The sequence below is a fragment of the Natrix helvetica genome (assembly GCF_964273705.1).
Source record: "Natrix helvetica genome assembly, chromosome: Z".
Lineage (NCBI taxonomy): Eukaryota > Metazoa > Chordata > Lepidosauria > Squamata > Natricidae > Natrix > Natrix helvetica.
This window is the reverse complement of record NC_138554.1, coordinates 118449687-118563783: the sequence shown is the minus strand read 5'-3', so window position 1 is coordinate 118563783 and position 114097 is coordinate 118449687. Positions and strand designations below refer to the sequence as shown.

General features: G+C 39.8%; 4 protein-coding genes across 7 annotated transcripts; 3 read left to right on the top strand and 1 right to left on the bottom strand.

The window, feature by feature from the left end:
- Positions 1-14669: 14669 nt before the first annotated feature.
- CLXN (calaxin) lies at positions 14670-17789 on the top strand. Its single transcript, XM_081933758.1, has 5 exons — positions 14670-14783; positions 15083-15238; positions 16341-16445; positions 16647-16798; positions 17169-17789. Exons 1-5 carry the CDS (start codon positions 14726-14728, stop codon positions 17313-17315), a joined length of 618 nt encoding a protein of 205 aa, XP_081789884.1. The 5' UTR covers positions 14670-14725; the 3' UTR covers positions 17316-17789.
- Positions 17790-19380: 1591 nt separating this feature from the next.
- On the bottom strand, positions 19381-31159 carry RBM48 (RNA binding motif protein 48). 4 transcript variants are annotated; one of them, XM_081933755.1, is made up of 6 exons: positions 30965-31159; positions 25349-25539; positions 21579-21724; positions 20364-20914; positions 20071-20207; positions 19381-19855 (listed from the first exon to the last, which is right to left on the bottom strand). In XM_081933755.1, exons 1-5 carry the CDS (start codon positions 31082-31084, stop codon positions 20115-20117), a joined length of 1101 nt encoding a protein of 366 aa, XP_081789881.1. In that variant the 5' UTR covers positions 31085-31159; the 3' UTR covers positions 19381-19855; positions 20071-20114. The 4 variants fall into 4 exon arrangements, with proteins under 4 accessions (XP_081789881.1, XP_081789882.1, XP_081789883.1 ...); XM_081933756.1 differs by having other exon boundaries at positions 20075-20207; XM_081933757.1 differs by adding an exon at positions 30631-30802 and having other exon boundaries at positions 19381-20207; positions 30965-31101.
- A 184-nt stretch (positions 31160-31343) lies between these two features.
- Positions 31344-82448, top strand: PEX1 (peroxisomal biogenesis factor 1). Its single transcript, XM_081971092.1, has 24 exons — positions 31344-31568; positions 33517-33654; positions 36589-36672; positions 36842-36956; positions 37042-37811; positions 38768-38887; positions 40593-40710; positions 41432-41538; positions 42794-42888; positions 43114-43246; positions 44195-44291; positions 46169-46339; positions 48068-48222; positions 54186-54375; positions 55733-55899; positions 56418-56552; positions 61289-61353; positions 61932-62074; positions 63746-63849; positions 65046-65222; positions 70170-70400; positions 75608-75805; positions 78069-78199; positions 82105-82448. The coding sequence occupies exons 1-24, from the start codon at positions 31455-31457 to the stop codon at positions 82184-82186; spliced, it is 3840 nt and encodes a 1279-aa protein (XP_081827218.1). The 5' UTR covers positions 31344-31454; the 3' UTR covers positions 82187-82448.
- A 5397-nt stretch (positions 82449-87845) lies between these two features.
- On the top strand, positions 87846-111987 carry LOC309381671 (1-aminocyclopropane-1-carboxylate synthase-like protein 1). The gene is made up of 14 exons (XM_081932923.1): positions 87846-88089; positions 91145-91204; positions 91546-91616; positions 93097-93166; positions 94151-94217; positions 95078-95175; positions 95372-95449; positions 102561-102661; positions 104348-104434; positions 106346-106391; positions 107380-107521; positions 108495-108637; positions 109702-109855; positions 110732-111987. Exons 1-14 carry the CDS (start codon positions 87955-87957, stop codon positions 110911-110913), a joined length of 1434 nt encoding a protein of 477 aa, XP_081789049.1. The 5' UTR covers positions 87846-87954; the 3' UTR covers positions 110914-111987.
- The last annotated feature ends 2110 nt before the right edge of the window (positions 111988-114097 follow it).

Below are 114097 nucleotides of genomic sequence, written 5' to 3'. Positions count from 1 at the left end.
ATAACAGATGTGATGGACTCTTCTTAATTGTGTATGAATATGACTTGGGGTATTGAAATACCTGAAAAATCAAAAACTGCTAGAGTCATGTCAACACCACCCTAGTTCTTCCTGAGGCCAAAGAAAAGTACAGGTAGTCCTTGTTTAATGACCCTAATCGGGTGTGGGATTTATGTCACTAAGCAATGCAGGGATTGGGCAAAATATCCGATTACTGTACCACTTAGCAACAGCAGTTTTTGTAGCCCTTCTTGCAGTCATTAGGAGAGAACTGCCAAGCACCCCCACCTTCCCCCCAAATCTCTGCTCTTTTAGCTGCTCTGCACTCTGCCATGCAAGACCTTGGAAAGGAGGAGGAAGGAACATAGCCAAAGTCAGCTGGGTGGCAAAGCGCTGGGTGGCCAAAAGGGTAGAGGTGGGGTGGAGATACGTAGGTAGGAGAAACTGAAGTGCCCTTGGTAGTCATTGTAGGTGGTCTGCCAAGCACCCAGTGTCATGTGACCACGAGGGCACTGCAATGGCTGTAATTTTGAAGACTGGCATAAGTACCATTTCTTAAGTGCTAAGGAGGCGAGCCTGTGGCTTAGTGGCTAAGACTCCTGCCTAAGATATATACAGCCCAGGTTCAAATCCCAGTAAGGGTATGGCTAGCTGATGAGAGCTAATTAGCTCGAAATAGATCTATACTAGTCTCCCTTTATTTATTTATCAGTACAAATACAACACACACACACACACACACATATATATAAGGTAAATAAATATATATTCATTCCACACTGTGTCTTGGCTTGAAACATGACTGAAAGTTTCAAATAATCAATTTCCTTGAATACCCACTGTAGTTGCAAGCTGGGCACCCTTCCCCAAGAAGAGAAGATTGAAGTCTGGATGAAAATTATTCAGCATATTGGACCCATCAGGGATGTGCGGTCAGGGGAGGCAGGGGAGGCAGAGCTTCACCTCTCTTCATGAAATAATAGTATATAATATTATATACTATATATATAATATTATAATATTATATACATCCGTCCGGCCGCACCCGGGAGCTGCGGAGGCAGAATGCTCCCGGATGACGAAGGCACGAAAGCGACTGGGGAACGACGGGAACCTTCCTGCCTCTGCTGGATTTCGCGCGCTCCTCACGACTGCAATATGCAGTCGCGAGGAGCGCGCAAAGTCCAGCAGAGGCAGGAAGGTTCTCGTCGTTCCCCAGTCACTTTCGAGGACTGTGGAGCGCGAGCCGGTGGAGCACGCTCAGGAAGGCGGGTTGAGCCTGAGCCTTCAGCACATGTGGTCCCATTCCCCGCCTTCCTGATGACGTCACCAGCCTCACCAGCCATAAACCTCACCGCACGTCACTGGACCCATCAATGGTTCTTTGGTGGGGTGTGGGGTGTCGTACCACTGACTGCCTCCTTCCTCACTTAAAGATGTATTTGCATGATCCAATCATATGTCACCTGCCAGGCAGAGTTAACTAACCATGGGAACAAAGACTAATAGCAGTGTTAATGGTCCTAAGGATGCAAACCACAATAATACTAACTGATAAAATGTAGCTTAAGCAAGTATCACCTCCATAGCATGATCAAGATCTCCGTATGTTCCGGACTATTGTTACTAAGAGATCTAGTTCATGAGATGCTTCTTTTTAAAATGTCACAGCTTCCACCTTGATACAAAGAATGGCTCATGTTTTATTTGGCAACGTTGGAAATTCACCTGTGAAAAGAAAAGCCTATGAAACACACCTGAAATGCAAAAGGGACCAAGTTCACTTATCAGATTCAAATTACCACTGTGCCAAATTTAGCTGTGGAGCAAATTATAAACTAATTGGACTCAGCTATCAAATATAGATCATGAATTACAATATACTATTTTGATTTAATGATATGTTCAGCCAGAGAACCAGAGGTAGCCATGTTCGAGCCGATTCAATGTGACACTTATTAGATTATTTTCGTCTACTTCACATTAAAGTCTTTCAAAACAATGGTAATGATAAAATGAGAGGTGACCACATATTATTTATTTGAGCCACTTAGAGAAAGGCAAAATATAGATATAAAATATGCAACATATTAAAAGGTAGAATTCAGATTTTGAATCTTCATCTTCATGGGAAAATACTGAAAGTCCAGTTTCAGTTAAGAAGAGCACACAGACCATCATTCATATATTTGATAAATTTAATATTACTTTATCTTATGAATTACCTATCAAACATTTCTTGATTTTGTTTGAAATTTGTAGAGAATATAAATGACTTTTCTTTCTACCCTTGAAAGAGAGTACAGTAAAAGATGCTTTATGTGTGTGGGTGTGTGTGTGCGCGTGCACACACACACACACACACACACACACAGAGTATTGCATCGGTTTAGTGTATCAAAATCCAAGAAATATTGACACATACACATAGATACACATGCATGACTTTTATAGTTGGGATTAAAAAGCATACAATGAATAGTATCAACTTGGAGCAGACAAGTGTAAATATATGTTTAAGGAAAGTCTAGGGCAGTATTTCTCAATCTTGCTGACTGGGGAATTCTGGGAATTGATATAACTTAAATTGCCAAACATTGATTTGGAGTCTGAAATAACAGTCCAGTAGGTCTGCATTTAGGCCACAGACTCCCAACTCCAGTCCATCATCCTACCATCCATTTCCCTTGCATTCTATGGTTTCACAGAAGAAAGTCTTAAGCTTTCTTCACTCTCGTTCCACTCTCAAAACAAACTTTTACGGTCCATATCTTATTTCTAGGCATACTTTCTTGGACCTAAGTCCCACTGACCGCAATAAAACTTACTTCAAATGTACTTGATGAAAGCTGAAGCATAAGAGCCAAGGCAATGCTAGTTATATACTTAAACCAAAAGGGAAAAAAACAGTCTAAAGGCACCTTTTGGGGGAGGGGGGCTAAGACAATTCGTCATAGCAAGATGGCCATGGCAAGATGACTGTGGTGAGTTGATTGCAGCGAGTTGGCCGCAAATTGTCCCATTTTGCTTTGAGGGTGGGAACTTCCTCTCCAACTTGCCGTAGGAAGAAAATTACATCTTCAACATCTTTCAATATTGTCTTGTTAGATGTCAGATCCCTTCTTAAGACCTTGAACAAAACTTTCTAGCTTACTGGAAATATAGAAAAATTCAATTGTATGTGATGACTGCTTTATGGACAAGACCCATTCTTTCTTTGAAATTGGAATTCTTTTTGTTTCCATTCGTAGGTTTGAAATTCTTGTTTTTGAATCAGAATATTGCAGTAAAAACATGCTCCCCATTCATATGTTTTGGATTTCATCTTCTATAGTTTTCAGTGTCAACAGAGGAGAACTACAGGATTGAAATCCATGCTCCGCACAATACCAGATAGGAGTGTATTGATACAAACAAAGCCCAAGAGGCATAATTAATACTTCAATATCATATATATTTAATCTATTATCATGTGCCCCTAATTTCATCAGGAATCAAGTTCAGCTCAGCTTCTTATCTTTACACCCAACTACAGGTTGTAGACTCGATTCCCACATAAGCATTTAATATAGTTCTGCAGCTGTCAGAGAATAATCAATGATAGCGTAGAAAACTTTTTAAATAAAAAAGCAAAGGTGTAGTCTAAACAACAGCCACTAGATGGCAGGAAGCGGCCAACACTTCTCCATGGATAAGAGAGCTGGCCTCATTCAACAACTGATATTTGTATTGTGCCTGCATCTGTGCATCTATGTAAGTAAAACCCAATAAATGGAATTTGAAGCTAAGAAGCAAAAACATAAAATGATCACATGGGCTGGGTTTGTATAAGATGTTAAGGCCATGCCAAAGTTAAATGGAAATTAATCCAGTTTCGTTTGTATGAGATGTAGACACAAGATTCTTTAACTGACCCAGTTAACATACTGTGCAAACACAGCCAATCTGTTCAGGCATCCATGAATCTTTACCCTACCATTTAGCTCAGGTATTCAGCCATTCTGAAGCTGTGAGTTGTCCTTGCATCGTGAATTGTGTTTGATTCTTGCCAACTCCCTAGATAATTGTATATAGTTTCTGAGTAACAGTGGTTTGTCTTTGCCTTCTTTTATAACTTCCCAGACTCACCTGCAGAGCTGGGAATCTCTGATTGTCTCTTATTATACTAATTAAATCTGATTCTGCTCAGATTTTTTGAGATAGTAAAGATGAAGTGAGTGCTAGACCAGAGAAAAATGTTTATTTTATTAAAATGTAACTAATCAAAGAAGTATGATTACTCTCCCTGAGTTCATTGATTTGTCCCTTCTGCCCTATTGAAAAATAACAATATAACAGTTGTTTTACCGGACTTTAGGGAACACATCCAAAGTTCTTAAGTCAGACTTTCTCAAACTTAGAGATGTGTGGACTTCAGCTCCCAGAATTCCCTATTCAGCATCAACCTAATGTTGAAGTCCACTAGAACTGCTCTAGGTGGGGGCCTGAAACTCTGAGATAATGAAACTATAGACTTTGCTTATTTTTAAAGAGGAAATCAATATTAACAAGTTGTCAAGGTGATGGGTTGAATAGGGAGGATAAACTCTGATATCATTCTTTTCTACCTAACCATAAATCTGAACATTTAGTTTTTGCTGGATTTATAGTACTGGAATCTCTTTCTGAGATTGATTTTGGGGTGAAACAGTCTTGTTGCTTTAAAAAAAAACTTTTTAAAAATGAGTGGACTTCCATTACTCAAATCATGTGCTCTTATGGGTAGCTTAAGTTGAATTAAGCCATCTGGAATTCAACAGGACTTAATCCTCTTAAATATGCACATTCCTGTATATACATTTTTATTTCTCCCAAGGAGTTTGCTAAGGGTGAATTGGACTCCTGAAACAAATTTGTAATATTTTATTTTGAAGACAATGATCTGTAATTCATGTAAACTCCAAGGTAGCTAAGCAGTAGACAAAGCATCAACTTTCACAGAGCTGAATATTAAAAACAACAAAAACTGGATGGTTAATAGCTATCACTCTCTTAGCTGTCAACATCCCCTTACAATTCGAGTTCAAGTTCAGCTAGAATATTGTGCTAATTCTATTATTAATATTACTTAATTGGTACAATGAGGGCTGGCAATTTTTTACATTTTTTTTAATTCGGGTGTTCCACAATACAAACAAAAGCAGAATGCAGAGTGACAAAGGAAGAAAAGAAAGATAAATCGATCAAATGAAAACTCTAAAGAAATGTGGACTTCACATAGCAATGATGGTTTTCAAGTTTCTTTCCCTCCCTCCCCCAGGCAAGAATAGATAACATTTATTTTCTTTCTTTTTGGCAGTCAAAGATTGAAGCAGGCAAAGCAATGGTAGAATCAATAATTGAAATAACAGAGCTGGGATTTCCAAAATTCCAGAAGTTCTTTTTTTCTATGCCTCCCTAGAAAAAAAGAGCCACCCTGCTGTTTTTCAGAGACATTCAGCCAAATTCCTAAGGTTTTTTTGATGACACAAATAGAAGATTCAGGGACCCAAACTTTATCTACAGATTTCAGATTACTGTCCAAAGCTTTATAAACATCTTTCTGAGTAAGATATATGTCTCATTGGCTTATCTGAAAAATTAATTGCAAGAACCTTTAACTTGAGGTACCCCAGACATATGAACCAACAATTCCCCTAATCCTTTCTCCAGCATGGAAATCTTGTGAGGAGAATGGAGAATGCCTTCAAACATAACTTGTAGCTACTGTCACAGATTCAGAAAGGACTCAGATGCTTAGAACAAACCAATAATACAAACCAATTAATAATTCATTAATTATTCATTAATGCAAACTAAGAAGTTCTATGCCTCCATGTGTTAGATAAAACTTTTTAAAAGAAAAGAGGCCATGATTCTCAATTACGGCTATATCTATATCTACAAATATATGCAGATTGAAACAATTGACAACTTAATTGTAAATTTGTTTCATTACGATTTCTCTGAGCTGCCATTTCAGTCAGTTGATCTCAGTATATAGAGCTTTTATTCTTGAAACCTCTAGAGAACATTTATGTCTTCATCAACCATTTCCAGCTTCCTTAGATTGATTTTATGGAATGCAATGATTATGATGCTTAACTTAGACCAGGAAGACTCTGGTTCAAATCCTATATAACCCTGGAGTTCAAGACGTGACATTGGGCCAAATATTTTACTTAAACAAATCTAATTCACATGGTTAATATTATGAGAACAAAATTGGGAAACCTATCTTGAATTCTCAAAAACAAGGCAGGAAATCAGTGATTAACTGATAGATCCCAATCAGCATATTTAGAGGGTAGGAAGGTTTGTGAACAGAAGAGTTTAAGTAAGTTTTGTAATATATCAAATATATCAAAATATCAAACTATAATCATTTATAATTATTCCAAGCCTATTTCTACACCATTATGATAAGAATGGCAGCAAGACAATTGACTTAAAATAATTTTGGAAATAAAGAATCTGTTCCATATAGAGACCTTCTTTTAAATAAGAATGACTAATACAACTAATTAATTATTTAAAGATTAACTAATAAAACATACAGATGGAAAAATATGTACTGAGCAAAGTCATTGATTTCATTGCAATTTAATCAGTAAAGGTGATGAGCTTGTCTAAAAAGTACTTTAAGCTACTGAACGAGCTAATACCAAGAGATCCATTAATTATATTAAGAAACCTTTTCTTAGAAGACCTTTAGCTGTTGTAGTGGTGGGTTGCAGGCGGTATGCCTCGGTACGAGCATACCAGTGCCTGCCTGGAGCACCGGGTACCGTTCTGGTACAGAGCTCCGGAGGGCCCACCCGCCTGTCCGAGCTCCTTACCTGTATTTGAGCTCTTTGGCGCTTCCGTGTATGTGCACAGAGTGCGTGGCACCTGTGCAATGCTCCGCCAAGCAGCTAGAGCTTTGCGGAGGCTCGCGGAAGCATTGCAAGAGGTAAGGATGCATGCACGCATTCATGTGGTGGACGCCAGGCCCCACCACTGAGCTTTTGCCAAACTTATAAAGTTGGTACTTACTTCTAACATCCCCCTTGTAAACCATTTGCTAAAAGTTTATTTGTTTTAATTATGAATGCTCTTATGCCTTCAAATTTCCAGATTCCACCATGGGTAACTGTTTAAGAATGAGTAGCTTATCCAAGGCCATCTAAATAAATTCATTTATAATTTTTCACATCATATCCTAAAGAAGATTGGAACCACAATAACTCTGTTTTATCCCCTAGTAAAAACTGTTAGTAATACGGACTGATGCCTCCATGTGTAATAAAAATGAATTAAATGCACAGTGGTAAAAATCCATTGGGGAAACTGCTGAAGAAAAGCTTGCTTATTGTGCAGCTGGCCATTCACACATGAAATTTAGCACTTAGCAATACACTTAGACTTATATACTGCTTCACAGAGTACTTTACAGCCCACTTTAAGTGGTTTACAGAGTCAGCATATTGCCCCCAAGAATCTGGGTCCTCATTTTACTCACCTCAGAAGGATGGAAGGCTGAGTCAACCTTGAACTTGGTAAGATTCGAACTGCCAAATTGCAGGCAGCCAGCAGTCAGCAGAAGTAGCCTGCAGTACTGCATTATAACCACTGCTCCACCACAGCTCATTAACAGTGAAATATCATTTCATAACCTTAATTCTTCCATTAGTCTTACAGCAAGGAATCCCACAAGCACAATCGAATCCTTTGCTTGCTGAGAAAGGAGAAGACTGACCAATTTCAAAAAGGTTTAATCTCAAACTTGAGTAAGACTTCAGTCTAGCATGGCTTCTAAAGACACATATTTGATTAGAGGTTAGTGCTAGCCTTAAACCATTTGTTTAGTGACTGTTCAATGTTACAACAACATTTTAAAAAGTGAGTTACAACTGTGATCAAAATTTGGCCATTTGGCAAGTGGCATAAGTTTAAGATGGTTGCAGTGTCCCAGGGTCATGTGATTGCTAGTCGCAGCCTGCCTAGCATGTTTTTGACCAGCAAATGTGGGATTCACTTAACAACCATGTTATTAACTTAATAACTGCAAATTATTTGCTTAACAACCTTGGCCAAAAAAAGGTGATAAAATTGAGTGTTTCACTTAGCAACTCTCTTGCTTAACAATGGAAATTCTAATCTCAGTTGAAAGCAAAAACTAGCAATGTTAATATAGTAACTAGATCTAAATTCAGCAGAATATTGATTAAAAAGACTGTTATGGGTTTTTTAAAGGATTTAAAAAACAGTTTGTTGAATTACATAACTGTGGATATAGTACCGTTAGTTTTACATGCAAAACAGCACCAAGTTTTATATTATTAAATTTGTGAGCAATAATTTTTCTAAAACTCCTTGTTAAGCACAGATATTAATCAACATCTGAAAAGATATTACTCTCTAGCTTCTTTTCCTGAAGGCATAAATAGGCCATTTCTTTTGATAGACCACTTATTCAATTAGTTGAATGTAATGAATTTTGAAAAGCAATAAAAATGACAAGCAAAATCCAAACAGGGGAAGCAAATTTAGAGATGAAGGAAGGAAGGGAGGGAGGGAGGGAGGGAGGGAGGGAGGGAGGGAGGAAGGAAGGAAGGAAGGAAGGAAGGAAGGAAGGAAGGAAGGAAGGAAAATGTGATTGAGAGAAAGGGAGGTAGGCCAAGAGAGCAAGCATTATATTTTAGTATGCCCTACAACTATTTAACTATGATTGTTATCTTCCTGCACTCTGCCAGCCAATTCTGCTTGACATCATTCCTGGCTCACCAGCATCTCTTTGTTCCTAGTGATTGTGCTCTCTAAGCTATTAGAAGTGAAAATATGTTTGTCACATTCAATCTTGGCAATCTAGGCCCTCTAGTATGAATCAGTTATGTTGTTTTGCATCCCTCCCTCCCTTTTCCTACCAAGCTGCATCTAGATCAGGGGTATTAAACTCACAGCCTGGAGACCAGATGCATCATGCGCTGGTGAAGCCCACCCCCATTTTAGCAAAGGGGGGAAAGTCGCGATACATCATGTGACAACATGAGGATGTGAGTTTGACACCTCTGATCTAGATAATCAACATTGTTGATGGCAAGTTTCATTGGTTATACAGCATATGTTCCAATGGCATATTTCCATTAGGAGAGCAATATATCACACATTTTATATTGGTACAAGACATTCGGAAAAATCACAACAAAAAGTACTTCCTAATATGTTTCCAGTTTATTGATTGGTGAGCTTGATGCAATTAACTCTAGAAGCAGCAGAAATGAGAGATACCTGTATGCCAAAGCAGTCCTGGAAAAACTGAATCCACCTCTGGATTTAGACCAATTCAGTATTAAATCAATATTTAATTATTACAGATGTTGAAAAAAGAAAGAAAGATGAGTCAATTTGCCCCATAGGAAACATAATTCCTCCATTTCTGTATTTTTAGGATGAGATCTGATAGAAGAGAATTTCTATAGCTTACTTGCTGACTAGGTAACATCATCAATGCTAATGTGTAAGGGGTTTGCTCCAGGGGTAAAATTCAGCAGGTTCTGGAGAACCAGCAGCAGAAATTTTGAATAGTTTGGAGAACTGGCAAATACCATCTCTGACTGACCCCCGAGTCTGGTGGGATTTTGCAGTCTCCTTCCCTCTGGAGTGGGGAGGGAATGGGGATCCTTCCCCTGCCAAACCCATCAAGCCACACCCACAGAACCAGTAGTAAAAAAAATGAATTTCACCAATGGTTTGCTCCCAATTTCTATACAGTAATTTGCCCTGACATTGTTGGGGGTAGTGTTTTTTTAAAGTTTTTTTTTTAGTTTTCAAGACAAACACAACACATCCTTCTTTACATACTGTAGAAAGTGTATCAGTTGGTTACAAAAAAGCTTACGTGCATCTCTTCCACAGTCAACAAACATTACTTCATATTAACTCAAGTATTTTAACTCAGATATTTATATGTGTTACCATCATCATACCTCCATTTTCATTTGACTATAATTGTTTAAACGTCCTTCATCATAGAATATACCAAGATTTAATACATAACCACATACTGGCATTTCATTTACTATTTCTAAAATCCTCCAATAACACTGAATCCTTATGGCCTATTCTAGCTAAACATCCATAATTTCTAGTAACAAAAATTTCTAATCCTTCTTTCCAAATCATTATTTTCCATTTACATCCAATTTCCTTATGTTGTACCCGTACCTATATATATGTTATTATCATTATCCCTGATACGGGGGTATTGTTTTGTTCTTTAATACCTTGATTAGGATATTATATTCTGCTAGATAGTTTGGTGTTAATCCATGGTTATTGGATGTAGATGGCCAGAATTGATGTATTCTTGTCTTTTGGCTTCCTTCTTAGCTTTTTATATTCTCTCTTAAATGGTGTGTAAATGTGATTTATCTCTGTAAGTCAATAGAAATGCTGATTAATCACCCGCCTATCAGGTACTTAAGAGCTGAGGCATGGCAACACAAGGAAACAGCAATTAATGACTTTATGTCAACACCCTAATTAATAATTTACACACAAACAGGGGCCATATAAATACAATAGGCAGTGCATATATTATGGAGAGAAGTTCTCTGATGATGATGGGCTCCAGCATGAGCCCCAAAGCTTGGAAGAATAAACTTTGGTTCGGGTTATTGACTCAGATGGAACCCTGTGAATTTTTCTGTTTCTACTGTTTTACTTTGGAGTTATGAAGCACTTTTTCTTTTGCTGTATGGAAGCTGATATTTCTCCTATTCCATATTTTATAGAAATTCGATTCTTCTCTTTCTTTTAGTTCTATTGTCATTTTGTCCATCTCTGCACATTCAAGTACTTTTCTAATTATTATTTCATCTGCGGACGTATTGGTTTTTTTCCAGTTTTGCGCGAAAGCAATCTTACCTGCAGTGAATACGTGTATTATTGTGTATTGAAATTGTTTATCCATTTTTTGGTCTAATAGTTCTAATAAGAATGCTTCTGGCTTCAGTTCTATTTTTTGCTCTGTAATTTCTTCCAACCATTTCTGAATTTTGCACCAATATTTCTTTGTGATGGGGCACATCCACCACATATGGTATAATGTTCTAGATTTGTGGCTACATCTCCAACAGCTTTAAATATACATTTCATTTGTCAGAATGTAGAGTACAGTGCTAAAAAGTCCCGCTGGCTGCAGTTTTGCAGAGTCGTGTGCTTAGAGCATTAAATAAAAATTAGTATTTCTGTTTAATTTAGAAGAAGGGCTTTTTTGCCATTTCTGTCATTGAGCTGATCTTGTTTCATTAGTATAATTAGAGATGCAATTGGTGATTGTGGCAAAGAGGTTAAGTTCAAATCCCTATTGTCCTGAGATGTTTTATATGGAAGATTTACACTTAAAAGTATATAATTGATGGCATATAATGTAAGGGGTATTAGACAGATGCTTGTGTTCTTGGTTTCTTAGTTTATGAGTCTTTTAGATATCAAGTCCACACAAAGCCTGTATTGAAATTGTGGAATAAATTGCAAAATATTTTTAAAGCAGTACAGAATGAGTTTTTTAATAAATTGAGTGAAAGATCAGAATTAATATGAATTGATTATAGAAATACTCACTATTTCAATCTTGATTAAAATAAAATAATTCAGTCAACATTAATTAACAATATTGATTAATATTGTTATTTGAATAACAATTGACTGCATACTAAGAATATACTGGCAAAGTTATCGCTAATATGGCATTGTTTAAAAAAAAAAGGGCTACATTCATTTTACTTTATGCAACTGTGTTTTTTACAAATGATAAATAATTGTAGGGTTTTTTAATGAATCAGTACAACTGCCCAAAAGGATTACTTTAGGTTTTGATAGCAATCTAGCTCTGGATAGGCAAGTTTGATTAGGTTTGTAAAAACCTTGCATTAATATTGGGTGAGACTTCTTGTAATGTCACAATCCACAGGTTGAGAAACCATGGCCTATGTAATTGATATAGTTTGATGTTAGAATAAATTTGTGCAAAACAACTCCATTGTTTTGCACAAATTTGTTTTAATACCATAGCATATCAATTATATATTATATGGTGACAGATAATAGCTATATAACTCAGTTTCACATCAATAGAATTTTGCATCAAAAAATTCAGAAAGAAAATATTGCAAACCCCAGCTATGATTATTTTAAAAAAATATGATCCTTACAATGGGTTTCTTTTTATGTCTTTGGGTATTCTAAAGCTTTGTGTAAGCTTGATGAGAGTTTTGCTTCATTATTGACAAGCTCCTTCATTTTACATTACAAAGTAAAATAAAATAATTTAGGAATTTTGGATGAAGTCATCATTTCTGGAAATTATCTCAGAGTGTGTGTGCCAGGTCTCCTTTGGCCCTGGGAATTTTAAACTAATGTATTGTTTTAAAAAAATTGTTAATACTGTATATAAAATACCCCAAAAATGTGGGGTAGCAGACATCATATTGATGCCAAAGCATGGTGATGTTCATGTAATCATCAAGGTTGAAGCTCAATTCACAAGACATTTAACTGTTAGATTAGCTTCTCCAAAACATCAGTATTGACCTCCAAGAGTAAATGAAAACACCCAGGGGGTCAATGTTATTATTCATATTATTAAAGTAGACTTTATTAAATTATTTTCATATAATACATGCTTCAGGGTTGATGAATTAAACTTCATAAAAAGAACAATGAGCTGACCAGCTGGGAACACCTGGTTTAGAGGGACATCTGTCATTGTCGTTGGCTTTTTTTGGCAGCTACAGCACACTTCTACTAGGACTAGGATTCCTATATCTCTTTCGTAGTTACCATTAGGACTAGGACTCCTATATCTAGGACTCCTATATCTCTTTGATCGTTGTTGAGCCACATACTATTTCTTCTATACTTGTTATTTGGTTTTTCTTACCTAAATGTAAAACTTTACTTTCCTCACTACTGGCTTGCATTTTGTTGGAGAGGGCCCAGTATTTAAGAAGAGATCTCTCTTCTAACTGTAGGCTATTCTTCCCAGATTGGTGTCATCTGCAAATTTGATGAATTCCTCTTCTATCCTCTCATCTAAAATGTTTATGAAGATGTTGAAGAGTATTAGGCCTAAGACAGAACCCTGGAGTGCTCCAATGCATGCTTCCCTTCATGTAGATGTACTTCCATTGAGGGTTACATACTAAGTGCAGTTGGTCAGCCAGTTACAAAGCCACCTGCTAGTGATTTTTCTTCTCTTACCTATAAGGTTGTGATGAAGTCCTTTCCTAATTACATGTAGTCCTTAATCTACGGCCATAATTGAGCCCAAAATTTATGTTGCTAAGTGAGTGAATTTTGCCCCATTTTATGTTTGTGCCACAATCGTTATAAATATCACTGTTGTTAAATTAGTAAGATGTTGTCAAGTGAATCTATCTTTCCCATTGAATTTGTTTGTCAGATCGCAAAAGGTGACTACATGAACATGGGCTATTGTAACCATCATAAATATGAAACAGTTGTCAAATAACTGAATTTTGATCATGTGATCATGAGGATGATCAATAGTAGTGTGAAAAACAGTCAAAGGTCTGTTTCAGTGCCATTGTAACTTCAGACCAGTGGTGGTTTGTATGCGGTACGCCCTGGTACAGGCATACTGAAACCTGCCCGGAGCACTGGGTACCGTTCTGGTACGGTGTTCCGGAGGGCCTACCTGCCCGCCCGCGCTCCTTACCGTGTTTTAAAGCTGTTGGCGCTTCTGTGCACGCCACTCAGCTGAGCAGCTGCAGCGTCGCAGAGGCTTGCAGAAGCGTCATTTGACGCTACAATGGATGCGTGCACCGCACGCATGCGTGCGCCACTGTGCGCATCCATGTGGGTGACGCCGGGGCCGTTCCACCTGTACTGGTTGGAACGGAATCCGGAACCCACCACTGCTTCAGATGGTCACTAAATGAACTATTGTAAGTTGAGGACAACCTGTTATAACCTTTGGAAAAAGTTCACACCAGTAACAGATTTGGAAGGGACCTTGTAGGTCATGTAGTCCAAAACCACCACCCTCCGCTGAAGCAGGAGACCCTTGATCAAAGGCCTGGAGAGTAAAACATATGAAGAATGCCGGCAGGATTTGGGTTTGGCTAGTCTAAAGAAAAGAAAAATTAGGGGTGACATGATGGCAGTATTCCAGTATTTGAGGGGCTACCACAAAGAGGAGGGAGTCAAATTATTCTGCAAAGCACCGGAGGGCAAGACAAGAAACAATGGTTGGAAACTAATCAAGGAGAGAAGCAGCCTGAAATTAAGAATAAACTTCCTAAGAGTGAGGACAATTAACCAGTGGAATAGCTTGCCTTCAGAAATTGTGGGTGCTCCATCACTGGAGATTTTAAAGAAGAGACTGGAAAGTCACTTGTCTGAAATGGTATAGGATCTCCTGTTTGAGCAGGAGGCTGGACTAGAAGACCTCCAAGGTCCCTTCCAGTTCTATTCTATCCCTCCTTATGGAAAACCAGAAGAATGAGTCACTTCAGAGCCCCAAAGCCGGGTTTTGCCTTCTCACAAGCATAAATAATAAAACGCGCCGGAACTTGCTGGTCCGGCCTAACAGCTGCCTTTGAGTCGTTACATCCGGGCCCGGTGGCAACAGTCCCCGTTGTTGCCATGGAAACAGCTTGGCTTGTGACAACCGGGCGCAGCGGGAGCCAGGAACATCAAAATGAACAGAAAGAAGCTGCAGAAGCTGACCGAGTCCCTGTGCAAATCCGCTAAACATTGTGAGTGAAAGTGGGTCTACTCTTTCCTCTGTAGCTTTTTAAACCCAGCTGCTCCCGAGTTCATTAACCGATCAGTGAATTCGTGACAATTGTTTTGATATTATTATTATCTCGACTGGGGTAAGATCGAGCTTTCCACCCAGAGATGCTGAAACTACAACTCCCAGAATTCCTTGTCAGCGGAGCAACCGAGGACGGCAACATTAGAGAACCGGGGAGATACATATTCAAATTTACATTGGCTGGTTGAACAAGTGCATCTTTTATTGTGGCTTTTATTTCGCTGTTTCCTTTTGTAGTTAATAAATTTGAAGTAGAATGTCTCATCAAACTTTTCAACAACCTGGATGTGGAACCCAGCGACCGTCACGCTATTGTTGGTTTAGATCGCAATTCATTTCGCAATATTCTACATGTCACATTTGGAATGACAGATGACATGATTATGGACAGAGGTGAGATTAAATCAACGCTCATGAATTATTGTATTTTAAAATATTTTTGAGAAGCTGTTTTGGATTGCAGTTTTGAAACCATTTCTATGTTGGGTAATATGTTCATAAACTTTGAAAATTGCATGGAAGTTCAAATTCATATCAGTTTTACTTACATCATTCATTATTCAGAATTAATAAACCTTGAGTAGGATTTATTCTCCTGCATACTGAGGTCTGTTGATAATATTACTTGATCATTGTAGTATTTGGGTTACTGTATCATTTGGCTTTTTAATGTCCCCACATAATAGCAATAGATAATAAATAGCAATTGCTCTAGTATAATATTTATAGCACTATTTATATTGATGCAGAGCTAGAATTGCAAATTTTAATTTTAATAAATATCTGGAAATGTTTCAGCTATTATAAGCTAACTTTGGACATTAATAAATTTATTTACTCTATGTACACTGTGTAGGGCAATATATGATGTAAAATATAAAACCTCTTTGGAGTTGAGTTTCACTCCTTGAGACTTCCATATGTCAATATGGAAAAGATTTGCTATTGACTTCTGGGATATTTTTCAACTTCTCACAGCCCTGGTATTTTTTAATGATCTCCCTTCTAAGCACTGACTATATTTAACTGTTTTGCTTTTAAAAAGGGAGAACATAGCAATATTAAAATGTCATTAAACACTATCTATACAAGTTATGAAATTGCTTTTTAAAATTTTCCAGGAATTTCAGATTCGGTCAGATTTAAATAGTGGATCTCCATATCATATCAGAAACTTTGATTCAAACATGAAAGACTATGACAATAGTCTTATTTTGCAGAGATATTGGAAAAGTTACTTAGAGGATATGTGATTTTAGGGACTGGCTTCAGCTGCTTGATGATTGAAATACATTTATGAGATTTTATAATGTAATGTTACAACTTTGGATATTATGTTTTGGGATTACTGTTTTTCTACTCTTATTGTGTTGTCAAGTCTTAGACATTGACCACATACATAGGTATAGGCAATGTTCATACTCAAGATAAATCATTTTAATATAAATGCCAACTCTTAAATAAAACTTTAGAATAACCTTTATTTTTCCTGCAGTGTTCCGTGCTTTTGACAAAGACAATGACAGCTGTGTCAGTGTAACAGAATGGGTAGAAGGCTTATCAATATTTCTTCGAGGGACTTTGGAAGAAAAGATGAAATGTAACATTTTTCTAGTAAAAATTGATTTTCATGTTAATCTGAATTTTAGGGCAAATTTATTATGAAATACGTATATTGTAAAAATCCACTTTATTGTATTTTATATCATCTATTGGTTTCTTTAACTACAATTTAATTATTTTCAATTATCTGGAAGGTATTTTGACATGCATTTGGTTAATGTAATTATACCTTTTATAGATTGCTTTGAGGTTTATGACCTGAATGGTGATGGATATATTTCACGAGAGGAAATGTTTCATATGCTGAAGAACAGTCTGCTAAAACAGCCATCAGAGGAAGATCCCGATGAAGGAATTAAAGATTTAGTAGAAATAACATTGAAGAAAATGGCAAGTAAAACACAGCTTATCAGGTTTAGATCATACTAATAGTTTATCCAATTGACTCAATTGGAATTCATTCATACCCTTGATGGATTAAAAAAAAAGCAGAAATGAAATCAGTCAAAGAGTAAATAAACAGATAATCTTAGGAAATCTACTGGGTTAATCAACAATGCCAAATTAATGACTGGAACAATACCAGAATATTTTTTTAAGTAAATAAATGTGTACAGTAGCAATTATATGAAATTTGACTGGCATGCTAATAAAAAAGTGCTATACATTTAACCCCAATTGTATTTTAGCCCAAATAATTATATATAAGGCTATAGTGTAAATTTAGTGATTATATGGGTTAAAGAATCTTATTTCATAGGACTATGATCACGATGGCAAAGTCTCTTACGTGGATTTTGAAAGGGCAGTAAGAGATGAAAATCTCCTCTTAGAAGCATTTGGACCATGTTTACCTGATGTGAAGGTATTTATGACGTTATATCAAAGTATACTAATAATTAATTAGCAATTTTATTAGTAACTGTATTCCTATTCTAGACTTGAACTAAATGTTCTAAATACAAAACTAAAGTTATTAAAATGCTTTTTTGAGTGATCACTAAATGAGGCTAACCAAAATCATTATATATGTGTATAATGTGAGACTTTTAATGCTGATCATCAAGCCAATTGTATTTTAGCATGCTTTAACTGAAGTCTTCCCCCTGATCTAAAATAACTTTAGTCCAGGACTAATGAGCTAAACTATGCTGTATAGATCAGGATTAAGGAGCCATGCTCTATCTATAGATTATACTTCTCAAACCTGAATATAAATCACCAGTGTCCCACTTCTGGTTATTTTAATCAAAAATTTTGGATTTGCTTTAACTAAAGTATTTGCTTTTTCTAATTTTTTTGGAACAGACTATTTTTTTCTGAACAATTCTATCTTTTAAAAGTGGCTCCATCAGTTCATGGAGTTACTGGTAGATCAGATTCAAATATGTAAATGCATATTGAGCAGTGAAATGCTTATGATCTGAAAGGAAGATTTAATTTTTCCCAGATAATCTATCTACTTGTTTATTAAAATTCTTGTTCTCGTAACTTTAATTGGGGTGGAACGGTGTATCAAAGGGCAACAATTTTTGAATCAAAGTAGCAAAAATGCATCCAAAATGTGGAACATTTATGACTCCTGGGGAATTTAAATTTGGCAAATCTTATAAAATATTATGATACAAAAATTATCATAAAACAGATGATGTAATACAAAATGTCATAAAACATTTCTGATGATAATGTTTTACTATATTATATAGTTCAACATATGGTATTTTCAAGGCAAACACATGTCTGAATGTATCCAACTTTTCAAGTGAAGAAAATTGTTCTGACCTAGGCTTCCTTAAAGAGCTTAAAGCAGAGTTTTGGTCCCGGCAAAACCTCTTTTATTTACACGACTGTGAATTCCTTTCAGTCAGTCAGTCAGTCAGGATTGGCAAACAGTCTTTCAGAGGAATATTTATCAACACGAACCTTATCTCGCTTGGAGAGCTGCCAGATAACTAGTTTCCAAACACAGGGCAAGGCAACACTTGGCACAGAGTCTCTTATAGTCACAAACAGAACTTTCCACTCTTGAAACGACTGAAGGAATGAATTGTTTCCTGTAAAAGCCCACTCCTCATTCACTCCTCTTTTGTTTCCTATGGGAGGGGCCAATTGCCTTCAAGGTGTAGCTTTACTCTCAAGTCGACCCTGCTTTCTTAGTTGTTCTTGTCTTCTGACAGCTCTGCACATGCGCACACTAGGAACTGGCTCCAGCTGTTCCTCTGCCTCACTGTTGTTTAACTCCCTCTCTGACTCCAATGCAGAACCCTTATCTGAGCTTTCCTCAGTCCCCAGGACTGGCCTATGTTCCTCCTCAACCTCCTTACTGTCTGACTCTGCTGCCAGCTCTGTTGGCTGCTGATGGGCCACAACAGCAATTGATTACAATTTCTGTCATTGTTGAAGGCTTTGAGGAATTTCTTACCAAAGGAAAAATCATTAAAAAGATGACCCAAAGGATCACAGGTTGTCTAGTTTATTGTTAAGGAGAATGTCATCTTAAAAGATTCAGCAAAAGTAGGGTTATAAGGCAGATATGTTTCTGGGGGCAGGGATAAGGGATTAACTCTTATAGAAGACCTATATTTTATATAAAATATGAAATACTCCCATATATTCTCAGTACTCTTGTAGAAACATAAATCTGTTACAAGGTTGACCATTTTAATCATTCAGTTTTTTTACTCTTCTGAAAAAGTACATCCTCAAATAGTAATGTGATGGCTTACAGTGTAGGAATTCTAAATTTCTTGTAATAAATTTTTGAATTAAGGTAATTAAAAAACATCCTGCAGATATATTAATGTCCTAACCTTTTTGTATTTCTGCATTTCCTGCATTTTTGTAACTCAAAGTGTTTCAAAATAAATGTGTTTTATGTTTATGGCCCGTTTAATAATGGAACAGAGTATTATATGAAATGAAAATATCAATGTCCAATAAAGATCCAGAGAATAATGCAACTACTAGCTTCACATAGTTAGGGGAATCTTTTATTTCTCAAAAAGCAGAAATTTGGCAAATAATTTCAATAAATCATGATGCAACATGATTATCATTACATCTCTTTGTATAAAATACAAGGGGGCAAATATACCTAATATTCCTGCCTCGTATTTTCCCAGTTTCAACCCTGTGAGGGGGGTTGGGCAGAGAGTGACTGGCCCAGAGAAATGATTGGCCAAGACATTCATGCCTAAAGCAGACTTAAAACTCATGAGTCTCTTGGTTTCTATGTCAGTATTTTAACTGTGACACCAAACGGGCTCTTAAAATTTGCTACTTAAAGATTGGGTATTGGACCTAATTTTGAACATTTTCCAAATGTATAAACATTGTTCTTTGGATATAAGTTTGTTATAGCTTTTTAAAAAAATGTTTATTATTTCCTTTACAGTGCAGGATGTCTTTTGAATCACAAGCTTTCCAAGAAGCTCCTGAGTTGTAGATCTGCAAGTAAAATATAATGAATGAAATATAATACAGCTGGATAGACCCAATGCATTGCATCATAGGATAGCATTAGGAGCATAAGAAATAAGGTGATAACATTCATAGCCATCAATAAATTTCAACATAATGGATAATAACTTTAGATTTACAAGAACTGTTTCATGTTAACAAATGAAGCCATATTTCTTTGCCTAGAAACAATCAGAGCCTACCTACTTGTGAATCAAATATAAATGTAAAATGCAATCAGAAATATTTATATTCGCCGCCTCAGCTTTATTACTGGTTTCGTTTGATTTTCCACTAATAATTCTTCAGATGAGTTTGAGGTTTGAACTGGATCAGCAATCTAGTTTGAAAAAGAGAATCTAAAGTTAGTATATTATATGCATTCATAATGGAATAGCAGGGATTAAGTTACTGCAAAATAATTAATATATACACATTCTAAATGATGTTAGAACTACATATTTTCAGAGCATTGAATGAAAAATTATTGGCCCACCTTCTTTAGTCTATTGCGAATTAAGACTGCTGAGGTGTTCAGTGAATCATCATCCATATCTATTTTAGGTATTTCTGGTAGTCTTGGGCCAAAAATAAGTTCTTCACCCTTAGGCTCTCTTCCCAAAAGGGCAAGTTTGTTGACTTCATCTCTTCTCCTCTTTCGTTCCTGAAGTTGAGTAGTTCGAGGCATGAATCTTCCAAGACCTTCATAACATGGAACCTTTCTTTCTAGGTTCCAGTAAGCCAATGTGTCCTGCTCTCTTTGCTGTGGCTTCTTATCCAATGTTATCTTTTGACTAAAGCATGCAGATGTTGTAGGACAGTAATCAGAGTAGTGAGGAGCTACTAACACATTCTGGCAATGCTGTTCTGAAGAAGATGTAATATGCTTCACTAATAATGTGCAACAGGAAGATTGACAGGGGTCCTGGGTGTATGTTACTGGATTCCATTTGCTAATGACTGTTTCAGATGCCCATGATCCACGATCCAACGGCATGGTCATTGAAGAATGTATACCATAATCCTGTTTTGTCTCCAATGATTGCTCTCAAAACACAAAAAATAATGTGTTATGCTAGTAACATAGTAAAAAAGGCATTTTTGAAGTGAATTTTAATTTTGTTAACAATTTACCATGGTAGAAAACAGAGAACAGGATTTATTTGATGAGCAGTGAGAAAACATGTTTAATGTATTAGTTGACAGTTACAGAAAAATTCCCTCCAAAGCATTGTTCTGCTATGCTTTGGATGTAATGATTCTATATGCATTTTCAAAAATTGGAATAATCTAATAAATTACAAAATTGTCCACCATTCTGGGGTTGTTGGTTTGTTTGTTTGTTTTTGGAGTTGTGCAAAAATCTGCAATGGAATAATAAGCAAAATAACTTAAATACGTGAACTAAGAAAAAAAGAAAAATTAATTACATCTAATTCAAAGTAAATTCTGCAGACATGCTATGTTTTTTCTTTTCTCCCATCCTTTTTTCATACCAAGCTATATAGATTTGAAATAATGCAAGAGGGATTTTTAATGAGAATATAAAAAGAATGAATATAACTTTTCAAACAGTAAATGGAAAGTCCTTATTGAGTTGAGTTTTACTTCTGATAACATCTTTGGCAAATTAATATTGGATTTTGGGGGAGAATTACAAAAGTTATTTGCGCTTGCCCTTTATTGATTTAAAATAATAAAAGCCACAAACCTTTGAAATTGGTTGCTTTTGCTATATATTTTCGTCTGTCTCTTAGTTTGTCTCTGGTCTCTTGTACACTCTCAAATTCTGGAGCATAGCATATATGTAGCAAGCTGCCAAAGAAACTCCGCTCATCCAATTTTCTTTTGGCTGCCCTAAGAGAAAGAGTGATTGATACACAATGTTTTTGTTTTAAGAATTTTTTTTTATTTTAATTGAACAAAAACACACAAAAAAGAATCATCCTTTAATACATCTTGTAGAAAGTGTGTCGATTGGTTACAAATAACTTTCATGCATTTCCTCCACAGTCATCACTTGTAGTTCATAATAGAGTATACAGTTTAAATCAAAAATCTTTATATATCTTACCATCAATATATCACAATTCTCATTTGACTACAATTATTTGAACGTGGTTCTGCCTGAACTTACTCATACTTAAAAACACAACCGCATAATGGCACTAGTTAGCTATTTCAAAAATCCTCCAATAACATTACACTTTTATGACATATTCTTAGTAAAAATCAATTAATAAAGTTTCTAAGCCTTTTTTTCTGCTGTTTAGAACATTATATCCAAATTGCTTTTACCAATACCAAAGCATGTATATATTATTAAAGAGTATCCATTAACATTTCTTTGTTGTTATTATAATTAGATAAAAGTCATTTACTATTTATATCCCAACTCCTCTCGTCAACACCCCCCCCCAAAAAAACATTACACCTTTATGACAAAACGTAAATAGAAGTTTGTTTGTAAAATGTATAGGTCTTTTTCCCAGGTCACAATTTGCAATCTATATCCAGATTTCTTTTACTAGTTTAACAGTACATAGTATATATGTATATATAGTATATATATGGAAGCCGTACGGGTCTGGATGGATGACAACCGACTAAAACTCAACCCTTCCAAGACGGAGTGGCTGTGGCTTCCGGCCTCCCGGTTCAACCAGTTGCTTCCATCTCTGGCCATTGGGGGCGTGCAACTGGCCCCCATGGAACAGGTGCGCAATTTGGGCGTCCTCCTAGATGCCCGGCTGTCCATGGATGACCATGTAACAGCCGTGGCAAGGGGGGCGTTTCATCAGGTTCGCCTGATGCGCCAATTGCGCCCCTTATTGGACCGGGATGCCCTACGCACAGTCACCCATGCGCTAGTGACGTCTCGCCTGGACTACTGCAATGCTCTCTACATGGGGCTTCCCTTGAGATGCACTCGGAGACTGCAGTTGGTCCAGAACGCGGCCGCGCGGGTGATTATGTGGAGGACGAGATACTCCCCTGTAACACCTCTCCTGCGTGAGCTGCACTGGCTTCCTGTAGTCTATCGAGTGCGTTTCAAGGTTTTGATTATGATCTATAAAGCGCTTCATGGCACAGGACCTAGTTACATGCAGGATCGCATCCTGCCCCATACATCCCTACGACCAATCCGCTCAGAGAGGGACTTCTTCGGGTGCCGTCCGCCAAACAGTGTCGGGGGGCGACACCCAGGAGCAGAGCCTTCTCTGTGATGGGCCCAGCCCTATGGAATGACCTCCCCCGTGACATCAGGACTACTTCCGATCTCCGCTCCTTCCGTGTACAGTTGAAGACCCACCTCTTTCAACTATCTGGCCTGGCTCAATCGTAAATTTTTTCTTATTCCTCCTGACAGTTCTTTTAAATTTTTAAATTTTAAATTGTGTTTTTACAATTGGGGTATTTTAATGGTGACTTTTAATTGTCCAATGTGATGTAATTTGTTACCTCCTCCGTGCATGTTATGTCCTGTATATATGTAGGTTTATGTGTTTGTATACATGTTTTATGTTTTATACTCCATTGTACGCCGCCCCGAGTCCTGTCTGGAAAGGGAGCGGCTAATAAATTTAAATTATTTATTATTATTATTATTATTATTATTATTATTATTATTATTATTATTATATCATTAAGTTGTATCCATTATCATTCCATTATTGTTAATTATAGTTATTTAATTGTTGACGAATAAACATTTAATAACAGTCTAAAACAATCTAAAAATTACTAAATTCCTACTTATTGCTCAACCAAAATTAACTAATTTTTTATTATCAACTTTATCAACCTGTATTTTCCAATAGCAAAACAGTCTTATCTCTCTTGCCAATTGTGGTGTCAGTCTTCTTTTTATATCCTTTATAAGTTTTTTATAGATTTCCCTCCGCACTTTGTTGCTTGAAAGATCTCTCAGGTAATCTCGTTGCCCTCCAATTATTTTTAAAGTTAGCTTGTTTTTGGTTATCAATCGTGTTTCTGAAAGGGTTTCTCTTCTTAAATCCATTATCATTACCTTTTTTTCTTCTTCTGTATCTTGAAATCTGGGGTAGAGCTCCAATTCGTTGAAATCCCTCTTCCATGTTCCCTTCATTCCACTTTCACCCACATTTGCTCCATTAATAAATTCCTCTGTTGTCTTGTCTTTATCTTCTATATCTTCATTCTCCCCTTTAGTTTTTGGGGCTCCAACCCCTTCATCTTTTGATGTGAGGAATACTAGTTTTTCCAACTTCTTTTCAATTCTCCCATATCCTTCCATTACATTTTGAATTCCAGCCAAAATATTTTGAAATTTTAAGGCTTCCTCCTCTGAATATTGATCCATGTTTCCAAAAAAAAACAAAAAACTAATAGCGACTGCCATTCTAGCCTTCCAAGCATCTTTTATTTTTTAATTTTAGGTTGATTTAAGCGCAAGTTTTTTTGTGTGTGTGTGCTCTTCAAAAGAGAAGGGTTCTGTTTTGTTTTTTTCCCCTTTCTCTCCCCTGCCAAAATAGTTCTCACAGGCACCTGCAAAAACAATTCGTGCCCTTGGCTCTTTATCAGTTTGTATAAACAAATTTCAACCCTTCAGCTACAAAGTCAGTGAAAACAAAGAGGAAAAAAAAGAGATACATTGTTTCAAAAACTCCAGCTTCCGATTTCCAAGTGGCAATGTTGCTACTTTTCACTTTCACTACCTCAGGCTTAAATGGAATAAAGTTCTTTAATAAAATTTAATAGCAAGTAATAGCAAGTTAAAAACAAAAAGGAAGGTTTTAGTCCAGAAATCAAAAAACAAAGTAACAAAAAGCAAAAGAAAAAAAAGGTTGATCCATTCACTTTAAGAGAAGAAACGAAAAATGCTACGAGCACTTCAATCCACAAAATATGGTTACAAAGAAAGAAGCTTTCCAATGCGATCCAGTGTTAATTAATTTCGCAGCTTAATTCTTGCTTGAGGATCTAATTTGGCTTTCTTTTTAAAAGGTTTCTTTGGGCAGTCTTTCCCAAAATAGAAAAAAAAATCTCACCAGATGGACTCACTTTCTCTTTTCACTTCTTTCCTTCCGGAGCCGACTTCATCAGCCTGGGGCTGCCTGTTTACCGCCAGCTTGAAGAACTTCCCTTGGGTCAATCAGGGACTTTGCGATGTCCCTGAGACCAGCAAGGATTTGTCTTCTTGGTCACCGTCTCTACGGGACGGTTTAGGTCCAGCTGGACCATCCAGCGACAAAAGTGTCAACCGCGGTCTCGGAGTGTCGAGACCGCACGTTGTTACATCGCGACATGGCTCGTCCTTCTGATACACAATGTTAAAGACAACTCAACCTTGTTGAAGTTAAGTTCTCTTTAAATCCAGTAAGTTAAGTTTTTACAATATAAAAATAACTGCTGTGGTTCACATAAAGCTGATATATATGAAAGATGTTTCAATATCAAACAAGTAGGTATTCTAGTCAGAACAAAAGCAATAGTTATTACCTTGCACTTGGTATTTTTAAAAACTTGATCAAGTACACTTCAGTAAATTCTTCTGCTGGATAACCATCTAGTGGATTATATTCCTCGATAGTACCATATAATGCAAAAAGTTCAATTAGCTCCTTCATAACTCCCAATGCAGGAACACCTTGGATTAACAAATATCGAGACTCTAAATTGACAGTGTAAACCTGAAAAACAAAATGACTTTAAGAACACTTTAATATATGTAACTGAGCTATTCTATTTTAAAATTAATTAAAAGTAATAAAAGATAAAGGTAAAGGTTCTCCTTGCACATATGTGCTAGTTGTTTCCAGCTCTAGGGGTTTTTGCTTATCTCCATTTCAAAGCCAAAGAGCCAGTGCTGTCTGAAGATGTCTCCGTGGTCATGTGGCCTGCATGACTAAATGCTGAAGGCACACGGAATGCTGTTACCTTCCCACGAAAGGTGGTTCCTATTTTTCTACTTGCATTTTTACATGCTTTCGAACTGCTAGGTTGGCAGAAGCTGGGGCAAGTAACGGGAGCTCACTCCGTTACGTGGTGCTAGGGATTCAAACTGCTGAACTGTGATCTTTCTGATCGACAAGCTCAGCATCTTAGCCACCACATCCCTCTGTTTACAGTAATACAGTATAACAATTTTAAAAGAATGTGTCAGAAGTTAGATATTTTAGCATTAGTGATCAAGTTCAAGTTCATCCATGGTAGTCCTCTACCTGTGCATACAATTGGGAGCTAAATTTTCATTGATAAGTAAGGCAATTTTTAAGTGAATTGCCAGAGTTGATTTTATGTGCCAAAGTTATTAATGCTGAAGTTGTTAAATGAATTATGTGGTTATTAATGCAAATCTGACTTCCCACATTGACTTTCTTGTCAGAAACTGGCTATAAAGATCGTAAATAGCAATCATATGATCCTTAAATAAAGCAACCATCATAAATACATGCCAGATACCAAGCAACCAACTATTGATTATGTGTCTGTGGGGATGCTATGATGGTTACAATGATGAGGACCAATCATAAGCAATATTTTTCAGAGCTGTTATAACTTGGAATGTTGTTAGCTAAGGACTACATGTACGACTTGTTTGGTTATGGATTAGTTTGATGAATGAACCTAAGCAATCATATTTTTGATTAAACTTTATATATATATATATTAATATATATTAATACTGTGAGACCAAATAAAAGTAACAATGCAAGTTGCAGAATAAAAACAAACCAAACAAGTAAAGGGGAAAAGGAAACTAATATCAGGTAAAATGAAATTTTAAAAGTTATTGGGAAAAATATAATAAGTAGTGGGTAAAAGAATATAGCCAAGTTTAGAAATTAAAGATTGCCGAGTCTTACATACAGTATAGGAAGAAAGATATCGCTATTAACTGAATTATAGCAAGGATTTATAAATGGTTACTCATAGCATTTGGACAAACTACAATTAGCTACTACTATATCTTGGATACTTCAAAAACTATATTATTCAAGAAAAGCAAGTATTCTCATCAGACCAGCAACAACAATGGCTTACAGCCTAGTCTTGACATTAGAAATTATTGTTCCCTTGGACATTTGACATACAGTAGAAACTTCACAAGTTAGGAAGCATTGTGAAGATTAAAGTAGTAAAACTGAAGATACATTTGACCACTGAAAAGACCACTGCTTCTTTTTGGGTCAGTAAATTGGCACAGGGTTCAGCAATTCAAGAATGATCTAACCCCTGTAGAGACATCAACAATTATGCATGATAGTTTAGAAAGAACAAATTGACAAATGTCTTATCAGGGAACAACAGTTGTAACAGCTAAACACAACTTCCATTTTCAGAGTACACTTAGATTCAGTAAGGCATTTGACAAAATGGATCACAACTATTAATTGGTACAGAAAAACATCACCACAAGTGGAATTATAACTAGCTGATCACCTGCACTCAACATGTAGTCCTTAATGAAACTGCATTTACATGGAGAGAAAGATGCAGTGAGGTACTTCAAGATTCTTGAAGTAGGCCCAGTAATCTTCAACATCTTCACAAACAACTTAGATCAGTGGTTCCAAAAGTGGGTGGTACCACCTTCTGGGGGGTGGTGGGATGGCTTAAGGGGGCGGTAAGAAGCAAGGGGGGGGCAGCAGAGGAATGCTGGAATTGGCCTCCTCTAGTGAGCCATTCAGAACCAGTTCGCTCACCCCTGCCCATCCAGAAGCTGCTCAATCGCTCGCTCTCCCCGTCCATCCACACTATGCTAGCCCTGCCCACCACTCACTGATTGGCTGGCTCACCAATCGCCCCACCCGCCTCTAAGAGCCCTATCTAAACCCAGTTACCTTTTTTTCTGCTTGGCTTTCTATAGATAGGGCTCTTAGAGACAGGCAGGATGATTGGTGAGCCAGCCAATCAGTGAGCAGTGGGCAGGGCTAGCATAGTGCGGACAGGCGGGGGGAGCGAGTGATCAAAGGGAGGCCACTTCGCCTCCCTTCACTCCCACTTTGTCTTGATGAGGTCGCTGCAGCTGCCGGGCGCGGATGGACAGAGGTAGCCAGAGCAGCAGGGAAGCCCGGGCGGGCGGGCAAGTGATCTGCCTGATCCTCCATCGCTTGCCCGCCCGGGCCGCTCTGGCTACCTCCGTCCGTCTGCGCCCGGAAGCTGCAGCGACCTCATCAAGATAAAGTGAGAGGTGAAGGGGCCTCAGTGCCCTGCCTGATCCTCCTTCGCTCGCTCGCTATTTTGCCTGCACGGGGTGCCTCGGAGGAAGCTCTTTGCTGGCGGCCAGACCTCCCCTCCCCAGGGTGACGGCCCATCCATGCTTACGGTCCCAGTAGCGCTGCGGCTGCCCGGCCTGCGAAGAGAGGGATTGAGAGAGAGTGAAGGGTGGGGGAGAGCAGCAGAAGGGGTGGGGGCTCCGCATTCCCCCCCAACGGAGCCTTCCCAGAGGAGGCGGAGCTGGGGAATGTGGGGCAGGGGGCGCTGTCTGGGGTGGGACTAGATGACCTCTGGGAGTCCCAACCGGCCCCTCTGACTCTGGAGATCAGAAACAAACAAACACACACACAGCAAAAGTGTCTGGTTTTGAATATAATCCTCCCTAGTGCTTGGGGAAAAAATAAGAGGAACATTTGGATATACATTTTGAATTAACTTGGGAAGAAAATTGCTAAAATCACTTTTAGCTGTGTTCTGCATTAAGGATTCATGCAGTAGCATTTCTTGTTGAATTAGCAGAGTAATATTTACAACAGGCAGCTAAGATAGTTTTGTGCGTGGGTAGAGGACTTAGGCATAAGTACAATGTTTGCCTGTGATTATATAATAAATTCACAGCTTATACATTTGAATTAGATGTTTTTCAATTCATGTTTAACCTATACTTGATATACTTGTATTCAATACATAAGGTGTTAATTATGTCAATGGAAGAGACAGGAAACTGCATTAGTGATATGTCAATGCATTGATCTGTACTAAAAATGTTTAGTTTAAAGAAGTTATAAGGAATCAGAAATATGATTGTTGAAAATGTAATATAGTTGTGGATGACCCTTTGTATGAGTTGTATTGGGAAAAATAAAAAAAAATCATAATAATAATTTTAAAAAAATGATTTCTCCAACGAGGTAAAAGGCTACCTTTTGCTAGAGTTATTCTTTGCTTCCAAATTGTTGAGGAAGGAGATTGGACTCCATTGTCTATATTTCCCTTTCCATCCCCATGGTTCTTTAGTGAAAATTATAACCCAAGAACATATAGATCTGTTAAAATGTTCCCATTCTCACTTTCCATATTGGGAATCCCTAGGTACCATGCAATAATCTCATCAAATAATTCAAGCAAATGTTGGTGACATTGAGCTGAAGCCAAAGTTCAAGAAATCGTACCAAGAGTTTTGGTTACAGAAAGAAATTTCTGATCACTCTCCTGCACTATGGACAGTGGTTAAGAAACTCCTTGTTGCATTTCCAACATCATATTTGGTGGAACACGGCTTCAGTGTGGTCATCCAACTTCTCTCCAAGCAAAGAAAATGACTCCAGATTACTGAATGTGGTGATTTAAGACTCCTGCTAAATGACTTAAAACCAGACATTGGGAAACTGGTATCACTTCATCAAGCCCATCCATCACATTAAGAATTTACTGAACAGTGAAGTAGTTACTAAATTTTACTAAGTTTACTAAGTTACTAAGTTCTTGATAAATGACTATCAGACTTTGAAAACCTGCTATCACTGAATCATGTTCAACAATTTTGTTGAATTAACTAACTACAAAGGTTTTTAAATTGGATTTTGAATAAATGTGCAATTAATTGTTACAGTTTTGAATTTTACTGTTACTATCTTTATTCCGTCATGCAAACCGCCCAGTCACATGACTCCCCCAGCCACGCCCATCAAGCCACACCCACAGAACAAGTCATAAAAAACTTTGAATTCCACCACTGGGTGGGGGGCACTGAGGATCAGTTTGTAGCACCAAGGGGGCGGTGGACTGAAAAAGTTTGGGAACCACTGACTGAGATGAAGCGATACAAGGGGAGCTCATCAAATTTTCAGATGACACCAAGCTGACAGGAATAGTCAACACTTTAGAACATGGGTCCCCAACCCCTGGGCTGTGAACTAGTGCTGGGCCATGGCCTGTGAGGATCTGGGCTGCACAGCTGGAGGTGAGGGGCAGGCAAGTGAAACTGCATGCTAAGGATCATGGTCCTCCTCCCACTCCAGTGCATAAAAAAAATATCTTCCATTAAACCAACCCCTAGTGGCAAAAAGGTTGGGGATTGCTGCTTTAGAAGATAGGCTCAAGACAGACTTGAACACTGGGTGCTATCCAACAAAACGTAATTCAGTGGTGAGAAAAGTAAAGTTTTACACAATCCAAATGCCCAGATGGAGACTAGGTGATACTTGGCCCAATAATAGTAACTGTGAGAGGAATCTAGGACAACCACTTAAATATGAGCTAGCAGTTATGCTGCAGCTGCCAAAAAAGGCAATGCTGTCCTGGGCCGCATTAACAGAGGGATAGAAACAAGGTCATGCAAAGTCTTACTACAGCTATAATGCCTTGGCAAGACCACACTTGAAGCACTGCATCCAGCTGTGGTCGCCACGAAACAAAAAAGATGTGGACATACTAGAAAGAGTGCAGAGACGAGCAACAAAGATGATTAAGGGATTGGAAACCTATCAGGTAAGAGATCCAAGCTAGAAATAAGGATAAATTTCCCAACGGTGAGAACATTAATCAGTGGACCAGCTTGCCTTCATAAGTTATGGGTGCTCCATCATCTTTAAAGAAGAGCTTGGACATTTCAGATTGTCTGAAATGTTATAAGGTCTCCTGCTTGCGCAGGGGGTTGGGCTAGAAGTCCTCCAAGGTCCTTTACCCAACTGTATTATTTTATTCCACTCGATTCGGCTTCCTGTTTAGGTGCTGCGAGTAAACAAAAAGGGGAGGGAGGGGGGGAAGGAAGGACAGATTTGCTTTTATCCGGCTTGTAGGCTTCTTAGGGAGATCTCAACAAAGTATCTGTATCCGAGAGCGGATTTGAAAAGACGAGGAAGCGGCTCAAAGGAGGAACTTTTTCTCGTTTACCTTCACTGCTCGTGGTCTGCGCCCTTCACGGTACTTGGCGCGCGATGCGCAGATCGCCTGCTGTGCGTGATGCTGGCAGACGCCGCCGACCTCCTCCTCACCTGCATCAACCGCCGCCATCTTCGCTTCCGTACTCGTTTGTCGCCTCTTCAAAACGTCATCCAAGTCATCCCTCCCCCCCCCTCCCCGCCGCCGCTTTCAGCACCGACGGCAACGCTAAGGGAAGGCGGAAAGAAATCGATGAGGAACCCGGAGAAAGAACGAGGCGGAGCCTTGGCCCATTATCCAATCAAAGCAGAGAAAAATGGCTGGCCTCCAATGACGGTTAGGACTACATTGGGGGAGGGGGGGATACGGTAAAGAGCCGGAAGCCGGAACAAATAGTTCCGCCAATCTGATGACGGCCAAGAGTGGCGACTTTCTATGGTTTTGTCTTTTTAAGGTGGCTGGTTGTGTTACCTGGCCGTGAGTGGCCGGAGGGTCGGCGGTGATGATGGGGGCCGGAGGATTCGGGATAGTCGCAGCGAGCGTCTCCTTGAGCGGCGTCAAGAACTGCTTTCTGCACTTGCCGGCCTGGCTGGTTTCTTACCTCCGACTGCAGCAGGTATAAGGAATTAAAGGAAGGTGTCTACCGACCTCCATTCGTTCTGTGCCCCATGATTACTGAGGTTGAAGTGTTCATTCACAGTCACAGAGTACTTTTTCTTACCAGCATCTTTCCATTTTCAAGCATGGGGCTGTTGGCACCTTAGGCGAGCCACCTTATATAAACGAGCCATGGTAGCATAGTCGAGCCCTTGCCTGCCTCCGGATAGCGTCAAAAGGCTAACTTTGTTTGTTTGTTTGTCAAACATGTACAAGATAACAAGTTTAGGTATGAACATAAACATGAACAAAGGAAGTAAATACAGATAAATGGGGACAGTAGGCATGATGATGCGCTATTCCACATCCCCTTTATGGACCTCTTAAAAATAGGGTGAGGAAGCCTACAGGTTAATTTATCAGAATAAGAGAACAGGACCTTGGACATCTCATCCAACTCCCTTGCTCAAGCAGGAGACCCTTATCCTCTTCATTAGCCATACTAAGTAAAAGCAGTTATTTGCTCCAGACAAAAAGGAGATTTGCAGCTGCACCTGGTGGAGATTTCTTGACCACACTACAGAAATGATACATTGTTGTCTTTTTCTGAGGATGTTCAATATCACCTGACATAAGATGTCTTGGTGCTCTGCTCCCTGCTAAGCCTTTATTTGATCTTGCTGGGCATTTTGTTTTTGAAATTTGCCAATAGTAGGTGCTGCCGCCCACTGGGGATTACTGGCATGTGACACCGAATGTCATGATGGGGAAAGTGTTGTTCCATTGCTATATTTTTCAAGCATTGAGAATGATCTGAAGTCAACTGCAACTTTCTGCAGTTATTAAAGGAATAGGAGTTTTAAATCTGATATAGTACACATTATCTTTTTTTTCTGTTATACCTGTGGATCCCCCCCCCCGCGCTCAATGTAGTACAGTGTTAAGAACTAGTTTTTAAAATCATTTGGAAAAATACCTTATAATATTCATGAGAGGGCAGTGTAATAATTATTGGAGGGAGGGGAGGCAAATTCTATATTAGCTTTGTAAATACTCTTAAAACAAAGAGGTAAAGCTGAAATTACTAAATTCCAGGCCATCAAACTATTGACCCTCTGATTCAACCCTACCCTAGTTCATTGCTCTTGGGAAGAGCCAGGTCTTTGGATCTTCCAAAAGGCTGCTCCTTTCCAGATCACTGACAATTGGAACTGGTCTTATAAAGGCTGATGCTGACAAAGCCAAAATTACGAAACCTGAAACCACACAGGACTGTGCAGACAATACACTACATGATGTAGTATTTGTGCATATATGCAAGGATCCAAAATGAGCAGCATGAATTCTATTAACCCATAAAAGCAAGAAAAATATATTTAAAATAATAATATAACATATAAAACTTAAAGCCTGATTATTTTATGAATAGAGCAATTGATTGATTGAACCAGTCATTCTTAGCCTAACCAATTGCCATAATGTTGCTGTTGCAAGAAAAATCAGAGGTAGAAGGTGTTTTAGATACGTTTGAGTTATACATTAAAAAGCCGGGATAAAATACTAAGAATAATAAGTGAGTTAAGGTCTTATGGGACTTTAGGGTCCAAATTGACAAGCATCTTGTTGACATATGCCTGATATAATAGTTATTGAAAAGAAAAGAGTCTGATTCTTTGATGTTGCAATGGGGGAAAATTACAAAATCCAAGACTTACAGATCAAATTTGAACACTTATTGAAAAAGAAATATCTTGTTATACCAATTTGATTGGAGCCCTTAAATTGATACATAAAGGAATTCCTCAATATCTGGAAATACGGAATTTATCAGACCAGAACACCCTAATTTTACCCCCCAAAATGCCTGATTTTTGCTTGGGCCTGATCTATATGTATCTATTTGTCTACTTACATAAAATATCCCCTGTTCGTTTAATATAAATGTATTTATTTTTTTAAATTTATAGGATCAAATTGTAAAAGTTTCTTGGGGGAATCAACCAGTATTCTTGGGTTGGATGGAACTCAGACATCAAACAGAAGAAAACATTGTTGAAATAAACAGACAATTAGCAGGCAAGCTTGGCATCAAAGGTGGACAACAGGTTTGAAATGCAATCTTCTATTTGTATATTTAGAGTAGGATATGAAGTTGATGCATATGGAATATATCAGTTATTAGTTTCAAAATCTGGCTTATTAAATTATCAAATTGCCTACAAGTTATGCTTAATAAAATACCGAGACCTAGCAAACATATTTCATAGTTAACTTTTGAAATGATTGTTGTATACATTCTCTATTAATTTATTTGCTTTGCACCTGCAAAGCACATATACATCAAGTGCATTTCTTATGGGACATGCAGACATGAGGCACAAACAAAGAACTGCACACAGCAAAGAATATTGCTTGAAAGGAACATGCAGAAATAATACCTGCCCACTACACTCAGAAGTCACGAGCATCATTAAATGAAGTGCCACATGATCACCTCATTTATAGAGCCGTGTTCTTTCTTTTTCAAATGCAGCTATTAAATGAATGTGCAGGTTGTTTAGTGAAGCACAGGGTCCCTAAGGGGGACCCCATCCACTTAGGTACTCAGTGTGCCATTGCCCACCCCTTGAGATCCCTGCAGGCTTTGTGTCTAGTTAATGCCCCATCTTGCCCCACACCCTTGTCACCCCATGTCATCCATTGTTCACTTACCTTTCAAAGATCTCTGGAGCTTGGTTTAGGAGGTGGAAGGAGGGTAGACAGCTCTGTTCCTGATCCATGTGGCACAATCCTAAAAGCAGCTTGGGGACAGCCACATTAAATTGTGGGTGCTCTGAAAATGATGGTCGCTTCTTGGATCACACCACACAGCCTATGAATGGAGGGGTTTGCCCTTCTTCTTTAACATGAGTTCCAGAGAATTGTGATGGACAGGGAACTTTCCAGAACTTGCATTAGGGAAGCAGAGCAGGCCTTTTCATTCAGAATAAAAGAATTGGAATCCAACCCCCTGCTCAAGCTGGAAATCCTAAACCATTTCAGACAAATGATTGTCCAATCTCTTCTTTAAAACTGCCACAATTGGAGCACCCACAATTTCTGGAGGCAAGCTGTTCCACTGACTAATTGTTCCAACTGTCAGGAAATTCCTTCTTAGTTCTAAGTTGGTTCTCTCCTTGATTAGTTTCTACCCATTGCTTCTTGTCCTGCTTTTGGAGAATAGATTGACCCCTTCTTCTTTATGGCAACACCTTAGATATTGAAACACTGCTATCATTTCATCCCTAGTCTTTCTTTTCATTAAACTAGACATACACGGTTCCGGCAACTATTCTTCAAACGTTTTAGCCTTCAACACTCTAATCATCTTCCTTGCTCTTCTCTGCACTCTTTCTGGAATCTCAACATATTTTTAATATTGTGACGACCCAAACTGGAAGCAATATTCCAAGTGTGGTTTTATCAAGGCATTATAAAGTGGTATTAACACTCGACATGATCTTGATTCTATCCCTCTATTAATGCAGCCAGGACTGGACAATGTGGTTTTATCCTAGAAATGGACTCTATTTTCTGGCCAGTCTCATCGAACTGTAGAGGCTCTGTAAATGGCAGCTACTTCTGGGATCACACACCACACGGCCCAGGTGCAAAGAGGCTTCTTCTGTTTCTCTAATACAAATTTTGGAAAGCTCCGCATTGGGTCAGACCTCATATTAATTAAGCAGAACAAGCCTATTTGTTCCTGGGCCACAATCCCGAAAGTGGCCATTATTTTTAGGGTAGCCACAATTCAATGCAGCTGACCAGAAAACAGTGGCTGCTTCTGGGATCACACCACACAGGCCAGGAGCAGAGAAGCCTCTCTTCGTTTCTCACTCAAGCTCTGGAGATTTTCAAAGAGTAAATGAAGAGAGTGTGAGACATGTTGGGGTGGGAAGGAGGCCCCACTGGGACCCAGGGTGAGGATAAACAGGGGGACTCCTGCAATGTCCCTAAATTCAGTCGTAAGAATAAATTTCTGTAGGATACTGCAGTGGCTGTAACTTTGGAACTGGGGTGTCGGTAACTTTTGGATGGTCTGCTGTAACTTTGAACAGCTGCTGAGCAACCAGTGGAAAGTTAAGAGCTAACTTTATGTTGAATTATTTTCAATTCATCACTTATACCTCTCCAGTATTGTCACCCCCAAGCTGAGATCTGCACCCACCCTTCCGGCGTCCTGAAAGAGCTTGAAGATCTGCTCCTGCCAACTGCCCAGGCTCCCCAATAGGAGGCATATCATTCTGGAGATGGTTAATGGGTTAAGACAAGACCCCACCTCCTCACCATTGCATTTAGTTCCCTTCCTTCTCATCTTTGTCATTTTCTATATCAATTTTAGTGTTAATATTTACTGTTTTAATATTTTTTTAGTAAACCACCTACAGTTGCTTCTAGGCAAGATGGCTGGCATTTAAGTTTAATAAATAAAATAAAATATTAGAATATTTTTGCTTAGGATCTAGTGAGTCAGTCAGTGGGTCAATAAATAAAAGTTTGCACATACTAGCAACAGCACAGTGCTTTACAGCCCTCTCTAAGCAGTTTATAGAGTCAGCCTATTGCCCCCAACAATCTGGATCCTCATTTTACCCACCTTGGAAGGATGGAAGGCTGAATCAACCTTGAGTCTGGTGGGATTTGAATTGCCGAAGTAGTCTGCAGTACTGTACTCTAACCACTGCGCCACCACAGCAACTAGTCACTGCGCCACCAAGGCTCATATTAACATTATTCTCAAACTGTTTAGTTTTTGTTACTGTCAGAATTGAATAAAATACCATTTATTTATTTATTTGAGGTAACTTTTATATTGGCAGCGGGAATAAATAATGCTAATTATATAGGCAGAATGTATTTTTAAAATGTATGTTGTCAGTACAGATCAACAACCATGGGATTCTTATGTCAGATTTTCTTTTCTCGTTTAGAATCATTTTCAGTGCTCTGATTGTGAAAATATTGGAAGTAATTTAATTAGATTTCTTATCTGCCAGGTATTCCTTGAACCCTGTTCTCAGGTTTTATCCTGTCATCAAGTAGAAGTAGAACCAATGTCAGCAGATGATTGGGAAATACTGGTAATTAAAGTGCTTTTTAATATAATACTTATTTTTTTCTCCTCTTGTCTGTTGCCCCTTAACTAAACATGCAGTTTTACTTGTTAAAATCATTTTCGTGTCTTCATTTTGTTGCAATCTTCTTAGTCAGGATCAAAGTTTTTTTTAACATTGTGTAAAATGATTATAGGAGCTGCATGCATTGTCCCTGGAAAGGCATCTTCTTAATCAAATTCGAATAGTATTTCCAAAAGCTATCTTCCCGGTGTGGGTTGAGCAACATACTTGTATCTATATCCGGATTGGTAAGTGGTTATGCAAGACTTTATCAGATTTAAAGAGATAATTATAAGTTTGGTATGTATATTAACATTTCCCTTTTTATTTTAGTTACTCTAAAGCCCCAAGCTCTTTATGGAAGACTTGAGGCTTGCACAGAGCTTCTTGTATCTCCTAAATTACGGCAGCGTGAAGGTAGTTCTGCCGTGGTGTCTTCTCTGAAAGATGACATTGTGCAGGAAGATGGCCCTGAAACTGAATTAAAACCGAGGAAAAGAAATGAGGAGCCACACTCCAAAGAAATGCATTTAAATAGGCAACTTCAGCAGCATCAGCCAAACGCAAAAGGATCACTGAGTGCAAATATTTTCCCAAACATTTGGAATTTACTTCGGAACATTTTTTTTTATAATTCTGAAAAGAAACATGAGCTTTCTAATGGTATTGAGGAACTGAACACTGCTAAAAATCGTCTCTTAAATTTGATTCAGGTGGATTCTGTTTTTAGAGTATGTCAAAGGCAGCTTCCCAGCATGAAAAACACACTGGAAACATGCACATTTCAGGAATACAACACTGTCTTTGTTTTTCCATGGAATGAAGTATATCCCGTTTTAGAAGCTAATACTCAGGTTTCTTATGGGAAAATTAGTAAGCTACTTTCTCCAAAACAGCAGATGCAAGAGTTAAAGTATCATCTAACCTCAAAGAAAGAGAAACATGTGTTTAATACAGAAGGCCCAAAGCAATTTACTTCGAGTAAGGTTCAAGAATCTAATGAGTTTTCTGTTGTGCAAATAATATGGAATGGATTTGAGGATCTAAAGGATGCCCTAATGTTCAATAACAATGTGGAGCAACTGCATGTTGGAAGAATTTGGGTTAGTGAAATTTATGGATACAGGGAAAATCATGATATTAGGCTCATTAGCATTTTAAATCAATTTTTATGAGTTGTTGACTGGTTAACGTTAGAGAATTAAAATATTTTACCTAAAAACTAAGCTGTATTAAATTTTAGTGCTTGTTCAGAAAAAAAAGGTTATTTTGAATGCTGGGCAGAAATCTCCAAACTATAATGCTTAGATTGTTCTTTTATAATTAGTGAACATTATATCCTAATCCAACTTTAAATAAAATAATTCAAATAGTTTCAATTTAAAAATACTAATTTAGTTTGCTTTATTTATTTCAAATTTTTATGTACGTTCCTAAATCAAATTCTTAAAGTGGATTAAAAATAGCAAAACAAAATCAGTTATTTTTCATATGTTTTTGTTCACTTAGGCAATAAAAAATAGGGTTACAAGTTAATATTATTTCCATAAATAATGTGAGAGTCAGTTTGGTAAAGGCCCAAGGCTAGAAAAGCAGGAGAGTGTGAGTTCAAGTCTTAGAGATGAAAGGCAGGTGGGTGATTTTGGACCAGCCATTCTCTAAATCCAACCCCCCTCAGTGTTGATGTTGAGGAAAAATAGGAGAAAGGTTTGTTGGATCTGTTTCCCACCTTGAGTTATTTGTAAAAATAATAAGCGTGGGATGCAAATAATTAAACTAAATCCAATCAATCAACGATGATGAAAGATACAATGCAAGGAATCCTTTTTTTCCTAGAGAGAATTGAGAAACTATTAACATTTTAACTACAATTATAGTCTTTGAACAGCTTTGAAATCTTAAGTTGTCTTTATTTCTTTCTCAAATTTCTATACCAGTCATGTCACTTAAATGATTCTACACAAACCTCACTACTATGCCAGTGACTATATCTTATGGAAGATTAAAGTTTTTCTATATTAGAGAAGGAACTGTTTGTGATTTTTATTTTGTGTTTCAGATACCTGAGCTATTGAGAAAGAAGCTAGATATAGAAATGCATGCTGCTGTCAGAATCACGTCAATCAGTTCAGATCCTAAAATTCCAACCTCTCTTAGACTTCAGCCTGAACGCACTTTAGTGAGTTTGACCTAATTGATAAACTGTTGATAAACTGTTCCTAGTATCTTATTGACTACTTATAGATTTTACTTCAACTCTCCTCACACACCTATCTCTGCTCTTTTGGCTACCCTGAAAACAGCATGCCATGGCAGCAGGGGACTGTCAATGGTGCTGAGGCTGAAGTAGAAGCCTGGGGCCTTCAGCAGCCAGCTGCTGCTGCTCATAGGCCTCTACTTCAGCTTCAGCACCAAGGAATGTCAAGTCTTGTACTACAGATAGCTACCTTCCAAAGCATTGCAAAAAGTGTCTGTGTGATTTGGAAAAAAGCATACATTTGGAAAAAGATGACCATATGGAGCACAGGGCAGCAGGGACAGCTGAGTCCTTGTGTTGTGAAGATAGAGTGGCCAGAGTTTGAAATAGAGGTCCAGGCAAGTGGTGACTGCTGAAGGCTGTGGGCTTCTGTTGAGGTAGCATGGGGCTTAAGGTAACATTTCCTAGTGGTGCTGGTGGCTGAAATAGAGGCCCAGGCAAGTAGTGACTGCTGAAGGCCATGGGCTTCTATTTCAGCCCTAGTGGGAAGAGTTGAAGCAATCCTATGGTCATATATGTGAGCAGACTGCCTGAATTTTGATCACATGACTCTTGTACTAGCTATAACTTTAAAGACAGGGCATCATTACAATTCATTCAGTGCTGCCAACTTCCAACAGTTGCTGAATGAATGGTCATTAAATGAGATCTACTTGTAATTATATTTTTGTATTAATTTCTGATACATTTGTCCTCAGTTCAAATGTTTCATCAACAACTATATTTTTTCTAGCACTTAAGTCACATTCGGTCCCAAATTATTCAAAGATAATATCTTATCAATGAGGCATCACTTTAGTGTACTCCAAAATGGATTAAAACTCCCTAAAAGTTGTAATTTTTTAACCAATTCTGTTTTCCAAAGTTTTGTCAAAGGTGTATTTGGATATTATTATTTATAAGCCTAAAATTGCTTCACGGGCACAGAAAGCTCATTGCTTTCCAATGATTTATCCATTGCTCCCTGTTCCTGCTTTCATCCTGTGATCCATATCATAGGTTGCCCATATTTCTCCAATTCTTACTAACAATTCTGTAATGTGATGAAGAGACTTACGTTGATTTATTTACTTAAAAGGAGCACGGCAGGAATTCTGCCAGTATAACTATAATCTCAAATGTTCAATTCAAAGAATTGGTAGAAATCGGTATGTTTAGTTCCGTTCCCATGCTTTATTTTATTTTTTTAGGCTGTATTTCCCTACAAATCTGAGCCATATTCACCCATTTGAAGCTATTAAATCAATGTCCATTTTAAAAAATCTACATTGCAATTTGTACCCTGGAAAAATCCAAGTGTTTTGTGTTCTTTAGTTTCCAAAACAAGCATTTAGAATAAAGTTCCTGGAATGTTTGGATTGGTTGAGGGCTAACTCACTGTTGATAGAAATATAATGCCAATATGTCTGAAATTGACATTTTGTATAAAAGACATGAACCCTCCCAAATTTATATATTGCCCCCAAAGACATCAAAGTGCCTTAGAAGATAACAAAAATGTGATCAACTTGTACATAGTGTTGTGATTACAGGTAACCCATCAGCTAATGGAAGAAAAGCTCCTCATAATTTTTTTAATTAGAAAAAAATTTACTGAATTAACAGTCCTCATCATTTTTTATTTTAGAATAAAGGAATAAGTGAAAAAGATATTAAAGATGCATTTAAGTTGTGGCTAGAGGATTACATTAGGCTTCCCTTGATCACAGCAGAAACAAGCTATCTACAATTGGCACTTAATTCGGGTAAGGAAAATTCAATTACAGTTGTAACTATTGCATGTTGCAGGGCTTTTCCTATATATCAATTTTAAAAGATTTAGCCAATTACAATTGGAGTTCAGTTAGCTTATCTATATCTAATATATTAGTTTAATAATTAAATGTCTCTTGCCATAAGTATTTTTTGATAATTTGTTAAAAAAAAGTTGCAATATTGCAAAGGAAATGGGTAATGTTTTATTTATTTGATAGTAGCACATCCAATGTGACCTAACTGTAAATGACCTTTCCTTCTGCTCTGTTTAGTCATTTAAAATTTGGGGGGAAGGGGGGAAGGGTTTGTAACTCATGAAAAAGAAAACTAAAAATAATGAAGTCACCAATCTTTTCGTCTTTACAGACTGGTGGGGATGGAGGGGAGAGGGGATGGTTCCACATAAGCAGCAGTTGAGCATGCATGCACGGAGAAAGCTCCACATGCACCGCTGCTTGCACAAATGGAGCTTTGCGCGAACAAACATACTAACCTATTGTTTGCACAAGTGGAGCTCCGTACACACACGTGCTCACCTGCAGCTTCTGCAGCCCAATTCTGAATGGGCCACAGCCTGGTACTGGGTCATGGCGCCCGGGTTGGGAACTCCCAATGTACACAATGAAACTCATTGTCATACCAACCAGATTTACAAGGTAAAATAAAATAAATTGAATAATAATTAGATTAATTTTCATTGTATTTTGGAAGGCCTGGAAGACTTTGTCCTCACTATAGTCACTTATGACACCAAAGAAGAGAAAGCCAGAAATACTTTCATCTTGAGCCCTAGTTTACTACAGAAGGCAAATATACAAGTAAATATAACTAATTTCAGATAGCCAATAATTTAAAATAATGCAATTTACTTAAGATGGTGTATTGATTTTCTTGATTTCTATCTTTGTACAAAATATTAAATTTCACTATTTATAAATGTCTGATGCATTAAAATATTTGAAGAGAGTTCTGGAGTGACTCTTTGCAAAGCAAGCTATTATCTTAGCTTAGTTTAGCTTAGCTTACTATCTTATCTTTAAATTTACTGTTTCTTGACTTCATAGTTCTGTGATTAGTAGCAGATAAAATGTAATGTTATAACCTAAAAAGTTGAAGTTTGAAATACAAGGAAATGTGAACCTTATTTTGAATACAAAATAATTGTAATTTGAGGTTTGCACAACATTTTTAGGTGCCTATTGTTATTTAAGTGCATCTGTTAATTTAGTCAAGAAATTCATCCTGAGCAAACTGTGCTGGATTTCAGAACTTCAGATGCCTTTTAAAATGTGGATAAGACCAACATTTTCAGTTCATTTTTTTATATATATATACTCTCGTAGGGGGGGGGGGGAATGTTCTGTTAAGATACAGACTGTTGTGCCTTAAAATGGATTATATTGTACTGCCTTAAAATGGCTTTTACTGTATAGCACTGTGGAGTTGTCATGGTAACGGCTTCACAGAACTCCACAAGGGGGCTCCCTCTGGTAAGGGGGAAAATCCAACATTAGAAATTGTGGCGATGTTCACGGAAGGATGGTTGGGATAAATAAAAATCCGGGCAGTGCCAGGTTATTAGCAATAAAGAATATTAAAGAGCAAAGTGTGTGAAGTCTTATAAGCTTAGTATATTTCAACCTTAATACTTTTCATAACTGAGCCACTTTTTCTTACTTTATGGAAGTTAACAGAAAAATGTGTGCTTGACAGCTTCCATTTTTATAAGTTCCTCCAAATAAAAATGAGGTTTAAAAGTGGTCCTACCTCCTTTGTGTTGTTTTGATATCACTGATCACAGCTCCCAATTAATTGTTCGAAAAACCATTTTTGAAATAAAAAATATGCCTGTCCACAGAATATAATACCCATTCTTGTGTTATACTATATGCTTCTAGAGTTGTTACATAATTGCTATTTTTAATTTTTAAGTAATTGTATATGTCTTCTCCAGGATGTTACTTCTGACTTATCAGAAGTAAGCCTTATTGGATTTAATGGGACTTGCATCAGTATAAATGTGGCTTCTCCTTTATCACTTTTTCTGCCCCTAACAGTATATTCTTTCTGCAGGTTTTGTTACATCCTGAGTCTCCAGGATCCAGTGGTAGTAACTTTCAGTCTTGTTGTGAACAGCCTTTGCCATGGCTCAGTCTAAACTGCTTAGGGTGAGTCATCTTAATAACAACACAAAGGAAAGAAATGAATGATGATTAGATGCATTTTTAATATTCATTGTGTATAATGTCCATCATCTTCATACTTAGTAATATCACAAGTGTAACTATACGGTATTGGCCTGCTTTACACAGTATTCTGAAAAAATTGGGCCTTTACTTGACATGTAATTTGATTAGGGTAGAGATAGAAGTTCTCAATTTTGTTTTTTGCAGAGGAGTGGATAACATTGGATTATCATCTTTGAAACACATATCACATAGCCTCTTGATACATCCCCTGTCTCAAAAACTAGCTCCCTTTTGTGCTGGACTATGCAGTGGGGGTATCCTAATTACTGGAGCAAAGGTAAATAGGCTTTTAGTTTCCCTTTTAGCATGCAGGATATTTTCATTTCAGTTATCTGTCTTTTTATGTCAGGCAGTCATGAAATTGTTTCAATTTGCTCCTTCTAAAGGAGTATTTTATGCATTTCTTTGACTCTTAAATATCAATGTATAACAAATATATTTCTTTGCTGCATTTAGTATTATGCAGCCTTCTATATATGCCAATAAAAAATAGAGGCAAGTTTTAGAATCTCTTCTAGAACCATGAAACTGGTAGTAAACATATAGATGATGATTGATCTTGCGTAACCTCAATTGTGTAAACTCTGCCTGTTCTCATGGATCTGAAATTTCATTAAATTCATATGATTCCAAAAAACCAGAATAGGTTTTACTGTGACACAGGGAATGAAAACATGAGAGATTGAATTTGCATTATATAGAAATATAAATGAAGATCTTCTCAGTCCATAAAATAGTAGCTGATCTGGTTCTTCAAATGAGAAGATGACAAATTATAAGAGAAACTAAGTTGAGCTTAGTTGGTACAGATAGCTGCTCAGGTGTCAATGGAGAATCCCACAACAAAGTACTCTGAAATTTCTTTGGAACAAGATATATCTCCATTTGACTAGTTGCCAGAGGCTTTAATTGATGGCAAACTGAGGGGTTACAGTCATTCATTTGATAAAGCCAATGATACAAAGCATGGGAAAATAGATTTAAAAGACTGAAATGATATGTAATAACACAAGACATTTGAGTACAACGCTCAATCAAGCAGATATTTTACTGGTGAACCAAGTCAGGTGGCTGAAGGAATTATAGATTTCTTAATGTATTCATTTTATGAATTTATATTAACTGTTAGAATGTATTTTCTTAGAGAAAATGGCCAATTATAGGTATGTCAATAGTTTCTATAAATTTCAGTATGAAGTTGTTTCAACCCTATTTTCTTTTACAGGGAAGTGGCAAATCAACATTAGCAAAGGCCATTTGTAAAGAAGCATTTGATAAACTTGATACTCACTTGGAAGTGATTGATTGTAAACCTTTAAGAGGTAATGTTTGTCTCTGCCTTTTCTCAATCATTTCCTATATGCATAGTATAGACTTCCAGCATTTGTTCAACCTAACAATTCTTAAGAGTTAATTATATTAAACCATATGACTTTAACCAGAGTTCAGATCTCCTGTCCAAATGATGGTTTATATTTGCCTTATTATAATTGGGTTTGGTTTGGTTTATTTGGATTTATATGACTCCCTTCTCCAAAAGGACTCAGGGCGGCGTTCAACATTAAAAAACACACATCCCAAAAGTTAAAAAAGATTAAATCCATATCCAAAAAACAAACCGAATTTTTTAAAAAACCAATACATTTAAAATAAGTTAAAATTAAAATTAACAGGCCATGCCGGCTTGCTGGAAAAGCTAACTTTTTAGGGCGCGTCGGAAGGACTGGAGGTCAGGGATTATGCGAAGCTCCGGGGGGAGCTCATTCCAGAGGGAAGGCACTCCCACAGAGAAGGCTCTCCCCCTGGGGGTCACCATCCGACACTGCCTGGCCGACGGCACCCTGAGGAGGCCAACTCTGTGGGATCGTACTGGACGGTGGGAGGCTACTGGTGGCAGTAGGTGGTCTCGCAGGTACTCTGGGCCTAAGCCATGGAGTGCTTTAAAGGTCATAATTAATACCTTGAATCGCACCCGGAAAACAACCGGCAACCAGTGCATGCCGCCTAAAAGGGGTGTAACATGGGAGCACCTAGGTACCCCCATGACAACCCACGTGGCCGCATTCTGGACCAGCTGAAGCCTCCGGGTGCACTTCAAGGGCAGCCCCATGTAGATAGCATTGCAGTAGTCCAGGCGAGAAAGGACGAGGGCATGAGTGACTGTGCATAGAGCATCCCGATCCAGGAAGGGGCGCAACTGACGTACCAGGCGAACCTGGTAAAAGGCCCCCCTGGTCACAGCCGTCAGGTGTTCTTCTAAACTAAGCTGCGTATCCAGGAGGACTCCCAGATTGCGAGCCTTCTCTGAGGGGGCTAAAATTTCTCCCCCTATTGTCAAAGATGGAACAAGATGTACAAATCGGGATGACGGAAACCACAGCCACTCAGTTTTGGAGGGATTGAGCTTGAGCCTGTTCCTCCCCATCCAGATCCACACAGCCTCCAGGCATCGGGACATCACGTCGAGGGCATCGTTTGGGTGGTTTGGGGTAGAGATGAAAAGTTGGGTATCATCAGCATATTGATGATACCGTACCCCAAAACCACGGATGATCTCGCCCAGCGGTTTCATGTATATGTTGAACAGGAGGGCTGAGAGAACCGACCCCTGGGGCATCCCACAAGTGACGCGCCTGGGGGTCCATCTCTGCCCTCCAGTCAACACAAACTGTGACCGATCCGACAGGTAGGAGGAGAACCACTGTAAAATGGTGCCCCCCACTCCCAACCCCCCGAGTCGTCGCAGTAGGATACCATGGTCGATGGTGTCGAAAGCTGCCGAGAGGTCTAATAGGACCAGGACAGAGGAACAGCCCCTGTCCCGGGCCCGCCAGAGATCATCGACCAACGCGACCAATGCCGTCTCCGTGCTGTACCCGGGCCTGAAACCCGACTGAAACGGATCCAGGTAGACAGCTTCATCCAGGTACTGGGGAAGCTGACGTGCTACCACACTCTCGACAACCTTTGCTACAAAGCAAAGGTTGGAGACCGGACGATAGTTGGCTAAAGAAGCTGGGTCCAGGGAAGGCTTCTTGAGGAGGGGCCTCTGGGTGGGTATTGGTAAGTGAGTATTGTTAAAACTTGTGGATATAACCAGAACTGAAACAAAGTTACATAAAGATACATTGATAACTGCATTAGATTGGAAAATGGTCCACTTTTTTTCCCCTATCGCTGACAATACATAATGTTCCAGGTAAAAGATTAGAAAGTATACAGAAGAAGCTGGAAGAAGCCTTTCTAGAGGCAGCATGGAGACAGCCGTCGGTCATTCTGTTAGATGATCTTGATCACATAATGGGAGTTCCCCTTGCTCCAGAACATGAGAACAGTCCTAAAGCAGTCCAGAGCACTTGTCTTGCTCATGGTAAATGGCTTGTGGTTTTTTTTTTTTTAATCGTGTTGTTAAGAATATTCAAGAATGCAGTAGAACCTCGGGTCACAAATGCTTCTGACCACGACCAAATCAAGGACCGACCCAGAAATCCACTAAATGTTTCACTCTGATTGTGAACACATCCTCGGGTGACAATCAAACACAGTCATGGCAACTTTCCCTGCTGTGCCATTTTTTTTTTGTACGTGCATGCACAGTCAGTCTTGCTTCCAGTCATGACCAAATTCGGTTGCGACTGAAGTCCTGGAACGGATTATGTGACCGGAGGCTCCACTGTATTGGCATTTTTCTATCTGATTCTTCCTTGGTTAAATCAAAATGTGTTCCTTATTCTTTTAGGAAATAAGCAACTTCTGGATCTATGTTCATTGACTGCCCTCCCCCACCCCCCTTTTCAGACTGATCCCTTATGCTAGCTTCCCAGGGAATCCAATCTTTCTGAAGCAAAAGAAAGGTCTTTCCCTGCTTCAGGAATGATCCCTTTTGAAAGCAGGGAGGAGCCAATAAATCATGATCAAGGAAATGATAATTTAGCTTCCTTATGTATTGAAATGGATGAGTGGTATTAATAACGTATTTCCATCTGGATACACAAAGATATCAAGTTTAGGGAGTGACAGTGCCAAAAATTAATACCTGGAGACATAATGTTAAGCTGTAATCGCAAGTGTAAGGAAGAGATCATCCTTTTTCTCATAATCGGAATGTCTTTGGCCAGTGAAAGGAACCTTGAATCTTTAGAATCCAAGTTTCATTTCTCCAGCCCAGTGAAGAAATTCCCTTCTTTTTGACAGCTCTTTCCCTCTATCTATTTATTGACCTACATCTGTGATGGCAAACATATGGCATGCCTGCCACAGGTGGCACACAGATCCCTGTCTGCGGGCACGCAAGCTGTTGCCCCCAGCTTCACCGCACATGTGTGCATGCCTCCCAACAGCCAGCTGGTTTTTGGGTCTCTGCTGTGCATGTGGGCAGGTGGAGCACGCGTAGGGGGGTCGCGGGTGCATGCGTGGGGGGAATGTGGGGGTTCATGCATGCATGCGGGAATGGGGCGCATGTAGGAGTGTGCACACATGGGTGGAGGAGCGCAAGGAGGGTGAGCATAGGTGGAGGAGCACGAGGGGTCATGTGTGCATTGCCTTATGGGTGTGCAGCACGCTTTTGGCATGCAACGACGAAAAGATTAGCCATCACTGACCTACATGGTTGCTTAGCAACCACTCCTGGGAGAGCCAAGATGGTGAGCATGGATTTCTTTTGAACTTTGTCACAAGGCTCTTAAATTAATTAGGTCATCTTTTGGAAACTTCCCAGCAATCATATGGGTACTTTGTTTAACATTTGTCCTGATTTGCATCCATAATAGAATAGAACCAGATCCATTATGGTATTAAATTGAGGGCTACTATAATTGATAAGCTATACATTGTATCTATACTTGACAACATAATAGATGCACAAAATGTATCAGCATCTCATTGTGGTGGAAAATTAAAATACTGTAAGGTTGTAGGTACATAGCAAAAATGCCCATTGGAAATAAACAGAATACATAGTTTCAAAGCCGGAGGTCTTTTTATGGAACAAACTGAACTTTAAGTAGTAGTTGTGTATAATTTAATGGTCATGTAAATTCTATGTTTTATATATATAATCTTTGAATGTATAAAAGTTGAACTTTTTTAAAAATTCTAGTTCTGAAGGAAATGATAAAAGAAGTTACTTCCATGCAGAGTTTGGTTGTACATATTGCCACAAGTCTGTCTGAGCAGTCCCTACATCCTTCCATCATTTCTACTCAAGGAATTCATATATTTCAGTGTTTCCAACATATTCAAGTTCCAACTCAGGTAAAAATCATAATTCAGCTTCATTTAGATGTTATTTAAAACCATAGAATCTTATTCTGACTAATTTTGCTTGAATTTTGAAATATCATGTGGAATGGGGCATTGGTTCTTACCTGATACGCCTCTTCTCAAGGCAGGTGGAGACAGTGGTCATGCATGGGTTAACTCAGTCAGTAACCAATAGAACTGAGTCTACCAAAGTGGTGTCATCGCCTCAGAGGAGTGTCCTCCCACTTTTGTGACGAAGGAGATAAGTAGACTGCTGTGCGTTAGTTGACTATTTTCAATCCTCCGAAACTCTACTCTAGCTCCAGAACTCCCTCCGCGAACTAGGCCAGGAACCTAAGGGTGGGGATGACCGCTGTCTCCACCTGTCTCGAGAAGGGGCGTATCAGGTAAGAACCAACGCCCCATTCTCCAACATTGGTGGAGACCGCGGTCATGCATGGCATGTACCAAAGCTGAGTGTGTCCCCGGGTGGGAATGAGACTGGGCTAGGAGCTTGAAGATGGAAAAACTTGTTGAAGCACCCTCCTTCTGAAAGCCGCATCTGCTGACACATATCTGTCCATCTTATAATGGCGGATAAAGGAATTGGCGGTTGCCCAGGTGGCCACCTTGCATATCTCTTCCACTGAGGCCTGGCTTGTCCATGCTGCTGACGTAGCCGTGCTGCGTGTGGAATACGCCATGATGTTGGATGGGGGTGTGAGGTGACTCGCCATGTAAGCTCTAGTGTTGACCTGATCCAGTGCCCAACCATAGATGGAGAAGCCTTCAAACCCTTGTTTGTGGGATGGAAAGACACAAAGAGCACTTCGGTGCGCCTGAAGACAGCCATCTTGGCAATATAGATCTTAAGAGACCTTCTTACGTCTAACCTGTGCCATTTGTGCTCGAGACTGTGAGAGGGATTAAGGCAAAAGTTCGGTAGAGTGAGATCCAGAGACGGATGAAAGGCCAAATTGATCTTTGGGACAAAGGTGGGATCAAGCCAAAGGACCACGCAGTCTGAGTGAAAAGTATACAAGTCAGAACGGATGGAAAGGGCCTCCAATTCTGAGACCCGTTGTGCAGATGTGATAGCCACCAGAAAGGTTGTTTTCAATGTGATGTGATGCAGGGAGGCCGACCTGAGAGGCTCAAAGGGTGGTCCAGTGAGAGAGTCAAGGGCTTTGGTTAGATCCTATGAGGGGAAGCAGTGAATGACATGAGGGCAGAGAGTAGATGCCCCCTTAATGAGGCGGCGTACATGAGAGTGCATCCCTGAGAAGAGAGAGAACCGAAGAGAGAGACGATACCTGCCTCCGTAAGGTGTTAGGCGCAAGTCCTTTATCTAGTCCCTGTTGCAGGAACTCCAAAACCTGGGGAACCGAAGCCTCCAGGGGCAAAACCTCTTTAGAAAAGCACCATGTGTTGAAAGTCTGCCATGTTGATTCGTAGATTCTATTAGTGGCTGGACGTCGAGAAGCCTGAATAGTTATAATTACAGTCTCAGAGAGGTTTGCCGTCTTCAAGACCTCCCCCTCAGCCTCCATGAGGTTAGGCAGAGCCAAGATAGGTCAGGATGGTGGATGGATCCCTGGTGAAGAAGAGACAGTATCAGGGGAAGACGCCACTCTGGGCCCACTGAGAGGTGGACTAGGTCCGTGAACCATGGACGGCACGGCCAATGGGGGGCAAGTAGGATGAGCTTGGCCTCTTCCTCTATCATTTTCTGAATGACCCTCTATCAAGGGGAAGAGAGGGAAGGCGTACAGGAGACCCTAAGCCACCTGCACCTTAAGGCGTCCGTCCCTTCCGCGCCTGGTGTCATGTAGCAAGACATGTACCTGGGCAGTTGATTGTTGGATGCCATTGTGAAGAGATCTAGGACCGGGGGTCCCATACCTGGTCGACAGCTGTTTGAAGATGTGATGGTTGAGGGTCCACTCCGCAGGGTCGATTGTTGTGCGGCTCAACCAGTCTGCTCTGGTGTTCTTGGAGCCTGAGATGTGTTTGGCGTGGAGGGAGAGAAGGTTGGCTTCCGCCCAGATCCCTAGGTGAAAGGCAGACTCCATGAGGGAAACTGCTCTAGTCCCCCCCTGGCGGTTGACATGCGCCTTGGCTGTTGTATTGTCTGTTGAAATTAGCACGTGTGTGTTGCGAACTGAAGATTGGAACTGAAGGAGAGCTAGATAGATGGCCCTCAACTCTAGCCAATTCATACTGTGGGAAAGATCGGAGTCAGACCAAGACCCTGAGCTATCTGATCCTCCAGGTGAGCGCCCCAACCCGTCAAACTCGCGTCCATCGTAACTACGAGACGAGGTTCCCTGAAGAGGGAACCCTGAGAGATGGCTGGGGAGATCTACCAGTCCAGAGAGTGAAGGACCTCTGGAGTCAATCTGACTTTTGCTAGGCAGCAGTTGCTGTTGGTCTTCTGGAATGGCAGAAGAAACCACTGGAGGCAGCGGCTGTGAAGCCGCGCCCAAAGCAGTTGAGATAGCTGGAGAAGATGTGCTTGCTGTCTCCTCTGTACCTCGTAGGCTAAGTCCCTGAGGCTGATCTGTCGTTCCCGAGACAGGAAGACCTTCCCCTGAGCGGAGTCGATGAGGGCTCCCAAGTGCACTAGACGAGAGGTGGGAACAAGGTGGCTTTTCTCCTGATTGATGGAGAATCCCACCTCCTGAAGTACCTGCAAGGTGCCTTGAAGATCCCACAGGGCCTGGTTGTGTGACCTGGACAACAGGAGAATGTCGTCCAGGTAGCAAAATATCCGAATGGATCTGACATGTAAGTGAGCTGCTATGATTGACAGGAGCTTGGTAAAGACCGTTGGGGCTGATGATAGCCCGATACTGAAAGTGACAGCCCACATAGACAAATCGGAGGAACCATCTGTGTTGTTTGTGAATGGGTACGTGGAGGTAAGCCTCTGTGAGGTCCACTGATGTTAGGAGATCGTGTTTACGCACACTCTCTAGGATTGACAGGAGGGAGTGCATTTTGAACCTCCTGTACCTGATTAATTGATTTAAGAATTTGAGATCGATGATTGCTCTCCAGCCCACCAAAGACTTCGGCAGGATAAAGAGACGAGAGTAGAACCCCCTTCCCACCTGGCCTGGAGGCCCAGGTTGAATGCCCCGAATGAATAGCAGATGATGGATGGCCTGCTCCACTAGGAGTCTCTTTTGAGGATCCCTGGATATGGGGCACGGGACAAAGTGGTTTGGAGGACTGGAGCACAAATCCAAGAGAAGGCCGAATCTGATTGTGGACCTGACCCACACGTCATTGGTGATGTCATCCCAACGATCCACAAAGGTCGACAGACGTCCCCCTATGGGGATATCCTCCAAGCAGTCACTTCTGCCTCTTGTGGGATTGGTTGGTATTGTCCCTGAATGACTTTCTGGGCTGGAATCTTTGGCTGTTTCTGCCTGACCTGTTGGAAAAAGAGGGTCCCTGTCTGGGGGGAGCCTGAAGTTGTGGACGGGAGCTGGAGGAATCCCTGTCCTGACCTCGAAAGGGCTGCCTGCGATAAAAGGATTGACTGCGGCCCTCTTGTTTCTTAGTGGCCGGCTGCAAGACCTTCCGCTTATCCTTGGACTCTACCAATAGAGGATCCCATGGGGCCCAAAGAGAAGGGATGAAGAATAGGGAGAGGAGGCAAGCCTCCATTTCGCATGGGCTTCTGCCTGCCACTGCTTTAGCAAAGCAGGCGACGGGTGGAGATAGAGGATGCTATGGCTTTGGACGCAAAAGGGGGCACATCCAAGGAAGCATCTGCAGTGCATTCTAGGGCCTCCTTTATTTTGTTAATATCCCTGCGAGCCCTAGAATCCCTGGCCGGAAGCCTCGCCTGGAGTTGCCTTAGCCATAAGAGAGCAGAGCGACTAAAGAATGGAGAGGTACCCGCCCTAATGGCCCAAGCCGAGGCCGGGTGACTCTTGACCAGAGTTTGTTCTATTCTCTTGTCTTCGGGGCAAAGAGCCTCCTCAGGAGCTGCTGAGGCTGCGTTAGGAGAAGAAAGGCCAATTATAGATAAGTCAATAGAAGGTACCTCTAAAGCCTTGGTGAGTTCTGGTCCCACGTTATACAGGCGCTTGTCCAAGGTATTGAGGAGGGGACCTGTACCTGGTGATGCCCATTGGTTCTGGACCACGTCTATGAAGAGTCTGGGAGACAGAATCACCTCCTTTTCCACCTTAGGCTGGATGAAGAGGGGGTCAGTAGTGTCCGCCTTGTCTGCTTCCATTCCTTGAGGTGTTTTAGGAAAAGGATGCCGGCGATCCTCTTGGCCTTAAAGAAGAGAGAGCGAAAGACAGCAGGTTTGAACAAACTGACAAATGCAGGTGGGTCCGGGGGAAGACCCTTGTCTTCCGAGAAATCTGAATCTCTTGCCGGATGTTCCTCTTTGCCAAAAACCGAAGGATGACTGGATGTGCCAGGGAGCTCATGTGATGACGAAGCCAAGAGATCACCATCCCTGCGTCTGGAACCAGAGGAAGAAGCAGACCTGTGTGGAGTAGAGTGGTTAGAAGATCTAAGTTTAAGGGCAGCTGCTACGCCCCGTTCAATGGCCTCAGATATCATGTCTGCCATGCCAGGTGAGTAAGAGTGGCGGCGGCAGCGAGGAGGGGAAATTTCTGCCTGGTAGAGGGGCTCCTCATCCAGAGTGATGCTCCTGCCACCCTCAGATTCATCCCCACTGCAGGCAAGATCGCCTGAGCCCCTGGCATCCTCAGGTTGAATAATGGATGCAGCAGGGAAGAGGTCCTCCTCCGAATCAGAGGATAAGTTAGGAGGAGGACTAGGCTGAGAAGGCCTCTGGGCCTGAAATAGATGGGATTCAGTGTGGTTGATCTTGGCCTTGGCCTTGCTGGGAGGAACCTGGGTGGCACTGTCCTCAGCCTGTGGCTTGGCTACATCCCATGTGACTCCCTGGGGACCTTGGGAGAGGGCGCCATGGGGGAGGCTTCTGGGACAGGCTTGCGTTTGCGGGTTCCAGCAGAAGGGGTCTCATTGGTGGGTAGAGGCATTTGTGGCTCAGGGCAGAAGATGAGGCCATGGTCTGTACAAACAACTCCTTGAAGCTCCCAAAATGACCACCGAGATCTTCGCGCCAAAACAAAATGGCCACTGAGGCTACAGAGCCTTTGGGCCGGGCGCCATGAGGTAGCTGAGGCCACAGAACGAGGGAGGGCATCGAATGCCCTGTGGAGAGGCTGCGGAGGTCGAGAGGAGGAGCAACGGTGGTCCAGTGAGGCGGGAGCGCTGAGGGGCAGCGGTGGCACTTCCCGGCGGCACCTTTTTTCCGGCTGCTGGCGGCCTTTAGTAGCTGCTGGCAGCCTTGGAGCTTGGAAGAGGCTGCGGGCTTGGCGGCAGAACGGAGAGGCCCGGAGGCCAGCAGAGGCAGCAGCATTGAGCGGGGCCTTCAACGGCCGTTGCTGAGAGGCGCTGCTTGCAGGAGAGCCTCTGAATTGCTGGTAAGCTCAGGAGGCAGAAGCCTCGAAGAACCCCTGGTGAGTCTCTCCAAGAAGCCCGGGGCTAATTGAGAGACCTAGCTCTGAGGAGCTATCCCCTGATTACTTCCAATTTGGATGTAATTTAGATGAAAGTTAGAAAAATATCAAATTAAAGGTAATTATAATATCTACTAAAGTTGAGGAGAAAGCAGTTAGCTCAGTTTGGATCGAACTGAGTCTAAAAAAGCGGGAGGACACTCCTCTGAGGCAATGATATCACTTTGGTAGACTCAGTTCTATTGGTTACTGACTGAGTTAACCCATGCATGACCGCTTTCTCCACCAACGTTGGAGAATGTTTGGAGCTGCATTTTATCAGCTTCCAAATTTAGCCCTTTTACTTACGTTTAAAATCGATGATGTGTTGTTGTTGTTTTTGTGTGCAGATGGTATAGAGGTAAACTTGAAACTTTCAGGAATTTCCTGGCTAAAATTATTGTTTTTTTTCAGGAGCAAAGATATGAAACACTTGAGTCCATAATAAAAAACAAATTTGACTTCAGTTTACAGAAATTTTGTGATCTTGATCTCCATCAAATTGCAAAAGAAACAGAAGGATTTGTAGCTAGAGATTTTACAGTCTTAATTGATCGTGCCATCCATTCATGCATTCTTAGGAGGGGAACTTGTAAAAAAGAAGGTATATGTGTGCTGTGACTTTATTCTAATACACTTTTAAATGTTTAAAGGATTTTGTAACCCAAAGCCATTATACATAAAAAATAAAAGGCTAGGGTTTTTACTTCTTCTATTCAATCATATGTAATTTTTGGAGACTGGGCAGGTCCCTGCAAAATAACGTAAGATGGTATTCGTATGTTTATTGAAGGCATATATATAAAGATATTGGATCCTTTCACAAATGGAATTATGATATCCTTTTCCTTAAGTGCTGGAGTAGTGACTCTTAACAAATGTAGTTTTTCACATCTTGCAGATAAATTGTAGGGTAATGAAGGTGTTCTTAAATTTTGTACAGTCTTAACCATCCAAAATAATAAATAGAGTTGTCAGAACCCTAATAAAGAAACTGTTGGCTTTGCTCTGACATGGCCTCAAATGCAGGAGCTATTTGTTATGGCAGCAGTGAGGAGGATGGGGAGGAACATGGGCCAATCATGGAGTCTGGGGAAGGCTCTGATGAGGGCTCTGTGTCGGGGACAGAGGCAGAGAGGGGGCCAGAGCTGTATTCCAGTTATCAGTTGCCTTCAGAGTCAGTGAGGCAGACGGACAGCTGGAGCCTGTTCCCAGTTTGCGCATTCACAGAGTTGCCAGATGAAGGGAACAGCTAAAGAATAGGGGTCGACTTGGGAGTAAGGCCACAGGTGGATAATGAATGGGCCCTTCCAGAGGAAATAAAAGAGGAGCAAAAGGGAAGTGGAGTTTGCAGGAGACAATTAATTGGCTTGTGACTCTCCAAGAGTCCTTGCCAAGTTTTGCAGATGTTGGCCTCTCAGCTCTCCAAGCCAGATAAGGTCTATGACTGTAAGTCCTCCCTTGAAAGACTTCGCTGGATGTGAATGAGCAGAATTCACAATAAATAAAAGGGAGTTGTGTTGGAACAAGGAGTTTGCTTCACGCTCTTGGGAAGCCTAGGCCAGAACACTGTTGAAGGAAGATCCCAGCATTGATATTCCATTCACAGCCCTATCCCGTGCCCAACAGCTCAGTCAAGACTGTCCATATTCAGGTGGAATTGAAGCAATACGATTCTGCCCAAATTTCTTGCAACCGTTTAGGTCAGCAATCCTTAACTTTTCTGGCTTGGCAAATTGGAGGGGGGGAAGGGGAGGGGGGATTGTTCTGTATGAGTTGTGTGACCATTTGTGCAAGTGACAGGTATGGATGCCTGCCACTCACACAAATGGAGTTTTGTGCACAAACAGGGGTGCCCACTCACCCACTGTTAAAACGTCCATTGTATGAGATATTCACAAATACTTTGTTTGTGGTTTAGTATTCCAATGTAATACATGTGTTCTTCTCTGTTTTCACAGATTTGGTTCTATCAACTTTAGATTTCCAAAAAGCTATACAAGGTTTCACGCCAATATCTTTGAGAAACATTAACCTCCATAAACCTCAGAATTTGGGCTGGGATAAAATTGGTGGTCTTAAAGAAATGCAGCAAATACTTAAAGATACTATCCAGTTACCTGCAAAGGTATTTTATGTGTGTGTTTTTGAGATCCAAGACAATTCATTTATCATTCTATTTTGTCTGTGAACAATAACAAAGATTTCTGAAATGTTCTAGCTTAAAAAACAAGAGTTCCATAACCTAAAAATGGCATGCATATGTATAAGTTGCACAAAGCAATTGATAATTATTGGACTTAATGTTTATTATAATTATTATAATATGCATAATTATAATACACATAATAATTATAATATACATTAAGGCACATTAAAATAAGTACAAAAACATTCATCATCAGTAGAAAGTAAAACATTTTATTACAGTTGAAAGAAATATAATTAAACAAAAGTACTAGTTTTTTAAAAAGAAGCTACATTATTTCCAGAATTGTTATTGTGGAGATTGTTATGCTAATTCTATAGATAATTAGGAAATACTCTAGCAAGCACAGAAAAACAGCAACAAGAGTCAAATGAGTGTTAGGCAGAGTTTTTATACTTTTAAAAGCAGATAATATTTCTAATATGTTCTATTTCCAGTATCCAGAATTATTTGCTAATCTACCCATACGGCAAAGAACAGGAATCTTACTATATGGGGCTCCAGGAACAGGGAAAACTTTATTAGCAGGTGTAGTTGCCCAAGAGAGTGGAATGAATTTTATCAGCATCAAGGTAATAAATTGAACTTTTATGAAATTCCTGAATGTGCTAAGATGTAATTGATTGATTTTCAAATAAAATACATACAGTGTTTGCCAGGTAACGAAAGCCTTTTTAAAATGTGCAAGATGCAATTTTGAAACTGTTTTGCAACTCTCTGTGTATACAATTAAAGTACATTAATAAGTGATTGCAATCATGTCAAGCTAGAAATATAGAAAAAGACACATGATCTATTGTATCAGCCTTTTGATGAGTTTTTGTTTGTTTTTATTTTGTTTTTAATTTATTATTATTATTATTTATTTATATTATGGTCTGTCACACAGTCAGCCAGATGTTCAGAGTGGATTTGGCATTTTTGTTGGCCAGTCAAATCCTGGTCCCAAAGACCAGTGATAGGCAAATGTGAATGTTTGATGGTGTTACAAATATTGTTACGGGGTGTATTTATTTTGTTTTATTATTTCACTTCGCTTTAAATTTTGAATTAAAATATGGATTGTGTTCAGAAAAATGAGTGTCACAGAGCCATGTATTCTCTTTGTGAGAGACTTATGTAGGGGTCAGGAAGCCCATGTACAGATAGATCGTGGTGAAACAGACTGGCTGCAGTCTGTTGGCAAAGGAGTGCCACAAAAGCTGTATATACATTCTCCTTAATTCATTCATCCTATATTTGAAGTACATACTAAGTAAAGGTCAACTGAAAGAAGATAGCTATGATTTTAAAACTAAAAGATGAAATATCAATAATCTGTGCTACTGTGAAAACACATCCCTGTTAGCCAAAAACATAGGTATCCTCGCCCTACAATCATCCAGTCAGTGAACATTCGAAGTTATGGTGTTGCTGAATGAATGCTTGTTACAACTGGTCTTCAGAGTTGCGGTTGTCCTAGCAACCCCTTGGTTACATTACCGCATGGGTGTCAAACTCTCAGTAACATGTTGCCATCAGGTGAAGCTTTGCGATGCTTTTTCCCTTTGCGGAGCTGGGGTGGGTGTGGTCTGCGCATGATGCATCTGACCTGCAGGCTGCCAGTTGACACTCCAACATAAAATAGTTTAGCTGTTTGGTAACCTGTTTGCACTTAGGCCACGTTGTCAAGCAGCCACAGTCATGTGATTGCCACTTGTAACTTCCTGCCAGCTTTCTCAAAAAGTCAATGGAAAGGGAAGGAGAGAGAAGATCATAAATTGCTGGGGTAAGTCTTACCTACCTGTGCACACTCTCCCAGCCCTCTGCATGTGTGTCGCCAGCCCCTCATGCACTGCACTTACTCCTACACACTATTTCCAAACCATATGGCACCTCTCATACACTTTCTCACACCAACCCCGATCTGCATAGCATCTTTCACTTAGCCCCTAACCTGTGCAGTGGCTCTCTCACACCCGTCCCTACAACCTTTGTGGTATTTCTTACACACTCCTTCACTTTCCCTACTCGCTTCCCAACCACATAGTGCCTCGTTCACTTCGTTGTGCACCCTCCTCACACCATGCTGTATCTTTCATATGCCTTTCCCAACTCACGCAGTGCCTCTCACACATCCCTCAGACCACACAAAGTCCCCGATCCACATGGTTCATCTTGTACACTTACACCCTTCTGCTTGGTATGCAATGCATCGCCTCACTCCATCCCCAACCTAGAAGCAGGCATTTACATATCTGTTGCCTGGCATTTGCAACTTCTGCTATGGTAGTTTCCCCACTAACTTTAGTTGTAGGAAGCTGACAAAAAGTTGCCTTACCTAACAGTTGAGTGATTCAGTTACCAACAGCAGCTGAGACTGTCACTAAGCGATGAAGTCATGCTTTGCAACTACATTGCTTAGGAATGAAAATTCTGGTCCCAACTGCTATGTTAAGTTGATGACTAACTATACAATGATCTGCAAGCTGGAGTAATATCAAGATGCACAGTGGGAAAAAAATGAAACTGAAATTAAATATAAAGAAGATCAAACTAAAGGCAACAGCTAGAACCGTGATGGCGAACCTATGGCACGCGTGCCACAAGTGGCACGCGGAGCCATTTGTCAGGGCACGCGAGGCTTTGCCCTGTCAGCTGGTCAGTGCGCATGTGCGCGCTGGCCAGCTGAGTTCACCTTTTTAAAAGCTATTTTTCGCCTTCCCCAGGCTCCAGAGGCTTTATAGGAACCTGGGGAGGGCGAAAAGAGCCTCCCCCGCCTCCCCGGAGGCATCAGGGACCGTCCCTGAAGCCTTCGGAACGCTTAAAACCACCCTCCGAGCAAACCGGAAGTGACTTCCAGGTTGCTCGGAGCGTCATTATAAGCGTTCCGAAGGCTTCAGGGACCGTCTGGACGGCGGAGGGAGGGGGGACTCTATGGCCTTCCTGCCATGTGTCCCGCACAGGAATCCGTCCCCTCGGGGCTTTGCGCGGGCGTCGCAAGGATTAAGCCGAAAGGGGGGGGGACGGGGAAAGCGAAGGGGGCTTTGTTGTCCTCCTCCTCCTTCTCCTCCTTTCCCCCTCCGGCTCGAACGCGGCGCTGGGGCCCGGCAGGCAGCAAATGAATTGGAGCCTGCTGACTGGAGGAAGAGGGTGAGAGGCGGGTCCTGTGAACGGCGGCAGCAGCGGCGGCAATAGTCGCAACGCGGCGGCGGGCCGCCCCGGCTGGGAGACAAAGGAGGGGAAAAGCGGCAGGCAGCTGAGTTGCGACTATTGAGCGTGGCGCGGCCCTGCCTAAGGCTGGGATCGAGGTGGCTGCGCGGCCTGCCTGGCATGGTGCGGCTAGAGGAGGAGGAGGAGGCGAGGCGGCGATGCCTGACGGACTTCCCTTCGGCCGAGCCCGTCCAGGCGGCGGCGGGCGGCAGCAGCGATGTGAAGGCCGGGCGAGCGCGCAGAGGCTGGGCGGAGCGGCGCAAGGGATCGAGGTAGCTGCGCGGCCGTCAGGCCTCGGCCGCGCCGCCCTCGCCTCCTCCTCCTCCTCCTCTTCCTCTAGCCACACCACGCCAGGCAGGCCACGCAGCCGCCTCGATCCCGGCCTTAGGTGGCGCCGCACCACGCTGGCGAGTGCGCAGAGGCTGGGCGGAGCGGTACAAGGACGCCGGGCCCGAGGCGACGCGCGGCGGAGGCGATCCGAGCCCGGGCGATTGAGACGCACGTCTCGTGCCTGTTCAGGGACCGTCCCGAGGCTTCCCTGAAGCCTTCAGAGCTCCTAAAACGACCATCCGAGCAACCCGGAAGTCACTTCCGGGTTGCTCGGAGGGTGGTTTCAAGTGTTCCGAAGGCTTCAGGGAAGCCTCCGGACGTTCCCTGAAGCCTCCGGAGGGCCTCCGGGGGCCGGGGGAGGCTCTTTTCGCCCTCCCCAGGCTCCTATAAAGCCTCTGGAGCCTGGGGAGGGCAAAAAAAGCATGCAAAAATGGGTCCGTTGTGTGCGCATGCGCACTGGGGGGCGCGTTGCATTATGGGTGCGGCACGCCCGCACACGACCCCCCCGCGCTACCCCCACTTTTGGCACGCGAGCCAAAAAAGGTTCGCCATCGCTGAGCTAGAACCAGACTTAAAATTGGCGAACAAAATATCAAAGTGGTGGATAGCTTGTGCCTTTTAGAATCAACTATCAACAAGAAAGGACCAAGCAGTCAAACAATTGGTTACAAGCTAGCAGTTGCTAGGCAACCATTATTTATTTAACATATGATGAGAACATCACAGATGAGAAGTAAACTTATGTACAATCCTCATAATTATAAATAAAACTTCTATGGAGGTATGGCAGTTGCCTCATAACTGGATCTCCAATTCAGCTATTCAGGTGATCACCTCTGGTGTTGCTTCATGCAGACTAACCATGCAGGCCATGAGAAATAAATCTAAATGCTGGGATGTGTCTACTCTTACAAAGATCAGAATGATGGAAGCTTTGTGACACTGTGAAACTGAAAGTTGGATTTGAAGAAGGGTTGGAAGAGTATTGATGCTTTTGAACTTTGGTGTTGGAGAAGACAATACAGTGGACAGCCAAGAAAACAAACCAATGGATTAAGGAACAAATAAAGCCATAATTCTCACCAAAGGCACAAATAAGCCCTAAGTGCAAATTATCCTACCTTAAAAATACCATGCAAAGACTTAGCTTTCTGGAAGCAGGCTCTGATTCTGGGAAAGGAAAGAGAAGAGAATGACCAACAGCAAATCAGATGGACTTAATTATGTGTCGATGGGTATATCATTTAAATATCTGGAGGGGAAATTATAGACATATTGTCATGTATAATATCATGTGGTTGCTTGGAGTTGACAGTGATGTGATGCTCCATAATCATCAGTCAATCAATTCAAGGAAATTGCACAGGCAATTTTATGTAATCATGCCAGCAAAACACAGTAGAATATTGAGAGTAACATCTGTTTCAATATAGATTTATTACTTAAATGTATAAATGTTTCTATATAATTTATCTTTTATGTATTGATTTTTCTCAGTAATTTTAACTTATCCCAGTAATTCAAAATTTAAAAGTATTGTATTATTGTTAAAATTTACAGTTCAAAAGAATTCCTTTTTCATCATATTTGAATGTTGCAGTAGAAAAATGAGATAGAAAGATTTTAAAACAATATACATTCAAAAGTGTGTTAGAAATATTTTAAGTCACTGTATTTTTAAAATCACTTACTAGTGCAATTGTTTTTCACTTGTACTATATAACCTGTACTATATAACCTGGGGTTTGTTTGTTTTTTGGAACATTTACAATTTTGTTTTTTGCAGGGGCCAGAACTGCTCAGCAAATACATTGGAGCAAGTGAACAGGCAGTTCGCGATCTATTTATCAGGTTGGGTCCAGTAATATGGTGTTGTTTCCCCCGAGTCTATTTTTATGATTATTGCAAAAAATAGTCACTGAATTTGCTAAGGGGTGATCTGAGAAAGGCAGGGCAAGAGGGTTATGAAAGAGATGAAATGCAGCTAGTCTTCGACTTACAACCATTCATTTAGTGAGGCTCTAAGATACATCACTGGGAAAAAAATGACTTAAGACTGGTTTTCACACTTACAACCACTGCAGAACCCCCATGGTCATATGAACAAAATTCAGTTTGGCAATTGGCATATTTTTATAACAGTTGTGTTCTGGGATAATATGATCACCTTTTACAACCTTCTGACAAGCAAAGTCAATGGGGAGCCCAATTCACTTTCACGACCATGTTACTAATTTAACTAGTTACTCAAGAAAGATTGTAAAAGGGGGCAAAACTCACTTAACAACTCCTCGCTTAGCAGTGGAAATTTTGGGGCCAGTTGCAATAGTAGGTCGAGGACTACCTATAGCAGGATTTGCTAATTTCACATTTTCACTTTTGGTAGATGGTATTTTGTTTCTTCAGTCTGATGTGTATTTATATTGCAGAGCTCAAGCGGCCAAGCCATGCATACTTTTCTTTGATGAATTTGATTCTCTTGCTCCTCGAAGAGGTCACGATAACACTGGTGTAACTGACCGAGTTGTTAATCAGCTGCTGACTCAATTAGATGGTGTAGAAGGCTTAAAAGGTATGTGTGTATGCATGGCCCAAAACGAATCATAAAAGCAAAGTAAAACAAATATAGTAATTAAAACAATAACATTACATTGTTAAAAAGCCTGAAATGGTAATTTGAAGGTGCATTAGGTGGTTTCTAGAAACCACGGTTACTGATAAAATTTTTGCAGCCTTCTGAGAATATAATCGCATAAAGGAAGAGCATAAATCTCATAATCAGAGGAGCCATTTAAATTATTGACAACTGAGGTTGTGACTTTTTATCCTTATTTTACATACAATAGTCGTTTAAATAACATAACAACAGCTTTCATACATAAGTCTAGGGTATCTGCTAGGTAACATTTTCAGCGGGGTATGAGTGAAGTGTCTTGTTCGTTTATGTAGATCCTTGGGTGGTCTGTTGTCTTGTGAACAGTTGAATCACAAGCCTGATTGAATCACAGGACTGGTGGAGTCACAAGACTGATTCTGGTCTTGTGACTTCTGACTGATTGCTGTGAGGCATGAAATTCAGCTGGTAAGGGGCCAGTCAGTTCTGTAGTTGATTAGTGATTTGGGTGGTCTAACTTTCTTATTAGCCTGTATGCTGGTTTTAGGTCAATGTGTTTATTGATGGACTTGTTGGTAGAATGCCAGGCTTCAATATTTTCAACTTTATTCCAGTCGAGCCGATGTTATTTGTTGATGATGTGACTGGCGATCAGGGACTTTAGGTCTTGCTATTTGACAGTCAGCTAGTGTCCATGGATTCTGGTTTTTTACTGTCATTCTAGCTGCCCAACGTAGAACTGGTTTACAATTGTTACAACTGATTCTATATATTATATGTTGGTGCTATCTTCCATCCATGTTCTGTCTTTGAGCTTTGTAAGTTCCTGTCTGAGTGTAAACGTGGGTTTGTGGGCTATTGTTATTCCAAGAGATTCCTGAGAGATTAATTTTTTCAGCCTAAAAAGGTGAAATCAGGCCTGTCAGGTAGAGATTCATCAATCCTCAACATGGGGTTTGCTGCATTGGGATATACTGTAGATACAGTAAATATATTTATTTAATAACTTTAAATCAATAAAAATAAATAGTCTCCAATTTCTTGTAGTTATGCTAAGGTTTTGCAATTCCCAAGAGCTGCCCTGAATTGAAGAAAAGCATAGAATGGCATAATAGTTTTAAAAAACCAATATGTCCCTATTCCTCAGCCTTATATAATCTATCACTATTGTATGTACACTGAGAGCTTATGCACCGGAGACAAATTCCTTGTATATCTAATAACACTTGGACAATAAAGAATTCTAATTCTAATTATTCTAAAGTCATGGCAATTATTAGTACTGAATTTGGGAATTGAGAGATGAAACCTAATACATACATTCAAAGCAATCCTAGCCGCCATAAATTTGGATGATGTGACTGTATGATGGGAAATAAACCTTTATCATAATCTGATTAGTTTGATCAGCTTCCAGAGGAACAGCCATGATTAAATTGTTAACATAAAATAGTCAAGGTGTGAGAGTATGTCATATCAGAAATCAAATATAACAATTAAAATATATAATTAAATAAAGTAGCAAAATAAGTTTTAAAAAATCCAGTAATTATTACATTCTCGTGCCTGATACTATCACAAAGATAATTGGCAGATTTTTAGTAACAGATATTCTTAATTCTATTCTAGGAGTTTATATATTGGCAGCCACTAGTCGTCCTGATTTAATTGACCCTGCTCTTTTGAGACCCGGTCGATTGGATAAGTGTCTATACTGTCCACCTCCTGATCAGGTAAAGAAATAAAATACTATGCCAGATGTTACATTAGGGAGAACATGTTTTTTCTCTGTAAAATAAAAAGGCAGAATGAAACATATTTCCTGACAATCACTAGTATTGTATGAAATCAGTGATAGTATGTTCTTCTCTTAACCTGTTGTAAGCATGAAGTTAGACCAGTTATTACATAATTACTGTATTTTTCGGAGTATAAGACGCAGCAAGGTTTTGAAGAGGAAAATTTTTTTAAAAGGGTTTTGCACTCTGCAAACCTCCCAAAAACGACCTGTTTTTTGCAAAAATTGGCCTGTTTTTTTGCGTCAAAAAAGATATGAATATCCTTTTGGGAGCTTGTAGAGTGCTTCTGGGAGTGGGGGGGGGGGGGCAAAAACAAGCAAAAAACAGTCCATTTTTTGTGAAAACAGGCCCGTTTTTCATAAAAAGGGGGGAGGCACAGATAGCCTTTAAGAAGCTTATAGAGTGTTCCTGGGGGTTGAGGAGAAGGTAAAATTGAGCAAAACGGGCCGTTCTTTGCTCATTTCTGCCCTTTCCAGCCCCCAGGAGCTCTCTACAAGCCTCATACAGGCTCTGCACAGCCATTTTGATGAAGGGGGCGGGGTTTTGGGAGGCAAAAAAAATGCTGTATTCAGTGTATAATACGCACCCAGATTTTCAGCCTCTTTTTTGAGGGAAAAAGGTACGTCTTATACTCCACAAAATACGGTATGACCTCCAAGTCTACTGATTGTATTACCATCTCAGATGTCAAACAGGCAGCCAGGTCATTATAACCCTATGCAGTAGCTTCTTCCCTTGGCTCAGGCTTTGTAGACACTCATAGTTTTAAATAGTGTTCAAAAATTAAGCCTTGGGAACTATCTAATATTAAATATTTTAACTGAAATTTTTAATTTCATTCACTAAATGTTTTATTTCTGTAAGTGACATTGGGGAGATAATCATAAGAGAATGTTATATCTTGTCAGAATTTTAAGTTAAAGATTAATCATTCTTATTTAGATCTAGGTAAGCTTTAGTTGAGAAAAAAATAATGGAAATGTTTTTACTCTACAGAATAAGTCATTTATTTCCTGTGTCTTTCTGTGTGCTGCCTTCATTTCAGCAGAGCCACTTTTCCTGGTTGACAAGAGTTTCTAAGGATAAGAATCCATTCCTTTAATAACAACGTTTCTTCTAATTTTCTAAAGGCTTCCCGATATGAGATTTTAAAAGCTCTGAGTCATTCTCTCCCTTTGGCGCATGATGTGGATTTTCAGTATTTGGCAGCAGAAACTGAGCATTTCACTGGGGCAGATTTAAAAGCTTTATTATACAATGCCCAATTAGAAGCAGTGCATGCTAACTTGAACTCAACTTTGCCCCACGTAAGTATGTAGAAATGTAAAAAGTTTCCTTAGCCTTTGGTTTATAATTATTAAAATGAGTCAATGGAAAAATCTCAGACAGCTAGTAGCCGTAGCATTTAAAATGCCTTACTTAAGAACATATTTTGCATTCTTAATATTTCCAAAATATTATTTTGACTTCCCTGCACTGTAAAATAGTTATGAAGTCGAGGTGAGTATTGTAAACCTTTGGCTTTGAAAAACAAATTTCACACACATTTCTATAGAATTCCAATGATTAAAAAACTTCATTCATAACTATTTTGTTATTGAATATTGTTCCATCAATTAGACTACTGAAAATATGCAGGCTGTAGATTTGTAGAATGGGCGTTGGTTTCTTACCTGATACGCCCCTTCTCTGGGCAGGTGGAGACAGCAGCCATGCATAGCTAACACTGCCAGTAACCAATAGGACTGAGTCTACCAAAATAACGTCATAGCCTCTAAGGAGTGTCCTCCCGCTTTCTTGACGAAGGAGTTAAGTAGACTGCTGTGCTCTAACTAAATACTCTCATGTGGTTGTTCCTCCAATGTCCTTTACTACCTCCCCTCTGTGACCTAGGCCCGCACAAATAATAGGATGGGGATGGCTGCTGTCTCCACCTGCCCAGAGAAGGGGCTTATCAAGTAAGAAACCAATGCCTATTTTCCCAAGTTGGTGGAGACAGCAGCCATGCATGGGACATACCAAAGCTTGGCTTGTCCACGGGTGGGAATGCGAAGGCCTAGGGGACTAAAAAGTGGACAACCTGTTGAAGAACCCGCCTTCTGAAGGCCGCATCAGCCGATATGTATCTATCCACCTTGTAGTGGCGGATAAAGGGAAGAGGAGTAGTCCAAGTGGCCACCCTGCAGATTTCTTCCCCCGAGGCTTGTGTATTCAAAGCTGCCGAAGTTGCCACATTGCGCGTTAAATGTGCTGTGATGTTGGGTGGTGGAGCGAGATGATGAACTAGGTAAGCCCTTGATATGGCAGTTCTGATCCACCGCCCTATCATTGAAGAAGAAGCCTTAAGCCCTTTCTTGGTGGGATGGAAAGAAATGAAAAGGGCCTCAGTGCATCTGAAGTCAGCTGTCCTGTCAATATAGATCTTCACTGCATGACGCACATCCAACATTTGCCACTTGCGCTCGAGCCGGTGAGTTGGATTAGGGCAAAAATTTGGAAGGATCAGATCCTGAGCACGATGGAAGGCCAAATTTACCTTAGGGGTAAAGGTGGGATCGAGTCGAAGGACCACACAGTCCAGATGGAAAACACACAAATCAGACCTGATGGAAAGAGCCACCTTTTCCGACACACGCTGAGCTGATGTGACAGCAACAAGAAAGACTGGCTTCATTGTGAGTTGGTGTAATGAGGCAGACCTCAGAGGTTCAAATGGCGATTCGATAAGTAAGTCCAGGACTTTGGCGAGGTCCCATGAGAGGAATCGATGAATGACAGGGGGGCTGAGGTTAGAAGCACCCCTGAGGAAGTGTCGGATGTGAGGGTGTAAGGAAAGTGGTTCATCACACTGCAGGGAGAGGATCGAAGAAAGAGCTACCACTTGCCGCCTTAGGGTGTTGGGCGAAAGAATGCGATTAGGATGAGCTCCTCCTCCTCCTCTAGCATCTGGTGAATCACCCTCTGTATCAGGGGGAAGGGAGGGAAGGCATACAGAAGACTGGGAGGCCATCTGCACCTTAAGGCATCCGTCCCTTCCACGCCTGGCGTTGTGTAGCGAGAGAAGTACCAGGTCAGCTGTTTGTTGGATCTCGTTGCGAAGAGATCCAGAACTGGGGTCACATACCTCGTGGTCAACTGTAAGAAAATGCGACGGTTCAGGGTCCATTCCGCAGGGTCGATTGTCATGCAACTCAACCAGTCTGCCTGGACGTTGTCGGTGCCTGAAATGGGTTCGGAGCACAGAGAGTGAAGGTTGGCTTCTGCCGAGGTTCCCAGGTGAAAGGCCAAGTCCATTAGCGAGACTGGTCTCATCCCTCCTTGGCGGCTGACATGTGAGAATCAGTACATGGGAGTTGCGTAATGATTGGAAGTCTTCTGGTATGGCAATAGAAACCACTGGAGGCAGCGGCTGTGAAGCAGTGCCCAAGGGACGATGGTGAAACATGAAACCATCTTTCCTAGTAACTGGGACAGTAGAATCAGTGGAACCTGTTGCTTTCTCCGCATCTCATTGGCCAGATCACTGAGTCTGAGTTGTCGTTCCAGGGACAGGAAGACCCTGCCCTGAACAGAAACTATCAGGGCTCCCAGATGGACCAACCGGGAGGTGGGAACTAAGTGGCTCTTATCTCAGTTTATAGAGGAGCCCTGATCCTGAAGGACCTGGTTGGTGGTCTGGAGGTCCTGAAGAGCCTGGTTGTGAGACCTGGACAGCAAGAGGATGTCATCCAGGTAGCACAATATTCTTATGGGTCTGGCTCGGAGGTGCGGCTGCCACCGCCAGTATGATGAAAATCTTTGGGGCCGAAGGCAGTCTGAAGGGGAAAGCCCGATACTGGAAGTGGTTGCCTGCATAAACAAACCTCAGGAACCACCTGTTGTTTGAGAATGGGTACGTCACTTCTGTCTCTTAAATGATAGATTGGAATTATCCCTGAAGGACTTCCTGGGAGGGAAACGTTGATTGTTTCTTCCAGTTCTATTGGGGAAGGAGGGTCCCTGTCTGGCAGGAGCCTGACATTGTGGACAGGAGTTGGATAAACCCCTTTCCTGCCCTCGAAAAGGCTGCCTATAATAGGAGGATTGGTTATGATTATCCTGTTTTTTGGTGGCAGCGTGGAGAATCTTCCGTTTGTCTTTCGATTCCACTAAGAGGGGCTCTAGAGGTGGACCAAAAAGAAGACTGGAGGAATAGGCTGAGGAGGCGAGCCTCCATTTTGCCCGGACATCAGCCTGTCATTGCTTAAGCCAGAGGAGCCGGCGGGATGTGACGGAGGAACCTATGGATTTGGAAGCAAAATGGGGCCCATCCCAGGATGCATCCGTGGTGTATTCTAGGGCCACTTTTAGCTTGTTGATATCTAAAATCCCTAGGGAAAATCCTTGCCTGGAGCTGTCTCAGCCACGGGAAAGCAGAACGATTAAAGAAAGAGGTTGTTGTAGCAGCTCGAACGGCCCATGCAGCAGCCTGATGCCCCTTGATGAGCATCTGCTCAAACCACTTGTCTTCAGGGTGCAAGGTCTCGGGAGCTGCTGATGCTGCATTAGGGGAAGATAAACTCACCACCGGTAGGTCAATGGAAGGAACCTCAAGTGCCTTGGAGAGTTCCGGTCCCATGTTATACAAGTGCTTGTCCAAGGTGTTAGGGAGAGGACCTGTACCTGGTAACACCCACTGTCTGGACCACATTGATGAAGAGTTTGGGCAATGGAATCACCTCCTTTTCCACCTTGGGCTGAATGAAGAGAGGATCAATGGTGTCTGTTTTGTCTGCTTCGATGCTCTGAGGAGCCTTGGGAGCCAGGATGCCTGCGATCTTCTTTGTGTTAAATAAAAGAGAGCAAAAAATAGCAGGTTTAAAGAGGCCAACAATTGTAGGTGGATCTGGAGGGAGGCACTCATCTTCAGAGAGGTCCAAATCTCTGGTAGGATGTTCCTCTTCTCCGAAGATGGATGGTTGACTGGAGGTGCCAGGTAACTCCTCCCCACTGTAAACCTGCCCATCTGAGCCCCTGGCCACCTCAGATTGTAAAATAGAGGCTGCAGGGGACAGTTCATCCTCTGAATCAGACAACAACTCCCCAGGAGGGCTAACCTCAACCAGACTTTGAAGTTGGAAAGGATGAGGTTCCACATTTTTGGTCTTTCCCTTGGCCTTCCTGGGGGGCGCTTGGGAGGCCCTGCCATCCTCCTCTGCCGGGGTGCCTTTAGCAGGCCTGTGACTAGGCCTTGGAGCTTTGGGCAGGGGCTCAGCCAGAGAAACCTCAACAGTGGAGCTGCGCCTAGAGGCCCTGGGTTGTGGAGATCCAGCCGGAGGAATTGGGTCCTGGGGCTCTGTAGAAACCTGTGGGGCCTGGTCAGGAATGGCAGCCGTGGCCAGTACTCACTGAGCTGGAATAAGATGGCCGCCTGAAGATTCCTGCCAAAACAAAATGGCTGCTGAGGCAAGAAGCCTATGGACCAGATGGCAGCGTGGCCGAGGGAACAGCAAGCAGTCAGCACTGGTAGTGGGGTGCTGCAGAGAGGTGGTGCAGTGAAGAGAACTGCGGAGATGCCTGCTGTGGTGGCGGCAAAGGTGGTTGTAGCGGGGGCAGCAATAGCGGCTTAGGCAGGAAAGAGCGCTGCCACGCTGTGGTGGCCTCCAACGGCCGGTGCCAGGCAGCAAAGCCGCAAGGAATCCCTTCAGGCAGCAGAGAGCCCTGAACGATGAAGTCAGGGAGCTGCCTCATGGCTCAGCTTCTTCCTTGAAAGGGCGAAGAGCTGTAAGTCCCCGACGGGACACTAGCACCGCAGAACTAGGTTCCCCTGCCTTGCAGGGCCAATTAAAGGCAGAGAAGACTAGGAGAAAGCTAAATTTGAAAATAGCCAATTTCTATATTTTTTTGTGAAATTAAATTGAGAGAGCAATTAGCACAGCCAGTCCTAATCAAACTGAGTCTAAAAAAGTGGGAGGACACTCCTGAGAGGCTCTGAGTTTATTTTGGTAGACTCAGTCCTATTGGTTCCTGGCAGTGTTAACCATGCATGGCTGCTGTCTCCACCAACGTGGGAGAATTTATCATACGGCAGCAAAATGTAAAACATTTCTATGACAATGCAATGTGATTGTATCTCTGGTTGATGCATGGATGGGCGGGCAGGGAGACGGAGAGAATATTTTATCAAAGCTTAGAAGGGAGGGAGTAGACCATCATTTCTTAGGGAGGAGATCATATATTCTAGGAGGTTCTAATTTTATTTATTTTCTCCTCAGGAAATAGGTTCCAGCTCAGATAGTGATCTTAGTCTATCTTCAATGGTTTTCTTAAATCAAAGTAGTGGATCAGATGATTCTGGCAGAGATGGAGAAGGAGGCTTGGAACAATCATTAACTTCCCTTGAGCTGTGTGATCTGCTTCCTGAGGATCCAAGATCTAACATCTATCGCCTTTACTTTGGCAGTTCCTATGAATCTGAACTTGGCAATGGGACTGCTTCAGAAATGGTAAACTTTCCCACTTTGCTTAATTGCTTGTTTCCCCATTGATTTAAAAATCGTACAATTGATTTGGAAGGAACATTTAATGTAGCCAAATAAAATTCAGGCTTCTTTTTGGGAGTGGTAAAATAAATAAAAATAATTCCATGTGTATAAAATCAGCAGAAGGCAATTTGAGTTTGCTTCTCTGGCTCAGTACTTGTTCAAAGAATTTTGTATTCCACTCAACACTTTGCATTGTTCTGACCAAAAAGTTGCATATTTTAAAAATCAGTAGACCTTTTTGTACTTCTCCTCCTCAGCTTCTATTTCATTTTTAAAAAGAAAACTCTGCATTGAATCTGTTTCCCTGAATGGTTGGTTGAAAAATGATAGACTAGTGATTCTGATATAGAACATACAGTATATCAAATACAACAGGGGTTCCTAACCCCCAGGCCGTGGCCTGCTGGAAACTGGGCCACAGAAGCAGCAGACGAGCATGTGCAGCTCCATTTGCACAAGCGGCAAGCATGTGCACAAATCCATCCCTTCCCCAACCCCACTGCCCATCCACAGCCAGAAAGGTTAGCCTGAAATACAATTAGGATTGATCTTTTCATTATAGACTTTTAAGTAAATTTAAAATTTTGATCAACAATCTTTGCTAGCCATCACATAGTTCTATCCAACGCTTTTATTTCTTTTCATGGATGAAACCAATGTAAGTTTGACTAACAACAACTGCTTTACTCTTTGGACAAAGTGGTGAGAAATTAAGAAAGTGAATTGTTTCTTCTTCCCCCCCCCCCCCCTGTTTTTCCTATTCTTTTTGTCCTAATCCACCCTGTGATATTTCTGAATATGTTCAAATTATCCAGTCTCAGAATGTTCCTCTGTTTCTTATCGTGCAAATTGCAAATTCAGTTGATCCTGGGTCTTTTCTTTCACTACTTCTCAGTAATACGAGGTGGCCTTTACTATTAACCATATCCAAACATTTCAGACCTCATCTAGAAGACTCATACTGGAATGAGACAAACCTGATCTCAGAATGGTCAGATTAGTACACTCTGGGAGAAGAATGGAATGTTTTGGAAAATAGAATATTCAGGCACTAGAACATTTAAGGTTTACATTTTTGCTTAATTATTTTCTGCAAGGTGATTTAAATATAAAGCACATATTCATGTATTAATTATTTTGCTTAAAATGAGTAGTTGTTCATTATGGTAAAACTTTTATTGATTATTATTATTATATACTATTATATATACAATACAATAGTAGAGTTGGAAGGGACCTTGGAGGTCTTCTAGTCCAACCCCCTGCCTAGGCAGGAAACCCTATACCGTTCCAGACAAATGGCTATCCAACATCTTCTTAAAGACTTCCAGTGTTGGGGCATTCACAACTTCTGGAGGCAAGCTGTTCCACTGATTAATTGTTCTAACTGTCAGGAAATTTCTCCTCAATTCTAAGTTGCTTCTCTCCTTGATTAGTTTCCACCCATTGCTTCTTGTTCTACCCTCGGGTGCCTTGGAGAATAGTTTGACTCCCTCTTCTTTGTGGCAACCCCTGAGATATTGGAACACTGCTATCATGTCTCCCCTAGTCCTTCTTTCTCTTAAGCTAGACATACCCAGTTCCTGCAACCGTTCTTCATATGTTTTAGTCTCCAGTCCCCTAATCATTTTTGTTGCTCTTCTCTGCACTCTTTCTAGAGTCTCCACATCTTTTTTACATCGTGGCGACCAGAACTGAATGCAGTATTCCAAGTGTGGCCTTACCAAGGCATTATAAAGTGGTATTAACACTTCACGTGATCTTGATTCTATCCCTCTGTTGATGCAGCCTAGAACTGTGTTGGCTTTTTTGGCAGCTGCTGCACACTGCTGACTCATATTTAAATGGTTGTCCACTAGAACTCCAAGATCCCTCTCACAGTTACTACTGTTGAGCACAGTACCACCTATACTGTACCTGTGCATTCCGTTTTTGTTGCCTAAATGTAGAACCTTACTCTTTTCACCATTGAATTTCATTTTATTAGATAGTGCCCAATGTTCAAGTTTGCCAAGATCCTTCTGTATCTTAAGCCTATCTTCTGGAGTGTTGGCTATTCCTGCCAGCTTGGTGTCATCTGCAAATTTGATGAGTTCCCCATTTATTCCCTCATCCAAATCATTGATGAAGATGTTGAAGAGTACTGGGCCTAAAACAGAGCCTTGGGGTACTCCACTGCATACTTCCCTCCGTGTAGATGCAGTTCCATTGAGGACTACACGTTGAGTGCGGTTGGTCAGCCAGTTACGAATCCATCTGGTGGTGATGCTGTCTAACCCACATTCTTCTACTTTATCTAGTAGTAGGTTATGGTCTACCTTATCAAAAGCCTTACTGAAGTCCAAGTAAACTATATCAACGGCATTCTTCTGGTCCACTAATTTTGTCACATTATCAAAGAATGCAATAAGATTAGTCTGGCATGATCTGTTTTTGACAAATCCATGTTGACTTTTAGCTATTACTTTGTTTGCTTCTAGGTGTTCACAAATTCGTTGCTTGATTATTTTTTCCAGAATCTTTCCTGGTATTGAGGTCAGGCTGATAGGTCTGTAGTTTCCTGGATATATTTTTTTCCCTTTTTTGAAGATGGGAACCACATCAGCTCTTTTCCAGTCCTCTGGTAGTTCCCCGGTGTTCCAGGATCTCTGAAAGATATAATTCAGTGGTTCTGAGATCTCGTCTGCTAGTTCCTTCAGAACCCTGGGGTGTAATCCATCCGGTCCTGGTGATTTGAACTCATCTAGGGTAGACAGGTGCTCACTTACCATTTTCTTCCCTATTTCAATTTGTGTTCCTAATCTGATTTTTGTGGTGCTGCTTTTGACAGGTTGGACTGTTTTATCCCTTTGTGTAAAGACAGATGCAAAACATGAGTTAAATAGTTCTGCTTTCTCCCTGTTGCTTGTCACCTTCTTGCCACTTTCTCCTAGCAATGGACCAATTGTTTCCTTAACCTTTTTCTTGTTTTTAACATTTATTTATTTATTTATTTACTGTGTTTCTAGACCGCCCCCTCTCCCAAAAGGGACTCGGGGCGGTGTACAGTCCATGCAAAGAATACATCAAAATACAATAAATAGAAAAACTAAATATGTACAGTTAAATATGGAGGAGGTTAAAATAGAGTTAAAAAGAACTGTACAGTTAGCCAGTATATATAAATATAATTTTAAAACCCCTAAGAAACACACAAATTAAATTAAAAACAATACCCCTAAAATAACCAGTTAATAGTACGTCTACCAGGAGGTAACAGTTGTAATTATGCCAGGCCCGCTAATCCGAACAGGTGAGTCTTAAATTTTTGCCAGAAGGAGTGGAGGTCAGTGGTGGTTCTGATGTCGGGGGGGAGGTCATTCCAGAGGGTTGGGCCCATCACAGAGAAGGCCCTACTCCTTGGTGTCGCCCGCTGGCATTGCGTAGTGGACGGCACCAGGAGAAGCCCCTCCCTGTGTGAGCGAATTGGCCGCAGGGATGTGTGTGGGAGGATGCGATCCCGCAAGTAACTACGTCCTGTGCCATGGAGCGCTTTAAAGATGGTAATCAGGACCTTGAAACGCACCCGAAAAACCACAGGTAGCCAGTGCAGCTCGCGCAGAAGAGGTGTTACGTGGGAGTACCTAGTACTCCCCATCACAGCCCACGCGGCTGCGTTCTGAACTAACTGCAGTCTCCGGGCGTGTCCCAAGGGCAGCCCCATGTAGAGAGCGTTGCAGAAGTCCAGGCGGGACGTCACCAGCGCATGAGTGACCGTGCGCAGGGCATCCTGGTCCAGTAGGGGGCGCAATTGGCGCACCAGGCGAACCTGGTGGAACGCCTCCCTTGCCACGGCTGCCACATGGTCATCCATTGACAGCCGGGCATCAAGGAGGACGCCCAAATTGCGCGCCCGTTCCACAGGGGGCAATTGTTCGCCCCCTATGGCCAGCGATGGAATCAGCTGGCTGAACCGAGGTGCCGGTAGCCACAGCCACTCAGTCTTGGAGGGGTTGAGTTTGAGTCTGTTGTCCCCCATCCAGACCCCGACGGCTTCCAAACACCGGGACATCACTTCGACAGCCTCGTTGGGGTGGTTTGGGGTTGAAATGTACAGCTGAGTATCATCAGCGTACAGGTGGTACTCAACCCCAAAACCACGGATGATCTCACCCAGCGGCTTCACATATGTGTTGAACAGGAGAGGCGACAGGACCGACCCCTGTAGCACCCCACAAGTGAGTGGCCTCAGGGTCGACCTCTGCCCCCCTGTCAACACACATTGCTTCCGGTCGGAGAGGTAGGAGCCGAACCACCGCAAAACGGTACCTCCGACTCCTATCCCCTCCAACCGGCGCAATAGGATACCATGGTCGATGGTATCAAAAGCCGCCGAGAGGTCTAATAGGACCAGGATAGAGGAACAACCTCTATCTCTGGCCCTCCAGAGATCATCGACCAACGCGACCAAGGCTGTCTCCGTGCTGTGCCCGGGTCGGAAGCCGGACTGGCGTGAGTCTAGATAATCGGATTCGTCAAGGTGTCGTGGAAACTGCTGCGCCACCACATTCTCGACAACCTTCGCTAGAAAGGGAAGGTTGGAGACTGGACGATAACTAGCTAGCTCTGTTGGGTCGAGCGAAGGCCTCTTAAGTAAGGGCCTCACCACCGCCTCCTTCAAGGCAGTTGGTAAGGATCCCTCACCCAATGAGGCATTCACCAGGCCCAGAAGCCAGCCTCGAGTCACCTCCCAAGATGCCAGTACCAACCAGGAGGGACACGGGTCCATTAAACATGTGGTGGGTCGCAGCCGTCCACGCAACCTGTCCAAATCCTCGGGGGCAACAGAATCAAACTCCTCCCAGAATGGACTCACAAGACTCACTGTTGACGGCCCGTCCGGTTCACTGAAGGGGGCCCATCCGCTCCGGATCTGAGCGACTTTGTCCTGCAGATATTCCCCAAACTCCTCTGCTCTGCCCTGCAAGGGCGCCCCCTGCGTCCTCTGCGATAAGAGGGAGCGGGTCACCCTAAACAGGGCGGTAGGGCGGTTATCAGCGGACGCAATAAGAGCGGCACAATATCTACGTTTGGCCGCTCTCATGTTGGAAGAAGATTAATATTGAGATATTAATAACTTAAAATGACATGGTTAACTGTTTTTATGTTTCCCCTTCTTCTTTCCATAGAGTTCTCAGTGTTTTTCAGGATCAAACTCCATAAACCATGAATTAACCAGCATAACTCTGAAGGATTTAGTATCTTCTCAGCCTCCAACCTTAAGAACCACTTTACAGGAAGGTTTCCAAGAATGTAATCAAGAACAAATAGAACAACTCAAGGCAGAAATCAGTGCCATCAAAGCTAACTACAAAAGCATGAATGGAGTACGGGAAAACTATAATTTTCTTCTCAGAGACATATTTTTAGAAATGGTGTTACTTAGAGTCTTCAACCATGGCCTAAACTAATGTTTTAACAGTTTCCACTTATACACGTTATCTTAGTTCAGACCTTAAAAAAAAGCATTTATGATGAGCATTTATTACTCATAAGCTTCAAATTAGTGCACTGTATTGACCCAATAGAAATTAGAACGTCTAAGAATAGAAAAGCCTGTTGCACAAAGTTGCAAAATTGGAATATCTTTGAAGTGAGGAAGCACATTTGCCTTTTGGCAAATGTGGCTTTTTTTTCCTTTTCTTTCTGGATCAAATTATTTGTACCATTATTTTTCTTTTCCACTTTTTCTTTCCCTGTACAACATCTTTCTACATATCCTATCTCAATCCAGCTTTCTTCCTTTTCTTTGCCTCTGTTGAAATGAGAAAGAGGAAGATGTGTGCATTTGAATGGCCCTATGAGAATGAGGAGAGAAAATTAATATTTGTAATTAATTAACATCACCTAGCTGACACTGATAGCTATGCAACATCGTATCTGGTTAATAACTGAATCGGATACCGGAAACGCCACAATTATTCCATGTTATTTCATTGTTGCCAAGGAAATAACATGGACTGTTTCTGAAGTCACAAAAGAATCATCATTGACTCAAATAATTTCATTTTAATTAGTATTTTTTATATTCACCCTGCTTTTGGAGAAAGGAGATAAGCGCGGCTTTTGACAGACTTATATACATATTACGTATACATGTGCAAATGTATCACAAGCATGTATTTTCTCCAGAATTGCTATTCAGCTAGAGTTTGGCAATCCTAATTTGAAAAGATGGGCAAGCTGGCTATTGCACAAGAATTACTTCATAACTATGTGGTTTGTCAACAAATATCCTGTCACATCAGGTCATGTTATAGAATTCTCAGAAATGTTTAGAGGAAGTATTGGGTAATTCCACTTCAAATGCCTATTTCACCTGGTCTTACAACTTTACTTTAGCCCATGTTGTCCATCTGTCCTAGTTTTTAAATTGATTCTCAGTGTAAGAGCCAAGATGTCAAAAGTACACAGATATTCAAAGAACAACTATTCATTGATCATTGTTTTAACATTTAACCCTTATCTGGGCTAATGATCCAAGATATTCTTCAGCCTATGACAAAGAACAAAATTATACACTTCACACTTATTTTCAAAAATATCCAACCGGATTGCGTTATTAAAGTAAGATTCAACTACCAATTGGACTACCACTTGTCTCTGAATATCTATCAGAGATAGATGCCTTGCTCTGTGTAATGATGATACTAGTTTGTTTAGGGTTTTGTTTGACCTTGGGGGGGCCAAGTGCGCATGGCCAGGCTGGCCTTGGCCAGTTTAACGTCACTCGTGTCAGGGGCCTTTGTGGCTTGAGTGGCCCAGGTAGCTAGAGCACTTGGGGCCCTCCTGAGATCCATTTTCTCTGGCAGAGTGTTGTAGGAGGCCATCGCAGCCAAAAACGGAGCTCAGGAGGGCTGCAGCCAGTTCCATTTTTGCTGGCAGAGGCAGTGTGGGCCGATCCATCACTATTTCCAGGGTAGCCCTGCAGGCCAGATCTAAGCACCCCGCAGGCTGGATCCAGCCCCCGGGCCTTGAGTTTGACACCCCTGATTTAGGGTGTATTTCAATTCCTAGTCAATCTCCCAAATATATCTAACACGCTCGTGTCCACAATTAAAGAGGAATGTACTTTTTTCTGTAAAATTCAAGTATAATTATCTATATCTTTCTAGAGCTCACTGAAAATGGGGGTGACTCCATCATGAAATGGTGCTGATAATTGAAAAATACATTTTAAAGGCCAGGCACTTCTTAAATAATGTTAAAAGAAGGATAAAATTATAGTTTGGTCATAGATTTATTATTTATTTATTCTTCGCATTTCTAAACTGCCCCCTCTCCCAAAAAGGGACTTGGGGCGGTGGTCATAGATGCCTTGATTGTAGCGCTACTAAATCACTACAAGACAATTCAGTGCCATTTTTATTATCACTATTTTAGTTCAGGATAAAATGCTTAGGAGCTTGCTACAAATCTGGATTTGATTGTAACATTTAGAAAATATACCATACTGTCTTAAAACCATGTTTGGTAGAATCTCCAAGCTCAGCTGTCATTGTAAGGAGATTTAAAATGTAGTTATTTTAAATATGTTTAAATGTTACATTTTTAATATGTTGAAATGTTTTTCCTTCATTCATTTTCCAGGAGGAAGGCGCTAACTGCATGTCATCAGTAACCAAGAGAACTTTAAATATTACTCAGATTCATTTAATGGCTGCTCTTGAAAGTACAAAGCCTTCCATTAATCAAGTAGACTGGAATAGGTTTGCTGAACTGTAAGTATCTGAGGAACATATGAAGTATTCTTTTTTTAATGTTGCCCACAAAAACTCTGCAAAACTATTTAATTTAGTCTATTTCAAAAAGATCAGAAATATATTTAAGGATCTTAAAATACACCAAAAATATGCATACAGTCCTACACATAACATGCAAGGACAGACACATACTCTTGTACAGCTTTTCATCTTGTAAAATTGATTATATGGTGGCATGGATTAATTTCCCTACAATCCTTGTTTATTATACATATAGATTTTGTGTTTTGTGCAAGGTTTGATTAGAATGTTTCAAAGAATCTAGGCAAGGGAACAATCTTCCTTCTGTGTGCACATTGAAAAGATGTTCCTATGGTGTTTTGTTTTACTCTCAGAGTACCAGAACTATGAAGAATGTTTTTTTCTTAACATTTATCATTAAGATGATCTGTACTTTCAATCATCTTAGGTTATATTCTACAACTTTCATTCTCTCTTTTTGCCCTTGGGATTTTTCTTTTTTCCTGTGTTATTAAATGTGGACTTTGTCTTTCATCTGTTTTGCTAAGGGCCTCGGAAATTCCCTAGGAAGTGCTCTAGAGGCATTGAATAAATAATGACCAAACACCTTACTGCCTTTTGTACCTTGTTAACTGTTGTTCATTTGCAAAGATTTGCTTGTTCTGATATCAAGAATGCTTGCTTGGTTCATGGTTCTGATTCTACAGCACTGTCAATGCATCTAACTAAATTGATATGATCATGTACTTTTTCAGCAAAGTCCATCTTCAAGAATGTTCTCATAATTCTTAGTGGAATATATAGTAATTTCACGCCGTTGCTCTTAAAGTTTTAGATCCCAGTGATAGTAAAATGCAACAAATACTTGGCAATTAATTTGATAAAATTGCTGTTATTTGCTTAGTTTTTAAGTATTTATATTAGGTTTCATATACAAATACAATATAAATAATGATTCATGATTTTAAGTCTATTTCCAAAATTGAAATCCAGAATTTGAAACTTGTTTTTAATCATGCATAGCACCATTTCATATTCTCTTTGTTCTCAAGCCTTACAATTTAAGAAGCTCAAAATATTAACGTGGTTGGTAATCTATAAAAGAAGAGTACTTGCAACAGTTCCAATCTCATTTTCCAACAGTTCCAAGTCAAATTAAATATGCCCATACCCCTATCAATGCTGTTAGTACTAGGGAAAGGATCTTTCCCTAGTACTAATATCTGAGCTATAAACATTTTGGTTCTGTAAATTAGAAATAATAGAACTGAAAAGTCCATTGAAGCTGTGAAGTCTAGCCCCCTCCTTAGTACAGGAATCCAATTGAAGTATCCAGGAAATATGCGTATCTGTTCTGACTAAATCCAGAGGACAGAAGTCTTAATAGTCCACATTTTTGGTTTTGTTCTACCCTTGCTGTTAACAAGGAGGGGTCCATCCATCCCCCAAGATTCAATTTAATTCTGCTTTCCTATAGTTTAAATATATCGTTCCTTTAATCTTGTGGATGAGGAGGGGAAAAGAGCAGGACTTGGCTTTCTTCTGGTGACAGTCTTTCAAATATTTGGCTAATAGTGTTACCATACGCCCACCCACCCAAACTGGACCAAGCGGGATATCAACTATCTTGTAGCTCTGCAATTGATTTATGTTTTCTGTGATTTGCAGTCACTATTAAATCTTCTACTATCTGCTTATCTTCATTTTACTAAATAGCCATACAAAAATCTAAACATCATCATTGCTCTCTTCAGTTCTCTGAGATAATTATTTGTGACTCGGTGGCTTACTTTCAGAATCTATAGGCCATTATTAGGGGACATGGTGGTTAAGACACTGAACTTGTTGATCAGAAAGGTCAGCAGTTCGGCAGTTCAAATCCGTAGCACCGCATAACAGAGTGAGTTCCCGTTACATGTCCAGCTTCTGCCAACCTAGCAGTTTGAAAGCATGTAAAAAATGGAAGTAGAAAAATAGGAACCACCTTTGGTGGGAAGGTACAGTGTTCAGTGCGCCTTCAGGATTGAGTCATGCCAGCCACATGACCATGGTGATGTCTTCGGACATGCTGTCTCTTCAGCTTTGAAACAGAGATGAGCACTGCCCCCTAGAGTCAGGAACGACTAGCACATATGTGCAAGGGGAACCTTTACCTTTAGTCCATTATTATACTGCATCTGTAAAATGCTTTTTCTTCAATGGATGCATAACAGAAACTTAGTTCTTCAAGATGGCACCATCCCAGTAGGTATTTGCAGTGCTTGCCCCTAATAGTCTTATGTTCCTCTAATCAGTTGATACTGATAACTTTGTCATCACTTCCTGTCATTTGAAAACTTCCCAGACAACCAATAACTGTTCATTTTGATGCTTCACCAACTATTCAGTAAACTGTCTCAAAAACTGCTTTCTTCCAGTTTCTTCTGTGCTGCTATTTATTCTCCAGTGTTATATTTTGTTTAAATCTGTATGTTTCGCTTTCCAGGGCACTGGTGGGTACTTTAGGATTAGATATGACAGAAACCATTCATGGAATTGGAGGATCATCAGTTGTGTTGCACTTCTGTTTCTTGACTGATAAGCTAATTGTATCTTAATGTAGGATATTTATGATACTTTATTACCTACCAAGATATACATGGATACACACACACACACACACACACACACACACACACACGACAGTCCCTTTGTATGTCAGAATCCTTTGACCAGAAATTAAATTGCACTAACCCCAAATAAGTGATTGGGTATCTAGCTACTCCATTAAGACATTCCATGCAACTGACCATATGCTGTCTGCTATGCCAGGATTTCAATTATATTGAAATCCTGGAAAATCCATCAAGTGAGAAGAAAGCTTTCTGATTATCTCCCTGTACTGTATTGTCAAGTTTTGAAGTACACTAGGTGAGAGAACAATCTCCAAAGGAAATGATCTGTTCTTTATGGATGCAGGTTATAATAATACAATCTTGAAATCCAAAGAGAATTAAGGCAGAGCTGGATTGTATTTCTTTCTTCCTTCCCAGGATTAAAATTAAACTTAAAATTAAGTTTTCCTCATTGTCCAGATTCTTTACATGCATAAAAAGAATCAGAGCAGACTATTTAACCATAACTCTCTCTTCATATTATTATCTAGCAGTTGTGCCTTAACAATCAGCAAGTTCTGTTGCTTAGTGCCTATACAGCAGTGACTCTGAATGCTGGAATATTCTGATAGCTATTCAGCATCAGCTCAGAACTCCTATGAGAGGCAAACAATATTCTCTTAAATATTAATTGGTTTCATATAGGCAGCCTGTTTTCTTCTGGACTCTTTTGAATCCTCTTTCAAGCTGGGATGATGTGTAAAACCATACACATGCTTGGACCTAAACTGTGCCTCTGCTATTCCTGTGAGTAGGGCTTTGGTCCCCTTCATTCACAGCTGTTATTTAGCGATGACAGACAGTTGTGTCACTACCATCCAGGTAGGCCTTAAATGCAGGCTGGTTGCCAAGTATCCAAAATATGACAGTGACTACAGGGGCCGTCACAACTTTGAGTCTGGGTTAGAGGTAATCTTAGGGAAATCTGTCAGTCATAGGTTGGTATAATATTCTAGCTTTTAAAATATCAGCCCTTTTCTTTGTAACTTACAATAATGTTGATTATTATTTTAATATTTATTAATTATTTCTATTTTTCATATTAAATATAATGAAATATTTTTATCTATTCTGGTTTTTTCAAGAGGCTGGGGGAAAAAGTAGAAACATTTCTGTGACTTTCAAAAAATTATGCTAAACCGATTAATTAAACATATATTTGGAATGTATTAACCTGAATATTTACCTCATACAACATTTTCATGGTACTAATGTGCTCTGTTTTCTTTCTTTTCATTCTTTTTCAAGTTATGAAAATTTTCAAAATCCAAAGAGGAAAGAATCCAGTGGAGCAATTGTCAAACCAGTACAAAAAGTAACATTAGCTTAATTTCTGTCAAAGAAGTAGTAATGAAGTTTACTAATAATTTTCTAGCGAAGTGTTTATTTGTTAAATTGTACCTATGAACACTCTATGTTACTGTTAATATTGCAAAGAACATTTGTTTACTTGTTAAATTTTATCTATCAATATGTTATTGTTAATGTGACAAGGACATTTAACTATTAATTACTTCATTATAATTTTGCATCATTTTAATTTTCAAAGTATGTTTTACTGAAAATTATATTAAACCCTTTTGAGATAACTACCTTGACTTTGTATTGTTTTTTTTTTCTTGAGGCGATTGACATTCTTGGCTTAGTCATTCTCTTGCTCTTTCAGAAATAAAATTAAGCAATTTAACAATGTCAGTCTCTTTTGAATAGACTTACTGCATTTAATCAAAAGTGTAATAGAAAGCCTAATTATTTATCAATATTTTAAAACATATTCTAAGGAATAGCTTTCTAAATTAACTCACCATGTTTTGTAGAGGACAGATTATTGTAATGGAAGACTTCATGTTCCAATAACTGCTGAAAACAGTGACGTGCGGGCAGGGGAGGCAGGGGAGGCAGAGCCTCACCAGTGTCAATCATGAAAAGGAAAAAAAATGTAAACGGGAAAAGACGAGTGCTGAAGTGAGGTTAGCTAGCTGCTGCCTCACCGTGAATGACTGCCTGTTTAAAAAAGCCTCTAAAGCTCTGAGCTCTGCCGCGAGGGAAAGAAAGCGCTTTAGTCAGTGGGATGTCGGGGGAGAGCTCTTCCGTGGGCGAAAGAAAGCGCTTTAGTCAGTGGGGTGTCGGGGGAGAGGAGAGAATGCTCAGGCATTCTCTCCTCCTCTCACCCACACCCCTCTGACTAAAGCGCTTCCTTTCGCCCGCCTGAGCTCTTCCGCGGGTGAAAGAAAGCGCTTTAGTCAGTGGGGTGTCGGGGGAGAGGAGAGAATGCTCAGGAATTCTCTCCTCCTCTCACCCACACCCCGCTGACTAAAGCGCTTCCTTTCGCCCGCCTGAGCTCTTCCGCGGGCGAAAGGAAGCGCTTTAGTCAGGTGTCGGGGGAGAGGAGGAGAGATTCGACACTTCACTGACTAAAGCGCTTTCTTTCGCCCACGGCACAGCTCAGGCAGGCGAAAGAAAGCGCTTTAGTCAGTGGGGAGAGGAGGAAAGATTCTATCCTCTCCCCTGACACCCCACTAACTAAAGCGCTTTCTTTCGCCCGCGGCACAGCTCAGGCAGGTGGACGCTCAGAGCCCCTGGAGCCCGTGCTCCCTCACAGCTCCTGTCGTCCCGTCTGGCAGGCGCCACCCGCCCGGGAAGCAGCTGAGCTGGGAAGTCCTGGCCGGCAGTTTGGCTTCCAGAGTGGGCGGTGCGGGCGCCGGTGGGCTCCTGTGGGCTCCCGCCTTCCCAAAGCGCGTCCCTGTTTTTGCGGAAAGCAAAAGAATGGAGAAGAAACGGGGAAGCTTCGGGTGGGAAATGAGGCCATGGAAGAGAGTTTTGCCCTTTGCTGGTGAACATGGATCGGTCTTGTGCCCATCCTGGAGAGATCCCACCCTGGGCTGGCTTTCAGAGACGTGAAAGGCTCTTTCCTCAGGCGGGCCTCTTTTCCAAGGAAATAGATCAAGACAGGAAGATCATTTTATTACATTTGAACGTTTTGACTAAAACGAATTCTCTCATTTAAGGAGGGAACCCAAAGACCATCTTTCCGTCCCTTTTATCAAAGAAAATGCCATTGGACAGGGCAAAAATATCTCCTCTTTTGCCCTGGAAATCAGCTACATGGAATTAAACACTATAATCCAACTTCTGTGTGTGTGTGTTTGAGAGGGGGGAGGAGGGAGAGAGGGAGGAAGGAGGGGAAGGTAAAAGAAAAAGAAGGAAGAAAACTTATTTAAATAAGTTTAAAGCTGTTGCTTTAAATCGGAACTGAGCATGCCTGGCTGTGGAATTCTGGGAGTTGAAGTCCACAAGTCTGAAAAAATTGCTGCCTCACTAGCCATAAACTTCACCGCACGTCACTGACTAAAAAACTGACTGCTAAGAGTGAGGCATCCAACAGATGTTGCTGAAAATTTCATTTTTCAAATGAAAATAAATTTAATCCTACCCATCACGGAATAATTGGTATGTATTGAAAATATTAGCCTCTTTGGATGAAAGTAGTTACGCCATATTGGTAGCTCAGATTAACCGGAGAAGAAAATCTGAGGAAAACTGATTGGAATGAATCAAAGTGAAGAATGATAATATACTATAATGTAGTTTGAAAATCTAAAGGAAGAACAAGATGAATAGGAATAAGAGAACATGGAAAATGATACATGAAAACATAGATACAAATGAGCTCCATGGAAAAAAAAATCTCCCTCAGATAGCGGCTCTGGGCAGTATACAATGTAATCAATATATATACAGCATAAATTAATATTAAAATAAATGTAAGCTTTAAAATGTTTAAAATTACATAACATTATAAAATTTCAAAACATTACCAAACATTTCAAAAACGGGGGAGCTTCTTAAGGGGTCACCCCGCTGCACAGTTGTATGGTCCCCTGCGTCTCCACGCAAGGCTATGATTTATTACAATCTAAAGGGCACCTTTAAACAAAGAGTTAATAGGGGTTTTTTATTGGCTTTAGCATATAAGTAGTAGTAAGGCTCTAGAAAACAGGAAAGGATTTGAATATTTCTGTACAAAAAAGCTGGCTGTCACAAAGTAAATACAGAAGATGATTTACCTAGTTTCATTTGGTTGAAACAACAATGCGTAGTAATTTTCTACTACCCAGTTCCTGGTTTCTAGATAATATAATTAAATAAAATTAAATGTTTTTGCTTCTATGTATAATCTGCAACATTGTTAATTCTTAATTGTTAATAAAAGTTTTTAAAACTATTTGGTTTTTATTTCATAAATCCTCATCAAAATGTAAACAAGCTATATTTAGCTTTCGGATAAATCAGCCAAAGGATATTAGTGGTATCAGCATTACTTGTGACACTGAACCTCCACAGGATGTAAATTTGAGTCAGTGTCTTATTTCAAGCATGGAGCCAATTATTTATGCACAACAGCATCTGTATCTGATGTAACCAGCAGGTCAGCGTTCCATGACTCAATCCTGTATCTCAAACGCTGCTCATGTGATAGGGCAAACCCTAAATTCAGTTTCTCAGTATTCATATCAGTCAGTAGATGCTGACATGCTATCTTGTCCTTTCACTGATCTAATGGCCTATGTTCCCAGTTGACCTATCCAACTAACCGTGAATAAACTTTCCATTGCTAGCCATTAATTTTTCTCAAAAAATAGTTTATTAACACGTGCAGACACTCAAATTTACATTGTTGCCTTCAAATTCTGATTAATATCAAGATTCCACTGATATAATTCAGTTGTTACAACCACATTATTTGCATTTATGGCTGGCAGTTTTTTAACTTTTTCTCATTTCCTAAAAGTTTTATCAATTGAATCTTTTCTCGTTTCCAAGATTCATTTTTCAATAAACTGTTTCAGTTAAAGAAAATGTTATTTCCAAATTAGTCATTTTAACTCCTTTCTGCCTGTTTATTTAATTTCTAGTTTTCATCCGTAAACTTTCTCAAGTGTAATTAATACGGGTTTAGTTCCATTTCAGTTATTTCCCTCAAACATCATATTTAATTATATATTCGTTTTTCAAATTTTATAGCAAAAGAACTAAAGCTCCATTTTTTTCTGGTCTCCAATTTGTTTTAACACCTTAAAAAAAATGATTTTTGCAATTGTGTATTATTTATTATTATATAGTGTGTATTACTATAAATGCTTAAATCTATTTTTAAATTTTCATAAATTAGAAACCCAGGTGTTTTGAAGATCTCTAATATCTATAAAGTGGTTAAACATTTTTGAATATAATTAAAAAGTGAATTTGGCTGGTTTAATGTCCTTGTGAAAAGCTTAGCCATTGCTGAGAACAAAAATGTTGTCTCCCAAGGCTCCTGCAGGATCAGCATTCATAGATGATCTGATCTCTCCTTTTCTGAAGAAATTCAAAGGACCAGTCTACTTGCTGATTCTTCACAGCAATCATTGTCTCTGCTCCTTACAAATGTTTTCACTCAAGCATGACTCATACCGGAAGACCATGTAATTGTTTATTAAAAAAAATAAATCATAGTAACTATATACATATTCTCAAATTTACCAAGTGATAGTCTTAATGCTTTAAAAGTGATAGTTGGTGGATACTTTCTTAACATTCCTAACCTAGTATTCTTCAAGGACAGAAGGCTAAGTAACCTTTTCCTACTCCTATGGGAATTATTTTTCCTAGTCAGTTATGTAACTAACGAACAGAATTGTCTATCATGCAAGATCTGTTTACAGTAGCTATGCTGAGCTTGGCCAGTTTCCAAAACAAGTCAGCTAGCTCAAACTGGAAAGGATTAGTGTTGGTTGAACTTAAGAAACTTTAGACGTGATTCAACAAAATTGCTTTATTTAGCCTAGTGATTCAACAAACCTGCTCAAGATATATTTGGAACTATCAGTAATTATTACTTAGACTGTTCTAATAATGATAAAATCAGGTAATAATGCAATTTTGGTTTGTTTATAATATCGGTGTGGGTTTGCTGTACACATAAACTGTCTCCATGAATATATTATACAGTAGTATAAAAAACACAAAACAGCATTGTTGAAATCTTATAATGTAATATAGTTAAAACAATTATTTCTAAGAATAGTTGTAATCTGGTATATTTTTAATACGGTTCAGAAGTCGAGACTTGTAGTCCCATCAATATGATTTCTATCTAGGTCTCCAGGCTCCCAACTTGCAGTGCAAAAGTGTGTAAAAACATTTCTGGAAAAAATATTTAAAATATGAAAACATATGTTTTACAAAGCAAGAATGCAATCCTTTACTTAACCATTCACTGCATAGTACAATTAATTATGTTTCAGTCAATATTTGTTTTTGATTAAACTACTACCTCCTCAAACCTACAACTGAAGATTGGAATTCTGAGTACTCTGCTGCTTGTTTAATTTATCTTTTCCTTCTAGACATTTTTGTACCACTGACAATTCTTAATTTAAATGAAGAATTTAGAAACACCTAAAAATATAACTAGCCCCCTCCTCTTGAACTATATCACGAAAGTAAATGTATATATGATGCGTTTGCCAGCTCGAGTTCTCGCCTCTGACAATAAATGCAACCAAATATAGCAGCCACAATCCAGCAATCCGATGCTCGAAATGTGACTTCAAGCTTTGCAAGGTGAATCGACGCAAGATCAAGAGCGCCTTGTTTCCGCGAAGTTACGTTACTTTCTTGGTGCGGAGGGTGGTGGTGGTGCCATTTTTTATTTTTTTTTAAGATTTGGAAAGGGCTAATCTGGGTAGGGTAGACTCCCCCTCCCTTCTCCCCTCGTTCTGTCTCCTGCAACAGGAGAGACAAGAACCCGTTCCGTCGCATTAACATGTCGCTGCGTCTCCAGAGGATGGACAAAAAGGGACAAAACACCGCACAGGAAGAGAAGGAGAGAGGCGAAGGGGCGGGCTAATCGGAAGCCTCGGCCAGCCAATGGGCGGGAAAGAAAACCGGATCGGCCATTCAAAAACGCGTTCAGGCTGAGACGAGCCGTCACCGCTTCTGAGGGAGAGCCGCTGCTTTGTTCACGCCTCATTGCCGTCACTGCCTCTTTTTTTTCGCTTGTCATCCTCAAGGCGGCCGGGAAGCTCCTCATCCCTCACCTTTCCCCGCCGCAGGATGACCGACCAAGCACCCGGTCAGGGAGAACTATCCGCTCGCGGAGCCCGCATCGCCGATGGCGCCGCGGGGCTCCTGGACAAAGGCTTCGAGAGGTACCTCGACGACCCTTTCGACTCGGACCAAAACCCTCAGGTGACCGCCACGTTTCGACCCGCTCCGGGCGGCTTGCAGGGTCTCCCCTAGGATATTTTGCGCCGCATCACATCACATCGGGCTCCGGGAGGGGGGGGCAAACAAAAGTCGTCTTTGAGGGTGGATAACAGATTAACACAGTTGGAAGGGACCTAGTGGGTCATCTAGTCCAACCCCTCCCCAAAGCAGGAGCGCCTGCGCCTTTTCTGACAAATGGCCGTCCAGTTTCTTCTTGAAAGCTTCCAGTGATGAAGCTCCCACAACTTCTGAAGGCAACTTCTGTTCCATTGGTTGGTTGCTCTCACTGTCAGAAAATTTCTCCTTATTTCCAGGTTGAATCTTTCCTTGGTCAGTTTCCATCCATTATTCCTTATCTGGCCATCAAGTGGTTTGAGAAAATAGTTTAACCCCTTCCTGTCTCTGGCAGCCCTTCAAATATTGGAAGACTGCTATCCTGTCTCCCATTGGCCCTTCTCTTCATTAAACTGCAGATTAACAGATTAGCAGAGTTGGAAGAGACCTTGTAGGTCAGTGGTGGGATTCATTTATTTTACCACTGGTTCTGTGGGCGTGGCTTGGTGGGCGTGGCAGGGAAAGGATACTGCAAAACTCCCATTCCCTTCTGATCTGCTGGGACTCAGGAGGCAAAGAATAGATGGGGGTGGGGCCAGTCAGAGGTGGTATTTACTGGTTCTCCAAACTACTCAAAATTTCACTACCGATTCTCCAGAACTGGTCAGAACCTGCTGAATATCACCTCTGTTGTAGGTCATCTAGTACAACCCCCCACCCAAGCAGTAGACACTATACCTATACCATTTCTGACAAATGGCAGTCCAATCTCTTTTTGAAAGCCTCTGGTGATTAAGCTTCCACAACTTCCAAAGGCAAACTATTGAATCTCTCCTTGCTCAGTTTCCATCCATTGTTCCTTATCTTGCCCTCAGGTGCTTTGGAAATTAGTTTGACCCCCTCCTTTCTGTGGCAGCCCTGAAAAATTGCTATCATGTCTCCCCTGGTCTTTCTCTTCACTAGATTAGCCATGCCCAGTTCCTGCAACCATTTATTGTATGCTTTAGTCTTCAGTCCCCTAATCATCTTGATTGCTCTTCTCTGCACTCTTTCTAGAATCTCAGCATCTTTTTATAGAATGGTGGCCAAATCAGGATGCAGTATTCTAGGTTTGGTCTTACTAAGGCTTTATAGACTCAAGAGTGGCATTAGTACCTCATTTGCTATTGATTGTATCCCTCTGTTAATGCAATTTAGGATTGCATTTGGATTTCTTGATTATCTTTAAGTGGATATATCTTTTCTCTCTTGAATAAAACCTCAGTGGAAGTAAAATAGTACAGTCTGTAGAGATTCTCAGTCATCAGGTCATGGTTGTCCCAAAGGTGCTTTTTTCAGGATCCAACTGGACTTTCTTGTTTTTTTTCTTTTGAAGACTTTTCGCTTCTCATCCAAAAAGGTTCTTCAGCTCTGACAGGATAGTGGAGAATGGAAAGATTTATATTCCTTCCTGGTCATTTGCATCCTTTTAGAGGGTCATTGAAGCACTTCCAGGTTTATCTGTGTCCTCAGGATCACCTGAGTAGTGGAAATGGTTCCTGTAGGCTGCAATGTTTTCCTCTGGAAATCCATTCCCACTCCCACACCATTCAAAGGATGTTCATCTCAAATTGTATAGCTAAGGAAGTTAGAAGTTTAAGAAGAATTTGGGGAGTGGGGGTTCTGTAGGTACTGGAAAAGCTAGATTGAACGATGCATGTTCAGGTGTAAGGATATCAGGTGAACAAAGTGAACCAGGGGGAAGATAATGGCTTTGAACTATTTGGGGAGCGAAGATATCTATAATAAATAAATGATGGAAATGGCAAGGCAATGAAATGATGTTTCAGGTACCCCAGATAATGTGAGTAAAGGCAGAAGGAAGTCCAGGAAATGTGAGGTGTGAGATTTAAGCATCTCTAACTTTTCTTCCTAGAGGTAGAGAAATAAGGCAGTTATTTTACCTCCAAGTTACCGGAATAAGATTTGCAGCACTTTTCAGGATCAAAAGATGCAAACCCATCAATACTGCACCTTTTCCCAAATTGGTGCCTCCTAAACTTGTAGATTTCTATTCCCATTGTGGTTATGGTAGGATTATCTCAAAGGGACGGTAGGCAAAACTGCTATAACAAACCAGAAATTCAAGAAGAGAGAAGTGATAGCAGCTGCAGTTTGTTTTAGCTCAACTCTATTAAGTATCATGCAAGTCTGGTTCAATATCAAGTCTGGTTCCAGGATCTCAAATTAACTCTGTCTGACATCCACTATGTTTTTAAGCAGCAAAGCAGTTGTCTAGGACTGGAACATACTTACCGAACCTATACATAAGACAGCATTGCCTATGCAAAAGCTTGTAGGGAAGGGGAAAGAAAAGTTATGTAAGTTGATTTTAAAATGCACATAGTAAATAAAGTAGTTCTTGACTTACAGTAGTTCATTTAATGACCATTTGAAATTAATATGGCACTGAAAGAAGTGGCTTATTATCATTTTTCACACTTATGACCAATGTAGCATCCCCATGATCACATGATTTACATTCAGATGCTGGACAACTGGTTCATATTTATGATAGTTGCAGTGTCCAATGGTCATGTGACCACCTTTTGAGACTTTCTGACAAGTAAAGTCAAAGGGGAATGCAGAGTCACTTAACAACCTACTAATTCAACAACTGCAGTGATTCACTCAACAAATGTCACAAGAAAAGTTGTAAAATGTGATAAAATTCACTTAACAAATTTCTCACCAACATAAATTCTGGGTTCAACTGTGGTTGTAAGTCGAGGACTACCTCTAATGCTAGCTATCTTTGAGAATCAGATAACTGGTTGCGCCTTGTCACATATGGCAGGTAATATGTAACATTCACAAATTATTTTCATATTGCTCTTTGGTTTAGTAGATTAACATTTTGATACATTTATTACTTTAAAATTTTGCCATATGAAAATAGAAGATGTTAATGGTGACTTGCTGAATTTGTTACTTTTATTCTCAGGGCATTTTGAATTTTGGAACAAGCGAGAACAAGCTTTGTTTTGATTTACTACAGGAAAGGGTAAGTTTGGATTCTTATTAAATGTGTAGGTCTCTAAATTTTAGACATATTTAAAAGATTGATGGCTATGATTTGCTATATTTAAATAATCTAATAATATCGAGAAAAGATAATTATCATAGGCACACATTCTTTGCTGTGTTGTAATTCCTGTTGATAATTGATGTATGGAATATAATTGTCATCAGGTTAGCCTGTAAAGATGTATATAGTTATTAAAGATTAACATCAACTGAGTTCATGTAAGTGAGCTAATTTCCATACTAAAAACACCATGTAAATCAATAGAATCAAGTAACTCATACAAAGTATTGTCTCCCTTTCTTTACAACAATGGATAGCTTTCGAAACCTGATATGAATTATTTGGAGCCTCGTTTACTCCAATACTCGGATACCCAAGGCATTAAAAGGTACAGTATGAAGAATCATTACCCAATTTTAAAAAATGTTTTGAAACAAATTAACATTTATATTTCTAATTCCACCTGGATTACAAAGGGTACACTGTGTATATGGTTTCTATTTCTACCTTCACAATGTTTCAGTAAAGGACAGGGAAGCGGGATTCCATTGACTATTCCATTATTTCCTAATACTAATGTTTTGTGATAAAGTTCTTTCTGTGGATATATTGAAATTAAAGGCTGAATAAAAATATGATTATTTCAGTTTACATTCTAATTTATCATCACATTTGAAACTTTTCAGCCCTATTCTACATTATGCAATTACAATAATGACTATGACCATTTGATAACTATTAATGAACTCTTAACAGTGGATATTCATTAAAAATGATTAAAAACCATAATATTTTTAAATTAATAATTACATGTCTTCAATGTTTTTTCTGAAAATATATTTCTTGTATGTCCCAAAATTTTGGTTTTAAATTTGACAACTATTGTACTGTTTCACTATGAGTGCAAGTCATACTGCTATTTGAAGAGATCAGAAAGATGTGCCTTCTATTGCAAGAACTTTTTCAGAACTTCAGTTGTGGTGATAACATCCTCAGTATGCTTTTGAAAAATCCATTAGTATTAATCTTTTGCTCTTCTTTGTTTTCCTTCTGCATCATGCTGTAACAGATATTTTTGCTTCTGATGATCCAAAGAGGAGGGAAATGAAAAAAAAAATTAAGTTTTCTCTATTCTTGCTGATGTGAGCTGCCAACATCTTAGAAATGTTTCTTAGGACTGACTGTATTTTTCAGAGTATAAGACGCACCTTCCCCCCCCCCCAAAAGACCACCCACTTCGCAAAAATGGACGTGCAGACGGTTTGAGAGGCCTGCAAAGTGCTCCTGGGGGCTGGGGAGGCAAAAATGAGCAAAAAACGCCTTTTTGCTCATTTTTGCTCTCCTCCCAGCCCCCAGGAACACTTTACAGGGCTCTCAAACTCTCTTCATGCCCCGTTTTTCCCAAAAAAATAAGGTACGCAGAGGGTTTGGGAGGACTGCAGAGTGCAAATTTTTTTTTTTAATTTACTTCTTCAAAATCTTGGATTTCTCTTATACTCCGGTGCGTCTTAAACTCGGAAAAATACAGTAGTTGGTGCTTCTAGGATGAGATCTTTCTAAACATGGAATACTTTCTCATCCAAATTCTTGGTGGTATCAAGATAACTAAAACAACTTTAAAATAAAATTGTGCTCTGAATACTGTAATCCTTACTTTAATTACTGTTTGAGTAATTCTTTTTGCTAGATTTCAAATCAAGATTTCGGAAGTAAAAATCAGTATATCAAATTTATGCTCGAGATCAAATCTGCCGAACATTGTTTGAATTCTACTTGTGTTATTTTTCATATAACAATAGATAAAAATGTTATGGCAAATTATTTGGTTAATGTGTTAATTATGGATATATATTAATTTTAAATTTTAGCTTCCGAGAAGAAATTGCCAAATTTCTTACTGAATATGCAAATGCTTCAGTACCGTTAGATCCAGAACATGTAAGATGCAAGGATATTTTTTGTCTTTCTTTATTGTTGGTAACATTTGATGAAACTTATCTAAAATGTGATTTTTAATAAAGTTAATTAAATTTATTACTTTTAAATTGGTTTGGAAAATATGCTGGGATATATCACAATATTTTTATGCTCAAACTAGTGTCAAATTGTTAGGTAAGTTTTAGATTCCTAACTTCTTCATGTTATCAGTCCCAGCATAGATATATTTATAATGATAATTTGGAAATAATATTCAGGTTTCTTAACATTTCTGAAAATGTTCTATTTCTGTTTGAATTATCTTCATTCCTAACTCAGGTACAGTCACATTACCTATTTACAGTAGCATACTTTCCTATCAAATTAGAATAGCATTATCTGTGACTGCCTATCGATAGTCACACAATATGGAAATACTAGCTTAGAGGAGTATTTGCTTACTGACTGCCTGGACTGTTCAAAATTATAATGGTTGGTTAAAAAAAAAAAGCTTTGCGACCAATCCTCACATGAATGATTGTTCCAGCATCCTGCAGTCACATGATCACCATTTGGGTGCTTCACAATCAGCATTTATAGCTGTCATACCATCCTGTGACCACTATTTGCAAGCTTCACAAACCAACAAAATGTATAGAAAACACAGAAATGAAATTGTGAGTTGTGGTCATGTGATATCTTGTGTAATGACTGTAGTGATTTAATAATGAAAGTGGAAGTGACATCATAAAATAGGCACATTGTATGATTTTTCACTTGGCCATAGCAACACTTAGCAACGGAGATGTCAGTCCCAGTTGTAGTCATTAAGCAAGGACTACCTGTAGACCTTAATAATTTCAAACAACATAATCTCCCAGACACTTTAATGTCATAAGGATTATTAGATACCACCCAAACCCATGATGTGATTGTTTTTAGACTGGTCCCTTAGTATTTCAAATGATTACCAATGTTGTTAATTGCAACTTGGCATTTATCTAGATTATTGTGATGAATGGCTGCTGCGCTGTCTTTGCAACTCTTTCGACTGTGTTGTGTGATCCTGGAGGTAAGGCAGCTTTAGTGTGTGTATATATATATATATGTCAACTCTGAAGCGAACCTGGCTGAAGTCTCATAGTTGCCACAAGCTCTGAGAGGGAGAAGGGAGAGGAAAATAGGTAGGCTTGCTGATAATCAAAACAAAAAGTGTTCTTGTGGGAACTAAGGTCATCCTAACAGGTGGCAGTTGAAGGAGGAGAGAAATGACCAAGCAGCCTCCCAGGCTACTTTCATTGGACAATATGACAGGTGACATCTGAGGGGGAAAATATTTGTTCTTTTAATTAGGGAAAAAAACGTGGAAACTTTTAAAGTTGGTTTTCACTAGCTGTGCCAATATGATGTATCCAATAAACATGTTCTTTGAGGAATCTACGTGCCTCAGATTTCTGCTTTTAGCGGGTATATTACTTGAAACACTGACAATGTATATATTTGTGTGTGCGTGATTTTCATGCAGTATATGTTACTGTAATAATTTTCAGCAATGTCTTTTTAAAAGCATATGTTTTCCATTGGCTGATATCAAGAGATAACTTTTTCTGACAGGTGATATTTACAGTTAACACTATTTATGTGATTTTCAAAAAACACTGCTAAAATTAAACTATTGATGTGCACTCTTAAATACCTGAATATAATTCTAATAAAGTCTCATTAGTTAATGATTTTTTAAATAAAAGAGGATATAATACTGCTAAAATGTTTAGTTAACTAATAAATAGCATAATAATAGCGTTTATTTTAAAACTGTTAGGATTTATGGAACACAATAATGAAAATGAAGCAAAATAGTATAGTGCTTTATAATGGTTAGTAAAAGTCTCTTGAAAAATATTTCCTTTGTTTGTTTGTGTTTTTTTACAGATGGATATCTAATTCCAACTCCATATTATGGTGGCATAAATTCCAAAACTTGGCTATATGGTGGAATGCAACCTATTCATGTACCATTATTCAGTGAGGTATTCTTTTTATTACATATAAATAAAAAAGTGTATCATTGTATTTACCCTTTTCAATAGAGGGAAGTTCTACCACCATGCTTTTAATGCCTAAACCATTGACTACATTGATGTTTCCTCAAGTTTGTTCAGGATTTTTTTAGTAATAACTGCAATATCTTATTGAGTTATTAACATTGAGAGTTTTGGATTTTAGGTAGCTGACAAAGGAAGCCAACCGTTTCAATTAACAGTTGAAAAATTAGAAGCTGCGTACCAAGAAGCCACGGAAAAGGTAGGAATATTTTTGTTTGAACTTCATATTCTACCGGTAATTGTAGATGAATACTATTTGTAATTGATTTTAACCTTTCTGGTAAAACACATCGTGCTAAAATACAAGAGAGGCAAATGTGTTGACAAGTAGGGAATTGATTGAGAATTTTTTCATTATCTTTATCCTTCCTATATTACCCCTATTCTGTTCAGTCTGTTAGCCAGTAGGCATATTTAGAATTTCAAGAACATGTCATGAGTAGTTTCCCCAAATATTTATTTATTTATTGAATTTAGATTGCTGCCTTTTGCCCATAGCGACTGAAGGTGGCTTACAGAATATAAAACCACATTTAAAACAATAAAACTAATAAAAAGAATCAAATAAATTAATATAGTACAATATAGCAAAATCACCTCCCACCCCGCACCCCAGCAACAGCAGATCACACGAGTCATTTAATGGGCTCCATCCCGCTCTGGGTTTCCCAGGCCTGCTGGCAGAACCAGGTCTTCAGTGCCTTATGGAAGAGTATTAGAATGGAGGCCATTCTAATCTCTGGGGGAATGATGAGAAGGGCCTTCTTCTGGGTCCCACCAGGTGTATCTCCTTCGGAAATGGGACCTGCACACCGGGGTCTGCATAAAATCATGCGGGCCACTGCATTTTTGCACCAACTGGAGCTTCCGGATGCTCTTCAAGGGGAACCCCATGTAGAACATGTTGCAATAGTCAAGACAGGAAGTGACTAGGGCATGAGCGACTGTGAGTAGGGACTGCTGGTCCAGGAAAGGGCATAACTGGCGCCAAATCCGCAGTTGCACAAAGGCCCTACTGGCCATGACCGCCACCAGCAGGAGTCGTGAGTCCAGGAAAATCCCTAAATTAAGCACATGGTCTGTTTGGGGTAGTGCCACACCATCCAAGACCAAAGGTGGCAATTCTCCCTGAGCCAACGAACCCCAAACCCAGAGTCACTTGGTCTTGCCAGGGTTTAGTTTCAATCTGTTGCTTCCCATTCAGCCCCAACTGCCTCTAGGCACTATGAGAGGGAGGACACGGCATCAGTTAACTTACCATGGGACGAGACGTACAGTTGAGTATCAGTCAGCATATTGGTGATACCTCAGTCCATGGTGACGGATGATCTCACCCAGAGGCTTCATATAAATGTTGAACAGGAGAGGAGAGAGTACCGAACCCTGCGGAACCCTGTAAAGCAGTGAGCGAGGACACTGACTGAGAGTGGCTGCAGAAGAAGGAAGTGAACCAGGATAGCAGAAGGAGAATACTATGGTTGATGGTATTGAAAGCCACCAAGAGGTCAAGTAGAGCAAGGATGGATGAACTACCCCCATTCTGCTCCCGCCAGAGATCATCCAAAAGTGTGACCAATGCCATTTCTTTCCCAAATCCAAGTCTGAATTTTGATTGGTAGGGGTCAAGATGATCTGTTTCATCCAGAAACATCTGGAACCACCGCACGACCACCTTCTCAACAACCTTCCCCCAAAAGGGAAGATTGGGAACAGGTCAGAAATTATCCAACGAGCTGGAGTCCAGTGATGGCTTCTTAAGAAGAGAGCGGATCACAGCCTCCTTAAAGTGCTGGGACACCACCCCCTCCTCTAGGAAAGCATTAATCACAGCCAGTCCTCCTGCCTGTCACCTCCTGGGAAGCTTTCACAAGACAGGAGGGACATGGGTCTAAAACACAGGTGCTTGCACACTGCTGTCCACTTTCTTGGGAGCAACAGGATCAAACTGTTCCCAGATAACAGGGCGAGAACCTACCTCAGGGACTTCCATCGGACCAGCAAACACGCTGGAATCTAACTGGGAATGAAGTCGAGCGCTTTTGTCTTCCAGAAAATCTGCAAATTCCTCAGCGCATCTCTTCAGGTGCACCTCAATCACCTCTTTCCCCAGGAGGAGGTGGCTCACCTTAAAGAGGGTCGCTGGGTGATTATCTGCAGACACAATGTGGAGAAGTATTTACACTTCGTTGCACGAATCGCCACTACGTAGGCCTTAGTAGCAGTTCTTACCCATGTTCGATCAAGTTTATCCCAGTGGCGCTCTACACATCTCCTCATGCATTTCATCCCTCTCAGTTCCTCTGTATACCACGGGGCATAGAGAGGTCTACGGATGAGGAGAGGTCACATTGGTACAATCCTATCCAGGGCCTCAGTCACCTTCCTATTCCAAACAGTGACTAAGAGCTCAGCTGGACTGCACAGTGGATCTGCAGTTATAACTCCCAGCTTCTTCTGGAACCCATCCGGATGCATTAGTCGATGGGGGAGGACCAATCTAATAGGTCCTTCCTCTCTGCCGGGGTGGTAGTGGTGGTGGTGGTTTACAGCTCTTGAGAAACTCATTGCCACCAGACTAATCTGACCATGACAATGGGACCAAGGACAGGTCCATCAATTTTAGGTCACATAGGCACTGCTCTCACAAGAACCCCAAATTGGGTGTGTGGCCACTATTGCTAGTAGGACCCTGGATGACCTGGGACAGGCCTATGGAAGTTATGGTTTCCATGAAATATTGGGCTGCCCCCACCCCCGGGATTGGAGGCTAATATCCCCCAGAACTCCACCACCAGCCCTACGGCGAGGTCCAGGAGCCCAGGTAGGGAAGCTGCCATGCAGCAGGGAGGCTGGTAGAGCAGCAGCAATCCCTCCTGATCCCTTAAGCCCAATCTAAGAAAAAGGGTCTCACAGCCGGGCACTTGTGGAGCAGTGCCTATGGAGACTACTAGAGATTCTCTGATAATAACAGCCACACCCCCTCCCCGGCCCTGAGGTCTAGACTGGTGCCATGCTCGATAATCCACTGGACATATTTCTATGAGGGAATGCCTCCCTCTGGGTCCAGCCAGGTTTCAGTTATACAAGCCAGATCAGCCTTCTCTTGGAGGAAGCTGATCTGACATTTAAAAGCAGCAGCCTAAGACCTGAGCCACTACAGATCTGCTAACCAGGTAAATGAAGTGAGTGCAAGGGGGCAGAACATGAGACCAATACTAAACATCAAGGTCGCGTTCCCTGTCCCTTCCCCGTCCCTTGACTCCCTTGTCTCCTGTTACCTGACACCACTGAAATAGGTCGCCCTCTTCTGCCTTCCCTGAGAAACATTCCATCCCCCATCCCCAACACTCCTCCTTAAAAAAGCTCTCACCCACCAACCAAGGAGCCATTCTTCTCCCGTAGTTCTCACCTGGGGAAAAGGGACCAACACACTCGCCTCTCACTCAATTTTCCCTTCCAGTCCCAGGATTCCCCAAGCAGCCTTCCCAGGCCCAGCTACAGAACATTCAGAGGATTGCAGAAGCAAAATTGCAGAAGGTAGCCAGAAAAATAGCTAGAAGGCCTGCTGTGCTGCACTGGAAATTTAGCAGCAGTGTAGTCCTACGGTGTCTCATGAAGTTCACATTTCCAAGCTCCCACTTACCAGTTAACCTCAGGAAATCCCAACGGCAGCCTGCCACTCTCCACAGCATTATTAACCACAAGTAAGTCCAGCTGCCAACAAAGGCCAATGAAGCTTGTCTCTTCTGTCAGCTCTGGCTCCATCAGATGACCCAGGCCACGGCTAGCTGCTTTGCTGACTTTTGGGTTCTCAGACCAGGGTTTAGCTTCAGTTAGGGGAATCCAGGGGGAGTGGAGGTGGAGACCAGGGAAATCACACAATCGTAAATCATCCACCTCCTGTGCTCCATCTCCTTGTCTTACCTTCCAACTGCCACTTTAGCTGAATATGGCCACAAACAAAATATGCCACTAACACAACCTTTCCTTCTATCTTTAGGATGATCCTATTATTCAGTGTACCTTTATTATCAAAGATATGGGAGAGGATATTTCCAAACAAATTACTATACAGCTTCTGCACACTACTTTTATTTTCAAAAGTAATAAAGCAATATTGGCTGGTAGATGCTTTTCAGTAAGCAGTCTTTCAACTTAATTTGTTTTAAAATTAAAAAATATCCTAAAAGATAAGTTATTACCGTGTTTCCCCAAAAATAAGACAGGGTCTTATTTTCTTTTGACCCCCCCCCCCCAAATAAGCGCTTGGCCTTATTTTTGGGAGGGTCTTATTTTTGAGATGCAGAAGGTGGCGAGCATGGTCACCTCACGGCTGCTGCTGTGTTGCAATATTTTTGGGGAGGGCTTATTTTAGTGCATGTGCTCAAAAGCCTGATTGGGTTTATTATCTGGGGAAGTCTTATTTTCGGGGAAACAGGGTAATAATAGGAAGTTTAGCAATCATGCCTGGGGCATCTCTCTTGACCTAAACACTCCTCATAATTCACAGAGTAGCTCTGGCTTCTGAAAAGGGCAGAAGGAAACCTGGAGCACCACTGGAGGAAAACAAGGGATGAATCTCACCAGATACAACTTACAGCTGTTATTAAGGCCTATCTTGTGGCAGAAATAGCAGTGAAACACCATTATTTCTCCACCCTCTCTGCATTCATAGAGTATTGCCTGGCAGCCCTGTTCAAGATCACTTGGTCCCTCCTCAGACAGGAGGACTCAGGTGATCATCTTCAGACCATGCAGAGAAATATTTTGAATACCTGATGGACAGAATGGTTCCCACTTGGAACTAATGCTACCAGTTCTGTTAGAGATGCCTGGATAAAGGTCTTACCTGGTTATTTTTGGGAATGGTTTGATCCTGTTGTACCTGGGAAAGTGAACAGGGCCTTTGATGCTGTCAGTGCAGCGACTTTTCAAATCCCTGGCCCTCCTATCTGGTGAAAGCTTTCAGAACTTGGTGACTGCCTGGTGATTCAGGCAGATTCTTCACTGCAGGAGGGGGGGACCATTAGTGGGTTTCTACCGGTTTTACTACCGGTTCACTTGTGCACGCTCTCTCTTTCTCTCTCTCTCTCTCTCTCTCTCTCTTGCACGTGTGATGCTTTTGCGCATGTACAGAAGCATCTGGATGGCAGGCAGAGCTGAACCAGGATAAACTGGGAGCAACTTACCTCTGGGGGGGGGACATTTCCAGGATCTTTTAAGAAGCCTCTAGTTTGCCCCCTCCTCAGAAAGCCGTTTCTTGACCTTACCTGTCTGAACAATTTTTATCCAATTTCCACCTTCCCTTTCTGGAAAAGATAGTAGAAAAGGCAGCTTCAGAGGGTCCTGGATGAAACAGATTATCTCGACCCCTTCCAGTCAGGATTCAGACCTGGCTATGAGACAGAAAAATTATTGGTTACACTTTGGATGAACTGTGGCATGAGCAGGATGGGAATAGTGCATCCATCCTTGGCTTCTCAGTGGCCTTCAGTACCATTGACCATGGTATCCTTTTGGGACTGGTCAACCTATTCTTGTGATATTTGGCTCCTTTCTCCAAGGCAGGTCCTAATCCCTGTTAATAGTGAGTGAGAGACCTAGGCCATAGCTGCTCCTTTATTGTTTGCTCACCACAGTGTACTCTCGAGTCCCTGCGGGGAGAGGGGGGCGGTATATAAATTTAATAAAACTCAAACTCAAAAACTCAAACTCTCCACCCCTTTTTAACGTATACACGAACCTACTGGGTGAGACCATTGAATGAGGTGCCATCAGTATCCTGGTGATAGTCAACCTTACATCTCCATCTCCAGTGACTCAAATGCACTGCCCTTTCACGGTGCCTGAAGACGTGGGTGACTGGATGTGGGAAAACAGGCTTCAACTGAACCATGGGAAGACCCTCTGGCTTTGGGTGGGTGGAGCTTGGAGAGCTGGAACTTTAACATTTCTAGATGGGGTTGCATCACAACAGACAGACCCAGTGTGCAATATGGAGATGATCTGGGCTCAAAAAGCAGGTGGCAATTGTGGATAGGAGAGCCTTTGCACAATTTTGTTGAGCTCCTTCCTGGATTGGGAGTCCCTGCAGTCAGTTAAACAAGTCTAATAATCTCATTTTTGGGCTATTGCAACATGCTCTTGGGTGGCGAGGGGGTGGGGCTACCCTTGAAGATTATTTGGAAGCTACATGTAGTGCAGAATGCAGCTGCATGACACTTATTGGTGGCCCATGGTTGCCAGATTGCTTTTAGGTCCAGTTCAAGTGTTGATTATCACCCTTAAAGCCCTTCATTGCATGGCTCCTGGCTATCTGAGGAACCATCTCACCCCAAAGGGATTGGTCTGCACCACCCAGAAGGGGCATGCTGAAGATATGTCAAGTAATTCCAACTGGCCGGGATCCAGGACAACTAATTCTGCTATGGCTCCTGTCCTTTGGAACTTCATGCAGCCCCCACCCTTTGTGAAATTTGCAACCAGTCATTTGGCTTTCTGAAAGGGTCTGAAGAACTGGCTTGGGGCTGCAAAGTGGTGTGTCATTCTGGATTAATGGACTAGATAAGTCACACATACACACACATGGGGGCATCTTGCTCCTTGCCCCTATCTTTTTCAATTTCAAACTAATTTACAGTTATTTTGGTATAATGATTGTAAGCCACTTATATTCACTTCCTGGTGAGGTACTATGAGTCATTGAAACGGCATGTTTCTGCATCAAGGTTGCAGAGTGTGAAAACTTCACATGATCTTTTTAAATCCAGTAGAATTCTTACTAACAATAACATAAGTAACAATTACAGCAGCCAACTGTACATTTTTGTGGAATATTATGTATTTTCCTTCTTTACTTTACTAAAATTATTGCCATTATTTGAAAAAAAATGCTGTATATTTATACAGAAGTCTTCAGTTTTTATTTTCAGTTATTTCATTCATTGTTTTTAATCTAGAATCAATTAAAAATAAAAATCCAAATGTTCTTGTTGGCTATAATTAGATGAATGCAATATGGTTGAAGTGCCTCTTTTAACTGATATAAAATATTTGTTCTTGGACTTTCTGAAATTTATCTTTTTAGCCATTAAGGATGAAAGCTAATAAGAGAAAAATGCTGCAATTTTAAGGTCATTTTCTTGAATGGCAAAGACTGATGTTGCAGGAATAAATATGCATGTAAACAGTCTGCTGTTTTCCATATGTGAGTGACATTTTTAATAAAGGATGGCAGTGTTGCAGATTCCGTCTGCAAGTATGCTTGACGTCATGTTGGCGTCTCCGACTATCAGTTTTTCTTTTTTCAGGGCATCCGAATCAGAGCATTAATCCTGATCAACCCTCACAATCCATTAGGGGACATTTACCCAGCACAGTTACTGACAGAATGTCTAGAGTTTGCACACAGGTTTGCGTGCTAGAGCTGTTTATTTGGGATTTAATTTTCCATAATGCATTATTTCACTTATGAAATGATTTTGGCAATTTCCTTTCATTTTACATGTGCTAAATATGATTACCTGCCCTACTTAGGAAGTATATTGGGGCAATAATTTATCTTCTACGTTTTGTGAAAAAACAGAGAATTCTTCAATGACCAATTTATGAAAACATAATAGTGATTATTAATTTATGCATTGCTAGGGCAAGGCTACTCTTGTTAAAACACCAATCCCTGATGTACGTATGTATATATACGTATATATGTCAGAAATTGAATAATGGTCATTGCCAAAATCAATAGTAATAGTAGTGTGTAATATATTAAACTCTTGATTTCAAAAGTATTTTGATAGCAATTTATGAAATGGGGATTGAGGAAAGCCTTTAATTTTAAATTTAGATATTTTAAAATATTTTAAAATCAGTAAATAGAAAGCTATATGGTATATGAGTAAATATATCTGTATCTTGCACAAAGAAGGGTGTTTTGTTTAAAACAAAAATAAAAGTTTCCAGTTGCCTCATTTTATTGCAGTATATTCAAATAGTTAATTGTCTTTGAATACATTCTTATAGTTCCTTTAATTTATACACTATACTTTTAAATATGTCCACAATTTTTTTCTTACTTTCAGTGAAACTTTAAATTTATTGATTTATAGTCAAGACACCAAAAAAATACGAGGAAACAAACAGAAAGACTACTAGTACAAAAATTAGATAGCAAATAGAGAGATAATATTTTAAAGCCATAAAAAATAGCCATTGCACTGCAGACAAGCAACAAATGAATGATTTTTTTCAGAAATGTTTAATGTAATAATCGTTTTACAAGCTGTAAGTGTAAACCCTATAATGGTAAAGGTTCTCCTCACATATATGTGCTAGTCATTCCCGACTCTAAGGGGCAGTGCTCGTCTCCATTTCAAAGCCAAAGAGCCAGCCCTGTCCGAAAATGTCTCCGTGGTCATGTAGCTGGCATGACTAAACACCGAATGTGCTTGGAATGCTGTTATCTTCCCACCAAAGTGGTCCCTATTTTTCTACTTGCATTTTTTACATGCTTTCGGACTGCTAGGTTGGCAGAAGCTGGGACAAGTAACTGGACTTCACTCCATTATGCGGCGCTAGGGATTCGAACTGCTTAACCTGCTGACCTTTCTGATTGACAAGCTCAGTATCGTAGCCACTGAGCCACCTAATGCTACCTTCCATCTTTTTGTGATTTTTTAAAAAAAATTAATGACTAGAGTAGAAATAACGTTTTCAAAGCTTTTTAAGCCTCAAGATTAATGTTTGTCTATCTATATGTCCTGATAAATGTTGAACTGCATTTGACATTAGAAATAAAAATAATAATTAACATAATTTTTCCAAGGAACGGTTTTTGAAAAACATTTCTAAATATTTAATATTTCTATCAGTAGCAAACTTCTGAATGTCTAGGAATATTAGAATTAAGAATTCAGTTTGTTATATTGTTGTGACTTTTCATCGTGTAATGTAAGAATTTCTAAGGGTTTTTAAATATGTTTTTAATACTAGTCTTACAGATATTATGTTAAGAATTACTGAACAAAGTAATGAATCCATGAACTAAAATTAATGCTTGAAGACTTTAAGAAATTCTTATATATTTTTCTGTATATAGGCATGAGTTACATACAATAATGGATGAAATTTACATGCTGTCAGTATATGGTGATACCACATTTACAAGCATCCTTAGCTTAAAGAGGTAAGGAACACTTCTATTGGAAAGCCTTTATTGAGACAGACTGTAATAGCGGAATTTTGCAAGACTTCCTATGAAATTTTCTTTTCTCCCTTCTTATACCCCAGAGATTCAAGGGGGGAATCAGTCTCTTTCTAATATTTTCCCTTGCTCTGGGGGACGAGGGAACATATTCTGCACTTGTTCATGTCTTAACAGCTCCTGGATAATTTCCCTAAGGTCACCTCAATGGATAGGTAAAGGTTCCCCTGCACATGCATGCTGGTCATTTCTCAATGGATACCTCAGTGTTTCTCAATCTTTGCAAGTTTAAAAGGTGTGAACTAGCTGGGGAATGTGGAGAATTGAAGTCCACACCTCTTAAACCTGCCATGGTGGAGAAACACTACATATTTTTTCCAGAATAATATTTGATGTAATATCATATATATGACTCAAGAGTTAGTAGACTTTTCTACCGACTTTTTCTATTCTAACAAAACCCAAAGTAAAAAAAAACCAAGAAAATTGATGTTTGAATTTTATTAATACCTTTATTATTAAATGTACTATTTAATATTAAAATTAAGCCTGATAAAAATTTGGTACAAATTTTTGCTAGCTCATTGATCTTCACAGTAGGGAGCATTCATATTCAAAAGACTTTGCTGTCAGCTCCATAATGTTTTAAGGGTTTAAAGATTAATGCTAATATCAATAAGCAATTAGCAAAACTTATTGTAGTTAGCAGTCGTTGCCGTATTCTCTATCTGTTGCAACTTTTGGATACATCTCAAGTATGTCTGCATTCCATAGGTAGAATATGTTGTAATTTTCATCTGGCAAAGGGCTCATCAACCATTGAAATGTAGGTAATTATATACAGTGTAGTAGCTTTAAGATCTATCCAGACTATTTTTTATAAAAAATACCATATACTCTTTAATACTATGTTTATGATTTAGCACTCTCTTGTGTGAAGAATGTTTTCATTAGGCTCTAATGACGAAGTCCTAATACATTGCTTCATTCCTTAGTCTTATTGCAACATGGCAAGCCAACTTCTTTAATAGAAGTTTCAGTAGTGACAATGCGCCTTATAATATGCTCAGAATAGCAACAGTATATTAGCCATAAGAGCAGGAAAGATGTACAAAAAGGCTGGAAAACACGAGGACACGGCTCTACATATCTTATAAACCCAGCATAAGTTTTTTATTTATTTGAAGTAATTATTTTTCTGTGTGTTTATAGCATTGTACATTTTCATACAAAATACAAGTAATCCTCACTCAGCTACAGTGTTTGGGATTGGAAACTCCATCATTAAGTAATACAGTTGTAAGCCAAAAAACCAGGCACTGAGCGACAGCAGTTCCAGTTGCCAATTTTTAAGCAAAGATTACATGATTGTGACTTTCTGCTGGCTTCCCCATTGACTTTGCTTCTGTAAAACCAGCAGGCGAAGTCACAAATTTTGATCATGTGTCTGTGGTACACTGCAATACTCATTAAGTACAAGTTCCAGTTGTCAGCACAACTCATTGTAAATTCGAACAGTTGCTGAATGAGTAATTTATTAAACAATGACCACTTATATAGTGAAAGCTCATAAATAGTTTTAAAAGTACTGTTCACTAGCATAAAGCTATATTATTGTGGTCATTAAATAAGCACTATCTATAATTCATTTTATCAAACTTACATTAATTTCAGAAGGTACAATTCCAGTGGCCCTCATTATTTGCAATCTCATTACATGGTTTTACATATCTTCAATTGATAATTATAAACCACTCCTTATATTTTTTGTAATTTGTGAGTAATGAGGCCACTAGTAAGTGTGACAGATTTTCTCTTTCAGAGTATACTTGTCCTTATAATTAAAGATTTTTTTAAAGAATATATTAATTCTTTGTGAATATTTCTTTTTAGTTTACCTGATCCAGACCGAACCCATTTTATGTGGGGATTTAGCAAGGTAGGTTAAAGATAGTTGATATCAATGTGTATTCAATATGTTCCTGAGAGTCAAATTTTCCTTTCCCATACTATTCCGTTTGCACTGTAGAAATTATTAATGTTACTGCTATTGGTGAAACTGGAATTCAGATTTTTTTCCCTCTTACTATTGTATGACAGCTTGTAGTGGGACCTGGGCAATCTAATTAAAATCAAAGCACAGTTTAATCTCTTTAATCTAAAAAAATAATCAAAAACAAAGAAAGTGGTAAGAAGACCTACACTTCCTCAGTTTTTCATAGTATTCAGAGTCTGCAGCAAACCTCAGCAAACTATAGGTGACACACAAAAGACACCCTTGTGCACTTATAGCCCAGTCTGTGTGCAAATATGCAAGCAGCTTTTCTTGTATTCTGATTCCACATTTTAGAATTTTACATTTCCTTATTATGCCTACCCCTTTGAATTCTGTGCAAATGTGTATATATTTCTGGTTATAATAGTTCTTTCAAATGCCAGTAGGAAAGTATATATTTCTATAGTTATTTGTTGTTAATAATAACCTTTGTCTGCTGCTAAATCCCTGATACCATGAAAATAACTTCTTTCTCACACATACACCCTTACCTCTCCCAAAGCTGCTAAATCTGCATTAGGTGGTCTAGACTCAAAGACTGTTGCCTTTAGACAGAAGCTGTGGGTGTTTTTTTTTCTTTTTCTAAAGATCTATGTGGTGCTCTCAGCCAAAACTATTGTCTAGTGCTATTAATTTGATAAGATCAACAGAGAAAGTTATTAATAAATTCTGCTTTGAATTATTTATGCATAAAAAGATAGCAGTTAATTTTTTTACATGTAAATTTTTGGATTATATAAATGAACTTTGAGAATTTCCATATTTTATCTGAATTACAAATTCTGAACCTTGATTTATTTATGGATATGCATAGGGCACTGCCATTTTAAGGGAATTTGAAATTACATTGTTCTTTATGTCTCCTTTCTAGGATTTTGGCATGTGTGGTATTCGAGTTGGAGTATTATACACCAGAAACCATTATATCAGGAAAGCAGTTAATCAGCTTGTCATTTTTCATGGATGTCCTGGCCCTGTACAGCATGTTCTCCAACAAATCCTTAAAGACAGAGGTTAGACAAATCTGAAAATGTGACTGTAGATTCACACAAACAGCATCTAAATAATGAACATAGAGCCAGTTTGGTGTAATGGTCAAAGTATCAGGCTGGAAATCAAGAGTTTGAATTCTAGTCCTGTCTTAGACACAAAGCCAGTAACGGTGGCTTTGATTCGGTTTCTCTCTCTCTCAGCCTTAGGAAGGAGGCAAAGGCATACCATTTCTGAAATCCTGCAAGAAAGTTGTAGGGGCTTGTCCATGTAGCTGCTAGAGTCAATGACTCAAAAGCCAAATAAAATAAAAATGAAATAAATAAAAATTGATCTTTAGAACAATAGCTGTTGAATTTTAAAAAAATAATAATTATCACCCTAATTGTGACCAAAGTAGGATTTCCCAAACATTATTGTATTCAGTAGCAAGTTATGTGAACAAAATTTACACTAAAATCCAGCTAAAACCCACTGTATTTTTTCTATTACCATTAATTTGTCACTGTTATTGGTTGATACTATCCATGTTAGTGATCATAATTAGAAAAATACTTAACTAATATGTTAAAATGTCAGATTATTTAATCCTCCAATAGCATGAGTCACTTTTTGAAGCTAGAGTTACATTTAAAACTATAAACTAACAAAAATTCCTCCACATCCCTGTTCTTACTCTAAAATTCTTACTGAACAACCAGATTATACAGCAATTAAAAAATTGGACATTGAAAAACTAGAAAAGTTTTTAGAGTATGTGTTTTGAAAATATAAGCATGCTACATGAAAACTGCTAAGTTTTCTCTGCTTTTTCCTGCTTTCATCTATGATAAAACCTAAGGTAAAAGACAGTGTATAAATTCCATCCCAGCTGCGCAAAAGCAAATAATGACCTCATACATCATGATAAGTCACGTGACATGATTGAGTTTAACACCCATGGTACAAAAAAAAAAGGGAAATAAAAATGCATTATTATTTGTATTGTTTTGACAGACTGGCTGGATAATGTCTTTTTCCCAACAAATAAAAAAAGATTAAAAGAAGCTCAAAACATTCTTGTGGATGGTCTTGCAGAAGTTGGAATACCTGTTTTAAAAAGCTCAGCAGGGTTATATGTGTGGGCTGATTTCAGGAAGGTATGTAAAAAATATAAAAAAATAAAAAGTATTGATTGAAGAAAATAGGTTCTATTGGCCATTTGAAAAATAAGGATGAAAATATTGATATTTTAAAATGATAATTGATGTTTCTATATCAATCATTCAAAATATTTTGAGGCAGTAATATATAAAATATTTTGCTTCAAAATAATTTTAAGATGAAATATACAAAATTTTTCACCATGGACATTTTGTAAATGTTTCAATCTTCTGAAAGAAAACCCACCAAAATACTTAAAATGGTCTTGTTCTACATTCATAGTTAGAGTATTTAATGAAATTTTGCATTTGTTAAAATTTTAAAACAGAACATTTTGCATATCCTACATTACTTAATATTGTTTTAGTTAAAACTCCTACAGGTTGTATTATCCTAGTGATGAGAATACAGAATAATAACATATACCCTTAATAGTAAATTTATGTATCTAAGTTAGGGGAAAAGTTGGAGATTTGGGAATTCATTGATAACTTTGATCAGATCAGAACCAGTTTGGTCTAGTGATTAAGGTCTCACCAGGCTCAAGATTGATTCAGCCTTCCATCCCTTCAAGGCGGGTAAAATGAGGACCCAAATTATTGAGGGCAATATGCTGTCTTTACACCACTGAAAGAGGGCTGTAAAGCACTGTAAAGTGGTATATAGGTCTAAGTCAGTGATGGCGAACCTATGGCACACGTTATGGGTGCGGCACACCCACAAACTACCCCCCTGCGCTCCTCCCACTTATGGCACGCGAGCCAAAAAAGGTTCGCCATCGCTGGTCTAAGTGCAATCAGGCTAGAAACTAGGAGGCCATGAGTTCTAGTTCTGCCTTAGGCATGAAAGTGAACTGTGTGATTTTGGGCCAGTTTTTCTCTCTCTATCTCATAGGATTGTTGTGGGGAAAATAGAAGGAAGAAATATTTGCCATCTTGAGTTATTCATAACAATAATAAAGGTGGAAAATAAAATCTTTTTTTAATTCTTTTCATATAAGGTGCTTATTATGTTAATTATAATTATTTTATGTAACACAATTCATGTTGTTTTGTTTTAGTTTTTAAAAACACAGACATTTGAAGCTGAAATGGATTTATGGATGAAGATTCTTGATGAAAAACTTCTTATTAGTCCTGGGAAGGCCTTCTGCTGTTATGAACCTGGATGGTTTAGAATAGTTTTCTCAGATTCTGTAGATAAGATTATTTTGTGTAAGTTTTGAGTTCTATAAAATTATTGTGGTTCTTTTTCCATTTATACAGCCCCCATTCCTGATATCAGCTCCAGGGGTCTCCAATCCTGGCAATTTTAAGCTTGGCGGACTTCAACTTCCAGAATTCCCGAGCTAGCAAAGCTATCACTTAGGGATGATAGTAGATAGCTTTGCTGGCTCGGGAATTCTGGGAGTTGAAGTCTGCACAGGCTTAAAGTTGCCAAGGTTGGGGACCCTTGAACTAGATACATAATGACTCAATCAGAAAATATAGTTTTGATACCTTATTCTATTGTTCATTCAAAAGAGCACAAACATATAATGAAAAATATTTTAATATATCTATTTTTTACGATGTATTTGATCTTTCTTGATCATTTGAGAGAACAATGATAAAGAAAATTGATTAGTGCTGTAAATGAAGTAAGAATTGTAAATAAAGATACTGCTTGATTATACTAATTGAATATTTTTCTGAAACATTAATTTATATTTACTAAAAATAAGTCAATAGAATTTGAAAGTTAATTATTGTTTTCTAAAAAGCTTTTGAAAAAAATTAATACTGGGATATAATTGAAGGTGATATGATAAGTTTCCGATCAGGGTACATTGCTATAACTTATAATTTAGAATTTTCTGGGTGAAGAATTGTTTACATTTCATTTCTAATACTTCTATGTGATGAGAGACTTTATTTATTGGAATAAGCCTGTTTAGTCTAATCTAATGAATTTGGGATTTTAAATTGCACATCCATGTCCCTCCTAGCAATACATTAATTTTAGATTTGCTAAGCTTTTTGTTGAATGCACAAACACAGCCTTGATATAAATGCATTCTCTAAAGTTGATTATTCTTTTTGTTTTTATAGGCATTCAGAGACTTCAACAATTGCTTTGTGATAAAACGGATGAACCTGTTACGCTTTGTTCATCTCCTGAAGGAAACAAATGTACTGAGTCAGATGACAATGTTTCCGCTAATGTCATAAATATATCAGTGGATGATATGTCAGAGGGTTATTCACAGCTGAAGAAAATAGCTGTTTTCTAAGATCTGGACTGACAACACAAATAACCTGTTTTTATGTATATTATGACTCCTTTTCTTTTCTCTTTATATTATCTGAAGATAGCTTTTACCTTGTTTGTAATTTATGGTTATTAATTTAAAATCAGGACTATCATATCTGAGAAAGATTAACTTCCTTAATGAGGTTTCTCTTAACTGAAGTGTTAAGCTATATTGGAAAATAACCGACCATTTCTCAATGTGTTCTTTCAGACAGGTTCCAAGGCTGGAAGCAATGCTTCTACTGGCAAACAACCAGTTGAGGAAAATGGGCGTTGGTACTTACCTGATACACTCATTCTCACTGCAATGCAGACAGCAGTCAGATAGGGTTAACTCCGTCCAGTAACCAATAGGGCTGAGTCTACAGTTTATAAAACCATCCTCCGTGCTGCTCCTCCCCAGCTTTCGACGAAGGTGGACTGACGTTAGTTGATGTGATGAAGGAGAAGGAAAAAAAGGGAAAAGGAAGAGAAAGGCCTACCCTAGTCCTAGCAAGGGATGGAACCTAACCAGAACAGGGTGGGGCTATCTTCATCTGAAGTGAGAATGAGCGTATCAGGTAAGTACCAATGCCTATTCTCCACGATTGGTGGAGACAGCAGTCAGATAGGGACATACCCAAGCTTGGGCCGTGTTAAGGGAGGGATCTGGTCCCCATGGAAGAGAAGTCCAAGGCATGGACTTGTTGTAAAACCCTCCTTCCAAAGGCAGCTTCAGCAGAAGCAAAGTGGTCTATCTTTTATTTTTAATAAAAATTTTATTTTCAAACAAACAAAAACACACAAAGCATATAACATAAAAACCTCTTCAACTGCGTACAGTGTGTTGATTGGTTACAAGGTCTTTCTGCGTCCTTTCCATAGTCATCACTTGAGCTTTATCAAAAATCACATGTTGTCAATCAAATATCTTTGTATATATTATTATTATATTTCATTTGTTTAATTATCACGATTGTTTCTCCATTTTAAACAAGGTATTCTAAATATGTATCCATTTATAATAATTAATTATATCTTCAATATATCCAATAAAATGATTTTTTATATCCTATTGTAAGTCATTCTATTATTTTAGCTTTGATAACGTTCTCTAATAATTTCCAATTCCATGTTTTTTACATTATTAGTATCATCAATCTAATATACACATATACAAATTGTTATAATTATTAAACATCCATTAAGCATAGCTATTATTGCATCCTTTTTATATGAGGCATGTTAAATTTGAAGTAAATTTATATTATGGCATTTCATTACATCATCCTGAAATCATCCAATGATATTACATCTTTATATTCTATTCTATATAGAATTATTTTTCTTTTATAAAAAGGCCTTTCAACATCATCTCCATAATCCTCACCTACAGTTTGTATAAAATTTCATATTATCAATCTAGTATATATAAATGATTTATTATCATTATTGATCATTTATTTGACTATAGCTATTATTTATATTATACATAGTACTCAAAATTTAACTACATTTAACTAAGTTTTATTGTGACATTTCATTTCATCATCCTGTATCCTCCCAGAAATAGTGTAGTCCAATATCTCTTGCCATTTGTAAAGTTTGTATTCTAAGTGTTTTCTTGATAAGTCTTATGTGGACTTCTCTTGACAACTTATTGTTCATTGCATATCTTATAAGAATTCGAAATTCTCCATCTGCTCCTTTCATCAGCTTGACTTTTGTTATCATTGGTGCTTCTGCCGAAATTACTCTCATTGTTTCTGCCAAATTTTCTCCCCTTTCTTCATCTATGTTTTGACATCTGAGATAGAGTTCCAGTTCATCGATCTCTTTCCGTATTTCACACTTGTCATTTCCCTCCACTCTCAATTTGCTGTCAGTGTCAACAATTTTCTTATCACTTTCATATGTCTCTGTGGTTTTTTGAACTCTATCCTCAAATCTCATCGTTGTTTTATAAGTATTCTCAACTCTTCCCTCCGTACTTTCTGTATTTTGATCTATAATTTCAAGTCTCTTTTCAATTCTCTCTCTGATTATTAAAACTTTTTGAATTTCTAACATAATTCTTTGCAACGTTAATTCCTTTTCTTCTTCATATTGTGCCATTTTTCCAGGTTATAAACACAGCCACTAAAACATCCAAGGCTTTTGCTAGGTTTCAAACAACTTCAGTGAAGTTTTTCAGATCAAAGCTTTCTCTTTCCTTCAAAGGAACACCTGCATAAACAAAACGTTTTCCACTAACCCTTTCAGTAAACAAAGCCAATAGCTTTGTAATATCAGATGTTGCCAAGCCTCTAGATGGTAGTGTTACATCTTTTCCCTCTGTTTTTGCCTCTCTCTAAGCTCCGAACTCCGGAAGAGGAGAAAAAAAATTGTTTAAAGATTACGATCCAGCCGAGCCTTGCAAGGAAAGAGACTTTTAATCCACAAATACAAAAAATGGGAAAGTATAGAGGAAGGGGAAAAAATACCAGTCCAGTTTATTTATTTTTTTAAAAGAATTTTATTGGTTTTTAAACATTTATGGGGAAAGGTAAAATGGTACATGGAAAATTTTGGCAGGTCCCATGCTAATGGTAGAAATCCCCCCAAATCTCACAATTTTCACAATGTTAAAGACAACGTATAAAAGATAAACAAAAACAGAATCTTGTTCTACATTATATATCAACCATGTGTTCAATCATCTCTTTTTTGTCACTTTCTAGTATATCAACAATTACAATAATATTTCAAATGCATTTATTTTTGTGACCTGAGCCTTTTCAATATTGCTCCCTCCTCCCTGTCGCCAGATGGAGCCGCAGCCCCTCCCTCCCTCATATCCTGTACATTACTACCTTTTTCGCTACCTCCCATATTTTCGTCCTCTAGGGGAGAGGCGTGTTTTTTAATGAAGGCTTCTGCTTTCCCCACTGTATTAATTCTAATTCTGTTTCCCTCCCAAAAGATCAACATTCCCTCTGGCAATAACCATCTAAACCAAACTCCTTTATTATATAATTTCTTTGATAAGGAGGAATACTTCCTCCTTCTCTCTCTTATTCTTTTTGGAATTTGCTTAAGAATAGTAATTTCTTTGTCTTTATATTTTAATGGTCCCCCCCTTTGAGCCCCTAGCACCTCATCCCTCGTGGTCCTCCTAAGAAATTTAACATGTACCTCTTGGAACA

Coding starts and splice junctions, on each gene's coding strand:
- CLXN (XM_081933758.1), top strand. CDS start 14,726: ATGAACAGAAAGAAGCTGCAGAAGCTGACCGAGTCCCTGTGCAAATCC. Junction 14,784..15,082: donor GTGCAAATCCGCTAAACATT/GTGAGTGAAAGT, acceptor TTCCTTTTGTAG/TTAATAAATTTGAAGTAGAA. Junction 16,446..16,646: donor TTTGGAAGAAAAGATGAAAT/GTAACATTTTTC, acceptor TACCTTTTATAG/ATTGCTTTGAGGTTTATGAC.
- RBM48 (XM_081933754.1), bottom strand. CDS start 31,084: ATGGCGGCGGTTGATGCAGGTGAGGAGGAGGTCGGCGGCGTCTGCCAG. Junction 25,540..30,964: donor GCAGACCACGAGCAGTGAAG/GTAAACGAGAAA, acceptor TTTGTTTTTCAG/GTTTACACTGTCAATTTAGA. Junction 20,208..20,363: donor TTCGCAATAGACTAAAGAAG/GTGGGCCAATAA, acceptor TTTTCAAACTAG/ATTGCTGATCCAGTTCAAAC.
- PEX1 (XM_081971092.1), top strand. CDS start 31,455: ATGATGGGGGCCGGAGGATTCGGGATAGTCGCAGCGAGCGTCTCCTTG. Junction 36,673..36,841: donor CAGATGATTGGGAAATACTG/GTAATTAAAGTG, acceptor AAATGATTATAG/GAGCTGCATGCATTGTCCCT. Junction 42,889..43,113: donor CTCAGTCTAAACTGCTTAGG/GTGAGTCATCTT, acceptor TGTTTTTTGCAG/AGGAGTGGATAACATTGGAT.
- LOC309381671 (XM_081932923.1), top strand. CDS start 87,955: ATGACCGACCAAGCACCCGGTCAGGGAGAACTATCCGCTCGCGGAGCC. Junction 102,662..104,347: donor TGTCTAGAGTTTGCACACAG/GTTTGCGTGCTA, acceptor TTCTGTATATAG/GCATGAGTTACATACAATAA. Junction 108,638..109,701: donor TGTGGGCTGATTTCAGGAAG/GTATGTAAAAAA, acceptor GTTTTGTTTTAG/TTTTTAAAAACACAGACATT.